Source organism: Cyprinodon tularosa, unplaced genomic scaffold, assembly GCF_016077235.1.
Source record: "Cyprinodon tularosa strain WSP-4 unplaced genomic scaffold, ASM1607723v1 ctg14, whole genome shotgun sequence".
In the NCBI taxonomy this organism is placed as follows: domain Eukaryota; kingdom Metazoa; phylum Chordata; class Actinopteri; order Cyprinodontiformes; family Cyprinodontidae; genus Cyprinodon; species Cyprinodon tularosa.
The window spans coordinates 890,541-1,034,719 of NW_024038220.1; the positions used below are offsets into that span (position 1 = coordinate 890,541).

Sequence of the window (144,179 nt, forward strand, 5' to 3'; positions counted from 1 at the left end):
CTACACTAAGTTAACTGAGTAATTGTAACTACCCTTTTTGATGCATTGGCCCAATGATAAAGAAGGAATTAATGTAATTTTAACTGTTTTGACCAAAATGTTATGCCTTTTCAGTCTATATGAATGCTGTGATAGATTATTGTACATTAACACTAAAACTGTTCATTCATCCAATCCGTAAAAGTCCTTCAGATAATGTAAGATCTCTGCAAATTGTATTAATATTTAAAATCACAAGTTGAATCAACCAATTGCTGCAACCACAACAACCGTAATTGAGCCTACTTACATAACAATAAGGACATGCTTCTCTTCGTTCGCATTCATCAGCCTCCTGCTGCAGCCCTCTCACAGGGAGAGTCCTAGATGGCATGCCAACAGTGTTGTTTTCCTCCCCTTGTTTGTAGAATGACAACTCCCCCAATAGGTGATGTTTTGCACCTTCCAGGAATGAAACAAATCTGTCATAACAACCAGCACAGCGCTGTGGGAGCCCGGAGACAGTTCAGATGATCAGTTTTTTAATCTCTGCTTGAGAAAAGCAAAAACTCAAAACGTCGCCTTTGGTCATACAGCCAGCTTGGATACATTGCAGACATGAGCCGAGGGGTGCCCACTGCACAACCATGTCGAGTCCCCATCCTCAGGAAGATTAATGATCAAGTCTATTCTGACAAACTCCCCTGCTTCAGCTCTCATTTTCTTAGTAATCCCGTAGGTTTTTAGTCAACACCTGAGAAACTAGGTGAATATTACTTTAAAGTCAATATATTGATCCATTATATAAGTACAGTACAAGGCACTTACATAAACTGTATTACAATCAATTATTTCCAAAAAACAAAAATGAAAAAAACAATGCGCGGTTAACATAATTACACCAGGATTCTACATGCTATATTTTTGGTTCATTGTTTTCTCCTGCTTTTTATAATGTATATGAGCTATTCTAAACACTTTATTTATTCTGTAAGGAGGGGGAACTAAATTGTACACTATAAATCATATAAACATATTTGTCTCATGGATCCTTGGACATAAAAACAAAAACAAAAACAAAAAAAACTTTGTTTCATGGTATTTTTCACATGGAAAACTAATTTCAACACTTTTTTTTTCGGAAACACAGCACACATTGCTGTTCTCTTGCGAAATTCAGTGAATGGTTTCAAACTTTTGACTTTTTGACTGTTGACAAAGCAATATGAGGTTACGGAAGGATAAATGCCTCTCAGAACCAAAAGAGAAAAGACATAGAGAGTAAAGTTGGATTGTTTCTTCCTGTCAGCCCAAATAAAGCCTATTTTTAACTCTGGTTCGCAAATGGATTCTCAACAGGATGGCATCACCAGGGAGTCATTGCGCCCTGTGAATTTGAAGAAACTGACTGAGCAGTCACATTAAAAACATCTCCAACCTGAATGGATAGCTTTGTTGCATTGTGTTCCTTTTCTAATTTTTTATAAAATCTGAAGCACAAGCTCAAAAAAAAAAAGAAATTGTCCAGCATGTTCCTCATATTTAGCACAAAAAAAATTCCTTTCACTATTACATGTCTGTCTTTGAAATATGAATAAGTGTGATTTATTGCTGGTGTTGTCTATCCACCTTATTAACCTGCTCTGTGGAGTTTTATCACTTTTTTTATGAAACATTGTCGAAAAAAACAAATACTAATTCAGCTTTGAGCGTGAAGAATTGAACAACTTCACTATACTGTCAGGTTCTTTGCAGTGGAATCCAATGTTTTTGGGCTTTATTTGGCTCTCAAAATAAACAGATATTTCACTGGTTTCTCCAAGATTACTTATGGATGAAAAACCTGTTTGTTATGTGAAACAAACAAACCTTTAGTTTGTTATATAATTTGACACCCAGCATTGCTTTTTGGTTGTATTATGAAATAATATAAATGGAATAGAAATATCAATTTATGAACTGATTCAAGGAAAATGTGAAAGCTTATTTCAGATAGATACATTTGAATGAAAGTCTGTAAACATCCGTTAAAAGATATCGAATGGTAATAGTGATTTGTTATCTTCAAATATCGAGTAAGATAGAAAATTATAGAATACTATTACCTGCAGGAAAGTATTCTGAAACTGTTATCCTTGTAAAAGTATTTTTATCCCTTTATCTTTTATATATTAAAGTCACTATTACAAACTTGCTTCTTTTTATTTGATTTTTCTGTGTTAATTCTTTTGAAGTTGTGGATTATTTTAAAGTTGATGAGAATAAATATATGGAAACTTATTTGACTTATTAAATCTTAGGTTTTTACGTGTCTTTTTGTAAAACTCCCTTTAATCGAGTCACAGCTGCAAGGCACATGGTGACAGAAACTTATGCTCATTTGTCTCTGAAGATGTGTCTCTGACTGAATGGGGAATATTCTGTGGATCCTCCAATGGTTTTGAATCCACCCTTTGACTGGACTATTCTAACACATGGATATCCTTTGGTTCAAACAGTTTTATTGTAGCTCTTACATTTTTTTTAACTGTTGATTTCCTGTTAAGAGTGTAAACTTCAAATTCAGACTCATGTTTGTTTGACCACTCTTACAGGTTTTCTTACAGTATTGCCTCATATTTTGCTTCGTCCGCATTCACATCAGAAATGTCCAACTTTCCTGTCCCTTCTGAAAAAAACATGACTCTGCCACAACCATGTCTCACAGTAGGCTACAGAGGATGTCTTCATGGTGATATGCAGTGTTGGGTTCCCCTAACAGTTGCACCATAGTTGATCTTCAAAACTTTGGCTACATTTTTTAAAGGCTTCCCCATGCTTTTAACACCCCTACTGCATTTACCCGGGCCTTTCTGATGTGTTTGGGCTTAGACCCTGACTTCACTGTAAGTACCTTAATTTTACCACAATTTCCTATTCCATTTAACAGCTAGGATTAAATAACACACAGGTTAATTCTGTTCACTTGGTAGGTTATTTCTAAAGGGACTTTTGCTGCACTGGATTCTATTTTGTAACATTTGATTTCAGAGGCACTTTACAATTAATTGAGGTTTATCTTTTAGTTCATATAAATAAACTTTGTGCAACTATGTGTGTTTATTAGATAAAAATCCTAACACCGTAGAATAATATTTGTAATCTTAATATGACAAGTTTCAATGGTATGAATACTTCTACTAGGGACTGAGTAGAAATATAAGGTAAAAAGACAAGTTAGATAACATAATAAACCTTCCTCTTATCAGTTTAAAAGTTTTCTTTCCATGATTGCCAGTCATTTATCTTAGCAATATCTTGCCGATTTAAAAGCACAATGTAGAAAAATTACCTAAAGGGCATCCACCTTGTCTGTAGAAATGTTCATATAAAGTTATTAGTTTTCCGATTTCACCTGCAGCGCTTTTTCTGCTAAGTCCATTAAATGTCAGTAGACATAGGGATAGAAAACCACTGAGAGCAATTTGCACTTTATTTGTTCTCAGAAGCAATTTTTTCCTTGGTTTTTCCGTCTCTCTTTAACCCCTGTACCACAAACTAACCCTTGCTGTTGTTCAAAAGATGCTCTTGACTTTTTTCTGCAGCACTGCTGCAACCTCGAAAAAGCAAAAGATCAAGTGGATATAGAGCTATTATTCACTGATGTCCTTTTGATTTTACCTCACAGGGGAAAACAGAAGTTACTTTTTTTCATTTTATCTATCTACTTAAACCTTTTCCAAAAAGGTATCCAGGCCAATAGAGGCATCAGTTCAGAATTAAAATAACAATACTCCGAAACTGTGTGTGCATGGTTATAAGTAGAGTTTGTCAGAAGTTTATATGCCCTAGTCACTGGTATCAATGTCTTATACATTTTATGATAATGATGTAGTTTAACTTCCTGTTTTAGAGAGGAATGATTGCACAAAAACTGACATGGTTTCAAATCAGAGCACTTGTTTTTCTTTGTAGTGTCAGATCCTTAGCTCTAAGTTTTAACCCTCACCATTGTATGCAAACATTGAAACACAGTTATAAGGTCAAAAAAGGACCCTCACATTCTTTCTCAGAAAAAAAGTCTTCTCATCATTAATTATTATTAAATCACTCTTTTGTCTAAACATAAAATGTTCCCAACAAAACATTCATCTTATGGGCTTGAGCAAACGCTTCAAGATCCCACTTGCCACTGCTGTTTTCCATTTTAATTCAGCTTATTTATATAGCGCCAATTCACAACACATGTCAAGGCACTTTAGAGTTCACAAGATCATACAGTCAAATTGATTAAAAGTTTTCTATCTAAGGAAAACCAGTTGATTGCAGCAACTAATCGACTCGAATGCAATCCCTCACACTAAGCATGCTGTAGTGACAGTAGAGAGGAAAAACTCCCTTTTAACAGGAAGAAACCTCCAGTGGAACCAGGCTCAGAGCGGCCATCTGCCGAGGCTGACAGGGGTTCAAGGAGACAGAAGCAGAGATACAAAAAGCAGCTGTAAAAGGCGGCCCCATCCAGAAAACGCAACCAGGCAGACGAGCTCCGAGCCAACTCCCAAGTCAGAGGATGAAGAGAGTTGGAAAACAGGCTGATCTCCAACATCTATAAACAAAGGTGTTGATGGCAGCAGCACAGCTGATATTTCTCTCCAGGATGGAGTCACAGCCCAACAGGAACAGACGAGAAAAAGCTACTATGAGAAAAATTTTATAGAGATAGAATGAAGCAGAATGATGAAATAGGGGTCCCTATGTCCTCCAGAAGTTTAAGCCTATAGCAGCATAACTATAAAGATAGCTCACTTTCCCTGGCAGACTTGAGGACAGAGGATTTCAACTGTAGGTTCTTCATGCTAATCTATTCCCTTTAATAAGAATGACACTTTCCCAGATAATTTCAAAGCTGGAGCAAGTTTGGTTTTCGTGCCAAGCAATGATAATTTGCACACATCAGAACTGACTTTGAAATGTATAAACCACTAAGCCTTAAGAATAACTCAATTAAGCCTTTTGCAAACATATTAAGGAACTGAGATCATGCTTCAACACTATAGCTAACTTAATAAAGTTTTAGCCTTTTATTAAAAAAAATAAAGCTATGGTCACATATCCAGAGTCCACAAGTTTGCCAGTTGGTTGCAAAAAGCATGCATTTTCTTAAAGGGACCCAGATACTGTATATCTCTGAGTGATAGGTACATTTTAACCTTTTTATGTAGCTTTGACCAGATGTGAGCTAAAGAAAATTCACACTATGGGCCGGATTTATCAAGATCCAGTTTTGCGTGCAGTAATTTGCGCTCGCAAACTGGAATTTTGCGCGAGGGGCTGAACCATGGTTTGCGGGTGATTTAACAAGAGCGATTGCGTAACTGGTGGCAGGTGCAAAACTGTTGGAGACGCCCTATTTAAATGATGGTTTTGCGCGTTTTGTGGTTTGCGGCAAAGTAGTTTGTAGTTTGTACAAACTAGTGCATTAAGAAATTTTAATCTTACAGTGACACCCCCACCCCCTCCAAAAAAAAAAAATTATATATATATATATATATATATATATATATATATATATATATATATATATATATATATATAAACTTTGGCAACCTTTATTCCCTAAGGTGGTATGTGGCTGAATTTCTACTTCACTGCAGTAAAAAAAAAACAAAAAAAAAAAACAGGTGTTTCGTATTGGCCTGTAGAAAAATGCACATACCAAATGGCTCACAATGGGACTGTGGATGAGATGACTGCACGTACACATCCCCGCAGCATTGGCATGTTGCTCCACAGGCGCAGGGGGGAGGTTGGCGTTCTCCGGTAGGGCGTCAGGGCGACATGGCATTTAGAACGTCGGACAGCACTTCTGAAAAACGAGATTGGGAGATCCCAGCTCCAGCCGTACGCTGGAATGACCCAGATGCGAAAAAGTGCAATGTTGCAAGGAGTTTTGTGATATCTGGTATTGCGTGGGTCCTCCTTGTGGCTGGCTCCAAATCCATTCGGAGTTCCCCCAACAAAATGGCAATGCTGGATAAACGATATGTTTTGATGATCGCTTCCTCGTTCATTGCAAAAATATTCACACAGAGTGAAAAAATGCGTTCTCTGCGTCTCCTTGCTTCATTTCGATGTCTCCTTCTTGCAATAATAACCGCTACCATGTGTGCGCAATTATGCACACAGACCATTTGCACCTTCTTTTGAAACATGTTAAATATAGAGTCAGATACCGTTAGCAAAATTGCTTTCAGGTTTAATAAATCACTTTGCGAGTGCTAAATTAATATATTTACATGTTCTCCTCCTACAAGACGCACTTTTGCGTGTAAACGCCCCAGATCTTTTAGTCATCAGGCTCCTCTCCTGTGGAACCAACTACCAGTTTTAGTCCGTGAGGCAGACACCCTGTCTACTTTTAAGGCTAGGCTTAAAACTTTCCTTTTTGATAAAGCTTATAGTTAGAGTGGCTCAGGTTATCCTGAGCTATCTCTATAGTTATGCTGCTATAGGCTTAGACTTTTGGAGGACATAGGGACCCCCATTTCATCAATCTGCTTCATTCTCTCTCTGTTCTCCTATTCTGCAGAATCTGTTAGTTCAATCTCTAACCTACTGCTCTCTCTGCTTTTCCTCAGAGTAGCTTTGCCTCGTCTGTTCCTGTTTGGCTGTGACGTCATCCTGGAAAGAAACATCAGCTGTGCTGCTTCCATCAACACCCTTGTTTATAGATGTTGGAGATCGGCCTGTTTTCCAGTGTGGTCCTGTTTCTCTGACCGTGACTGAGTGGATGTGCTCTCTTCATCCTCTGACATGGGAGCTGGCTCGGAGCTCGTCTGCCTGGCTGTGTGTTTCCTGGACGGGGCCGCCTTTTACAGTTGCTTTTTGAATCTCTGCTTCTGTCTCCTTGAACCCCAGTCGGCCTCGGCAGATGGCCGCTCACACTAAGCCTGGTTCTGCTGGAGGTTTCTTCCTGTTAAAAGGGAGTTTTTCCTCTCCACTGTCGCTACAAGCATGCTTAGTGTGAGGGATTGTATTTGAGTCAATAAGTCGATGCAATCAACTGGTTTTCCTTAGACAGAAAACTTTGTATCAATTTGACTGGATGATCTGGTTGAACTGTAAAGTGCCTTGAGATGACATGTGTTGTGAATTTGGCGCTATATAAATAAACTGAATTAAAACTGAATTAAATTAAATATTGCATATTCATTGCAGAAAAAGTACTAAATGGATAAGAGACGCTATTTAGCACGTTTTAAAGACCAAATCCTTTTAGCACGCTGTTGATAGATCAGTTTGTACATTTTTTAGCGTGCGCAGTGAAATAGCTCACGTTTTTATACACGCAAACCTTTGATAGATCCGGCCCTATGTCATAATATAGGTTTAGGTTCCAATCAATCGATATACTTTGTATTCCCCCCGCTTCTACCTTGGTCAGTTCTGACTCTCGGTTTTCTGATTTCAATCTGTGGAGGGATGTTTTTATTTTATACTCACACACATCTCAGAGCTTTACTTGATAAATGAGCAAAAAAAGAGTCTTTGTTTTATAAATACTGTTATCAATAACCATTGTCACACATCTAAACAAACTGTTACTAAATCAATATGGATTTCATTCCTGGAATAATACAGAGTGGATAAAATCACATTTCTCATATCTAGCTTAACTCTTGCTGTTCATTACATTCACACTGAAATATCTTCATTCTTGATAGAGTTAGATGTGATAATACACGCAAGGGGTTCACATCTATTGCTAACTCATCTGTCCACTGAAACGTAGGTCAGCCATTGCAGAAAATCCTGGAAGTCGGTGGGGCTTTAAAAGTTTGAAACGTCTATTGCTCATCAGATGAGAAGATGAGAGGAAAAGAGATGAAAAGAAACAGAAGAGCTGAGATATTTGAAGCTCTGGTCACCTCAAGACAAAAGCCGTCAGACTTACATGGTCCACAGCGCTAAATTGATTCCTTTGCTGGAATCAAGTGCTGTTGTCATCAACAGTACATGTTTTTTGGTTTTTGCTTTTTTTTTCTGACACCAGTTCTTTGCTGCAAACAAAAAACCTATTGTTTTTCTACAAGCCTTCCTAAGATTGTTTTCTTTTATTCTTAAAACAATTATTTCATTCATTTGGGGATCTGGTTTTAACACAACAGGTCACCTTTTCACTTCTCAACAATTATACTGAGAACGGGTACTGGCTGGAGCCAAAAATAGTCATTCCAAACAAACATCAATGTCTGGACAGACTAACCAGCTCTACTCCCTCTGACACCACCCAGGCCAATCAAGAAGTCTGCAGTCTAAAATCCTTTGGCAAAGACAGAGACAAAAAAGATTGGACTGCTATCCTGCAGCAAGTCACTGAGCTGTAAACCCACAGCTGAAGTTTCCATGGACACAAGTTGGAAAGATTTTGTTACTCTGATGATTTAGAACCAGTAAAAGAAAGGATACAGAAGAAAAAAAAAAAAGAACTTTACACCATTTTTTATTCGCTTTCATGCTAAGGAAGAGCCCAGTCAAACAAGCACCTCATTTTGTTAAAGGCATTTGAAAAATCCGATAAAATCCCTAAAGTGACCACTTTAAGATTACTTTATAATGTTTCCAAGAGCGCTAAATGTTTGCTCCTTATGTCATGAGCTTTGATTCTCATCATAGTTTAAATGCTCCTCATTGTATTATGTTAATTAGGTTGGGTTTATTACTTATGTTTCACAGAAAATTTAGGTGAATAGTTTATTGCTAATAATGATTAAATTCAGTTGTTAGCTCAATATTTAAATATGTTCTAATCTGTGGTTGAATGTAAGTCATTGTTCTGAGGACATTAAGCTACTTGCCTTTGCGAAAGTTAAAAGAAAAAGGTAAGGAGAACATAAGGAGAAGGAGATCATCGTTGACTTTAGGAAAAATCAGCCTAACCACGCTCCACTGCTCATCAACAGCTCAGCTATAGAGGTGGTCAGCAGCACCAAATTCCTGGGGGTGCACATCACAGACACCCTCACCAAACACCACCTCACTGGTCCAAAGGGCAAAAAAGCGCAGGCACTTCCTGCAGAGGATGAGGAGAGCCCACCTGCCCCCACCCATCCTCACCACCTTCTACAGAAGCACCATAGAGAGCGTTCTGACCAGCTGTCTCACTGTGTGGTGTGGAGGCTGCAGTGCCGCAGATTGGAAAAATACACTCTGTGTATACAAAATGACAATAGACTTTGTCTAAGTCTAAGTAAGGTATTGATTGATTATTAGAGAAATATAAAGGCTGTTATTCATTCAATGGTAGATCAGCCAATGCAGCAACAATAATCCTCTAAATATGCTGGTGAAGATGCTTAGTATTCCAGGTCATACTCATTCCAAAAAAAAAAAAAAACAAAATGCAGCAATTCAGTTGATCCCTTCCCGCTATCATCGCAACCCCAACCCCTTTACAGGGGGACAGAAGACCCCTATTCAGCCAGGCCAATAATTCCGTTTAATGACACCCAGAGACATAGAAAGGTATGGGGCATTGCAGGCTAACAAAAGAAGCCAAATGACCCCCATTCCAATGGGGAAGACCTGTTCGTTCGTTTCAATTTGCATGTTTTCTAAACAAAAACAAGGCCTTGTTGGGCTACGGTATATAGCCTCGAACTCAACACTATTCCTGACATTTTGAACTAAAAAAGCTTCCTGGATGGGAAGCGAAACGTCTCCAATCTTGGAAACCGGTCCAGTGAATTGTTTTTTTTTTTTTTACTTTTTTGGAATCCCCTAAATCAGAGATCTTCAACATTTTCCAGGCCAAGGACCCCCAAACTGATGGCAACCCCCCTAATTGCGTTATATCAAACTGGTCCTATGGTCACTCTATTACAGATGGAGTAATGTAATGAAAGTAATTTCCCTATGGGATTATTAAAGTATTTCTGATTCTTATTCCTCGTTGATGCGACAGGTGTTGTGAATGAAACGGTGCCCAGCTTGAAAGAGCTCCTGTGTGTCGCTGAATGTGTGCATTGATGACTGAAAGACATCTTCTGCCTCCATTTATCTGTTTACTGCAGTGTGTTGAATTCATGATAAAAATGTATTCAAAAACATTTAAATTAGTGGGAAAAATTGAAGTGGGAAATATAAAAGAAAGTCTAATCAACCAAAACGTCCGTGACCCCCATGCAGTACCTCTGTGGACCCCCTAGTGGCCACAGAACCCCTGTTCAAGACATCTGCCCCTAATAAATTCTGTACCCTGTTAAAATCCATAATTAAAATGCCAAAATTATTCAAACATATAAGCATGTGTGCCATGATGTGTTAGGTTCAGATTATGTTTATTATTTGTCTGTGCTTTTCCAGCATTGTTCTTATTGTTTATAATGCTCTGTAATTACTGCTATTTCTGTCTCTTTTAATCGTATTTCTTGTGTATCTTTTAGTGCTGCCCTTTAATCGTGCCGTTGTTTTCACATTAATGTATTTTCTGTAATCTGGACTTGTTCTGGTACTGTCCTTATAGTGTTTTTCTGTGTTTGACTTTTTTAATCATTCCCCCTCAGCCAAAATCCATATCTTCTCATTCTTCTCATGTCTTCTCTCAGCATTTATGCCCTCTTATGGTTCAATTTGTCACTGGCTTCTTTGTTTGATTCCTGTCTTGGTTTATCATTATTATCATTGAATCTGTCAATTAGCCATGCTGCTTGCAAGCATCCAACATCAAACATTGACAGCAGTATGTAAATTTTTCAACTGAAGTATAAATGATCAAAATCAGAAGAACATTTAAAAAGTGAAATGTAGAAAATTGTTAAAAGTCAGTTACCAAAAAAAAATATTAATGTAATTAATGCAAATTTAATATTTGATTAATTGTTAATATTTTGTACATTCAGTAAGTTGAACATAATTTTATTCATTTGTTACAATGACTCATTGTTTTTTAGTTTGATGTGAAAATATTTAAATGTTTTTTTTGTCCCAGCAGTTCCAATCTGGCCATGAATGTAATTGGCAGCATCATATCACGAGGGATTGGCTGAATTACTGTGGCTGAAACAAACAGGAGCCTTTTTAACTAACCAGGAAACATTTTTCTCATAAAAGGAGTCCTATTTTTTGTCCACTACCAAATTCATGATGGCAGTCCTTACTTTGTGTCTGCAAATGTTTGTTTGGCTCCGTCTTTGGACATTCAGGGGCTCAGAGGAATGATAAATGTTTGCCAGACGAGAAATTCATTCTGGCAACTCAGGTCAGCAAAAGTGAATTGGATGATACAATAGCAGAACATGATATTACCATTCCTTTAATTTCCTGTCAATTGGTTGAGATAATGTAGTGTGCTGTGTTGTTTGAGGTCGTGCAAAGATTAAAAAAAGGAAAGATTCTTTCTTTGGCAAAATGCACTCAGTGTTTTATTGTATGCTGTTTCCATCGTAGCACAATGAACTCTCCCAAGCTCCTGTCCGGCAGGCAGACTTTAATAAAAGCTTGTAGATGGTGAAAGGAATCTGTTCAGCTCTTAAACCATTCAGTGGCACTCTGACTCGTGTTCAGCTTCAGCATCACAATGATCAAGGAGAGGTGAGTGTCTCTTTTAAGAATCCAGCCTTTTCAAAACATTTTAAATTATGGGTATAAAAAGGAGAAAACCGTTCTTCAGTTTCACATAAAGAAATTGTGTCCTTTGATTTTATAACTCTCCTAACAGATATTTCTAATAAAGTTTAATGCTTTTGAAACTCCTTTTTTATATAAAAAAAACACAAATCCACCTGCATGAGATAGATTTTAATGAATAGATTGTTCTTTTGCAACATAAAAACGACCCAAACCTTTCAGTTTAACTTCTAAATCTAACGTTTGTTTCTCTCAGCCCGTTTTCCTCTCTTCATTCTGTAATTTTTACATCTGTACCTTCATCTGGCCAGAAAAGAATGAATTAACCTGTGAGCGAATAATCATTCGTCGTGAGAGCGAGTCGCTCAGCACCGATGGAATTTACAGATCCCACAGCAATTCTGCAATAATTTGAATCTGAATAACGCAGGGCAGAATAATCAACAAGTAATGAGAAATAAAATTGGTCATCTGTTCACATCTTTCACTATCAGCTTCATCAACAGGCATGACTGCTCCCTTTCATTCCAAACAATCATCTTTAGAGGTCAGTCCCCCTTCTGTGCAGTTAATTTTGCCGAGAGGCATGAATGTTTCAGTCTGTACTGTATTGCTCATCACTCCTGAGACACAAAGGCCAAATAGCAGACTTATAAATGTATTCAGGTCTTCTTTTGCTTGATAAATGCAAATTTGATCTTGATTAGGCTTTTCTTTTTCATTTTGAAGAATGATCAGAGGTAAAAATCTATTAAGCGGTAATCTGATTTCACTAAAAATGATCAGTTATGAGTAATTTGGGGCAGTTGAGTTTCCTAAGGAATGAAAATTTGTCAATTAATCTAAGAGGCATGAATTCATTGAGCAAATCTAACAAACTGGGTGAATGCTTAACAAAGCCATTTAGAAGTCTGTTTTTTTTATAAATTATGTTTTAGAACCTAAAAAATAGATTTTTCATTGTGAGAGTCTTCATAAAAAGTTAGATTATACCTCTGATCCCTCTTGAGATTGAAGTGAACCTGTAACAAATATTAGCTGTAAGGTAACTTGATGCAAATACATCATTGGAACAGTGTCTTTACGTATATTTATTTAAGCAATTTGCAATATTAGTAGAATTTCATGCAGATAATAATAGATTAATCATGCTCATTTTATGTTAAACCCAGAGCACATCAAAATGGTCAAAGAGCATGAATGATTGCTTAAATGCTGCATGGAATTGAGAAGATTTACCTGCAGCTCTGCCAAAGTATTTAAGAACTCCAGGTCACTTTAGTAGCGACCGTCAGCTCATCTGCATTGTTGGCTTTCACATCTTTCATTTTCCTTCTGATGGTACTCCATAGATTCTCCTTGGGGATTAGGTCAGGAAAGATTTCTGGCCAATGGAGCACAGCGATACCGTGGTCATTAAAGCAGGTGTTGGTATCTTTGGCAGTGTCAGCAGATGCCAAGTCCTGCTGCAAAGTGACATCAGCATTTCAATGAAGCTTGTCAGCAGAAGTGCTTTAAATTTTCCAGAAGATGGCTCTACAGACGTTTAACCTAATATAACACAGGAGAAATACAGCAGCAGATGACACGGCTCTCTAAACCATCACTAGTTGTGCAAACTTAATACAGAACTTCAAGGAATTCTGTGCTTAAATTTCTTTTAACAGACTCTGGAAATTTGATCTCTACTTGCAATGCAAATCAGCTTGAGTGGAAAGAGGACCTTGGACCAATGAGCAACAGTCTGGTTCCTTTTCATCATTTAGGTAAGATTCTGATGCTCAGCAGTATCGTGTGACAAAATGCAAGTTATTGCAAACATTCTAGATATAACTGCTCTTAAAGCTATGATTCCAGTTGCATTTCATTCTTTGTGAAATTCACTCACAGTATTGAAAGAGTTTTGCTTCATGATACACCTAGGGCTGTGGGTATCCGTTTCCTGTGCACCTTTTTCAGTGATACATTCGTCTTCTGTTGAAATCCCATTAATGATTGTAAACATCCAGTAACTTACCTTTAGGTGGAGAGTGTGGGCGACTGCAAGATTGTTTTGAACTCAGCGATGTGTCCCATGATTCTGAAGGTTGTTTATGAAGAAAAATGCTTTTTCCATAGTTCCTAAGAATATTTCTAATGATCTTAAGAACTTCTGAGAGAGAGAATTTTGGATTTCTCCTAGCTGTAAATCCATAATTAAATTAATATAAAGAAAAACAAAGTCATCATACAGGGAGTGATCAATCTAGAAGGGTTTCAACATTAATTCAATTACTGAAATAATTAAATATTTCAATCATGTTCTTATTTACTGAAATGCATCCATAAAAATTCTATTCTATTTCTAGTCTATTTCATTAAATGTCAAGAAAATTACAAAATATTCACATGCATAAAATGTAAAGAATTAATCCCATATGACAAATTAAAATAATAAAAGAGGCACATTGAGCAGCAGAAACTAATACCCAACTATAAACTGGACTAAAGGTTCAGCTCTAGCTGCAGAAACAATGTTTATTGTTAATTTATTACACATTCTGTATGTTAATAATTTTATTCAAATAGGGGAGACAGGAAAAATAGAAGAAAGCCAATCCCTGATGTGTTTTTGCTGTGATTGAGGTGAAATTGAGAGATAGAATAAAATTCATCAACTTATTAACAAATTTCAACTAAGACCTTAGAGGCTTTCCTCGTTCAGACAGCAAAGGTGAATAAGAGTCGAATAGGTTCAATCTTTCTGTCTGCATACTTTCAATGAGTCCCTCTGTACATGACGCAGCAGGGGAAACTGTTTCACTCTTAATCTGCTGTTCATAACAACTCCACGTGGCTCCAAGTCCCTAAAACAACCATGAACATCAGAGCTAAACAACTTTCTGCATCAAAGCAAATACTAAAAAAAAGAAGAAAAAAAAAACGGCTACCGGGGGGCAATAATAAGAAAAATGCTCTTGAGGAATCTCCCTGATGTCTTGCATAGGTTTTCATTTTACTGATTAAGTGCTGCTTCTGTGTTTGGTTTGCAGGGCACAAACGCACATCGCAGTCTTTAATATGCTTGAGTTTGTGCCTGGAGCAGAAAGCCTCACTGATGTCTCAACACTGCCATCTTCTGATAACAGCCACCAAGTAAAACACTTCATGTTCAAACAGCCTGCTGATCAAAGACACAGCAGAGAAAACATGCAGCAGTCATCAGATATATACAAATATTACTTAAAAGGCTTCCTGTACATTCTAGCGAGGAAATATTTCTCAGCTGAATCCATTCGGCTGGCTTGTGGTTTTATAGTCCGAACGCTGCTGAACACGGATGAGAGTTTCTCCTGAAGCTGATGAGAAAAAACCCCATCCCAGTATTTGCAAAGCAGAGAGCCTCCAGGCAGCAGAATCTTCTCAGCCAAGTCTATCAGAGACAAACACATGGTGATCAGTCTCTCGTGGTCCATGTCTCTGAAGCCACTGGCGTTGGGCGCCATGTCGCTCAGGATGATATGAGCCTCCCCCTGGGGGAGAAGCTCCCTCAGCTTGGCGTGCGTAGCGGGGTCGGTGACATCGTGACTGGAGAGGAAGTGGGCTCCATCCAGAGGTGGTATGTTGAGAAGATCGATGCCAATAACTGTTCCACGCGGCAAGTCTTGATCTAAAACGACAGGAAACAGCCACTGAGACACTTCATTTCCCATCTATGTGTGTGTTATCTGTTACCACCAACACCAGCCTGTGGCAAACTGAGCGACAGCAAAATAACCTGATAAACAAAACCATTTTTAAAAGATATGGTTCTGTTCCTAATCCTTCATGCCCCTTCAGTTGTTTTTAATCTCTTTGATTCCAAAATTAACTTGACTTTCATTTAAAAATTCCACACTAGTGTTTTGCAAGTTATGCATATTTCCGCCAACTAAAGTGTGACAAATTAACTTTAATCTGTTTCCAAACCATAGATACTAATTGGTTTGCCAAACTCATCTTTCAGAAGTTTAACATCTCGGGGCCGTGTTATCCATCACAATGACACATCTGCCGGTATTTACTTATTTTTTTGTCAAAGTGTTTAATGGAGGATAATCTAGAACAATCTTTGTATCAATCTTTATTTACAGAAGCGTCACTAGACAGTTATGACCTCAATGTGACAATGATGACAGAGTATACTGATTGATTTGGAAAAGAAGTCCTGGCATTAAAAGTGTGAAAGCTAATATCTGGACATTAAATTTGCTTATTAAATGTGATTGTAAAAAAAATAAAAATAAAAATTTTAGGAAGTCAATCTCAAAATGATAATTTGTGTTTGAGATTAAATCTTTAGGAAAATCCGCTTATCACATTTTCGGGCCGACTTTCAGCCTGATTGTGCGTCATGAGTTGTGTAGTGTACGAGGGGCGATCAGCCTCTTACGACCACCTCCCGATCAGGAATGTTTGATTTTTTCTCGACCATCATGGGCAAATCGCTCAGGGCGCAAACATGGATTTTTCTTTTTATTCTTCCTCTAAGTTGTAACACAATGAGTTAAATGCAGTTCTGTCTGTAAAATTGACAGACCGTAGTAGTGAACAGGTAGATTGCATCAGTACATCGGGTGGAACATAAATCGTGAGCTGTGAGCTCACACTTTACGACTAAACCCTGCGGTTAGTCGTACAGTGTGAGCTGTGGCTACGTGCAACGACTGAACAAAATTGCACAGTGTACGCCCTGGTTTAACTGAACTGTTAAACCAGGTAAGTGACTCACTGAGATCATCACCTTCTATCAGATGATTGTGGTCACTTACCTGTGTTTCTCCCACCAGAGTGTCTGAGATTGGGCGTCTGCAGCATCTTTTTTTGCGCTGCATTTTTTTTTTTTTTGGGTAAAATTTGATTTTTTTTTCCCTTGCTGCTTCTAGCTTGTATATAAAGCAGTATTGTAATAATATATGATTCCAGGGCTATCAACTCTCACCCATTAGGTTTGAGACGCATCTCAGTGTCTTCACACGCTCTCACTCCGTATTCCCAATTTTTCAAGCTAAAAAATGACGGACATTAAAACTCAACTCCATTTCACTTACTTATATATGAAAATACAATGGTGATAAAAACCCAATCTGTGTTTTCAACACAACCTTAGTGCTATCACATAATGACATGCCAGGTTCATATCCAGTCCGTTTTTTTGCACCAGCCCACCTTTTCACTGAGGTAAGGGACTTGCATCAGAAATATTTCTGAGCAGTTATTACGAGGTATGTCATTTTAATTTTAGCTTTTTTATCTGGACTAAGATAATTAACTTTGTAAATTAATGAAGATTTTCAGCAGTCTAGCACGCGAGTTTTCTCTATACCTACTGCTTATTTTAATGATGTTTACTCCATGTTTTCTCTTGTTTAGCCACCTGATTTAGTCCCAGTTTTAGTCCCATTATTGCTCAGATTAGTTTAATAATCTCCCGTTGGATTTTAGGACTAATTAAACAAACAATAAACTAAATTCTTTAATATTTCAGGTATTCCTCACAAACCCATAGGAGGTCCACAAAAAGAACCATTGCATTTTATTTTTCAAAAAAAATCAGCCACCCAAGAAAAGACCAACCACATTCAGAGAGGATGTGCTGAACAACTGTTATCCAGGATTGATATAATTACTGTAATTACTATAATTACTTATCTCATTCATCTATTCTTATTTTGGTCCATTGAATATGTTTAAGAACTTAATTTACATCACATCTACCAAAATCAAACAATTGTACAATTTGTCAAGTAAAAATATAGATTGAGTAAAAACGATGCCAAATTAGGTCAGTTTAGCCAAAAGATTGGTTGAACACAACTCTCAACCCGATTGAAACCAAAAAATTGTGTAAAAACTATTATGTTTGATTAAAAATGACACCTTTTATTTTGCTCATCATTGCCCAATTTCCACAAACACTTTCACTGTAGCTTGAGTTTATTTCATTAAATGGCAGAAAAACTGTGCACATTAAATGATCACCATTACTAGTTACTCAGTAACATTTATTGTGCTATAAAACTTTTACATTTTACAACTTTGTTTCAGTTAAATCCTCTGAAAACCTCCAACCTATAGCTGCGCCTGTCCTCATCTAACCCTGACAAGGGTTGCATGTCCAAATTCTTTCAAAATCTAACTTCAAGGTTTGGTGAATTATTAATGTTTAGAAATTAAAACGCATTTTAATGACAAAACATGCATCTATATATGATAAAACGTTTGATATGTAAAACAGTAATGTTGGAAATGCAGAGTGACTGGAAGCTGACCTGTCCCAGCAGAATTGACCCTTTGCACCGCCACCTGGCTCCAGGCTCCAGGCGCAGCTCCGCAGTCCACCACGCTGGATCCAGGCTGTAAAAGCCTGAACTTGTCATCTATCTGGAGGAGTTTGAAGGCGCTCCTGCACCGGAAGTTTAGAGCGTGTGAAGCTTTAACATAGGGGTCTTTGAGCTGCCTTAAAACCCAGCGCTGCTCGGCTGCAGTTTTTCCCTTCAGCTTCTTCATCGCACTGAGCGAGCAGTGAAAACATCTCTTCTGAACTGAAACACTCCACATCAGGCTGAATTCAGGGTCATGTTTTCCCCGTCATCCGTTGCGCATGCGTGAAGCAAAACTCTGTGTACTGCTTATTTGGGTCCCCCTTAATTTGGAAACAGGAAAAAAAGTTCCTCTGAGGGAGAAGGATTTAAACTAGAGCACAAAATCCACGTTTATTTATTATTCATATATATATATATTTTTTTTTCAGATTTATCACCAAAGATTTTATTTATGTATATTATTATATATGATATACATTTGGACTGATTCTGTTTATGTTTTTAAGAGTGAACTGAAACCTATTTGTTTAATATAGCATTTTAATTCCAGTAGATTAAGGGTTGTTTTTTGACCATGTCTTTCGTGACTGTAAATGTATTTCATTTGTATTTTAATTTTGGGAAGCGCTTTGTGACCTCTATGTCTGTGAAAGGTACTATGTAAATAAACATGATTAACTTACTGTACCTTTATAAATATATAATAATAATAACCTAGATAATAAGCCAGATAAATAACAAATGTTACAAAAAGTAAACTCACACAGTTTGGTCCAAATCTCTGCTAGTTTAGATACCTTTACCGTATTTATTTTCATGGACTAACAGAACAATGTGAAGGGGAATACTGTAGCTCTTTGAATACAACCCAAAAACATAAATAAATAGGACTTTTAAGCTACAGTGTGTAATAATTACAGGGATATACAGTCATAAATGTGATATATTATACATAACTATGTTATTTATCATCATCTACGAGCTCAGCCTCTTAACCTTAATATTTGCGTTGCCTTAGAATTCGTTATTTATAATTACATAGGAGCGGGTCTCGCAGCCATGGAGGCAGACATCTTTGCGCTACGGCAGCGCAGAGCCAACAAACTAGCGATATCGAGATCGCCAAAACGTCACAACGATGTAGAAAAAATAACGGGTATATTTATTATCTTAAGTCTACATGAAATCTATACCCTACATAGACTAATGAAATACTATCTGTAAAATTATCTATGTAAACAAACCTCATCACTTGAGAAGGTAGGTGATGCGGACGTCGTGGAAGACATTTTGTCCCGTAACGCTCGCCGTACTGTTGGGGGGGAGAAGCGGTGGGGGGGAGATGTTCATGTTGCTGCAGTTTGCAGTCTGACCGCTAGATATCGCTAAAAGTTACACACTGTAGCTTTAGGCAACAGCCATATGTAATTATTGTAGTTATCTTTGCTGATCCTCATTTATTGTGTTCAATACATTTTTTATAGTGATTTAATGACTGTAAGGTTACCACTGCTGTAACCAATAACTATCAAGAGTTTGGTTTGAGTTGTGGGCCTAACTAAATGATTCAGTTCAATTCAGTTTATTTCTATAGTGCCAATTGACAACACAAGTCATCTCCAGGCACTTTACAGTTCAACCTGATCATACAGTCAAATTGATTCAAAGTTTTCTATCTATGGAAAAGCAGTTGATTGCATTGACTCAAATGCAATCCCTCTCACTAAGCATGCTTGTAGCGACAGTGGAGAGGAAAAATTCCCTTTGAACAGGAAGAAACCTCCAGCAGAACCAGGCTGAGTGTGAGCGACCATCTGCCGAGGCCAACTGGGGTTCAAGGAGATAATAATGTGCAAAACTTTTAGTCTTTTCTCATTTTATATATACAGTGTATTTTGGTTTCTTGAAAGGCGTTTTGAATAAAATGTATTATTATTATTCAACTTTAGTGTTAATTTTCAAATAAGTAGTTTTACAACTACATTAGAAAATTAATATCCTAACCTGATCATTCAATAAAGTGATTTAAAAACCAATAAAATGCAAAGATAGTAAAATATGCAATGAAATCAGCAATACCAGCAGAAGCATTTACAATTATCATATGTCTATTCACTTTTCACAAGATGTATAAACAAACCTTTAACTCAAAACTTATTTGAATTCTATTTTTCCATAAATATTATTATTGTTCATATTATCATAATTATTAAAAAAAATATATATTTATTTTTATTTTGTAGAAAACGTTTATACTGCAGCGTCACGTATTTCATAAGGGGAGAAACAAAAATCAGGTTTTGGGTTATTTTTTCTAGTCGGACATATTTCGAAGTGACACACACAACAGATCCCACAACCAAACGATAATCCTCCTGCGGTATCTCTCTCTGTAGGCTGACCGATCCTTCTGTTTACAAATCTTGCCATCGATGACGTCACCGCCCCGCATACTCCACGCGGGCGCCTCGTTTCAGCGCTGGTTTGCTGTCTTCTTGGATAAAATATACGTGTTTCAGCTGGGATTCTTCTGCAGCATGTAATTAAAACACTTATTATAAGAGAAAAAGGATACTATTATAACAGCTGCAGAAGCTTTTTTCCCGTATTGTTCCAACTGTTTTCCCACCACTGTCTTATTATCTCCTCCTTTTTCTCAGTCAGTGAGATGAGATGTTGACCTCCAAGCTGCTCACTCTTGTTCTGGTGGTCCAGCCTGGTAAGGTGCTGCTGGGCATGAAGAAGAGGGGCTTTGGGGCTGGGAAGTGGAATGGGTTCGGGGGCAAAGTTCAGCCTGGAGAAACGATTGAGGATGCCGCTAAAAGGTACATTGATATAATTAATTTAAAGTTAATTTGTGGTTAAAGGGATTGAGGGATCTATCACAAGCTTCAATTGTTCAAGCAGGTGAGTTTTGTTTATATGAGAAGAAAACAACTAAATTAGGGCTTTACTGGAAATATATGGTTCTTGTTCAGTAACTAATTAAATTCCTAAACTTAAAGGTATAGTGGAGGATTTTCTCGAATTTTTTAAAAGACCCGCCCTCTCCACTTTAAAAAAAATTTACATGCACAACCCTGTACCCGCTCCCGAGAGGGAACGCCTACTAAACGCCTGCGAGAGCACGAGCCCATTTCTCCTTGTGCAAGCTCTGTTTAAAAGTTGCTGTTTGCTTCGCTCATACAAGCTTGTTAGTACGGAGCCCCTCTGATGACATGGTCAAAAAAAAATTTTTATTGTGGCCACGAAGTAGTATTTCGTGCGCACGAAGTAGTATTTCGTGGCCACGCAATAAGTATAACATGCGCACGAAATACTTATTAATAATATTAATATAATTCCTGGACAACTGGGTAAGCAAATCGAGTGCGCCTTCTCTAAGGTCTAAGGCGCGCTCGATTTGCTTACCCAGTCGGTCTCCGCCAGTCACGTGACATTTGTTGCTAAGACGCTATTTTAGGTGGAAAAGGCGTAGTGTAAACAACCGCAGCATAGCTAAACGAAGGACTAAAGGCCCGTTTACATAGCAGCCTGTCCAAGATAAGTCATTACAGTTAACATAAGCCTGAAAACAGGGGCGGATTTATTGATATTATTCATAAGTATTTCGTGCGCACGTTAAATTTATTGCGTGGCCACGAAATAATATTTCGTGCGCACGTTATACTTATTGCGTGGCCACGAAGTAGTATTTCGTGCGCACGTTATACTTATTGCGTGGCCACGAAATAGTATTTCGTGCGCACGTTATACTTATTGCGTGGCCGCGAAATACTACTTCGTGGCCACAATTAAACATTTTTTTTGACCATGTCATCAGAGGGACTCCGTACTCACCACCAGTAAGAGAAAATTGGGAGGAGCATGTAAGAAGGCCTTACCTAATCATGTCAGCAGAATGAGTGACAATTAGGAGGGCCACTTATTTTGATAATCCACCCGGAAAAAGAACATCCTCCACTTTTAGCCTAGTAAACTAGCCCCACCCACCAGCTGCCAAAATAATTTTTGCCTGCAAGTTTGGTCTAGCACCGATCAATGCCCCAGACCCTAGAACTGGCGGGCCAATCACAACGCAGAGATGTGTTTTGAATGTCTGGATGCAAAACGGGGGCGGGGTTTGGAGGGCGTGACGACAAAGCTGCGCGACGCCGGAGAAAGCACAACGCTAGCATGCACTACGGCAGCAGCAGCTTTCAATGGAGCGCTTCGTTGAAAATTAAAAGTTCTCTTTTCTGTTGCTGTTGTTCAATAAAAGTACATTTTAAGATCATTTGAATCGAGAATATTATACTTTAAAGCGTCACTATATAGTCCATTTACCGATTTAATGCGTAATTTTAAAAAAATTATTTCCGAAGTTTAGAGATCCGCGGCAACCAGCGGAGCCAGGCAGCCAGGGCTAACCGCAGCCCATCTGCAGCGACCCTCTGTCGGCATAGTGTGAAGGACCGCTGGCTCTGATGGCGATTTTTGACTCAGCTTTGGAATCAGTTCTGGAAGGATTAGACTTGGGGTTTTCATTGAAACGTGAGCAGAAAGAGGCTCTACGCTCATTCATTTTTAAGAAGGACATGTTCGCCGTTTTACCGACATGCTGTTTGTTTACACTCCCCCACCAGCTTCCTGTCGTGCTTCCTAGGTCACAGTTTGTTGCTCTCATTGGTCAGACATGGTTTGAAAAGCAACGGGTTGTTCTCATCAACAATCTTCCGATGTCTCATTCATCGGGGCCAGACTAAATTACACATTTAATCTCAAATTTATACCTTTAAACACATGTACAAATTTATTACACGTTGAGCATTTTATTTCTGTGTATTTTGATACCAAGACTTAATGAAAACTTAAAGCTATGTTTCTGAAAACATGTTTATGTCACGTAAACAAACAAAAAGAAAGATCTTAGTGTTGTTTTGGGCTCCCCTGCATGAATTAGTGAGCCAGTGCAGCTCCACATGGAGGCGATCAGCCTGGGGCTTTGCTGAGGTGTTAATAAAGTCAAGGTTGCTTTATTTATGGCTTTAAGCTGGTCTGCCTGGTGCCTTAGTTTCTTTTTAATAATTTGGTTTAGGTTCATAAGTTTTTTTTTTTTTTTTACAAAGCATAATTCTACTTTACTTTATTTCTTTTACTACCAACATATAACTTCTTCTCATTCCCTTTGAATAAAGGTCCTTTTCCAATCCAGGTACATCCAGTTACGTCATTTCAATAAGAGCAATCAGCATTTATATATAATCCAATAAGGAGTCAAGTTTAGCCAGATTCAGAAAATTCAGTAAAATAAATGTTTATCTCAGGAAACCAGATTATTAATTTTAAAATTTAACTCTAAGGAAGTGGGAGAACATTGGGGAGAAACAAACCAGGCTCAAGGTGGACAGATGTTTACAACTGCTTGATGAAAAGCACAGAGACTTTCAAATATTAACATCAAGAAATGTTATTTAGGTCTCAGCTTGAATAACTAAACAATGTTTTGCACAAAGGGATCAATTTTTTAATATATTTACCCTTTGAAGCAAAGCTAGTGAGAGTAGCAGTAGCAGTGAGAGTGAGTTCAGAGTAACAGAAAACAAAAGGTAAAATTCCTGATTGGTGAAGATTTATTCCAATTATACAAACTACATTTATATTTTATCTAGGAAGTAGTGATTATTCATGACAATATAGTTTGTTCTAAAAATAAAGTTAGAAGGCATTCAGGCCCACTTCAAAACTGTTTCCAAACAGAGAGACCTGTTTTGCCTTTAAGAATGTTTAATAGTTATAATACCGATATTGACCGGATAGGATATTAGCACAAATCTTACCAGCTTTTATTACTTATTTTGTACAGTAGAATGTTAGAAAAGGCTTGATTAATTAATATTACTAAAGTAGGGAAGAAAAGTTAACACCAAAAGGTATGATAAACAGCAAATATATGTAAAATTAACCAAAGAGTTACACAAACGTTTAATAGAAGCAGATTTATGTCGATATGCTCTTTTCTTTCATGAAGTAGTTATTAAAATGCATCTCTCAATTAGCCTGGTCAATTAAGCTCCATACTCTCCGTTATTAAACCTGTTACAGCGTGGATATCTATTCATTTCATCTGTAACAATAACAGTCAAGACTGCAGCTGCAACAGAGCGATGCTTTATTCTGTCCCTTCAGGGCAGTTTATATCGTATACATTTCAACAACTGGCAGCTGTAAAAGCTTTTCTTTTTTTAGAAAAAAATATGTCTTTGCTTCACATACGTAGTTATATGATTGGTTCTAAACGAATTCCGCTGATTCTTTTAGTCCCACCTTTGAAATAAGGTTCTAAACGCTCCTTTCCAGACTTATATACACAGCCTAATCAGCCTGGCTGGCCAGACTATGAAGCTTTGTGCTGAATATCACATAAATTGAACATTTTCTAACAAACAGCTGTAGATGAACATTAGATTTTGTCTGAAATGGCTGAAAAGGAACCTGCTGGTAATCGTAAACATGTGCTTACCTCCATATAAACAGTATAGACTTATTTTATATCAATTTTGAAAACAAAAATGCAATATATTTAAATATCTCAATAAATTGCCCAACCCTAGTTTTTCTGCTTCCACACATGAAAACCTCAAATGGCTGAATAATTTCCTCAGCATGCAGTGCAGTTCTCCACAGTTCTGCTAATGACCTGAAAATTTGACTGGACACGTCTTAAAGGTGCAGGACGCGAGACCTAGAGGGCCGGAAATGAGGAACCCTGTTCTAGTGTGTTATGATTTGAAAATAATTAAAGCAGTTATAGTGTCTGTATGGAGTTCAGTTTAGACAATAATTTTATCTTTCTTCGTAGGGAACTTCATGAAGAAAGTGGCCTTACTGTGGACATGCTTGACAAAATTGGAAACATCAAATTTGAGTTTGTTGGAGAAACTGAGCTGATGGATGTCCACATCTTCAGAGCTGATAGTTATAACGGGGAACCAACAGAATCAGATGGTAAGTTCCTTATATCCTGAGAAACCAAAGTATTTTAATCCTTAATAAAAGTAGAAGTGATACAAAAACGAGGGGAAACAACATTTTAAATATCTTTCTAAGAAAAGCATCTTGAAAACCCTAAAGAAGAACGTCTTTTTGGTATTAGTTCCTCCTAAACTTGACTACTTTGAATTTTAATATGAAAGACTTTAGGCTTGATCGCAATTAAATCACAGTTTCTTTCTTTCTTTTTTTTTTTGGTCAATAAGCCTCCATCGTTCTCTGTGTGCCATATTTATATTGATGAAAATACTTCAAGCATCTCCGGATTCTTCAAGTTTTAAATTAGAGAAAAAAGTGTTATTTAAAGTTTTTTTTGGTGTATATGTTCATCCCTTCAGTTTACAGCACGTTCATGATCCCTGTGTTATATAGGTGGGTTAAGAAAGTGGTTTGAAAAGTAGTTAGAAAGTAAACATTGTAAGGAACCCTGAGAAAGATGTTTGAAGGAACTGAAAGACAGCTGAAGGTAAGCAGGTTATATGGAGGGAGACTTTTTTCAATAACCTATAAAAATAGTAATAACAGCATCACACTGTTTACTGTTCCTTACAGGATCGTCTGTCGAAATAAAGATGTTTCGCTGCAGAGGAAAAAAAAGATGTTAAGGGTTACCTTTAGAGGAAAGGCTTCAAAAATATGTCAATACACCTTTAAGAGCAAAAGGAAGTGTAGAAAGAGGAATTTGCAGAATTCACACACAGGGCTGTGTGCTTTCTAAGAGAAAAATCGAGGTCAACTGTGTGAGGATTAAACATACCGATAAACTGAAAACCACCACCTCTGATACAATCAGACATAAATAACCCTCAAGCAAAACCTCTGGAGGGTAACAGAAGTCAGAGATGAGAAGCGGAAAGGGGAGAAAAATACTTTAGGTTTGGTCAAGTATGAAAAACATTTTATGTGCATTTATTTCACGAAAATCAAGTAGATTAAAACATTCAGAAGCTATTGAAAGATTAAAACAATGTCATTGCAGAGCAGAGATTAAAAATATGAATAGAAATATGACTCTAGAGGACGAGGAGCTTATGGTCCTCTCTATCAAGATACCAGGCCTACATCATCTGCCCTCTTCACCACCACGCTTGACACTTTTTAAGAGGAATAATACCAATATTTTATGCTAAACCTTACATTATCATTCATGCCTAAGCATTTTTAAGTTGATCGTCATCTGCCAAAAACATATTGATCCAAAAGTCTTGGGTTTCATTCATGTCTAAATTTCAAGCCTAAGTGCTTCAAAATTGTTTTTCCCAACAGGTTACATATAAGCCACATTTGATCGGTCTCTTTTTAACCAAACAAGTGCATCTTTTAATATTTAGAAGTTAAATTGATCTTTTGGTTGTATTTATGCTGAGCGGTTTGTTACCTTTCCTTCTTGACATTGTGTTAAACAGTATCTGTGTCAGTCTGATCAACCAACTAAAACTCCTGTTTCCATGGACGTGGCCCCACCTGTTGTTTCTATCATTGCTACTTTTTTATTTCTTACCCAACAATAACTGTGTGTTGAGTTATTATCTGATCAAAATGAGCATTGGAAGACTAAAATAAGTCATATTTTAGTGCCGTTATTTTTGTTGTTTCTTTTTTAACTCGTATATTGTGTTTTGCAGAAATGAGGCCCCAGTGGTTTGACTGTGACAAAATCCCATTCAATCAGATGTGGGCCGATGATATCTTGTGGTTCCCCTTGATGCTACAGAAAAAAAGATTTGTGGGATACTTTAAGTTCCAGGGTCACGATGTAATTCTGAGCCACACGCTGGAAGAGGTACAAGAGCTGTGATGTAAAACAACCATGCAGCAATTATTTGTTTGGGACCAAAGAAATCTTTGTTCTTAAGATTTTGACCATAATTAGTGGAGATAACTGTTGATGTTCACGGTTCATTTAGCAGAAGAAATGAGAGGATCCTTTGGACCTAAAGAGAGATGTGAAGAGAAACGTTTACACACCTTACAACTGTAACATGAGTGAAAATAAACCTTTACCTTTTATAAATGTGTTTTATGTGTTTTATTCAGAGGAATCACCAAGTGAACCAAAGCAGCAGAATGTTGCAAGTTTATTTAGTACAAAATAAAGCTTTATCAAATCTAAATGTCTATATATAATACATGTAGCCAAAGTTTTTTTAATCTGATTTTAGATTAAAGGCAAGGTAAAAAAAAAAAAATAAAGTTGATGACCTGTCAGAAGATGGTGATTTGCTGTTTTCTGTATCAGCTTGTCAATAAGCAGCAAATTGTGCTTTTGTAGAGCGACACTGTCAGTACTATTGCTTAGTCAATAAGATTAAAGTGTGTCTGATCTACAATGTCAAAGTTTAAGGACAGTCCGCTTCAGAAGCTTATAAGACAGTTAACAGAGAAAGACAAGTTTTTTTTTTTTTTTTTTGTGGTTTGAAAGTTTGCGAACCTTTCCTGAATGTTCCATGACTGCTTTGATCAGATTTTAAACAAAAAAAACTCCAAAATGCTCCCTTTTAAGTCGCATTGAGAGGTACGTCCTGCACCAAATCTGCAATGTTCTGTGTTCTCATCATTATTTTTTTCCTCAATTAATGCAAAATAAATTATTCTCAAAGATGAAGCCTTGACATCGTGTAAGGTTCAAATCCCTGCCTCTTTTTTTCTACATTAAGGGCCTGTCAGGAGGTTTGCACGTGCAAATGTGTCTGTAGGCACAGAGCAGATCTTCAAAGATGATTAATATGCAGATTATATTCCAACGGTCAAAGTGCACACAGTGATGGGTAAAGGATGTGCAAATTTAAACTTTTCCAATGCGCAATGCTACTTTTCAAAGCTGAAACTCAACTGCCCCTGCAGCTTTTGGGTCTTTTTTAGCACCTTTGAAAGAAAAGTGCAAACTCAGGCAAAAATGTCTGCAGTCGCGGTTACCCCTAAGGAGGCATTTTTACAATAATAGACGATAGATATTCTGTGGGCATGGTAACATTTGGAATGTCAGAACTAACAATAGTAGTATAATAGTGAAAATATTTCTACATAGGCCAGCACAAATAAGTACAGTGGGATGGCAAACAATATGTATACAATTTAAGCAAAATGGAAAAAAATTAGTTTTCTTAAAAATTGTGCCATTTGTATTATAAAAATAAGGGGAGGGGGGTTAAAGTGCACATCTCTTACTCATGCCAAGAGTTGCTTTTTCCCCCTCCTTTGCTAACCAGCCCTGCACAAAGCACAGTTATGTTAAATTACTGGCCTGCCTTGTTTTGCAGTATCTAGCCTGTAGCTGGTGTTATGGAGTTGGAGATAAATCCAGCTGTTCTAGACATAGCGAAGCAGTTTTCTCGTGATAATTAGATGATAATTTTCTCGTTAGAAAGTTGTTTTCTCGCAATAACGAGATCATTGGTGTGTGTTAAAACTAATTACATCCTTAGAAACCTCAACAGCGGTAGAGGATTTATAAGTGTAAGTCATGGCAGCCTATGTGTAATTCTGTAAATAATCCTGTGTTTAACTTTTAGGTATCAAGACGACGTTGTTCTTAAGCAATTAGGCCTATGCCTCTGGGATAACAGGTGCATTAACCCCCAAAATAAGTTCAGACTAAAGATTTTTTATTTTAACAAAAAGTCCTATTTGTTTCTACTATATTTCATGCAATCCAATCACCTACCATGACCTGACAATTAGTGAAAAGAAAAAGGAATCTAAAAAGCTGATTATTTGCCCATACGCGGCACCGCGACTGCACAACTACGGATACCGCAGGCATGGATGGACTGGGAATCCAGGGCTGTAGGCCAGCCTCAATTGTTACTCAAACCGGTTAATTATCTTGTTTTCTTAAGAAATAAGTGTTTCCTCGTGATAACGAAATAATTATCTTATCTCAGCAAAACAATTTTTTTTAACTTTTCTTCATTCTAGATGGGCTACCAATTTTAAATGTCCTTCAATTGTTATAATAGTACCTATTATTATTTAAACACATTTTTTTCCTTATTTACACCAACTACATGGCTTAGAACCTTGTCTTTCTTTGACAATCACCAACTGCCAGTATCAAAAGCAACCACTAAGTGTAATGGGGCAATACAGACGTCTTTGCCAGAAACACGGCCACTTATTGCATGTGCAAAAAAAAATAAAAGAAAGTTCCAGGTGTAATTTAGCACCCTTGGAATCTTTTAAGAACACACATTCCCAAATCTCCATGGGGATGTGTGGGTTCTTCCCATTACTCCAGCTACAGTACCACCCACTGTCCCAAAAACATAACTGTTAGGTAATCTAAACTACACATAGTTGTGTTTGCAAGCATTACTGTGTTGTTGCTCCCTGATGGGCTGAGACCTCCCTGTGGCGGACATGCATCCTTTTCCCAATGAGAAAGAATTAACCTTTTGAAATTAAAATTAAACTTTTTTTCGTGGTCAGTTTTGTTTTAAGACCTTCTGCAATCTTCCAAAATATTTAATGTAAAAATTGACGAGTTATATCAAGTTAGCTCTTCGTTTATCGGGAGTCCCCTTTATTACTTTAGCAATTTAAAAATATGTAAAGGTTTCAAACTATATTTTATAGAAAACAAATCAAAAGTCTCAAAATATTTGTCAACATATCCAAAAGGTCACAGAATTGTCAAACATATAAACTATACTTAGAAACATAAAATCTCTAGTGATAAAGCTTTTCAGAAATATGCATGAAAATGACTGAATAAAAACATCCAGAAAGACTCAATGTCAGTATTTTAGTGTGTTTAACTTAAAAAGCCATAAACTATTTACTTAAAAATATGTGTCTGAATATACGCCAGTTTTTTTATCCAGCTTGTATCCCTTATAGAATAACAACCTTTAGCTTTTTGTTTCTGTGCTTAAAATTGTAAAAGAAAAAGAAAAATACTTCATCCTGAAATAAGAGCAATATTCCAGAGCAGAAATTAACACAAGAAGTTAATGACTGTAGATAATATCCGGATTTATATTTTAAATAATAATATTGGATGGAATCTAAGCCATGTTATAGGCTTTCGTAGGCATAAGCTCACAGAGCTTTTTATTTTCCAGTTGTTGATCTTCATCTGTTGGAGTGTTTCTCTTCTACGGGTTTCAGATTGGAGTTTTTAGTCCGTTTTTACTGCCAAAGAGACATCCGAGCCTTGGTTGCAGCTCATTCCACACTTCACCCATCTGCAAAGACAAAAATGGGGGGAAAAAAGAAAAGAAAAACTGTTTATGTAAATAAACCATAGTTCAGGATCCATTATAAGTTTATGCACACCAAACACCCCAAAATAAAATACGCCTAAAAAAAAAATCTTCATTAAAAACCAATAATGCTCACACATGAAACCAAGCAATTGGTTTTTATCACCTCTACCTCAAAGTTTTTGTCCAAGGCTCATGTTCGGCCCTCTACACACCTGAATTCAGCCGTAAATGCTGATCATTGTTATTTCATGGTTACCAATGGCAACCATACAGAAGACTGACATTTCTGCCTCAAGTTAACCCTTTATAGGGCAAGTTACCATTTCTGATCATTTGCATACCCCTTACAAATGTGTTTCATTAAAATATTTTGTTCCTAAAGTGGCTTTAGATTCATACCGGTAAAAAGCGGAACATTTGGGAAAGCAGCACGCACATACATATTAGCATATCAACATATACATATCACCACAATTTCTCCATTGTGGGACAATAAAGGTTTTTTTCTATTAAATAGGAAGCAGTATGTTCCAAGCTGCCACTAGGAACTAAACAGTTGATAGGATGCAGCGACAAAATCCACTTTACGAAATTAACCTCAAATACATTATTTCTTCTGATGTACTCTGTGTGAATCATGCAAATGTTAACACCTTCGTATATTTAGGGTTTTATAAGGAAGACCATCAGCCGTTTGTGCAACCTCTATTTTTGTTTTTTTTCTAGAAGGCTAGTCTTAATTTGATGATTATCATTAATCATGCTCGATTGTCTTTAAGTGTGTTTGTTTTGTAACGACGTCTGTAAGTCAGAAGGCTGTCCACGTTCAGCACAGTGGTCCAGAGCTCCTTCCCTATGGAAGAAAAACAGTCTCATTGGAATCTGCCTTTTTTCACACCAAATTTTAAACACTGAATTTTTTTAGACATTGAATTCCTTACACTCAATTTTTATCTGGTAAAAATTCACCAGAAAAAAATCAGCTGCAAAGAAATTCAGCTGCAAAAAATTCCTCTTCGGTTAAAAAAAAAAAAAAGGCAGATTCCAATGAGACTGTTTTTCTTCCATACTTCCCTATCCTAGATAGCGTTTTTATCGTTGACCTAGTGAAAAGGACCTGGTGCTACAATTTGAGGTACATGAAAGTAGCCTAAGATTCATTATGGGCAAAAATGGCCGCATTTGAGCAAAATCTTATATATTTCAATGTTTCCTAACCTTTGTGGATTATTTTGGATCTTTAATAAACATAGTGCAGTATAAAGCCATATTTAGCATTATTTATACCTTTAACTCATGAATGCATTTGAACTCTACATGTACCACACATTTATTTGTTAGTTATATTAAATTGTGTTTATTTTGAACCAAGAACCCAGCTACTTTTTCTTAATATGCACACTGATATTTTGGTGAACACCTGTGAGAAAAAGGGGACTGCGTGGTTCAAGGACCAAGACTAAACCCAATCCAGCACATAGATCCAATGCTTTTAGAAGTTGCATCTCCTCATAATCCAGTCATCATAATGGGTCATGTAGTCTTGGTGATTCCTCAGAACACGTTCCCTCCTAATTCTCCAATTTAGCATCTAACATAGTCAAAGAATCCATCATGCACCCTTACACACAGGTGTCTCAACAGTATTTAAATGCTTACAAAAGCCATGAGAATTCCTCACACAGATTTTACCCATTAATAACCAGAAAGAGAAATACATTAGCGAGTATTCTTTTAATCTTAGCTGTATTTGAACCCTTTTTTGTCCCTTTATGTAAGTGAAAGGTTGGCCCACCAGTGCCAGGATAACCACACTACAAGTCATATCTCATAAAGTCTATGATCAAAAGTTTTATATGAAGTAAAACTAAGTATATAAGTGTAAATATAATTTATTCAGGCTTCAGTTCTCCCAGCTCAGTCACCATCTGTGATGAAAATTGCCTCTCCCTTCTAAATCTGTACAAAAGGGTCATAGTTGGCATGAGGAACTGCACATTTTTTCTGCTGTTTTTTTTTTTTTTTATAGATCACAACTTTTAAAGTTTCAGGCCCTGTTTTGTGGTTATGCAAGCTTTATAAATAAAACTTTATAAATAAAACCCATGTTCCCAAATTCCACAGCACTTATTCTTTTGGACTTATTGAACAAAAAGAAAGATAAGTCTAATGTAGATACTTAGCATATAGCTTTATTAAAACAGAAAAACAATATGTTCCTTAAGTTCATGGAATTTATAAGGGAGTTTTATTCCAGTCACACCAAGCCCTCAGTATTAGTTCTTTTTTTATGGACTTTAAAGGCCAATCTGGCACCATATTGACTACCCACACTGAAGACTGCTGAGTCGACATCAAGGCGAGCCAGTGGAAACCCATTTCCATACAGCCTTACCTCTTTGTGTCCTTGGACTTGGGAGTTAACGAAAGCCCCGAGAATGTGAGAGGTTATTGGAAGGTAGGTGAAGATAAGCTGCGTCTCTTGATGAAGGCAGAACAGGGAGAAATAGTTGCGTAGCTCCATGGTCTGGATGGCACTTTCTTGCTGTTAAAAAAGAAAATATTACAAAACTTCAATTGATTGTAGAATTTAACTAATTATAAAGTTTATAGTTTTAAAAGAAGGCTTTAATGTACACCCCCCCATGTCTCCTTCCTGTAATAAGTCAGAGAAAATGTTTTATTCTGAAATCACTAAATCTGCAAGCATCATCTGTTAACTTTTATTTATCAGAGTTATTCAGGTCAAAAACTGAATCTTATAAAAACAATAAGATGAGTTCTATAAAACATGATATTTGTAAAGTAGAAATGTTACGGCAGACATAACCAGGAGGAAGACTGCTGATTTGACAGTTGTCCAGCAGACAATCATTAACATCCCCTACAAGATGGATACACCTCAAAGGTTAACTGCTAAAGAAGCTGCCATCTTGACACACTGCTATATTAATGGGAAGTTAAGTGGAGGAACGTGTGTTGGAAAAAGATTAACAAGCAGCAGAGATAACGGCAGAGGTGGCAGAATTTTAGAGCGAAGCTTATTCAAGAGTTTAGGACTGTAAACAGGATTTGGAGCGAGTCAGCGCCTTAAGAGTGACCGTGACACAGATGAACCCAAGACACGGACAAGCATCTAGCAGGACATTTTTAAGCACCTTATGCTTCGCTTTGCAGAAAAGCTTTTGGAGGTTGATTTCACTTATCAGTACAATGTGGCACCTCTGCACTCTAATAAGTATCATTACCTGCTTTAATAACCTTTAGAAACTAACAAACTAGCTCTGAACCCTATAGAGAATCTAAGTATTGTTAAGATTAAGATAAACATCAGAGCAAACAATGGAGACGAGCTGAAAGCTGCTGTTAAAGCAACTCGTGTTTCCTTTCCAGCTCAGCAGTGTGACCTGCGCATGCTACATAAAAGGGGCCTAACTCTTTAAAATTAATCTTAATTACATGGCATTCACCTTTTTGATTAAATTATATTAGTTTTTATAACATTACAAATAAGTAAATGTAAAAAAAATAGTATAATGTGAAGGAATTTTAAGAAAATTTATACAATTGATTTACTTTTATTTATAAAAAATACTTTTTAGGGGAGATTACTTATAAAATAAATGCGTGCAAATCCAAGACTAACAACATTGGCTGCATTCACAACATTTCAAAAACAAAAGGAATTGAAAAAGTTAATTACTTTCCTAACTTGGCTTTTAACCACCATTTTGCTTTTGGTCCTAAATGAGCCTTTGATTTCCCACGTTAAATTAAATTTATTCAAGGGGTTTAAAGAGGAGACAGAGTGCTTTTTGAACAATAACCTTTTTAGTGTGGGTGTCTTTGTGCATGAAAATTTTCTTAGGAGTTAAAAGGCCTAAAGTCCACATCACAGGGGTTCGCCTCCTCTCTGAAGCCTGGCTTTCCTTTCTACACTTCACAGCATCATTAAATGTATTTTATAGGTCACCTGTAACTATAAAACTGCTTTAACAATTATTTTACAACTCATGTTAGAACTGAAGTAGTAGCAGCTTTTGCAAGTTTTATAAGTAGGGGGGAAAAAAAGAATCAAACTGAGAGAACAATCACCTGAACGATTCGTGACTCCAGCTGCTCCACTGAAGCCTGCTCTTTGGACTGAACAGTAGCACTCATCATCTGCCTTTTCATCACGCCATACTTGTGCAGCGCTTTCTGGTGCTCATGAAGCACACCCTTTTCATGACGCTCACAGAGATCCTGGAGTAAAACAGGTAGCAGCTTTTACTGATTGATGGAAAGTGGCAAAGTGACACACTTTAAAACAGACTTACATAACAGCCTGGAGTGACAGGACAAGCATTTGCTTTTCACAAATGAAAATCCTGTTTAAAGCAAACCAAAATAGCTAGTTTAAAAATGTATTAATTCATAAAATATTTTAAAAAGGTCATATGGAGATTCTTAAAATTAAAATGCTAAAGTTTTATCAGGTAAAGGCAAATAAGACCGTATGAAATCATATCCTACATTCTTTTACCTTTAAAGTGACATTTATCTTGCACAAAACAACTGAGAAACAAGCAAACCTGTTAGTAGGTGGGATAGTAAAAATAAAAAGGAGTGCAGTAACCTTGTTGCATAACTGTGCAACATGTCTTGAAGAAAATTTTGATTCCAATCCGTTTCTAAATATATCAAATCTCAACTTGAAATGAAGCTCCCCTTTCGGAACTTCTTATATCTGCATACACTGCTCAAAAAAAATAAAAGGATCACGAAAACAACACAATATAACTTCAATCCAATCAGACCTCTGTGAAATCAAACTGTCTGCTTAGGAAGCGGCACTGATTGACAATTTCACACACTCATGGTTGCATGAGACAGGCTGTCATCCAGGAGGGGACATCGATGCGAGTTGCAGGAAAAAGGATTTCTTTTAACCACAGGCTGAAGGAACTGCCAGGAGACTGGTAAGTACACCAGGAAACATGGAGGAAGCCATAGGAGGGCAACAACCCAGCAGCATCACCACCATCTCTGCCTTTTTGCATGGAGGAACAGGAGGAGGAGTGCCAGAACCCTGCAAAATAAACTCCAGCAGGCCACAAATGTGCATGCGTCTGTGAAAAAAGTTAGGAAAAGACTCTATGAGGATGTATGAGGGCCCGAAGTCTACAGATGGGGTTGTGCTCACAGCCAACCCCCCGCCAAGCATTCTCTGGCAAACACTTGATATTTTCCAGAGAACATCAGGATGTGCTCTTCGCACTGAGCATGTGTGACACACATGACAGAGTCTGTAGACACTGTGAAGAGCGATCTGCTGCTGGCAACATCCTTCATTATGACCTGTTTGGCAGTGGTAAGTAATGATGTGGGGTGGCATTTCTTGGAGGGCCGCACAGCCCTCCATGTGCTCGCCAGAGGTAGCATGACTGACATTAGGTACCAAGATGAGATCCTAAGATCCCTGTTGAGACCATATGCTGGTGCAGTTGGCCCTGGGTTCCTACTAATGCAGGACAATGCTAGACCTCATGTGACTGCTGAGTGTCTGCAGTTACTGAAAGATGAAGGCATTGTAGAGAGGTCATACAGGCATTAGGAGGCCACATTCAATAATGAACCTCATTTTGACCTGCTTTAAGGGACATTATGTCAACCTTGGATCAGCCTGTGGTGTTTTTCCGTTTGAGTTTGTGTGTGACTCCAAATCCAGGCCTCCATTGGTTGATAAATATGATTTCCACTGATGCTATTTGTTTAATCATGCACATTCAACTTTGTACAGAACAGAAGTATTCAATGAGAAAATTTCATTTATTTAGATCTAGGGTGTCTTATTTGAGTGTTCCTTTATTTTTTTGACCAGTGTATTAAATATATGCATTTTTTTAGCTAGAGCAACAATTTGCAGACATTTTACAGGAGATTGAAATGATCTCATTAAAGTCAGAGATGCATGCAAAGTATTTCACTATTAACAACACTACATTTTAAACTATCCCACCATGAAGGATGTAATCAATCATGTGAAAAATGTTAAACAAATGAGATATTCTAGAAACTGGAGGGTTAGTGATCAGGGAAGCTAAAGCACCACCAAAGAACCTCAGCTGTCAATTCTGACGAGGCTGGTAGATATGAACACAGGCCAACCCATGACCTTTTTTTCCCCCATCAAGAGAAAAATCCTGAATTTACAGGATTTTGATTTTTTTTTTAGGTTTTTGAATGGTTTGGCTTGGAAATTAATAAAAACACAAAAATAACTTCATATTTATTTAGATACAACTTTCTCTTTTTAGAGAGAACCATGTTACGTGTATCCCTTCCAAACTGGTCAGACTTGTTTGTCTTTTTTTGTCGGTTCTATGCAGCTCGCCATGGGAGGCTCAAGTAGCATTTAACAGCTGAAAGGTTTCACCATCTGAGATTTACCGTATAACCAAATAGTAATCTTGACAACAAACTACTTTATTGGCTACTTTCTGTAATACTTTTATTACGTAAATATTTTATACGTTAGATCAATGGATTATTTAAGGAAATTATTTCAGACCTAGTTTTAAAGGTTAACATGCAGATTACTGTTTGTAAGATCATTGACTGCTAACCTCTGAAACCTCTCTACTAAATCAAAATAATTTATCACATTTCAAACATACCCGATTCCTCTGTCTTCTGGGCTTGGATAAAAAGTAAAAAGAAAAAAAAACACACTCAACATGAAGACAAGTCGTGCTTTCATGCTTACTCTGTATGACTGCAGCAGATCTAGGAAGAAGTTCAGTTTTTCCACAACATCATCCTCTTCTCGTCTGCCCTGAAGACATGAACGGTAACAGCTATTACTCATTTTTAGTTTTGGGGAGACACAGCCGGTATTTACTGCAGGCTTTACCTGCTGAGCGGCTTTGTCGGACAAAACAGCAAACTCCACTGACAGGCTTTTCAAAGACTGACGCAGGGTTCCCCAGCTGCTTTGTGAGGGGGCCAAGGAAGGAAGAGTTGATGCATCTGAGCCCAGGGCACTGAAAAGAGCATTAATATAAAATAAGTATATTTATTGCAGGTTCCAGGCTACTCGGCATGTAAAATCCTCTGCAAAACCCCTAAATCCTACAAGGGGGGGACTAAATTTATATCCCTAATATTAAAATACCTGAGCTCTCGACCAAACTGAAGCAGATCAGTTGCATTCTCCTTTGAGCGCTCAGCCATTTTTTCAGCTCTGTCCCTCAGCTTCTGGAAGCTGATGTGGATATTTTTAATCAGCTCTCTGCTTGTTGAGAACTGAGCCTGAATGTCTGCTGGAAGATATTCCTGCAAAACAGGTCCAACAAATGAAGGTTTTAGTTTAAATGAAAGTAACCGCTCAAATGAAAGTCAGCCTGCAGTCATGGTGTCCTTAACAAACCTTAGCTTGGGTTGCAACTCTGTTGGTCATGAACTCATCACCGCTTTTCTTGCAAGTGTCACGCAGCCTGGTCTGGACATCCTGTTTAGGAAGCAGTGTGATGAGAGGGTGATAGGACAGGGACAAAGGAGTTCATCAAACAGGATGTGCTGGGAAGAAAGTGCTTAATGTGCAAGAAAATACTTAAAAACACACAGAGCCACTGAAGGTGAGGAAGGTCTTGACCAGCTCATCTTCGGAGAAGAAGGGATGGCGGGCCACGAGGTTAATGAATCTGTTCAGAGCTCGTTTTCTCCCTTCAATGAACTCCCGCTCAGACACGGAAGTCAGGACTATGGATAGAAGGAATAAAAATAATCTCTAGAGATTTACTTTATAATAACAACAGTGTGGAGGCAGCATACTAAACAGTTTAACACAACAGTCAATGTTCATCCTATAAGGCTAAGTTAACATGCAAAAAATACCAAAAATCTCAGTCTTGCATTGTACCTTTGTGTCATGGCACACAGTTGCTAAAGAAACCGAAATGCCGGGCATTTTTAGTCTAAAAGATCAAAGCTAATACAGAAAAAGTCCAACCGTTGAAAAATCCCCTGAGAAGCAGCTGAAGCAGCAATCAGGGGGATACACAGTGAGTCATAGCAGCGCCGAGAGAAATTATAGAGGTTTTACTCCTAAAGAAACATCACAGATAGAACTAGCTGAGGGTTTACTGATGGAGATCTGCACATCAGATCCAAGCACTGCCTAAAATTAGCCTCAATAAAGTGTAATCAACTTTTGTAGAATTAGAATTTAAACCTTTTATTAACCATTCTTTAAGAGCATTTTAAAAGCTAGGGAATGAAGAGGCTTAAAAAAAAGGGTCATAAAAACAAAAAAATAAGAATATTTTTATAACTTTTTATAACTTCTCCTACCGCTGTGCATAAAGATGTGCTCCATAAAGATTGATAAGAGACATAAAGCTATAAGGAAACTAAATAAGTGCACACAAATGTAAATATGTGACATCTTAACGTTTTAGTGTATTTAGTCATTTTAAATGGATGGAAAAATGTCACACAAATATTATAAGCAAAATGTAAAATTGAAATAAGAGCACAAAAAAACAATCTAATTATATAAAAAAAATATCAAACAGATGCTGGTCTTTTTTTTTTTATCATAAATAAATAAGTCATTTTTGAACCGCTCACATTGCTATTATTAGAGTATTCGAGAAGTGAAAGCTGCTTATTTTATGCATCACTAGTTTCTATGTGACCGTCTGGCAAAACCTTTGAAGAACTGCACTGACTTGATCAAAATAAATTAATAATTCTTATAAATCAATATGTGTCTATTAAATAAAAACCATTGAAAAGCCTTTTAAATCCTGAATTTTATCTCAAAAATAAATCATGAATTAAGTAAGTAAAGCAATTAGTCAAAAGAATCCAAAGCTGACAGATAATGTAGGCAGACCTAACGGTGTATTTCACACGGTGACCCACCTCCCTTCAGTATCCTTTTAGGCGGCAGTGCTGGAACTATTCTGTAGGCAAATTTCTGAAGCAAAAGTTCATGGAAGACGTCGAAATCACTGTACCGCCTATAAACCGATATTCTATAACGCTGAAAAGAGAAAAAAGGGGAAAAAAGCAGCATTACATAGTAGAAAAGAATAAACTATCTTTAAGGGTTTAAGGGTTTTAAAAACTGCTTTTTTTTAACTACTTTTCTCATTTGTTTTCAACAAACAAGTTGCAGATTTTTTAGGATCCTTGCCTGACTCGTGACCTGGTACTCCACATGCTTGAGGAACAGACCCTTCTTCTCTGGTATCAGCTCCACCTGGACTGTGTCTTTAGCCAGAAGCGTTTCCAGCGTCTGCGCTAAGGTCAGCACGTCGTCCTGAGCCGGCTGCATCCTCAGAGCTCTCAGCTCCCTCGGCTCTCCGAGCTGGGGTTTTGGCAACTCTGTAAATCACAGTTCAGAGCCAACATTTGTTTTCCGTGATTGAATCAATACTCCAGGAGTGACGGGAATTTCAAAACTGTTTGGAATGCCTATCTTTTTATAAACCTTTTTTTATTTCCCTCTGATTATCTCCAGCTAGAACAGTACTGTTGACAGTAATCCATGTGACTTTTATTATTCCTCTCAGGACATTCCAAGACACTCGTGCATAAAATTTTATTCACTGAGACAAACTCAGAAACTCCGTTCTCAGGACAGAACAGGAAGTGGCACGGAGCAAGCTGCCATACTGGCCACACCTGAAATAACAAAGCTGGATTCAACACTAGAAATGTGAACGGATCCAAGTAAAACCTGCATAAAGAAAAGCATAATATATTCATCCCAGAGAGAGAGGGTGAAATGCAGCAGTTATAAGAAAATAATCCGTTGATGAGTCAACAATCATTTGTGCACTCCATGAATTCTCCCTGCATAGAAGAGTGGTAAGGCGAAAGCAAACAAAGATAACCCAACTTTAAGTTGTACAGTGAAAGGAAACGCTCATAGTCAAACAAATCATAAAGTTTGATTTGTTTCCTTACAAACACAATATGTGTGGATAAAACTAATGCTGCACATCCACCTCAATATGCCGTCTAAAACATGTTGAAGTCAGCATCACACGGCCGTGTTTCTTTTCCTGACAGGAAATTAAGTCGGAGATGATTGGGAGATAAATGCTGGATCACTACAGCAGTTCTGCATCAAACCTGGTAGAAAAAAAAAAGGAAACTGGGACAGATATTTAACTTCTTGCAGGAAAACAGCCCTAAAGACAGTACTGGAGGGATGAGGGGGGATGGCATCCCCCTTCTTAAAAAAATCTTAAAAAAATCATCCCCCTTCTTACATGACCATCCCTGCATACCATCCGCTATGACATTTTACAGGGTTTATACAGGAAGGAGGAACTCTAATTTAATGCTTTTTAATGCTGTTTTAATGCTCTTAGAAATTATTTTAATGCCATCAATAAGTACCCATTACTCTCTCTCTCTCTCTATATATATATATATATATATATATATATATATATATACTGTAAACACGGCCAAATCCTTCATAATCTTTAACATCGACAGGCTGCAGCCATGTCCCGAATTTCTTGTTTTCCAGCCACTTATTTAAAAATTAGCTTTTTCCCCATTCTCTAGCTTTTTCTGTGCCTCGAGCTTCTTTTCTGGACATATGGCTTTAGGATCAACCAGAAGCTGTTCCACGCAAACACGTGGAACCAGTTAAATCTGATATATTTGACTAATGTTTTTTTTTTTTATAAAGCATTTTAAATGCCATGATAATCACATTTAATGAATTTAAATGCCAATTAAGGCCTTAATTCAAAAAATAATAATTTAATGACTTTTAATGATTTTTAATGACCCGCTGAAACCCTATTTTAATACTTAATGGGGAAAATTTCTACTATATATTAACAGTAATAAATAATATTGCCCTTTCAACATTTGGCGGGCTGTTGGCTTATGAGAAGCCTGAGCAAAATGAATAAAATCAAAGAAGTGTCCTACCATGACTATGAAGCTGATTCCAGTAGGAAATTTGTCCCCTGCATTTGTCCCCAACTATGTAGGGGCAGTGATAGCCATGCCAGTCCAGGGACTGACTGCAGTTCTACTGTAAGGTGCCTTAGTTAAGGTCAATGACCGGCGTACCTTACATGTAACAACCATACTATGCATATTGCTTTAGGTTAATAGACTATATTTATTAGGCTAGGTATGCTTAAAAAAAATAAACCATCCTCAGGCTCCAATTTTTTTTGTTTTTTTGTTCTACAACTAGACAACTGCCTCAAGATACAGCAAGATCTACAGGAGAATGGTTTAAATGTGTTCGAAAAAACAGAAAATGTTTGTAGACAAGCTTGAGCCTCCTATGCAAAACTGGTAGAGCTACACATTAAATTAACATCTGTAAATTAGTTTTATAAACTTTTCTCTGCGGGGCTGCATAATTTGCCTTTTAAACTTTTTTTTTTATTATTATAAATCCATCCTCCCAATAGCTGTGTATATTTATCTATCATTTATCTATATTGAAGTTTGTGGTTGTGAAAAAGTTTGACAGATAAAAATATTTTTAGTAAAGCATTGCGGCTAGTTGCCCTTTTAATCATGTAAGCAAGGAGGGTTGGATTGAAAATGTGCACCATAACAGATTTGATTGTTAAAGAAAAGAGCCTATTGAGTTTATCCCAGTGATAGAGGAAAACTTCCATGATGAAATAAGAGTGACATTTTTTACCTAACACAGGAACAGACAACATTTCTGAGGTCGTCTTTGGACAACAAGCTACTCATTAAGCAGAAACCTTTATTACTCTCTTGTCGCTCCAACAAAGTCACTCACTTACCCTGTATGAAGCTCTCAAAGAGTTTGGGGCTTGGTTGTTTCCCTTGCTGGGCTAAAGCAATTAAAGCTAGAGCTTTATAGAGGGACAGCTTGGTAAGGAATCCATCTGTGGAGTCGACATGTTCAGCAATCTGAGGAAAAACAAACAAAAATGTAAGGAGACAATATCACAGCCAGCAAACTTTCTCTTTTATCCTGAGATCCTGTGGTTTGCATTCCTGTGTGCACAAAATCTTTACAAAACACAAAGCGAATGATAAGATACAATAGGTCAGAAAAAGGGGAATGGTGCCATCAGTAGATTCATGCATGCTACATATCTATTAACTATTTTTTACCTTTGATTTGCAACTAGAAAATCAAAAACTTTTACATTGTATGCATCCAAGCATCCTGAGGACCCCCTCCTCACCTGACTAATAGCTGCCTTGGACAGGTCTGTCCTTTGAAGGAGCCGCTGAAAAACTTCAGTCTGTACTCTCTCATCTGTCCTGCAGCAGATGGCCTCATGCACTTCTCTATAATAAGCAGGAACTGAACCTAAAAGGGGGAACAACACCTACATGGCATCACATTGGCCTCAATATGAGAAAATATATAACAGGCTGCAAGCAATCAGGAGCTCACTCTTCATAATTAGTCATCTCAATGGAAATGCTAACACTAAAAAAGGATGATGACAATGCAGGTGACTTTGAATAATACAAATGGGAGTTATTGTTAGAGAATCGGCATCCTTTACAGCATGGGCGGTTCTAGGCAGGGGCCGACTGGGGCCAGTGCCCCTGTAGATCATGTCATGGCCCCTGTACTGAAGACATAATACTCAAATAAGTTCTAATGATGATCTGCGCTGGAACAGACATGGCTACTGATATATCCTTTAGATCTTTTTTTATTTTTTTTTATTTTTTTTTACAAATTCTGTTTTACTGTTTTTTTTAAAAACATTAAAGTGATAAATTCAGTAGTATTGAGATAGGATCCCACTTTTCATCTGCTAAATGTCTCTAATTTTTCCGGCTAAATGTATCAGTTTTTCTTGAGTTCTAATTCAGATTTTTATATAAAACGTTTATTTTAACTTAAATTAAATAAAAAAAAATATGTACAATTCCTAATTTATGAATGTTTATTGATCTAATAAAGAATTTTAACTAAACCTTATTGAATAGAACTTTCACTTCATCCAACACTCTTAATATAGTTGAATCCCTTGTTGTTGTTTTTTTTTTTTTTATATCATGCTTTTTGGTGCCCCCATGAAAGCACGCTGGCCCCTGACTGCCCCCCCTGGTGCATTATGTCTAGAACCGCCACTGCTTTACAGATATTTAAACACATGAACAAAATGAATGCATATGTGGCATTTGAAGTAATGCAAGGAACATCTGACAAGATTTTACAAGTAGTCTAAGAAGAAAACAGAAATACTTTAAACTACAACTTGTGCTGTTCTTTTATATTTATCATTTATCAAAAAAAAGGGGGAAAGAATTTTTGTAAAACATAAGGCAGAGTTTTTTGGACTAATCGTTTTGTTTCCGATCACTCAAAAATGTCTAGATCTAAGCGCAAGTGTGTAGAAACGTTTTGACACAAACAACCTGAGGAAAAGTAAGCGATAAATCAAGATTTCTCAGTTTACCTTCATTGATCTCTCCTGCCATGGCTCTGGATGTCATGTGAGCACTGGAGCACATCCATGTGATTTCCTGCACAGAAGGAAAAACAAGTCATTTGCTTCTTAAAGTTGTAGTGAACCCTGGTTGAAGTCCAACTCCTGTAAAGTGAAGCCTGTTGTCACACCGCTGTGAAGTTGGTCTGAAGTTGGATGTTCAAGCTCCGAGCAGTCAGCGGGGTCTAGCAAACGGTGATCCAGAGGAGGCACTCCGATGTCGGCCAGCCTCTCTCAGCTGCTCCCTCCTCCCACACGCCGTGGTGCATTTAGGGACCGTCAGCAAACCAAACACTCTATGAGAAAGAAAAATCAATTCATTCTTCATCTTATGACCAGGTAAGATGAAACTAATATAAAATCATGCCAGTAGATAACATATGTAAGGCACACTTGCTTTTATTCCATTTCAAGCCTTTTTATATTTTTAAATTTTTATTACAAAACTAATTGGTATTTTTTCAATAGCTTCCAGGTCATGTGACCCACTGACTCCAAATCTATGTCAAATTGTTCTACTTCATTATCCAGATGGGGGACACTCATTTGTATTCCAATTTAGGCCTTTGTTCATTTTTAAGATTTTTTTATTATAAAAAATAATTGATAGATTCCAGGTCATGTGACCCACTGACTCAAAATTTATGTGAAATTGCTCTACTACATTAGTCTGATGAGGCGCAGTCATTTTTATTCCATTAAGCCTTTTTATATTTTAAAAACAAAATTTATTACAAAAATAATTGATATCTCTTCAATAGCTCAATAGGAACTGATGATATATATATATATATATATATATATATATATATATATATATATATATATATATATATATATATATATATATATATATATATATATATATATATATATTATGAACTTGATGCTTCAAGGATTTGAAGAACCAGAGCTTTTCTTTCTTGTTTCATTATTATTATTTTTCACGTCATCAATACCAAATTCAATCTAATTGGATGGGAATCTACGTTGCATTTGACGCACCACTACAAGATGAATCGACAGATTCGGCGGTAATCATTCATGGCGAATCATTGCAGCTTGGTGGCGGTGGCGTTAGCATAGTAGCATGGACGACGAGATGATTGAAAATGAACACAACGGAGATCTAGTCCTATTGGCAGACATCCATTTAAAATGTTGGCAACGGCATAAAAAAGTGGTTTCTACTTTTACTTTTATACTTTAAGTAAATTTACAAGCCTGTACTTTGTTACTTTTACTTGAGTAAAGAAGTTGAATCAGTACTTCCACTTTTACTAGAGTATTTTTTAACACAAGTATCTGTACTTTTACTCAAGTACGGAAAGTGAGTACTTTTGCCATCTCTGCTTCTTGCCTTCTTGGTTGACTGAAAATCCATATCTGGAATACCAGGAAAGGCTTCCATCAGTTCTTTAGTCATCTAAAGAAACAACACTGCTTTAGACTCTGATTTTCATTGCATAATACTGCAACAGACTGTAACAGGTACTTTTGGACAAACATGTAGTGTTGGACAAACAAATATGTAGGAGAAAGAATGTTGGACATGTTACACTGTCCATCATTCTGTTGTTCCTTCTCTTTGCCCAACAGCAGGGGTCTCAAACTGGTTCCAGAAAGGACCGTGTGGTTACATTTTTTCCCTTTAACCAAGTAAAAGCACACCAGACTCCAGTCATCTCATCATGTCATCATGTTAAGACTGGACTGTCAAGGAACGCTATGGACAGCGGAAACATGCAGGAGGAGGAGAGTTTTGTGTCGGAGGTCGTGGATGAATCTCCTCCGTCATACATTTTTTATTTAGAGAAGGAAAATGGGTATGAAGTTGTTGAGGAAGAGGACGCCAGGGCGGCAGAAACTTGGTTTGGTGTAGAAGGCTTATAGCCGTACATGTTTGAGCCCTTGCCTGGCAAAGCTGCCAGTTCTGTTAGCTCTACGCCTGCTGAAGACACAGACGTCGATCCTATTGAACACTGGGACGGAACTCAATGGGAAAGTAAATGATTCTTATTTCAACCATTGCGTATATTAGCTGCGACATATGAACCAAGATGCTATGACCAGAAAAAATTGATTGACGGATGACCTTTAATATATGATTGGCCGAATTAAGGTGTTCAGGCTGATGTATAACTAACTGGCCTGCATAAGATAATGACAAAAAAAAAAACAGATTTTAAGAAAGGATTTTATTTTTCTAGAAATTTTCTAACTTTTGGGACGATGTCGTTTGATCAGGAGTACATTTATATGCATGTTTAAGCCAGAATGATTTGAAATTTAAATATGACTTTCCTATGACTTTAAGGATCAAGCAGTCATACAAAGTGTTGTCCCTTTGAATAGACAAATGATCTGTTATGTATTTTCTCAGTACTTCTTACTTCAGACCATCACATAAAATCCACCATCAGAACCTCACACTGATAAATTGGCAGAAAGTTTGATGGGAAAAAGTTTGATTCAAGGCTCCAGCACATTGAGAACTGAAAAAAAAAAAAGAGAAAGATCACCTCTCAGAGGCAACAAGCAGCAGCGTCTCCATTACTAACAGTATGGGCCTGATTTTAAAGTCTGAAGGAGCTCCTTTGGGGGGCAGCAGCAGAAGGCCGCTGGGATCCTTGTTACTGGGAGAAGAAAAAACATCTGTTATTGGTCTGTTGCCACCGATGTGGAAAGAAAATAGACATTAGTGTTTTTAGACATTTACCTGAAATAATTACAAAGAGATTCAAATGTCACTTTCACAGACTCCGGCTGATCGTCCTAACTTATATTTTTCTACAATACAGCAGATTAGAATTAGTAAACCTGAAGTCAGAGGTAAGAAGTTAATTGTGCAGATCAGCAACATCATAAAAATAGATAAAAACGGGTCAAACATTTATGGATTGATAGCAGATTCTATTGTTTTAATAGAATCAGAAGTGTCCTCATCTGGATTTGATATATGGAAAGATGAGGCATTTTATCACCATCATGTGAAAAAAAAAAATGTATTTGTATTTAAAAACAGATCATTAAAAGAGTCACTGTTTACATATGAGAAATTTTTTGTAGTCACATTTTAATAGACATTTCACTTTTTACAAACTTTAAAGCTTTAGTGTTTTTTCTCCGATTCAGAAATACATCAAGAATCTGTTAACAAGACTGCAATCCGAACAACCAAGGTAATTTCCTGTGCAATGACCTCAAATTTAAATATTTGTATTTTGGAGCCATTATTTCTGCTTTGTGACAACATGCTGCAAAACAAACATTGTTTTTAGAAAAAACAAACAAAAAAAATGCATCACTGCTAACATGACAAATAACTTGTGATCTTGTTCAGGTTATTTTTGTTAGGTGATCCATTTTCCAAAAGCAAAGGCAGCTTCACCAGACCTTTTTGAAGTGGTTCCTTTTCTGCTTTCCAAAAAATAAGTTAAAGACAAACCACTGGACTTTTTTTCCTTTCCTGCATAGCTTGACACAAAACTAGAATGTTATAGCCTCATTGTACATGCTTCCCTCACAGCAACTGAACATCTTTCCTCTACCATTTGCATAAGTCATTGAATGGTTTAGTCAAGGGCAATCTCCGGAAAATCCCTTAACAATGAAACTATCTTGGCACCCTTTTCCTTTAAGTTAAGAAATAGCAACACAGGATTTAACTCTATATAAAACAATAGTGGTTTTATTTGTAACCAATTCTCTCCTGTTCCCACCACCGCAGGTTTTTTTGGTTTGATCTTTGTTCCTCATTCTTCAAAACTATGACTGAATAAAAAATGTTGCCTTCAGTTACACCTTGTAGACGTCAGTAGCATTTATTTATTTATTTATTTTAAAACCTACATTAGATGAAAGGTTTTAAGAAAGGGTTTGAGTGCAAATTTTTTGATTTTTTGCATGTACTATATAAAAATGATTAATAGTTTTATCATTTAGGAAACATCAAATGAATTAGTCTGCATTTTCCTACAAAAAAAATTACCTAATTACTATGGAGTGCGGTGAGTGCCACAATACAATAAATCAATAATGTATCAAGTGAAAATTTAAATGTATCACAAATTTATTAAAACAGAATACATTGCAGCATTGCTGGACTTCCTGGGTTGGTCCCTCCTGGGCGCCTTTGCTTTGGGGTTCCTTTGGGCATCTGGGGTTTTGGTCCCCCGGTGTTCGCCTTGGCGCTCTGGGGGGGCGGGTCTTTGGCTCTTCACAACCACTATTGAGCATTTTTCCTTTGGATAAACTTTACATGCACAAGTGCACTCTCACAAACAACTACAGGTGCTTGGTTCATACAGAAAGCTCATATTCTTATCTTCTCTTACCACAGTATACATGTCAGATTAAATAATACTACGTATACTTCAGTGATAGTATCAAGTTGCTACTTTATTGTATCTCTTATACTATATCTGTTGGTTATGCCGTTCTTTTTACATCTCTCCTTGCAGGTGATGAAGCAGACTGAAGACGTTTTATCATTGTCTCTTCTTTCTTACATCTTTTCTCTTTTTTTCTGTTATTCCTTTCCTGTTCTACCTACATTGCAGTGTCCATATAATCTGTAATACTCCCTGCATAATCACACTAAAGCTATTTATATGCATAAATCAAGCGGAAAACTATGGTGATAGCCGTACTGCTCCACTTGTGAAAGAGAAATCTGTTGGGCCGTTTCTTGGCATCCAGACAATTATTAGAAAGGACACTGTAAAAAAAAAATAAAAAATAGAATACAGTATTTCTAATAAATGTATGGTTATTTATATGGGCCTCAATTTAATGTTTTAATTTTAATCTTAAAAGTGAGAATTTTTAAAGAATATTTCACATTAAAATAGAAAAGGTAAATTGATTTAGCTGTGATATTCCCAACATTCCATGAATCGCTCATGGCTTTAATGCCAGCTCGCCTGTAGGTGTCGCTGCAGGATCCCTTTTACATCGATAGGGCGTGTGTGCTTGCTGTGTTGTAGCCGGGGTTGGGCTGAACTGCCAGCTGAGGGACTGTCGTGAACAGTCGCAGTGTTGGCTCAAGTCGTCTGCGCTCAGTATTAGCTGGACTGAGAAGTGAGTCTGAGAGATTTCTGCCTTGGAATAAGTCTGCGAAAGAATCACAAAAGAGACTGAGGAAGCAACAAATCTGGATGAAAACACGCGCAGACCAGAACGCCAAATGGAACAAAAAAGGACTTCTTCTCTTCCGCGTATCAGTGTATTCAACTAACTAGCAGCTAAAAGCTAACTAACCTCTATAGCTCTCTTAAAGAGCTTTAAATAGCCCTTTGTTTTTGTTTTAAAAAGCACGATTAAATGGACCTCGGGCTTTTGGAGTTTACTTCTAACGTTACCACAGGATGCGTCTTAAGAGTTCATTGCTAATAACAGCTAAATAGGTAGTTTAGAGTGGTTATTAGTTGGCTAGTTACTAGTTAAAGTTAGCTCTTCGTGTCGGTGCTTGTTCAGCTGTCTCTCGAATGAAGTGATTTTTTTTAAGCAGCTAAAACAAAGCAAGCTTTAGTTGTAACACTTTTATGGCATACCTCTAACGTTTTTGCTCTTCATGATGGACTCTGTCTGAATGAAGTGGATTCGTTTTATTGTTTACAGCTGAAAACATCTTTTTTTTTTTTTAAATACTTTTGATTGAATCTCCTGACTTTTCGTCGCCATGGCAGCTGTAGTCAGCTACTCTCCACCTTGGTGGGTAAACGTGCTGCACAGACTTCCCCACTTCAACCTAAAGTTTCAGCAAACAAGCAGTGATTTCCAACCAGAAGACTGGACATATCAGCAGGTAGCATGTAAACAATGTTGTGACATCATCTAATTGTTAGCTACAAAATAAAGGATTGTTTTCTATGTATAACTTTCCAATCAGGTCTGGAACCTGGAATTAAAGATTGATGGTTTATTGTGACAGGCTTCCACCTGTTTGCTCTATTTACCTTGTGATCCATGTCACCATCTGTGTAAACATCTACTATCAAGGCCTTAACCTTTTTCAGACACAAGCCGGTTTGCTCTGTTTTGTGTGCAATTGAGTGCCTAAGAAACATTTTGCTGAATAGTGCATTGAGTTTACAATGTGATGTCTTCAGTTCAGTTTATATAAATAGTGCTAATTTATAACACGTCATCTCAAGGCACTTTACAGTTCACCAGATCATACAGTCAAATTGATTAAAAGTTTTCTATTTAAGTAAAACCAGTTTATTGCATAGTTTTTCACCCTAGATTTGGAAGGATAAAATCTGGAATAGGGAATAGAGAAAAGGAACACATGGCCGTTTTAACCAGTGGCAATGATCTAAGAAGAGTACTCAGCTTGTTAGTCAGCTAAGATTTAGGGAAGGGAGAGATGGATTTGTTCAGAAGTTCAAAGCAAATCATACTAATCGCGATGACGTGTTAAGCAGAAGTTTAGTATTTCTTAATTTCTTTGGAAGCAGCTGCTTTTGCTGATTTAAGTGAATTGTTTCCAGGAAGTCCTAAAGTTTCCATTTGTCTAAGTCAAAAGACAAATGCCTTTTTAATTGGGAGATATTTGGAAACAATTTTGGTTTAAATAGAAATCTTATGTTTCTAAGTTATATTTAACTTTTTTTTTTTTTTTTTAAAGATCCCTTCTTTTGGTTTGTGATTGTGTTTTTTGTTGTTTTGTTCTCTCTTTATGGATTTTGGGCTATTTTCTAAGGTCAGTTGAGCATTGGTAGAATTGATTCTGAAAATGGAGAAGCAACTCATGATTCCTGAGAAATGGGAAGATATTTCCCAGACATGCGTCTGTGGGTTTATGGAGATGTGTTTCATCTTGTAAGGGTATGTGGGTTGGAAAATAAAGTTCCACTACAGGCTTGCTGTGGTTTATTTTCTTACTTCATCCTCCTTCAGTTCATGTGGGCGTCTAATGTTTGCTGCCAGCTCTTGTTCGTTTCCTTCCGGATTTAATGGACAAAATGATTCAGTTCTTTTATTTTTGTAGCAGATCGGCTCTCTGGCAGGTTATTGGATGAATGATAGGTTAGTTTGCATCATGGCATGAACAGACAGGAACGGGACACGAGGATGTCCTTGTAGACTGTTCATTTAGCCACTATATGTTAATTATCTGTCATCATATTTATTTATCATGACAAGTGTGTAAAATATGCCACCACAGGCTCATCCTACCAGCTGCTATTGTCCAACCTCCTTGATGACATCCTGGTAATTATTGTTGATGCAGCTCTTCCCCCACAGGCTTAAGAGGAGGTTTCAACTCGTCCAGATGGCCGAGCTGTCACCGTTGCTTACTATGCAAATGCATCTTAATGATGCAACTTTAAGTGACTTCTGTGTGTCAGAGATGCACCCAAATCATGTGCATTTGTTCAGTCGTTTTCTGCTCCTCACTGAGCTCCAAAGAGCAAGAGCCAAGAAGTGTGTGTCACAGTAGATAAATGGAGCGATGTCACCGCTCTTTGTAGGCTCTGCTTCTTTATTTTCCTTAAGGCTAGAATAAAATTGCTTCTAGAAACGAATGATCATTTGAGTGATGTTTTATTTAGAGTGAGTCATTGAAGGGATAAAAATGGAGCAGGGTAGAGGAACGCTACCTTTTGGAAATCTGCCTCAGATATTTATCCTCAGGAGTCTGTAGGGAACACAGAAACCTTCTGCCTGACCTACATACTGTATGAAGGGTTTGCATTGGCTGAGAGGTTGAACTATCACTGTACATCACTCCACTGTAAGCTTGGAAATACTCTGAGTCCTTTGAGTACTGGAGCTGTTCGTTAAAACCATGTTCTTGTTCTGTTTTGGTTGTTTGTTTTATTCATTTTACATTGGCCTTCAATGTTGTTTTTTTTCCCAGGACATTCTGTCATCATTTCACATTTGATGTGTGATTAAGTGTTAGCTTTCTAGCTAAAAGGAACAGAACAGCCTGTGGATTTTTCACCCCACACCCCCACAATTATTCCCAGTTTAGATGACTAAAATCGGAAAAAGGCATATCACATCAGATCTGTGTGATTCAAACATTGTTACTCTGCGTTTTGAAGGGAGCCAGCTCTGTCAAATCCTTATAAAGTGTGAGATAAAGCAGTAGTGAGATCAAACAAGCTGAATATAGACTTTAGAACAAACCAATGCAGCGGTTTAAAGAGGTTGTGTAAGAGTTTGAAATTGCCTTGTTCCATTCTATGGAAAATGGTTCAAAAGTTTAGGAAATGCAGAATAACTGCCGAGGTCTCTAATGAGTTTTTTTCTGAAAGAATACTGCAAGCTGCTTAAGTCCTAAAATGTAATCACAGGACCTACAGCAGGCTCTTGCTCTGTTGACATATATGCTCACATTCCTAAAGCTGAAAAGACTCTACACAGGTTTAGCTTTCATGGAAGGTGTGCATAGAGGGAAACCTGATGCTCTTAGAACAAATGGGACTAAAATGCAATTATTTTTACATTTAAGCAGAACTTAACATCTACTATCAAATATAGAAGCGTTGCTGTTTAGGTATTGCTTCCTTCAGCAGGACCAGACGAGCTGAAAATCATAGCATCCATCCCAGTTCTCCTGTGTTTAAGCAGGTGTCTATGAGACCGTCTCTTTATTAATAAACCAGAGGCAGAACTCGACTGTGCAACATGTCGTCAACCCCCAAAAAAATAACAGATGGTAAATTCATCAAGGACTGGGATAAAACTTAGAAATGGAAAGTCCTGGAGTGGCAGAGACCAAAATGAAGCTTAAATCTTGATCCCAGTAAGAGGCTGTTTGTTTACTGAAAACAGGTTGTTTACTTCTGACAGAGCTCTGAGTTGAGGAGTGAAGAAAGCTTTTAAACAGATGTCAGACAGTGCACGGTAAAAGAGTTAAAGTTGGCAGAACTTGATGTTAAACAAACAACCTTCAGCAGATCTTTAAGTTTTGGACCTTAACTTAATCATTTAAGTTTTGCTTATAAGTTTACCAACCATTGAATTCTTTCGTACTGCAATTTGGGTTTTTTCTTCCAACGTGTGTGAAAGTAGTGGTCCCTTAGAAAAGGCAACAATTAAACTGAAAATCTTCTTACTTAAAAATCCTACTTTTTAATTTTTTAACAACTGAATGGGGAAATTTGTAATCAACATGTTAGGGGAAGTGGCGGCCTAGTGGTTAGGGCATAGGGCGTTGAATCCTGAGATTGGGAGTTTGATCCCCACTCCCCCAGACTGCCACTCTGGGTCCCTGAGCAAGACCCTTAACCCTGGGTGCCGCACAATGGCAGCCTACTGCTCCCCAAGGGGAGGGGTTAAATGTAGAGATAAATTTCTCCAATGTGAGATCAATAATGTTCAATTTATTATTTATTATTATTTATTTACCTAACACCTACTACTTTTATTAACGGTAACAGTCTACTGTAAGTGAGAACCCTTTGACCCCTATGGTTAACGCTCTCCTCGCTAACCTTTAGGCCAATCCATGGCAGTTGCAATTCCTGATTAGTGGTAATTTACCAGAGGTTAACTTTAAACTCAAATAACAATTAATTAAGGTTTTATCTTGGTTGTACAGAGCATACAATGTTATTTAAAAATGGCAGAATCTCTTAGCAACAATTTGTGCTGTTAAAGTTGAAAATTAATTTTCTAAAAGAAAACTTGAGAATTAGGTTTCCTCTAATTTTTACAAGAAAAATATGAAAACTAGCTAAACTTTTAACTTTTTTAAAATAACTAACAGCTTTAAGAGATATATACTTGCAATTTACTTGATAAAGGGAAAGATTACAACTACCTTGGTTTTCTGAGATGACTTAAATTATTGCTCCTATATTCAACACAAGGTTTTTCAAGTTTTAAATAGTTTTTCTGTCGGGGAAAACAAAGGTTTAGTTGTTTTATTTTACAGTGTATATGTGCTAAGAATTTAATTAAAGGCAGCTTTTAGGGGTAACACACTCCCAGTGTTTTCCTCAGTTATAAATTTTTATTTTGTTTAAAGAAAGTAAAGAAAAAACTATTGTAATGTGACTGTAACTTATGTTAAACATCATCAGATTTATTTTTTTGACTCAAAAACAAGTTCTTATGACTCTGCCCCTCTGTTCTTCAGTCCATCTTGTTGGTGGGGGGTGTGGCGCTTGCCTGTCTGGCTCTGGACCTCATTTTTCTGCTCATCTACTCCATTTGCCTCTGCTGCCGGCGGAGTAAAAACGCAGATCAGCCCAACGCCGACTGCTGCTGCACAGCCTGGTGCGTCATCATTGCCACCCTTGTGTGCAGGTGAGTGGAAACGCACAACTATTCTGGACGATTTAGGCAAGGTTTCAATCTGCCAGTATAATTGGCTTTCTTTATTGCATTACAAGAGGTTGTATGGATATCATTTGTGTGCAGTAAACTTGCTTTATATATGACTACCTTCATATTTTCTGCTTTAGCAGTATTTATATGTCATGTAGAGAGGTGTGACAATTTCCCATCTGGTCGTGTTTTCTGTCCTTGAACACGGCGTTGGTTTCCTGTTTTGCTCCTCCTGTTGATGGGCCTCCAGAGAGCATCACAGTTGATTCAGAGCAGCACAAAGAGCTCAGGGAACCGATGAGAACAAGAACTGCATCACAATCGCTACATCCCTGCGCACGTTTACCCACGCACAAATGTTTCGACCAAAGTAGGAAGGGAAAAAAAGGAAGTTGAAGAGATCCGTTTAGTTTGTGCTTGAAATGATTGTTTTGATTTTTGCTCTTTTTTTCAAATAAAGAAATGTTTCCTCTAGGTTTATATAACAGTAGGTCATTTACTTAGTTTTTTTGCTGTTTTTTTGTTCCGGCAAAATGTGGGAGAAAACTTTTATGCTTTGCAAAACTATTTGTATCAGTTGCTGTTTTCTCCAGTGGGTGGAAAGTAGTATTTATGTTTTAGACTTGCATATACTTAGTTTTTTTTTTTTTTCGTATGCACAGTTGATACAAAACGAAATTTTATTGCATACAGATTGAGATTACAGTGTAATTAGATTGCAGGTGGAGTAAGATAAACATTGCAGAAGTGGTCAGAATGTACACAATGTAGGAGAAAAAAGAAAACGGTTTAAATAATGGTGCAAACAGGCAATAATACGAAAAAGTTTAATGCGGTGCAAGATGCATTGAGAAAATTTAGTTGTCTTATTTAAAAGGATTATAAAAGTTCAGGGTGGTGGTGGTGCAAAATAATTTTTTGGAGGTTTTCTGCAACCATCCCCTCCAAAACCTTTCTTCCTTCCACCCAAAATGAGACCACTGACCCAGGCCTTTGGTGCGGCTTATAAACTAAGTGAGAAAGAAAATCAAAGAGGGGTAACGGGGATTTCTAGAAAGCACAGTTACAACTAATACCCTTTTCTCTTTTCTTCTAAAAGTGTTACTCACCCCATGTGTAAACATAACCCCACCATCAAACAGATTTTGAAAAAAAGCCACTAAGATGAGCAGTGGGGGTATGATTAGGTAAAGTGAAAGTGGCAGCTGGCTTAGCCTAGCCTAACCTGGTGTAGTTTAGCATGGAGAGTAGAGATACACCAATACATCGACCGGGCGATATTACTGACTGATAATGGCACATTTAATATATTGCCCATATGTGATAATGTTTAATGATTCATTAGTTCATTCAGCAGCCATGCTTTAAGATCAAGTGAAGCACATGCTTTGCCGCTCCCTTCATCTGCTATTTATTAGTGTTTTCTATTATTGGTTAAATGTTTTATTTTGGTGAAATTCAGACCTGTGTGAAATTAGCTGTAATTCTGTTTTACCATGTAAATGGAAGAAGAAAGGAAGCAATATTGGCTTTTAGAATCAGCCTAAAAATATCCACAATGTTTCAGCGTTTAGTTGGAATGATGTCAAAAAAATCGGTATTGGCCTTAAAAAAGAAAACTCTTTCAGTCGATCTCTGGTGAATATTGAGCAGAGTGGTGCTGGTACCAATGCCACTGGCTGATCTTTTTCACTCTCCTCATCACAGAAGGTTATTTTAGGGTTGGTGGATCCCATTGGACCAAAGCTTTATCAGTTTTGGGTGCTTGCTTCGAGGCATTGACTTAGCGATGCCAACAACCGGAGCTGCAGAGTCAGTGGAGGAAAGGATGACTCGTTACAATCGCCTGTATCTGAGTGAGTTGTGTTTAAACCTAAATAATAATAATAAAAGATTGGGTTAACACGTACCGTTGAAACCCAAAGGAAAGCTGAACCGCACTAATTATTGCCAACCACTTAAAGCAGAACTGAGAAAGACAACTATTGCAGATCTAAAAATCTCACATAAAATTAAAAAACAAACTTGCTTAAAAATGTCAGTCCAATGATCCAGTATTTTGGGGTGAGTTTCAACTTAAGAAGTGTTCCAATCCATTTAAAATGTTAACATCCTGCATGAACAACCTGGGTGTTTTGGGAAGACCAGCAAACATTAGTACATAAGTAAAGGAAAACGGAGCCATATTCTTGCAATTTTAGGGGTTAAAACCCAAAGTTTGACATTCATTTTATTCAACCTCCTTTACTATGCTGCTTTTAAGTAAAATCCAATCTGAATCTGTTTTCAGAAACTCCCTAGAGTCGTAGCATAATCAAAATGTAGAAAATGTGAAGCATGCATGTTTGAAAGAGGGTGTTTATTAATCTAACTCAAAATTAAGCCACCAACAAATGTATCTAAACTAAATGGGTCCTTTTCTGTTCCTGTACCTTCAGAAATTGTTGCCCCTGTAGCTGCCTGAGCTCTTTGAGGTCTGTCAGCCTATCAGAGCTAATCTGCTGCCTCAGTGCTGCCTTTGTCGGCTGCAGCGTGGGGTTCTGGGCCATTGCTGGTCCATTCCTCTGTGTTTCCATGGTTCTCTATAGGGTCTTTCTGCTAAGGCTGAAAGGAGTCCGTTGACAGGGGCCCGAATCGACGGGGTTAAAACGGAGTTCACACGCCTCCCGCACTGCCAGGCTGTCCCCCGCTCCTGGGTTCCTCTCAGTCTCCCCTCTGTGTCTCCGTTCTTTTACCCAATCCCTCCTCCTCACTAGCCTGTCTTCTCTTTTCCTTTTTGTTTCCCATCAGTGCTGGCATAGCTGTCGGTTTCTATGGGAATGGTGAGACTTGTGATGGAGTGAACCGGCTGACGTATTCCCTCCGCCACGCCAATCGCACAATCACTGGAGTTCAAAAGCTGGTGAGACCACAAACACAGTCATATGGATGTGTCCGATAATTCAACACTCTTCTACTCGGAGTCTCCCTTGTTTCATTACAACGTTGCAGTAAAGCTTCCCTGAATAATGGCCTGCATGCCCATTTGTTTACTCTAGGTGTATGATAGTACATCGTCGTTGAACCAGACGGTGGACAACAGTCTGCAGCAGCTTGAGATCCAGTATGCTCAGCATGCAGACTACCTCTCTATCATCCAAAAGCTGCAGGGCCAGCTGGATGAGCTGGTTAGACAGATGGTCGAGATTCCTTTCTGGGACAACAACCTCATTTCCCTGGACGATTTGTCCATCACCATTGAGCTTTATGACTGGTACAGGTAAGACTGAAATGGTGCATTTCAACTATCAGCAGAAGGAAGAAAAATATCTTTTTATTATTGGACTCAATGTGCAGACACAATGAAACTCTAAAGCCCAGCCCTGCAGAGATTTCATTCTCATCTCATTGTTCCACTGTTGTTGAGAGCTTTGGTGATACGGCGCCGAGTGGCTGTACTCTAATAAAGACATTATGCGGAGCGCAGATCATAAGAAATGACTTCAGCACATCATTAGGCAGCATTAAGTTTGCATTGAGCTTAAAGGGTTTCTAAGAAAGAATGACTCTAATGGAAATCTGGCCAGACTCCCGTAAACATGATGCCAAAAGTATGCAAGCTACTCCACACATTGTTTTTAATAAAGCATAAAGGGTTTCTTTATAAATAGCAAGATTTAGGTGGGTTATGTAAGAGTTCCAGCTGAGAGTTCAACAATTCCCTTTTCTTCCCCAACAGATTGTGTGTGGGATTGTTTCATTTACTCGTATTAGCCCTAAAACAAGTCAACTCATTCCTCTCTTATCACTGGGGCACTATTTTAACCGCAGTACAATTTAAGTGTATCTAGATAACTGAGAATGATTGCAGTTAGTATTAGTGCTCAGAGGGGATACGTCTTTTAGCTTTAACAACTGAAAGAGGGTTGTTTATGCTCCCTAAACCAAACCCATAGGATCTACTAGCTGTGTGGCATTTAGATGTTTACTTCTTTAGGGTTTTTGGTACATCAATAACTCCAGATAATTAGGTTAGTAACTCTATGTGCTTCTAAAGAAACTGTGGAGATTAGCTTCCCTGTCCAAGTGTGGCTCTCTAATTAATTCAGTTAAAGCTGATTACTCCTACAGACTCATCGAACATGAATATAAATGCCAGTTAAGGAATTTATCCTAATGCGTTCAAAAGCCACATATTGGTAAGAGACCGGTCCTTTATGTGAATTGATTTAGCTCCTGTCTTAATGTTTCCCCAAAAAGATTCATATGATGTTTTTTTTTTTTATGGACTGGTATAATTCTAACTGAAAACATAAATAATTCTTATTGAGAATTGGCTTTTTATGCTGCAATGATTTGAAGCTCATCTCAGCGGTATAATAATAAAATGGGTTTTGTGGTTTTTATTTATTTCTCCACAGGTGGCTGGGCTACATCACACTGCTGCTCTTCGACATCCTGATCTGCCTTCTTGTCCTGTTTGGCCTCATTCGCAACTCAAAGGGAATTCTTATCGCGTGAGTGCCGTCACTTGATCACCATTCCCCGTCATGATTGAACACGTTCCCAAGATGTCATAAAACTCTTAGTTGGAGCAGGAATTATCTGCCTCCTTCTGATAAATTATTCCTCACTGTCAAGGATTTCCTTTAAAATAGAAAAACTTACTTAGCTCAGCAGTCATTTTAGTCAATTATTCCATTTAACATTCTAGACTAATTAACGTAAATTTAATTTTTTTTTCTTTACATCAAGTTTAAATCCAGACATCTTTTTTTAACTTTGCAGCATTAAGCACAGAGGGCAGAAATCAGCTGATATTTAAACATCAAAATCCCCAAATTTTTCAATCTAAAAAGGAAACTTATTGACACACAGGAAACCCTACTAATTATTTTGGATCTAAATCGAAATCTAGCAGTAAATCTTATTGGTTGAAAATGATTTGCAATATATTTAAGTTAATATTTCCACAAATGCAACAGAATTATGTTATTATTTACCTCACTAATGTCCATGTAAGAAAATATTTTAGAATGATCTTTTAATTGCAGCTTTTATGTTGGAATAGCCCTGAGTCTGTTCAGTAATTAGACCAACTTTATTATGTCAAGCCTCTCTTTTTGTGAGTGTACCTCTCATTACCATAGTTCATGGTCTAATGCTGCTGGTGAAGCACACTCCTGACCTCCTCTTGTTTCCCACAGGGTGTGCTTGTTCGGCGTAGTGGCTCTTATAATCAGCTGGGTCTCCCTGGGGCTGGAATTAGCTGTCTCTGCAGTAAGTGTCTGCAGGGTATGATCTTGTTTACCTGGTGGATCTGCTCTGTTTAACACAGTTTTTTCTGTTAGCGCTCTGATAGAGTCTAATGTTAAACCTGTATATTTTAGGCAACTCTGTAATATACAGTATATGCTTTTAAAGTCAGAATAAATGCATGTTACACCAATGCTGTGTTTTTTTTTTTGTGTTTATTTTGTTTTGGGTTTTGTTGCTATGAACACCTATGTTCATGGTTTGGGTCACTTAGCTTTCTCCAGAAATCTTGTAGACTTAATAACATTGATTAAGAGCTGCAATGCAAGCTGTTATTAGCGCTCTAGGCTTAATTTTGGAAGGAGTAGATGTAAGATTCTTTGTGGAAAATATTAATGGCTGAAATGCAGAGCAGATCCACATGAGTCCAGATGTTTGCCTCATTTCCCTAGTTTTAAAGTTTAGTTTTTTTTCTTTCTCTTTCCTCCTCTCCAGCTAATTCAGTTTATATTCCTCCTTACAACAAGTGTTACTGAGGTTGATTGTTTGCTAATTTTAGCTCTTTTTTTTCTTTTCTTTTAGAGTTCAAGTGACTTCTGCTTTGCTCCTGATACATATGTTACCACAGTGGTGGATCAGTATGGGGTCATCGATAAAGGTAGGATGCTTTCCTGTTACTTTCAAAAAACACAGGATGCAGTCATATGTTAAAGCGAGTAAAGCGGCCCATTAAATGCTTAGTTATGAATTCCTCTGATCTTTTCTCATCTCAATGCTGTGATTGTTGTGTGACAGTAAGACAGAAAAGCCCCTAAAAATATCTGCAACATCTGCAGTAAGGTCAGGAGGGCAGTGGGCCGTCTAAATTAACACAAAGGCCTCTCTAACACATCGCAGCGTAGCCATTTCCCCAAACCGTTGCATGACAGGACGCATGTCACAGGATAGCAAAACCAGCCTGGGGCTTTCTTGTGTTTTTGTATGAAGGAGATAAGAGCAGGGAAGCAGAGGATCAAAGACGGCATGTTTCCCTTGGCGACAGAAATGCTGCTTTAAACTACAGCTTCCATTGAGAAGCCTGTTTAATGTCACTTCTCGGCATCGGCTCGTCTAAATGAGCCTCTTCCTGCTCTCTCCTGAAACAAAATAGCAGCTGAATGCAAGCAAACAGAAATGCTCTGTATTCACTGATCTGGATTTAAAAAAAGTTCACTGCCTAAAGGGTGATGCAGTTAATAAAGCATGATTGATTTCAATGCCATTTTTACTGTACTCGTCATCAGAGAGAAATCTCTTCTAGGTTCAATTGCAGTTTCTTGACTAGATCTTTCAGCATATTTGAATTTTCCAATGTTTTGAATGAATTTAGCCAAACAAAACAGTAAGGAAAGTGGTGCAGAATTTTTCTCTACATTCTTCTTTTATACTCTTTAAACGCTTGGATATTTTTCCATTGCCTTTGTCAGTTTTAATCAAAAACACTTCTCTGCAGTACGATTCCTTTGCTTCGGTGTTAGACTGGTTCCTGCTGTTTCAACATATATTTAAACATTTTAGTTCTGGAGTGCTTGCCTTACTGCTACTACAACTGTTTAATAAACTGTTTTGGGCACCCTTCCAGTGTTCTTAATGTATAAAATGGCATACCTTGCAAACAAATTCACTAGTAAAGTGTAATATGTGTTGATAAACTAAGGCAGACACAAGAGTCAGTTTTTCAGTAGGGAGAGACGATATAACACGTTTTTCATTGGATCCGAGCTGCTTGTCATCGACATGGATAAATATGATGTAAATCACACAAACGAACACTTCCACTTTAGAAACACTACCATTGCACTTGTGTACGTTTATGAGAAGTCACTACAGTTGTACTAACGGTTTGCGTTACTGCTTTATGAATATTTGAGAACTAATCAGATGGAAAAACTAACAGTTTCTCCTGTTTGACAAGTTTGGCATGAAACATGTAGGCACCCTTATATTATGGTGTAATCAAGCTGTACTAATTAGGAAAGACTAACAATGGAGATGAGTTTTCCCACTTTGTTCATAAAATCTGGTTAAAGAAGAAGAAAAATGTTCTTTACTTACCTATTAACAGACATATCAATATTTAACTGATGGGGAAAACACATCAATCATCAAAGCACAGCCTAATGTAGCTGGAAATACAAGCAAAACAAAGAGCAGAAGTTATCTATAAACAAAGAAGCAATGTTTGCATTGTTTTTGTTTCCCTTTTTTTATGAGAGAAATTTGAATTTTAGCAAAAGGACCCCCAACAGTTCTTTATATTACAAAAAGAAGAAGCTGCAGCCATTGAATGGTAAAGCATGTTTATTGATCTATTAATAAACCATTATCAATAAAATGAATGCCATGTAAATATAGATTTTTAACAGTGTCTCTTCTGTGATTATTACCAAGTAAATTGCCCAGTTAGTGGAGGTTTGTAAAGCCAAGATTTTGTTTAATTCACAGCAAACACCCACGAAAACCCTGTTTTAAGACAGTAGAAATATTGCCCCCAGCTCCGCCTTAGCATCAGCTGGACGCTTGGTAATTTTTCAGCTCAAAGATGGGTCACAACAAAAACATTTTGGCTGTGTCCGAAAGTCCGCCCTCACCCCTTGATCCCACAATCACTGTATAGAGCTGGAACTATAGAGTGGACTTTATAGTAAACTCAGTTACCATTCGGACAGATGATCACTACCTTTCGCTCCCCTATGGTCACATAATTCCACCTCCCAGCATGGTGTCTGTGCCATCTTTATTTGCCACCGCTGTCGGGTAACGACGGCCGTAGCTGACAGCGGGACGCTGTGACAACAAATCCCCTGATGCTTCATGAGTAGGACTCTCCTCGCAAAGCATGCTGGGATATATCTTCTCGTCTATTGACCATGGATGACCACTACTTTTTAAGGTGCATGGAAATTTTGAGTTTACTTTTGCATCCACTAGACGTTCAGACACTCATCTAAAATGGCGTAACCACTATATGGTGGTCAGGGCCGACGTTTGGACACAGCCAAGATGTTTTTGTTGTGACCCATCTGTGAGCTGAAAATTTACCAAAAGTCCAGCTCATTCTAAGTCAGAGCTGGGGGCAATATTTCAGCTGTCTTAAAACAGGGTTTTTCGTGGGTCATTAACAGTCATTAAATGATTATTATTTTAATTAAGGCATTAATTAGCAATAAAAATCATTAAATGTGATTATCCTGGCATTAAAAAGGCTTTATTTAATAATAAAAAAAACATTAATAAAAAAAATTTCGTCAGATATAACAGGTATAATTGGTTCCATGTGTTTGCGCGGAACTGCCTCCGGCTGATCGTAAAGCCATATGTTCGGAAACGAAGCTTAAGGCGGAAAAAAATCTAGAGAATGGGAAAATGCAAATTTAAACAAAAGTGTCTGGAAAACAAGGAATTCTGTCTGTCGACGGCAAAGATGGTGGATTGTGCAGTGTTTTTTATTTAGTTATATATATATATATATATATATATATATATATATATATATATATATATATATATACTATATGAGAGTCATGGGTACTTGTTACAGGCATTCAAATAATTTCTAAGAGCATTAGAAAGCATTAAATTAGAATTACTCATTCCTGTATTAACCCTGTAAAAAGACTAACTTTATTTTGTAAGCCTTGGAATTGTGCATTCCTTTGCATTGGAGCCATTTATTTTTTTTTTCACTGGATTGCTCTATGCTCCATTATAGATGTGTTAATGTGCTGCAAACCGCTTGTTTCATCATCAGCAGAGCCGTTTCCAAGCTAAAACTCTTGTAGTGGAGAATATCTCATCTTTCAATACAGTGGGGAACTAAACTCTTCCAAATAGTAATGCTTGTGAGCTGGACCTCCAGAGACATGCGCCTGTTTTGTTCTTTCCTGTTTCGGAACGCTCCACTGGTGTTGAAAGAGACGGAGAACAAATCTGCTGACTCAGCAGTGAGTTTAAATGTCACTAACGCTGTGTGTCAGTCCGGTGGCGGTGCTGTACTCACAGCTTGGATCCGCGCACACGGCTTTGCTGCAGAACCTCTGAGTCGTACAGAAAGGGTTTCTCATCAAGGAAATAGGCGCTGATCACAAGTGAAAGTCTTAACCTCGAATAATTATAATCCTCTTTGGTTTAATTTGCGCTCAAAGCAGAACCCAGGCTCAGTCTTGTAACACAGCAATAAGAACATGGATGATGTAAGAGGTTTTGGGGGTTGTTTGCAGTTAGAACGATTACACCTGCCCCCCCCCCCCACCCCCCTCCCTTTCTGGGTTTGTGCTCTATATTGGTTTCAAAGTGTCCAGGGTTTATTTTAGGTTCTGCAGGTTTATCAATCGTTTGGACGATTCCTCAGAGTGTAGGATTGCCTGAGTCATCGTGATGTTCTGCAAGCTGCAACATGTCAGAAGGAATTAAAGATGCACAACTAGATAGAACACAATGGAAGAGGCTGTCTGTCTGTCGGGAAAACTGTAGAGACCCAAATCGGAACTGAGCTCTTTTCTCTGGTGAAAAAATATTGACAGGTCAGGTAAATGTTCAGCCCTCAACCAACATATGGAAATCCAATAGAAGTGGGAATGTATTTATTGAAATAAATACAACATATTTTAATCGACTGACCAATAATTAGGAAGTGAACTGATGATTGTTTGCTTATTTTTTAGGGTAAATCTGTTCTTTCCTGATCTGTTTTTGCTTTTTTGTCTCTCTTCCTCCTCGTCGGCTCTCAGACATCCTCCAGTACTACCTTAGTTGCGGTTCGGAGCAAACCAACCCCTTCCAGCAGGTTAGTTGGAATTGCATTTTACACATATAACCTTCCTTTTTTCTGAAATATTCACTCCAAGTGTTTACAACTTAAATCTAATGGATAAAATCTAACAGGCTCTCTTTGATTGCTCCAAAACAGCGATTGCTCCTTTCCCTCGCTGCTGTGCAATATTCTCCTTTTCTCAGGGAGTTAAACTGATGCACAGCAGCATGAGTCACCTGTTGGCATTGAGTTTATGCAAATTACATTCATTAGATCATTTGATCATTTGCACACAGGTACAATCGGTAAAGATCTTCAACAAACTTTGATTAATTTATACCATTTTTCTTTAGTTATAGTTTATAAGATCAAAAAGAAAAATAACAAGCATGATTTATTGGAACATTTTATTGGTCTTCATTCAGTGTTGCATTGTAATCTGATACTCAGATCTGTAGGTTGAAATGTCTTGTTCAGGGCAGCATCCACATGTGTTGGAGGTCAACCTGGAATCAAACCCAAAATCTCAAAATCACTACATACAGGTGCTGGTCATAAAATTAGAATATCATGAAAAAGTAGATTGATTTCAGTAATTCCATTTAAAAAGTGAAACTTGTATATTATATTCATACATTATATACAAACTCATATATTTCAGATGTTTATTTTGTTTAATTTTGATGATTACAAATGACAACAAATGAAAATCTCAAATTCATCATATCAGAAAATTAGAATATTGTGAAAAGGTTCAAAATTGATGGCCCCTGGTGCCACACTCTAATCAGCTAATTAACTCAAACCACCTGCAAAAGCCTTTAAATGGTCTTTCAGTCTAGTTCTATAGGCTACACAATCATGGGGAAGACTGCTGACTTGACAGTTGTCCAAAAGACGACCATCGACACCTTGCACAAGGAGGGCAAGACACAAAAGGTCATCGCTAAAGAGGCTGGCTGTTCACAGAGCTCAGTGTCCAAGCACATTAATAGAGAGGCGAAGGGAAGGAAAAGATGTGGTCGAAAAAAGTGTACAAGCAAGAGAGATAACCGCACCCTGGAGAGGATTGTGAAACAAAACCCATTCAAAAATGTGGGGGAGATTCACAAAGAGTGGACTGCAGCTGGAGTGAGTGCTTCAAGAACCACCACACACAGACGTATGAAAGACATGGGTTTCTGCTGTCGCATTCCTTGTGTCAAGCCACTCTTGAACCACAGATAGCGTCAGAAGCGTCTTGCCTGGGCTAAAGAGAAACAGGACTGGACTGCTGGTGAGTGGTCCAAAGTCATGTTCTCTGATGAAAGTAAATTTTGCATTTCCTTTGGAAATCAAGGTCCCAGAGTCTGGAGGAAAAGAAGAGAGGCACTTCATCCACGTTGCTTGAAGTCCAGTGTAAAGTTTCCACAGTCAGTGATGGTTTGGGGTGCCATGTCATCTGCTGGTGTTGGTCCATTGTGTTTTCTGAGGTCCAGGGTCAACGCAGCCACATACCAGGAAGTTTTAGAGCACTTCATGCTTCCTGCAGCTGACCAACTTTTTGGAGATGCAGATTTCATTTTCCAACAGGACTTGGCACCTGCACACAGTGCCAAAGCTACCAGTACCTGGTTGAAGGACCATGGTATCCCTGTTCTTAATTGGCCAGCAAACTCTCCTGACCTTAACCCCATAGAAAATCTATGGGGTATTGTGAAGAAGAAGATGCAATACACCAGACCCAACAATTCAGAAGAGCTAAAAGCCACTATTAGAGCAACCTGGGCTATCATAACACCTGAGCAGTGCCACAGACTGATCGACTCCATGCCACGCCGCATTGCTGCAGTAATACAGGCCAAAGGAGGCCCAACTAAATACTGAGTGCTGTACATGCTCATACTTTTCATGTTCATACTTTTCAGTTGGCCAACATTTCTATAAATCCTTTGTTTTTATTGGTCTTCAGTAATATTCTAATTTTCTGATATGATGAATTTGAGATTTTCATTTGTTGTCATTTGTAATCATCAAAATTAAACAAAATAAACATCTGAAATATATGAGTTTGTATGTAATGTATGAATATAATATACAAGTTTCACTTTTTAAATGGAATTACTGAAATCAATCTACTTTTTCATGATATTCTAATTTTATGACCAGCACCTGTACACTGTTCAGAATATAAATTTAACATAAAAGCCTCGGAGAGCTTGATGTAGAGTTTCCATGGCGTGCCTCGCCAGCCGTGAGGCCAGCCGCTGGCAGTCGAGCTAAACCTGATGACTGTTTACAAAAGAGAAGAGAAGGTGGTAGAGGAGACTTTCCCGTCAAGCTGTTTTTACTAAAATTGTTTTCATTTTTTTGTTTTTTTACAGACAAAAGAATAAGAACAATTGTCTTTCTTGAAGCATGAAAAATTATCTTATATGTAACTAAAAAAACATTCAAGAAGTTTGATTTTTTAAAAGGAGCTATAAAACAAAGAGGTGACTGAAGACTTTGCCACGTGTCTTTAGAATATCTCTGTTGGCTCTACCTTTTATATTTTCAGTAAACATTAATAAATGAAAACCTTGAGTGCTTATGTAAAGGCCCTCTATTGTTGGTACCACTGAGTGTTCATATATAGAGTATAGATGCTTTTCAGCTTTTATCTATAAAACCTTTTTTATAACCAAACAAAAAACAGCTACAGGTTCCATGTGATCATTTTAAGCACTGATAAAACATTTAACTGCACTGTTACTAATTTTTTTCCTTTTTTTCTTCTTCTTTTTTTAGAGGCTTTCTGGAAGCCATAAAGCATTAGTAGAGATGCAAGACGATGTGTCAGAGCTGCTTCGCTCTGCCACCAGAGAATACAAACAGACAAAGGTATGAGAGGCTGAAACTGCTGAATATCTCAGTGAACTGGAGCGAACTGCACCTGTTTAACAAAAAGATTAGCTGACGGACCACCTGGAAGCTGCATTCTGTTAAGGCTTTCTCTGGTCAACAGCGCTATCCTCCATCAGGGGTTTTTAGGACATGATGGAGGCATACATGAGAGCAGAGATCAGGAAAAGAGGAAGGCATGTTTCTCTCCTTCACATATAGACACAGTCTTAAGCTGCAGTTGTACTATTTTATATAACTGATGTGTTTTTAGTTAAAGATAAAATGTTGACTGGTGGAAAAATGGAGGCTGCCTGTCAAAATGATTACAAGTTAAAATCTGCTTCCCTGTTCTTTGCTGTATATTAATGAAAGGCTGGTTCCTGATCAGTTTATTTTTGAATAAAATAATCAATAAATGAATCGCTTCCAATAGAGAATTGCTGCTTCGCTGCTCCTTATCCTCAGTGTTTGAACTTTAAGAACAGAATTACTCTGATTTTTTTTTCTTGTCTCTGAGCATTTCTCCTCTTGTTGGTCTTTCAGCTGTTCAGCTGTGTTTTCCTTCACTTCTCTCCAGGAAAGTCTGGAGGAGATTCAGGGGATTCTAAACACCACAGAGATCAGCCTTCATCAGCTCACTGCACTGGTGGACTGCCGCAGCCTGCACATGGTGAGCAGAGACTATAGACCATAAACCGAGACCCGCATATGGGTTTTTTTTTTCCATTTACTTTCCTGTATGGAAGCATGCCCTTACGGAAGAGGATTAGGGCCACTGAAAAAAAAAAAGTTAACTAATTTTTACATTTTATTTCAGTTTAATATGGGAAGAAAGTCAGAATTCTGACTTTTTTCTCAGAATTCTGACAGCTAACAAACATGTTAGCATCAAGCCGTATCCATGTCTGTTTTAGAGACTAGCTCTCTTGTTTTAATGACCTTCTGCTCCTCCATTAATGAGGGGACCCCTCGGGCACGTACAAACCACTCACATCTTTGTCAGTGAAGCTGAGTGCTCCACATCTCTTCCTTCATGGTGCCATCTACATTAAGGTCCAAAATTCTGAGATTAAAGTCAGAATTCTGAGAAAAAAAGTCAGAATTCTGACTTTTTTTTCCATGTTAAACTGAAATAAAATTTGAAAATCAGTTAACTTTTTTTTTTTTTTCAGTGGCCCTAATCCTCTTCCATGTGCCCTTTATGATTTTCAAGGGTAGACATTATTTGTATGCCTATTTGCAGTTCAAACCTATTTTTTTTATCTGCTTTATTTTTTTCAAGTAAAGCGTTCTGGTTTTTGAAAAAAGGCTACATTTGTTTCACAGGATTACGTTCAGGGCATGACTGGACTGTGCTATGATGGTCTGGAAGGCCTCATCTACCTCCTGTTCTTCTCCTTTGTGACGGCCCTCCTGTTCACCTCCATCGTCTGCAGCGTGCCTCACACCTGGAGAGGGAAACGGTAAGATGTCCTCCATCTTCGTGAAGAGCAATAGCTCCATGAATGTAGCCGTGCAAAAGCTTTCATGCCAAGTTTATGTTCTGAACGGTATATAGGGTGATGCATAATTCAAACCTTTTAACTATTTATGTTTTTAAAGGAAAAAAAATTTACTGTACTCAAAATGATCTGAGAACAAAAATCCATCAAGCCCAGGAGGTTCCATCTGCTCTCACAGCTGGCTTACCCCGCCTAATTGGGACACGTTGCCCAAAATCTATCAGTTACCAACAGATCCAAACTATTTTCAGAAGCAGAACTTTTAACATCATTCTCATTTCTTTCTAATGTCAGCAGCAGGATAATGACTCCAGAGTTGCTACTTGGAAAGTAGTTTTAGCTTCCCCACATAATTAGCTTATTGCTCTTTATCATGTATTGTAGAGGGGGTGGGCATGTTTATCAGATTTATCTCAGCTGGTGTTTCCTGACAAGAAGCAAATTATTTCTCTTTACCAGACTGTTGTTTCCAGTGTTCCCCGCTAAGCTTGTTCGGCAGTGCAGTCATAATGACACATGCCAGCTAATTATTTCCCCCCATCTGGAATAGTAGAGAGTTATGACCAGGATTTACTCTCTGCAAGCAAGAAAAACAGTTGTGAAGCTTTTTAGACATAGATATGCTGTTGGTTATCTCCTGCTAACATGCATGTGGGAACAATTTCAGAGGAGAGCGTACAAACTGATCCTATGAGGTCATAACTGAGGTAAGGTGGGAATCAAACGGAAGTGGGCATGACCTCTAGAGGGAGACATTCACCATGTTATTTTGGTAAACGTTTGGATGCTTCATTTGTTCAAAGTAGCTGTTTGTTTGTTGAAGAAATCCTTTCTTCATGTAAAATGTGTGCTGCTACAAAGTAAAATTTTTTTTTTTCAGTTGAAAATGAATAAATGTCCTTGTTTTTTTCCACATTGTTGTGTCTTAATTGATTAAACTAGACGATTTGTTGTTTTCTTCAGCCTAAAAAGGATCAAAATCATAGAAAATGAAAGGAACAATGTGACTGTGTGGCAAGTTTATGCTCATTATCATTGAGGTAGATCAGAGGCGCCTCCTGGTGGTTGTTTTAACAAACTTTTATTTGCAGGAACGACGACGACAGTGAAGATGAGTCTCTGAGCCCCGGTGGGAGGCAGAACCCCGACGGCCTGTACCGGGTCCACATGCCCAGCCTGTACAGCTGTGGCAGCAGCTATGGGAGCGAGACGTCCATTCCTGCCACGGCCCACACTGTCAGCAACGCGCCCGTCACAGAATACATGTAAGATGTTTACTTCACAAGAAGAGACAGAGTGAAAGCAGAAGTGGTAGAAAATATGTATGCATGTCATGTTCTCGACTCCGCTCCTTAAGGTTTTGGGTTTTTTCTAATTCCTGTTGTCGGGAAGAAGTTTATAGGACCCTGGAGAGAATCTTACTCTCCCAAAGTCTACAGATGCAGCTGTTTCTCTCCAGCTGTGTTGGTTGTGAAACCCAAAGCTCTGTGCTAATGAAACTGGGGGAGGGGTTTATCACTTTCTGGCTGGATGGCAGCAAAAGTTTAGTCTATGTACTTTAAAACTCACATCAGCAAATATAAGGTGGCTCTCAGAAGTTCACACACCTGATGTTTGGTGATGTAATATTGTGGGAATTAATAATAATAATAAAATATATATATATATATATATATATATATATATATATATATATATATATATATATATATATATATATATATATATATATATATATATATATATATATATATATTTAAATGGTAGAATTTGTCGCCCTAAACTGGGTTAAACTTTTAAAATCTAAGGTTTTTCTGCAGAACTGATGAAAATACTAGATTAAACTAGTTAGAAGGATAACAGCATTGAAGGAACTGCAGGGAGATCCAACAAGCTCTGTTTTTTTTTCTGCCGGTGAAAAACAGATTTGTGTTTTTCACCAGTTTGTTTTTTCACCAATATGTGTATTTTGTGTACTTCGCTTCCCAACTAAAGTTTAGGCTGCGAGAAAATATCTTGGTTTCATATCCAAAACCTTAATCAGTCTGGAAGAGGCCTTCATATAAGCTTCACCCAAATGTACAACAAATTGGTTTAGTTAGTGTAAAATGGCCACTTCTATTTCAATCTAAGTTTAACCTTGGAGTTTAGAAATAATTTCCTCAAGCAGAGATCCTTTGCAACGTGGTCAAACATGACCAAGTCATAATCTGGGATGTTATCAAAACAAAGTATTAATTTATAAGTACCTGTACATGCTAATTATTACATCCATTTTAAAGATTTATTTTTTACAGTTATGTGGGATCTTGTGTGAATTTTACAGGATTAATGTTGCATATCATCACTGACAGGAAATAACCTCCTATCTACAATTTTAGTCATTTTGGTTTTCGTGTTAAAATCTACCATATTAATCTTTTCACGTGCTTGAGGTTTTTTTTATACATTTCCTGTGAAAGTATCATATTTTTCTTTGACCAGACAGTTTTGATTTACATTTAAAGACCATTCGACTGCAGCAAATGTTTACAGGCATTTTAACAGGGTTGTTTGGTTTTGTGAGGTTTTTATGTGTTTAATGTCTGTGTTTTTATAAATAGGGCTCAGAACGCCAACTTCCAGAATTCTCGCTGTGAAAACACGCCTCTGATTGGACGCGAGTCTCCTCCTCCTTCTGTAAGTTGTTACTTTTTTCTAATCCTTTAAAAATACCAAATTACAAAGTGTAAACCTATCCGCCAACTTTTGGATAATATAATTCCCTCTCAACATTTTTGTTAAGTAGCAGCGACTGTGTAGTAAACTTTATGCAGGTGTGTGTGTGTTTTACCCATCCGTCCCTTTGGATTCACTTTCATCAATCTAACACCAGCCATGCTGTTTGTCTGATTGAGCTCCATCAAACAAACATCTAAGGCCTGATGATTCAGTCCGGAGTTGGGATCACTTCTCCTCCCTCCAAGTAAAGAGCTTTTAATGCCTCAGAGTTGATATTAACATCCAACGTGGATTATTTCGCCCTGACAAAGTCCCGATCCTGCTCTCCCTCCTGTCTGTCCGTCTGCTTGGACCTCCACACTGCTTTGTGCATCTTCTCTGTACTCTCTTCTTGTCGTTCTTTCTCTGCGAACCCATACAGTTGTATTTGACTGCCGCGGACAGTAACAGCGGTCACTGCTGGCAGTTAAAGCCCTCGGAGAGTTCAAGATCATTTTGGTAACTTCATCTGCATTACTAACAGGTACTAAACATGACCGCCTCCCCGAACCTGCTGGCTTGTTCCCCCTCTGTATCACCTCCTAAAGTCCTGGCTTTGCTAACCCCTCCCCTCCCTATAGCCTCCCAGTGGTGGGGGGGTGCAGAGAAACTCCTCCTCCATGTACTGCACCCTCTGCCCTACTGTCTCATCTGATGTCTGTATTTTGTCAGCCTGGGCTGCATGTTTTCCTCCCCCTTCAACCAACATGACCATGTGAGGCTGTAGCTCTTCCCTGAGTCTCTGTAACTCATGAATCAGTGAATCAGACGCATCAAATTATAAATCTGTTATATTATATTGTTGGCTTGGATTTTCTTTGTTTTTATATTAGTTTAGTGAAGACCCTTATAAGCTTTTCATATCAGTATCTGTTTTTGCCATTAATAAGAAATCAAATAAAAAAAAAATATGGTAATTTAAAAAAATCATACAAAAATGACTGCTTACATTTTGAATGCTTTACATTATATAGAATTTAAGCATTTAAATTATTTTGTGGTTTTAGTGCAGCAAACTGTCATAAAATAATTTCATCCGTCTCTATAGATTCTCAATTAAGCCTCAATATTTTAAAATCCAGTTTAATTGCACTGTTATCCCTGCTGATTGACTTCAAGGGTTAATCAGAGCTATGTTGCAGACCAGAAATGCAAAAATAATTTAGAAGAAATAAAGGAATATTGATATGTTTTTCAGTTATGGAAAATTTTAATTCATGTGTTCCACAAAAATCATTATCATTGATCTAACTTATTGAATATATATAAATATTCAATAATTTATTGTTTACATCATAAGTAGTTGTATTTTACCTTTTGTTTAATTTACTTTAAATTATGTATTTACCTATTTTTTTCCTCTAATTGTGACACTTTTGGTCCTCAGTTTTAATGAGGCTTTGAAAAGTTCTATTTATCACAAGGGTTAGTGATAGAGATGCACCCACCCAGTTTTATCCAGCCTAATATCGATACCTGGGCTGATCAAATCACCCGATATCTGATCCCAATCTGATTCAACTGCTAAAGGAACGAACCGTATATCTCACTATGTAAGGGAAAGGCTTTAGCTTTACATAAACATGGTTAAAAAAGGTAATAAATTACACAAATCTAATTTTACTTTGTTATTTAATAACAAAATCCGTTCAATGCGTCTTTATTTAGTGAAGTAAAAAAAGGGTCCAAATTATTATTTTTAATCACATTTTAATGTGAATAACCTATGTAACGTTGTTGTTTGGAGAGAAAATTCATTATTTATTCCTAAATTTGTCGACAATGCTAATGAAAATGTTGTATCCAGGAAATATGAAGAGCTGTGATTTACAGAGACTCGGTTTGTTGGCAGACTGCTGAGTGTGATAGAGAGCGATGCAGAAATGGTAGAATCCAAATTAAGTTTCTAATTAGAATCAAATTGATTGACTGGTTGAAGGTTTGGTTTTTCTGCGTTTGTTACTTTAAGCTGCGGCAATAAAAGATTTATTAAAAATCTGTTCAAATGTCAATAGACATGCATTCATTTAACTTTGTGTTCAAAGCATAAAGCTTGTCCTGTTCTCATCCTATACTAGGTAATACATTAACAATGTATTCGGTCAATATTCATGATAACATTTTTTCTCAAAATAACTGGTTCTGGTGTCATTCAGATGACTAAAACATTTTTATGGAATAAAAAGCACCACAAAATACACAAATCAAAATGCATCTGAGATGGCCGCCCCAAAGGAGTGCAATGCAGCCCTGTCATGCATGGATTCCAACTTTACACACACTTCAGGCTCTGCACACAACAGGAAGGACAATTTAAACTACAGCAGGGTTATTTCATACTGTCTGTTTTAAATTTGATGTCCTTTTAGACTTTAGCTCTCTCTTAAAGATGATCTGTGTAGGATTTTCTCTGACCTCCTCTTATTCCTGTTTATTTTTCATTCTTTATCTTTCCAATGAAAATGAATGGATTTATTTGTTCATTCATTGGAGCCTCAAAAACATATAAAAGTAGTGTCTGATTGCTGTTGAATGAGAAAATCCAACTTTTTTTTTTTGTAACCAAACTGAGTTTCATTTTACCCTTTTTGTGTCAAACGCAGTTCATCATAAAGCTTTAAGTTTACAACCTTTTCTGTCCCGTTTCTCTTTACAGTACACCTCCAGCATGCGAGCCAAGTACCTGGCCAACAGTCGACCCGATCCCAACAACCCTCCAGCACGTTGAACCCCTCCAGTCTCCACCGAACATCTCTGAAGCTTCTCCTCCATCCAGTCTCTCCTCATCTGATCCCCTTTCTTCTTTATTTCAACCAAATGTTTTTCCCATCTCAGCTGAAGCGGAACCAGAGGACATGAATCAGAAGCACAGACACTACTAATCCAACTTCCACACTCCTTTGTTTAGCTTTGCGTGGATCGCTAAAGGCGCTGGGACTGATGCAATGGACGGTTTGAACTAATGAGGACATAGTTGACATTGAACATGGTCTCTTAAGTACTGTAACATTATCTTGTCTTTACTCTGGAGGAAATGCCGGCATCTGTAGATAAGATCTTTCACTCATTCAGCTTCGATTCACCTGCTTCAATAGTGAGGTTAGCTTGTTAGGACTCAGCTCTTTTCTGGTTTGACTCGTACTGTACCTGTGGGATTTCCACCGCACACTAACACACTTGGCTTATATAATGGCACTCTGTCTTAAATCTGTTGTCTGGGACCAGTTTTTCTGTGGTGTTGCATGTTTAACCAGTTTTTTTTTCCACTTATTTTTTTAAACTTATTTTATTTAGCCTTTTTCTTAAATATTGCAATGAGCCCAACTTCCACAGCAGTTTTTGTTCACCTGTGAATTCTAGACCTGGCAAATGGTTTAATTTGGTTGAATAAAATTAACACGTTGAAAGTTTACTTTTTCTAGGCAAGTAACTGTGAAAAAGACGAGTGCGCGGACGCTTTAAAGTTTTGAGTTCCCTGTGTCTTCTGAACTACTTGTAATGTGGTTCTTTATTAAAAGAACTCCAGATGTTTCACTCTTAAAAAAGCAGTGGAGATCACCCCAGTGGGAGTTTTAAGTTGAATAAAAAATGTCTTTTTCTTAAGAAATGTCTGGAGAAATTGAATGCATTTGCAATGCAGTGCCTCAAATGTGTTTTAGCATTTAAATAGAGCTAAGAGAAGGTGGTGGCTGCTGTGAAATGATTGGTTTAACTTCTACTTACTGTATTTAAAAAACAAACAAAACACTCTTTTAGGAAAATCCTCCATTACAGCATGGTGAGCGTTTTGCCATGGATGAGATGTTTGTGCTGCTTCTGCTTGCTTCTGAATATGTGATCAGTGTAAGAAGTGATGGTGAGACTGTGCCAACAAGTTAAGCACAAACCTTTTACACATCTTAAAATCCACCGACAGCTCCTGGGTGGCTAAGAAACAAGAAAATGAGCCACTTTATTATTTTTTTCTTCTTTTTTTAAAACAATTTATGCTTCGTTTGATAATTCACTGATGCAGTCTGGACTTTCTGATCTTTTTTTGTAGTTGTAGTTTTGACCTTTTGTAATGTACAGATAAAGAACATTTAAAACTTTGAAATTTTTTTGAATCTTTCCTTTAAAAAAAATTGTCTGAAAAGTTAAGGCATTTATTGTGTCTTTTAGGTGAAAACATAACTTTCTGTAAATATTACTAGACTGTCCCTCTTTCTTTTATGTACTACAATCACTGTAGATCTGTTTTTTTATACATAATTTTGTAACGTGTACATGTAAAAGCTGTGGCCATGTTGAAGCTTGAATGCTGTGTTTTGAAATTAAAGGAACTTTGAATTGCAGAGGCAAATGGTGTGAATCATTTGAGCAAAAAAATACTCGGAACAAACACTAGGTGGCAGCAAACCTCACAGCTAATATCCTAATTTACAATAGACCAATTTTAAAAAAAAAATTTACAGCTTTCAAATCCTTAAGAATGAAAAGGAACATTTTCCATTATATATGTGAATTTACTATCAAAGCCAAAAATGTATACAGGGCCATTGAGGATTTTTTTATTTGGTTTCCTCTAATCCTTTTTGATGAGAAACAAAGAGTAACAGCATTTTGTGAAGCATTTAATTTGGATTTCAATAATGCAACAGTATATATATATATATATATATATATATATATATATATATATATATATATCACTGTAGGTATGTGCAGTGGATATCAGATGAAGGCAGAGGCGTTTGCATGAATTTGTCTAATTAACAGGAGGCAGGAGGTCAGTGTCAACACCCGGCCAACAGTCTGGTTTTGTCGCTTCCCCTGTGGCCTCAACCAGCTGCTGTTCTCCAAAAAAAAAAAAAAAACAAGTTTGAGGATGGAAATGTTTGTTTTTGTTTTTTTTGGCCACAACTATGCTCAACTAAAAGCCCTAAGAAAAATGGATATGACAAAGAAACTACTTAAATATAACAAAAAACAATAAGAACAAATGTGCCTTTTAAGGTCCTCTCAGGTACCTAAAGTATCAAACACTGAAGAAAAATTATGTGGATTAACGACAGATCAAGGTATAATACAGAGGTTTTTATAGCTTTTGGAAAAGACAAAGAGAGCTGAAGATGCAAATGAAATTTCACACAGCCGCACTGTCAAGGAAATTGAATGACCCTGCTTGTTGCTGAACTAGAGGAATGCATTACTAATGCTTTGAGGTAAGGAGCTGAATAGAGAAGAGGAGGAGGAAGAACAGGGGGAGTGAGCTCCATACACACATGGGCAATTCCTGAGTTGGACTGGGCTCTCTGCCAAGCTGCCGGACTATGGCTCTCCTTCTTCTCAGAGTTGAGCAGCTGCAAGGCAGCAAAGCAGAAACACAAGTCAGATAACCCCCCCCCCCAGGCAGTTCAACGCTTCCATTTAAAAAAAGGCTCCACTTTTATCCGACCCAAACAAAAGAGGAGACGCATGTCACCGACGTCTCGGGTCTCTTTGATCGACCTCTGGTCTAAAAGTATTCCCTCTGTCAAACATTACAGTTGCCATGATGAATCGGTGAACAAACTGTTTAAACATGCAAGGTTTTCCACGTTTTTTAGGAAAACAAAACTAAAAATGTCTACATTGTTGATTTTGGACTCCATAAATATTTAGTGTCCCTGACTTTCTGACTGCATGTATTTTCAATTTGGGTCAAAACAAAGTTAAACATGATCCTCACTCATATTGTTCTTGCTTTGATATCGTACTTCTATCAGAGTAAAGATAAAGCAGCAAACTACAAAGACACATTTATTCCTCAGAGAAAAAAGAAACCTGAGGCCTTGATTATGAAACCTTAAACAGCTGTCTTGCTGGAAAAGGGAAACTATAGAATTACAGTGAGTTTGAGCCTCTACAAAGGTTTTCTATTGGGTTTAGGTCTGGAGACTGGTTGGCCACACCAGAACCTTGATATGCTTCTACCAAAGCCACTCCTTGGTTATCCTGGCTGTGTGCTTCAGGTCATTGTCATGTTGGAAGACAAAGCCTCGACCCATCTTCAATGCTCTAACTGAGGGAAGGAGGTGTACAGTTTTGTCTCTAGTGTCTTTGGACAGCTGTTTGGTCTTGGCTATGTTAGTAGTTGGATTTTTACTGATTGTATGGGGTGGACAGGTGTCTTAATGCAGCTAACGACCTCAAACATGTGCATCTAATTTAGTATAATAGATGGAGTGGAGGTGGACATTTTAAAGGCAGACTAACAGGTCTTTGAGGGTCAGAATTCTTGCTGATAGACAGATGTTGAAATATATATTTGCAGCTGTATTATACAAATAAATAGTTAAAATAATCATACATTTTGATCCCCGGATTTTTTTAGATTATGTCTCTCGCAGTGGACATGCCACTACTATGACAATTTCAGATCATTTCAGATCCTCCATGATTTCTAAGAGAGAGAATTTGGAAAATAGCAGGAATTTCAAATACTTATTTTTCCTTACTGTATATTACTGTGAATATAAGGAAATATATAAAATAGCACATTTTACATAATGTTTAGGATTTGGAAATCCCAAAATCTGTGATCTCCATCAGCCCAAATAGATGGCAGCACCAGTAGTGAAGAGGAGCAAACATGGAATATAAACCACCTCTAGTTGTAGACTACTTTAAATAATAATTGATTATACTTCTGCTCACTCCAGCTTTGCAAACAGAAACCTCTTTAATTAAATTACTAACAAATAACCTATTTTCTTTGTACTTCGGCTGCTCTTTAACAGATTTTCTGTCTACTTCTTGTACCTGGTGTCAGGTTTTGCTTGTGGTCTTGTCCAGTATAGCATGTAGATCAGATGGCTTCAGGCTATCTTGCATAATTTCATCAGCTTGGTTAGAAAACATCATGGCCTCCAGCAATTGAAAACATGCTTCCTTCAAGGTGAGTGTGAAGTAGTTTGGTTGAGGATCAGTAAGGTGAACAAAAAAAACAAAAAACGATTCAGCCATCAGTTCCAGATTTCTCCTTTGTCTTTTATTTAGTATTTTCACTCTGACAACCTTTTCCAAGTGTCTAAGAGCTCAGTGCTTATATAACCAAGTGGCAACACACCAAGCCACGATTAAACAGGTAAAAAAAAAAAAAAAAAACAAAGTCTAAACAGAGAAACAAGAATAAAATTATTAATCTAATTTACAAAATCATCTACATAATGAAAGAGTCTGCAAAATAAACAATGTGATAGAAGATAACTCAAAAAGTTACTTTAAAGAAAAACACACAAAGCATTACTCCAAAGGAAACCCTCTAATTGGTAGAACCCAGCAAGGTAATTGATGACATCACCTAGCCAATTTAGCAGGAAATACTTGGACAAATGGTGAATAAAAAGGAAAAGCATTAACATGAATATACTTTGAAACAAAATAAACAATTTCAACCAATAATCCAGAAGTAATAGCCTTAACCATGGGTGTAAGTTTGCATAGGGACCATAGGGACATGTCCCTACCAACATTTTGGACCAACCTACTTGTCCCTACCAACAATTACATGTGAATAACATGTTTGTAATCTACAATACAGCTTTGTTGCAGCAGAGGAGTTCTGGATGGAGAATATTGACAGACGAAAACATGTTTTATCTAAAATTCAAAATTTGCATTTATTTTTTTTTACAATTTTGGTTTAATTTCTGCTCTAAGTGGGTCGCTCTGTGAGCTAAAGCCATGTTTTAGAGTCTCTATACTCCAGTTAACTATTGTTTGTTGATATTATTTCAATAATTGATTAATCCGATCGATTGTTTCAGCCCTAAATAAAATACATGAAATCATTAATTAGAGTAACTACATCCTAGATGTACAACTTGTAGAGTAAGGTTAATATATGAAATGCTCAGTGTCAGTTCCTCTTCTAGTTCCAGTGCACATGTAAATACAATGAATTTATTTAGCGTCCCTTAAATGTATTATTTCGCTTTGTTTCATGATACAAAGAGAACATTTACCTCTGTTTACCTCTGCACAATTCTATATCTTCAAAATAAAAGAAAGTATAAATCCACATATAACAGACATATTTAGACTATATTCTGTTAAATAGGCACAGATTTACCTACTGTCTTAGTCGCTGCTAATTTCAAATGCAAACCTTTTCAAAGTGGAAAAAAGTCCTACTGTCATGTTGGGTCTAAGAGGGAAACCCAAATGCAGAACACCACAGACTCAGAGTAAAAGTTCAAATTGTTTATTGAAGAGAAAACACAATAATGTTATTCGGGTTCAGATGCAGGAATGGATCCAGGAACCGGTAACACAGGACTCTCTGTAGAGAGGGACAGTTTGGTTAGCCAAGAGACTGGAGTATCTTGTCAGAGTCTTTGAATTGATGGGTACCTGATGTGGTTCAGACAGAACTGTTGAGGGAGGGAACCAGACGGGTCCAGAGACAGAGGTATCAGCTGAGGGCTTAGCAGCGGCAGGGCTAGGCTTCAGGCTTTTGAGATTCAGACCTTGAATTGATCTCCTAGCTCTCTCCTTGAGAGCCAGCAGGTTGTTCCAGGCGGAGCTCTTCAGGTTTGGCTTCCAAGGGCAGGCCGGCAGGTTTTCAGGGTTTGAGCTCTTCCAGAGCTCCAGGAGAAAATCAGATCTTCCTAGGAAGGTAGAGAAGACAAGGCTGGTTAGATTCAGGTTGGCTTTAAAAAGCAGTCAGAGTTCCAGGCAACAGGCTTGCTAACCATAAACTGTTTAACACTCTGGCGCTGAAGGGAAGTCAAGCCGCTGCTTATATAGTTGGTCTCCTGACGAGATGATCAGCCTCAGGTGTGCAGGTGGCTTCAGCTCAGGAGACCCAGGGCGCCCTTTGCTGGAGAAAGGTGGCAGATCTCCGGATCCCAACACCTACTGTTGGGAGCTGGAGAAGTTCCATCTTTCTCCAGCAGAGTCCGCCGTGGATCCTTCTGAGTGAGCCTCCTGCACAGCTGCAGCCCATCAGATCATCAGAGGATCCACTACTTAAGCTGTCTTCAGACCTTGCCTCAACGCCGCAGTGTTGATCCAGTTGGTCAGCGCCTAAGCCTAGACTCTCAGTGAAATCTCTGTGACTTTGAATCCAGCCTGGATTCTAACCCTTGTGTCTGTCTTCCAGGAAACCAGTTTCTCCTCTGTGGAGCTCAGGAAGAGCTAACCTGCCGAGCCGACCCTCAGAGCCAAACCTGAAGAACCTCAGTGAACTCCCATGCAGCTCAGGACTAAGAGCTGGAAAACCCAAAGCCAAGGTTCTGGTCAGAACTAGATGTAAGACGCTGAAGCAGCTAGCGGACTCTGCTGATCAACTCCTCTCCAGATCCTACAGTGACCCTCTCAAAGTTTCCTACAAGAACCCTCAAGGTACAATCAATAACAATCAAGAAAGCAAGCTCCAGAGTGCTACGCTAACTGAACTGTCTCTCACGCAGACTCCGGTGAACCAGTCTCCAGGCCCGAACCAGAACCAGTCAATCAGTGTGCTTGTGACAAAATAAACTTGTTGAACTTTTATTCCTGAGTCCGTCTAGTGGTGTTCTGCATATTGGGGTCACCCTTAGTGTACCCATCATGACACCTACATCCTCATTCATCAGAGCCAGTTAAGCTTCTGTTATTGATCAACAGCATCTAGTGTGTGTAGTGCTTATAAAATTTGTATAAATGTAGCAAGAAATGCTGCTTTTCTCTTTAAACGAAATACACCCTGATTTTCCCATCAAGCATAGGATGCATATTTTTGCATAAGAACAATGACATCAGACCAATAGTGTCCCACCAAAGTTGAAATCAAACCTATGCCCTTGGCTTTAACCTAAGCATAAATAGATGGAAACTGCAACATAATGCTAACACAAACAAACCCGGGATAGTAAGTGAAGCAAAGTTGCAAACTAATGTTTAACCCTTTAAAGCCCGATCCAAGAATAAAGCAAAACAGAAAATTACTTTTTTTTTGGTTTGAAGTCCTTATTTGGCCTTTTAACAAAACATGTAAAAAGAAAAAACTGAATTTTTTTTTTGAAATTATTAATTTATTACTATGCGATTAGTCAAGATTATTTTTTGTGTAGTCTTCTGCCCTCTGTTATCAGGTAGATCTGATTGTGTACAATAGGATTTTGAGCAAAGTTTTTACCATTAAATTATGCAAAAGGTGTCAGATGCAAAACATTTCAGAAACCGTATGTATCAAATACGATACATTTGGCATAACAGGGTTAAATTTAAGCATCACAAATCAGAAAAAAGAATAAGGGACAAGTGGTGAACACAAACCGATCCACTTTGTCACAGTGAGCAAACATATAATAGTGACATTTATTATCAATAAAATATCAATATAAATTCCTAAATTGTATTAGGAAAACTGTCTAAAAGATTATTTTGAATAAAAAGTGTTTCAACTGTGTTTGTGGTGTTATTTTACAGCCTTTTAAGTGTACGGCATGTCCTGAGAAACGTTACCAGATTAGGTGTAAAGATTTGGTAAATATGTAATTTATGAAATTTTGGTTTAAATTAGAAGGCATGTTAATAATTACCGTAGAACAAGAAACCATCATGCATGTGCCTATTATTACAGCATAACTGCATTTTCAATTGAAAGCAATTTGCCCGTTAGTTCAGTGACCCTGATGAACGGTCGTCTCCTTGTAGCTACTTTGCCTGATTTCCAATGATGATCTGTTGCAACTTATTGCTGAACATAAAAAATCTCTACAGTTTTAATTTGAGGCAGAATAAACCCCACTGTGTATGAGACCAAGTATCTAAGCATTAAGCTAAACATGGAAGTCAGGAAGATGCCATCTTTGGAAGATTATTGAGTAGAAAACACTCGCTAGGCTAAAATAGATGAGCGATAACAGTTATTTTTTTTTTACTTTTAATTTTCCACCCCTTCCTGTTTAATGGTTAATGGATAAAATGGGTAAATAAAAATGTATCTTGAGAATATGTCTCATGACACGTTTTTAGCAATTAGCTTCTTAGAATAATTGATTTATGATCTTATTTTTTACCAAATGCATTAAAATTCATTTGCAGGTAATTTTTCAAGTCTGTATCTCTTCTCTCATTTGATTCGCCCTGTTTTCGTTGCACTCGGATGTCTCTACATTTTGGATTTTAGAGAGTTATTTTAGTCTCCGTATTCTTTTCTCCTACTTAAAAAAAATTAGTTTAGTTTTGAAAGTTTTACATAACTCGTTTATACTGTCTGAAAATAATAAAAATCCTGTTTTAGGTGTAAGACTGTCTTGTCATTGGTGTAGTTTAGAGATATGCTTAAGAAAAGATGAGAAAATTGATGCTTGTTCCAAAAGATGTCATTTTACATTAGTTATTGCTAAGACATCTATTACCACATTTTTCCTTCATTCAGCTGTAATATTTTATTGATGAACATTAAGCCATAACTAACTTAAACACAAAGTCTTCTTTGATAATGATTAGACTAAAAGTTCAAAGAAAAGTCTTTGAAGACCCCTGTAAAGACTGAAAGTACTATTATGAGGAGTTTTCTTCTTTGTGTCAATCCACACCTTTAAAACAGAACTTTTAAGCGTTTCCTCCTCTTAACAGTCTGCCGGTTTACTGCTTTCAGACTTATCAGCTGACTCCCTTAAAATAGGCCATAAGCAGCTCAAAGACTTCTTATATTTGCTTATTGCTATTATTTATGTTTTTTTTAGTGACTTATTATTTTGAAATTTCTGCAGGGATCTGTATTCGCTGTTTAACTTAAACAGGTTGCTTAATCTCCAGGAAGTATAATGTTCTTTTTCCTTGTTTCCAACATTTAGGGCTAATTAAAACTTAATTTAAACAGAGGTGAACCCATGAAACTACAACAATATTCTTTAAGAGGAAAAAAACTTGATAAAAATAAGCTTTCTGAATCTTATGGAAAAACTTTGCTTCGGAAGTCTTATCAAATCAATTGATTTGGTTACACAGATCTGGGTTCTAATAAAATCCATCTTTTCCACCAAAGAGATTTTGCAAAAGAGAAGCCTTCATTCCTTTCTTGAAGAGTTGTGCCTTTCCTTTTCATCATGTGGATTACAGCAATTAGAAACTGTCAAAATGTATTCACTCATCTTTCTAAAGACAGTACTCTATTCCCACTATTGGTCACCTTTCACCATTTGCATTGAATTAAATATTTTATTGCTTTATTTTAAAATCTCAAACCACTTTTTTATCAATCTACTAGCTTCTGTTCATTGTTCCATCATATAAACTAAACTGTAGAAACAATGGAGGATTTGAATTGATTGGTGTTGAATATCTGCACCAGTATTACTTATATTATTTGTTTAAGACACATATCTTTTCTATGGTCTTTGACTTGGGTTTTATCAGTGCTATTCTAATTTCTATTTATCATATTTTAAATAAAACAAGCAATTTTGTGTTTAAAATAAGAAGTTAGTTCAAAGGATTTCATTAACTAAACTGTTTGAATAAAGTTCTAAAGCAGATCTTAATTCAACTAAAACAAAAACTGAACCCATGTGAATCTTGAGTTTTTTTTTAGATAAGCAGTCCACATTTCTCTGGTCCTCGACTCAAGTACTGCTTATGAAGTTCAAGTCGCTCTTCTGTGGAGATATGTGATACCCGGATTATGGAAACCCCTACTTGGTGGGCCTTTGTAGCACATGCTGAGTAGGATTAAGACCTCTGCCAGTTGTTGTGAGATCAGCCCAGCTGGGTTTGTCCCGCCAACTCTAATCCTGCAGACAATGTGGGCTGTTAATTGGAGACTGACTGATTTAGCCACAGAGAGTCATGAAGACAATGTGCAACTGGCCAGCGCCTCTGTAATCCCCTGCACTTTGTCCCTCTGAAGCATCCGTCCACATGCCCTCCACTGCCTCCCCTACAAACGGGGCTTTCCTTCCTGTTTTCAGTTAGAGGAGCTCCTCTGCTGTGACTCAAACAAGTACAAGGTGGCTTTATAGAGATGTGAAATTTCACATTTCCCATTGAAGATGTCTGATAGGAGGTGCAAAAAAGCACACAGACGTGTTTGTGTTTGAAACAGATCACAATGCAAAGTGTTAACAGAATTACAAAAAAGAGGTTTCCTGCCGTTCCGAGTAAATAAAGAGCTCAGAGAGCTTATTTATGTAAAATCAACAAACATTAGAAAGCTACAACAGCAGACCAGACCAACTTTATATCACGGACTATGATAGTTCTGACCCTCAGCTGTTCTAAACTGAGCACATTTCTAATCACCTCTGAGTTATTTTTATTGTTTTCCACACCTTTGTGATTCTGTGTCATTTTGAATGTGGATCAACATTTCCATGGCGATATTACACTGTTGAAAACAAATTTTTTTGTTTGCAGTCATGAATTTAGTAAATTCACAGGATGGAGCAGAGCTCCAAAGGCTTTCATTGTATAAGGAAAATTTTATTGCCACCACCTCCCGACATCAGACCTGCATTTCATGGGTTTACTGATAGCATTAAAGAGTTTGATGTTAGCGTCTCACAGTAGTCACAAACTCTAACAGCTCTCAGGCAGTCAGTTGCAACATAAACGTCTCATGTTTTGTGTTTAGTTTCTGCACCATGCCTTCAGAGAAGATAAAAGCCTCCCAAAGCATGAGTCAAGCTGAGAGAGAAGCAGGTCATGCAGGATTTGTGAGTGTTGTAAACAGACCTCTAAAGGATTCTTTATCTGCAAATTGAGATCTGCCACAACACCCCACTCCCCCCCCTCTCCTGTCTCGTTCCACCTCAGTTTACTGGCAGGCAGGTGGTGCAGGCAGCAGCCGCCTGCAGTTAGATGTTTACGAGCTTCAAATCTCCTACCTGACGCCACTTCACAAATATGCAAAATATGATTCCAGCTGATCCTTTCACTGCTTCAATATTTGTTTTTAGTTTTTAGATTTAAATCTATAACAAGTCATTTATCTTTTCTGCCATTCATTTAAGTGATTTTAAGCTGACATATGTTTTTACATAAATAGAGATCTTTAACTGACACTTCTTTTTTTAAAATAAATAATTGATTATATAGTTTTGATTTAGTATATAAAGTGTTATTAAAAGTCAAAAAAGTCTTTCCTGCCACTCAAATTATAGATATGTTTGCTATACAGTCTGTTTCATTCTGACATATGCTTTGTTTTGTTTTATTTCTCATACTGCTTATTTATTCATTGTGGTTTTTGGTTTTCTTTTAATATTTAAGTCTTTTGCTTACATGTAGGCCTTCATTTACCTTCTGTTATTTCTCTACTGCTGGAATATAAAGAGTACCTCTATTCTATTCTACATTATTATATTTCATTCTTCTTCTATCACTTGCACTTTTAAATCTTGGGGAGTGGGGGCCTGGTGTTCAGGGCATAGGGCTTGGACTCCTGAGGAGGTGAGTTCAAAACCCATTGCCACTTTGGGTCTCTGAGCAAGACCCTTAACGCCCAGGCACTGCACAGCATAAGCCTATTGCTCCCCCAAAGGTTGAATGCAGAGTTAATCAAAGATTAAAGAAGTTTATTTTTAAACTTTGCAAAACCCTTTGCTTCATGCAAACTTAATTTAAAAAAACAGTTTTTATAATTCTATTTTAGGACTTCTTTGCAAGTATCCCTTCAATGCCCAATACATTTAAAAGACATAATTGTGGTTCTTCAGAAGCTGTCTGTAGATAACCGCTTTTGTTAATGGAAGCAAATGGGCATGTTTCTAAAAAGCCCGACTCCTGCAGCTGAAATGTATTTCAGTGTAATCGGATTCGCATTAGGTCATGTTTTTTGCAGATAAAAACACCACATGTTAAGAAGGAACACAAGGTGAATAAAACAGAGTATTTGACAAGCGGTGTGGATTGATTTGTTTGTTTTTTCAGTTAAATTGTATGGACAAATATCAATTTACTCAAGGTTTAAATGATTTGATTTATATCAGTTTGTTTAGTAAAACTCATAACATATTGTAGGTTAGTAAGTTGACTTTATTTATGTAGCATCTCTCACAGGTAGATTAAACAAAAATATGATTTTTACGGGGGGGGAAAAGTGATAATTAGCAAGTGTGCATAGACTGCATAAACTGCACAACTTGACTGAAAATAAATTGCTGTCTTTGCATGGTTCCTCTCTGACAAATCCCTGTCCTGAGTCAAACTGTGATGAGGAAAAAGCTTCCCTGAGCTTTGTGTGTAAAACTGAAAATGCTAATGGCTTGTGCTTAAAAACACAGTCAGGCTGGATTATTCCGCAGCTGGTATGGATACAGCTTTAATTACAATAGCAAACACTGCAGAAAGATAAACACAGGGAAACCACCAAAGGACAATAATCACATGTAACGGCTGCTATGCATACAAAGCTGCTTGCAGATGTTTGTGTGTTTGACAGATTACTGATGTCAAAGGATCACAGATTGTTCCAAAGCTATCACATATTTATTTATGTTTTTTTCATTTTGCAATAATCAAAGATTTATGAAACTACCTAAAACTTTTTTTTAGAATGGAAGATAATAAGATTACAGCTGTATTAGACCAAGTCATTAATGTTTTGTTGTTTATGTAAAAACTGTTCTCTTTTGTAAGCAAATGTCACATTGTTTTCCATCTGATTACTGTTTTTAAATTCTAAAGGTTTTCTACCTAAGCCACATACTGTGTTTTCCCATGGTTTCTGTGCCAGAGGACAAATCTCTCTCTTCCTTTTGTTTGTTAAACACATTTACTGCTGAAACAAACAGCAAAAGATGTCCTGGTTCTTTTTTAATTTGATACACCGATGATGCAAAACTTTTTGTTCCGATTTATACAAAACATTTTATGAGTAAACATGTTAAACAAAATGTTTAAACATGAGCTTCCAGACACTTGAAAGGCTTTGGTCTCTTTCCCACTGTACATCTCTGGAGGACAAAGCTGTGATTATGGTTTGTGGTTTGGATGTTTGCTGGGAGTAATTTGTCTACCATGCAATGCTTTGATGATGAATCTTTAGCCATGATTCAGACAGCAAGTCCCATTTCCTGTGAAACAGCATATCATTTCTATTTTTTGCTGTTAAAGAATATAGGTGTTAAAGGCTTCTTCTAATATCTTCTAAGCGCTTACCGTAAAGGCTTAGGAAAGCAGTAAGCAAAATCCCTCTATGGTGTCATATCTTCTTAAAACAGTCTTTGCAGACAGCTGACTGTACACTTTTGATTGATTTCTCCAGCAAAAGGCATCTAGTTCCGGGATTTGTACGGTTCTTTATACATTTTTAATGATGTTTAGGTTTAGGGACAAAAGCTTCCTGCAGCAATCCTTTTTTCCAGGGGTTTATCTCTAATCATTTTTGTGGGACGCTGGATGATGATTATTGTTTACATAAATCTATCCCAGAAATTTAGGTGGGAAAATATATTAGTGTGCTTTGAAAGAGAGATTCTCCTCTTAAAGGCACAGGGGGTTGAAATGCAAAACTTAAATAAGGAGTAAACTTTTTTGTTTGTTGTCTTGTTTACTTTAAAGAAAATATGTATCAATTTATATTGAGAGTGTCCATTATAGAAATGGAAAATTAGGTTAATTAAAGACTTCCTAAGAGGTCGGACAAATGGTAAATTGTAAATGGCATGTACTTATATAGCGCCTTTATTCAAGTTAGGAGACTTGACCAAGGCGCTTTACACTACATTCATTCACCCATTCACGCACACACACTGATGGTGGCAAGCTACATTGTAGCCACAGCTGCCCTGGGGCTCACTGACAGAAGTGGGGCTGCCGTACACTGGCGCCACCAGGCCCTCTGACCTGACAGTAGACAATGCAGGTGAAGTGTCTTGCCCAAGGACACAACGACACTGAAAGTCGGAGTCGGGGCTTGAACCGTCAACCCTTCGATTTCAGGGCAAACTCCTACATCCAACGCCACTGTCGACAAAACCATGAAATGAGCAAAAAAGAAAGAAAAAAAACAAAGCAACAAGTTCATCATCATGGTACTTCACCCAACACAAACACTTTAGTGAGAGCAAGCATAGCTACCAAAGAGAAAGCAATGGTTTATGTTGGTGCTATTTATTTTATCTCTGATGTCCTGTAGGAATCCCACAAGGCTCCATTCTTGGACCAAACATTTTTATTGCAACACTCTAAACATTAAATTATATACAGGTGCTGGTCATAAAATTAGAATATCATGAAAAAGTAGATTGATTTCAGTAATTCCATTTAAAAAGTGAAACTTGTATATTATATTCATACATTACATACAAACTCATATATTTCAGTTGTTTATTTTGTTTAATTTTGATGATTACAAATGACAACAAATGAAAATCTCAAATTCATCATATCAGAAAATTAGAATATTGTGAAAAGGTTCAAAATTGATGGCCCCTGGTGCCACACTCTAATCAGCTAATTAACTCAAACCACCTGCAAAAGCCTTTAAATGGTCTTTCAGTCTAGTTCTATAGGCTACACAATCATGGGGAAGACTGCTGACTTGACAGTTGTCCAAAAGACGACCATCGACACCTTGCACAAGGAGGGCAAGACACAAAAGGTCATCGCTAAAGAGGCTGGCTGTTCACAGAGCTCAGTGTCCAAGCACATTAATAGAGAGGCGAAGGGAAGGAAAAGATGTGGTCGAAAAAAGTGTACAAGCAAGAGAGATAACCGCACCCTGGAGAGGATTGTGAAACAAAACCCCTTCAAAAATGTGGGGGAGATTCACAAAGAGTGGACTGCAGCTGGAGTGAGTGCTTCAAGAACCACCACACACAGACGTATGAAAGACATGGGTTTCTGCTGTCGCATTCCTTGTGTCAAGCCACTCTTGAACCACAGACAGCGTCAGAAGCGTCTAAAGAGAAACAGGACTGGACTGCTGGTGAGTGGTCCAAAGTCATGTTCTCTGATGAAAGTAAATTTTGCATTTCCTTTGGAAATCAAGGTCCCAGAGTCTGGAGGAAAAGAAGAGAGGCACTTCATCCACGTTGCTTGAAGTCCAGTGTAAAGTTTCCACAGTCAGTGATGGTTTGGGGTGCCATGTCATCTGCTGGTGTTGGTCCATTGTGTTTTCTGAGGTCCAGGGTCAACGCAGCCACATACCAGGAAGTTTTAGAGCACTTCATGCTTCCTGCAGCTGACCAACTTTTTGGAGATGCAGATTTCATTTTCCAACAGGACTTGGCACCTGCACACAGTGCCAAAGCTACCAGTACCTGGTTGAAGGACCATGGTATCCCTGTTCTTAATTGGCCAGCAAACTCTCCTGACCTTAACCCCATAGAAAATCTATGGGGTATTGTGAAGAAGAAGATGCAATACACCAGACCCAACAATTCAGAAGAGCTAAAAGCCACTATTAGAGCAACCTGGGCTATCATAACACCTGAGCAGTGCCACAGACTGATCGACTCCATGCCACGCCGCATTGCTGCAGTAATACAGGCCAAAGGAGGCCCAACTAAATACTGAGTGCTGTACATGCTCATACTTTTCATGTTCATACTTTTCAGTTGGCCAACATTTCTATAAATCCTTTGTTTTTATTGGTCTTCAGTAATATTCTAATTTTCTGATATGATGAATTTGAGATTTTCATTTGTTGTCATTTGTAATCATCAAAATTAAACAAAATAAACATCTGAAATATATGAGTTTGTATGTAATGTATGAATATAATATACAAGTTTCACTTTTTAAATGGAATTACTGAAATCAATCTACTTTTTCATGATATTCTAATTTTATGACCAGCACCTGTATATTTATGATATTTTACCAGATGCTTTCCCAAACCCTTTATAGGGCAAGTTAGCGTTTTTAATCAACTGCATACTCCTTACAAATGGAGTCCCCCCCGTCCCTCAGTGATTTCAAGAAGCACAAGATCTATATCCAGTCATAGAGCAAAGATACTGCTACATGGCTGTACATCTTATTTTGGCATTTGACCAATTAGATGAGGCCTTGAATGATATTTTACCTACTATAAATTAAGTAAAAAAAAAAAAAAAAAACAATTCAAAGAAGGTAAAAAGCTAATTGAAAAGTTAAAAATTAAAGTAAAAAATTTAATAAGACCAGTTAACAATTATATTTAGGTTTGTAAACTATAAAATGTAAGTGCCAGTATCAGCATTAATGCCTCTAAAGTTATGTTGGATCAAAATAAATGTGTTTCTTTCACTCTTAGAGTGTTTTTCATGAATTTCTTATAGAAACACTTTTGTTATTTTTTTTTATATATTCGGGAAAGTTGCTGTTTCTTTTTATTACACTGATATTCATTTTTGCCATCCAAATATCCATATTTTTTGAATGTTACAAAGGTAATAAGGTCTTGTGCTGGATTCCAATGACACTATTGGCTTGAAATTTTGATTTTTATAGTATTTCACTGAGTAACACTGGGTTAACATCGAAAAGTTTGTTTTTGACATGATTTCTTACACATGCAAAATAAGACATACACTAGGAATAGCTCTAAAAAATAAAGGTTTGTGATTTTCAATTTAGTCCTGAAACATTTTTCACTTAATTATGTATTTTAATTTGATTCTGGATTATGATCTTTTATTCAAAAATTCTATTTAAAAAAGTGAAATTTTATTTCACAACTTATAAACCACATAGGCCCATATTTACCATAATTCAATGATACATTTTTGAATTAAAAAGCACACTAGAAATTACCAGATTAAAAGTGGTGACTATTAGTTAGCAAAATATTGTATAACATTAATACTATAGTGCTGTGTGAGAGCTTAGAATTATTGAAACTCTTTACTGCTGGTTTGTTTTTTATAAGTAGATTTATGATTAATCTTAAATATCTGAAGGATCATCCAACTTATGTGAACATCATCTTTGTTGGGTTAAGATCAGTTTTGTTCAATAGAAGTTTGTATGTTTTAAAGTCTGGTGATTATTAGGTTACTTTTATATTATCTTGCCGTTAAATTAACATATCTTCACCCAAACGAACATACTTATATGTATACTTTTAAAGGGTTTAGTCATGATGCTAAATTAGCATTTTCCCTTCATACGACTGGATTCAGGACTGTAAGAAAAAAAAAACACACTAACCTGTACATCTTAAATGACAAAAAAAATGCTTTTCATTTCATACTAACAATTAGCAATGAACAACTTGAATCTACTTTTTTTGTTTTCCACTAATAAACAGGCCTGCTGTCTACACCCTGGCCACTAGATGCTGTAGAAACATTTATTGGTAATATACACTTCCTTAAAGTTTCTATCTTTTCTTTTTTCACTAATAAGGTTTATCTATTCGGATATTTCATCTCAGATTAAAATGACGGGATGGAGATTAGATAAATTAAACAAAAATAATGAAAAGAAAATGTATCAAAAGTTATTCTGTGACCTTAAATACATTACCAGAAATAACTACTTCACAGCAACTGCAAAAGTAAATATAAGAAAGTATTATATTTCTTATTGTGCTTCACAACTTTCCAATTATTTATAGATCTTCCTTCTGGTTCTGCATCCTCTTCTTTTTATGAAACTTAATGATTGACTGAGGCTGGGGGGAAAAAAAAAGCAATTCTATATGAAGACAGAAAAAAAACATAACAACAATGTAAAAGGTTCTCAGTGGTTAAGCACATTTATTCAACTTTTCGGGTCCCACCATGGGTCCCAAGACGGTTAATACCAGGATCAGCTCATAATCCCTGAGAAGTCAGATGTGGGAATGAACTGTAAAAACCCTCCAGATACTGGAGAATAAACACCAATCATGTCGTACAGTTCAAAGCAATACCACGAAAAAATAAAATAAAACAAATCCCGGCCGAGTTATTTAAAACTGGTTAAACCCACAATGAGAAAATGACATTCTAAGCATATACAATCCCTATTCTTTTAAACAAAGGTGCAGTATACAATACCGCAATAAAGATGAAACCCAATATGGGTGAGAGAGAACACAGAGGGATCAAAACACCTCCATGTGGAAACACTGACGCTGCGCTCACCTCAAAGGCCTGAACAATAGCTGGCTGAATTTATGCATAAATAAGGACCAGCAGAGTTAATAATAACAGATATATCCTTTGTTGTATCTCTGAAAGCCATAACAGACAATACGATCAGATGTCAATGTTTCTTGGCTCTTTTGGCTAATAAACAGTGAGCGGGTCTGTAGAGGTGAGCTTCAAACATCAGGTTATTTGAAACACAGCTGTGCAATTTTTAAACAACATAAAACATTTCTCAAAGCAGATTCTAACCCCCCCTCCCAAAAAAACACAATCTTTCCCCCTATTGCTTTTCCCTGATTGTAACTAATGCAAGCAATGTTATAAAATACATAGAAACAAAAAGGGAAACTAGATTCTTAGGGGGTCATTTTCTCTTGTTTAGCTTGGAATCAAATCTGAAGTATGTCATTAAAGGACGTAAACTCGGGCAATTAGTTATAATCTTTAAAATAAGGAGGAAAAAGTGCTTTTTTTTCTGACATACTTCAGATTAGGTCCCTCACAGAAAAATGTATTTGGAGATGTGCCAATTGCCAGCTTAGGTTGTGGGAAAAGTAACATTGTTCATGAAAAATTACAGCAATATCTTCATTTCAGAGCATTAATCCGGAGTCATCTGGACCAGAACTGAAGGCAAATACAAGGGAAAAAATGTTTCCCGTTATAAAAGATCTCACTGCCAATCATAGTCCTGAGTGGCATTTAAGTTTTTAACAGAAAAAAAGGAAAGCTGGCAAAAGGTTAGAATATATGAGGATACATTCTATGAGAATTGCTTAAGAATTTACAAGCAACATTTACATCACAAAAGCACAACTGATTGCCTGCAAAGCTAAGTGGTAAAAGCTACTTCCGTCCGACAGCCGAAATCCTCCACCCAAGCTTTGTTGGACGAAGTTGTGGCGAAGAGACAAAGTCCAAAGATGGGCCGCACAGCAGCCTAGTAAAACCATTAAAGACCGCGCATGGCTGCTGCGAGAACGCAGCAGCAACGCAGTCTCATACCAAAAAAACACTGGTCCCCGTGAGCCTTTCAGATACCGAGGCGCGACGGGGACGAGGATGAGAAAGGAGCAGTTGCCCTAGAAGGCAACCTGAGGGGGACACCATGGTGTGTCTGGATACAGGAGACAGTGAACAGACCTGAACCTGGAAAAACAGAGATCAGGGATTTAGATCAGTGGAAAATGTGTCAAACACCTGCTTAAATAGGAAGCAGAAAAAAATCTCCACCTTGATGGATCCTCCTCCACAGGAAAAGCCCCTTTCAAGCTGATGATGTTGCTCTTGTTTTCAAACATCCCATAACTGAGAGTGATCTGGAAGCAGAGGGAGAACGATTATTCAATGATGGGTGAAGAATGTCCAAAGAAGAGAACAAAAATGTTCTGCCAGGGTCTGACCTGCTTGTGAATCTCAGATCGGGACACCTGTTGCAGGTTTTCCAGGTGGGAGTGAAACAAGCTGCTCCGAGTCAGAGGGACCCCCAGAACCGACTCAATGATGTAGCCGATGGTGCAGTCATCAGGGAGGCGGATCTTCTCTGCTGTGTTCATAAAGTGACCCCCACTACAGGCAGGACAAAACAAAAACATGAAGTTAAAGGTCCCAAAAAAAAAAATCTTACTTTTTCTTTTTGAATATCTCCCAAAAATTCAATATCTTTACAATGTTAGGATATTTACATACACAGTTTAGAAAGACGTATAATCTCTTGTGTCAGACATTAAATCAAAGTGAGCTTTTCTTGTCTTAGTTCAATTAGGAACAACTGATATAAAAATGTCTTACATAAAAATACTTTGTTTATGTGTTGGGTGTAGAAAGTTGGGCTGAAAGGCCACTCAGGAAGGAAGAGGTCATTAATCAAAAGCAAATTAAAGGAAAAAAATGTTCTGGATGTGTCTCCTCTAGTCTGTAGAAACAATTTGAAGAGTTGGCCACTAAACCTGATAATACATTGGAATAGAAAATGAGAAGCGCTGAAACTAGAGAGCAGCACCGACTCATCTGTGAGAGCTTTTCTGCATTCACTGAAAAGATGGCATTATGAGGAAAGAAACCATGTGGAAATATTGAAGCCATGTCTCAAGAATTCAACCAGAAATAAGACTTGGACACAAACAGATCTTCAAAATGAGTAATGACCTTTTACCAAAACACCAAATGAGTCAAGAAAATGGCGTGTTTAAGTGTCACAAAATTCAGTTACACCACTTCTGTTAGGAGGAAAGCTCCAACAAGCTATTGACAGGCTGATCAGATACACAAATGTTTGACTCAGATCAAACAGTTAAAAAGAAATGTCAACATGTAGACTTTTGGATTTAAAGGTTGAAGAAACTATTTTTGAAAAAGTTTCCTTTTGCATTATCCTGCCATTTTGAAAAATGTTGGTATTGCTAACGGACGTTGAACAAGAAGAAATAGTCTTATTTAATGTCAAGAAACAGAAATGTATGTCTGGAAACATCTGGTTCTGATTCTAAACTGGTTCTCACCTGGCCCATGGGCTCATCTTTAGTGCCAGACCGCGGCTCACGCAGAAGCCGGCTCCTCCCGTGGCAAACCAAAAATTAACGGGTTTCTAGATGAGGACAAAATAAAAACGATTACTATATTGGAGTTTCTTTTAAACAAATATTATACAGCCTTAAAAAAAATTATGACTCACCATTTTGTTGTCACCCAGCCTCTCTGTGGCCTCTATTGGCCGGTCCAGGCTGGGTTTCCCGATGTATAAATCCTGGGTGTGGGGGTACTGAGACAGGTGCTTCACAAGGGTCCGAACATTCACATAGTTATCGTCGTCTACATGGCAGAACCATCTATGAAGCAAGAAAGGATAAGACAAATGAACTCTCAGACCTTCAATGCCAATGCCTGTCACCAGAAAGAGGGGCTTACTTTTTCCCCGACTCGATAAACTTGTCGTATTCCACCGCCATCTTGCAGGACAAAGCTTGCCGGCTATGAGCTGCAGAGCAGTTGGTGTTGATTGCGTGACTTCCTGCAACCAACATGACAAGAAGAAACAGAGAGAGTATTATAGAATGCACAATCAAAGGAGGCTTTATTTAAAGTCAAAAAAAAAAAAAAAAAAACCTCAGGCAATTTGTTTTGACATTCATAAATTCTATTTCATAGGCTGTTTCTGTCTAACAAAGCCCATCTCAGTGGATTTCCCCATAAAACTCACCGATTTTCTTCTTAAGCTCATCGTCCTCTCCGTCTGTGAAGATGTAAGTCTGTGAACAAAGGAAAGTCAAGGATAAGATGGCTTATTTTAGAATAAAATAAAAAAAAGCACTTTGGCTGATTACTTGGAGCCGTCATACGATCAAATGAAAAACAAAGTCCTGCTTCCTCGCATGCAGCCGCTGTGATTAGCATCAATCAACGTGTCTTTTATGCAGAGGAAAACACACTGCCTTAAACAGCCCTCTGCTCCAATAAAGGCCTTTTGTCCTGCGTTTAACTCTCTCCATGGCAACCATGGAGCCGCCCTGAAGCATCGCAGACAACCAACAAAAGAGGAGGCAGACTGTCCATCTCCCACCCACTTCCCCCACCCAACATCATGTCCCCCTTGGAACAGCCATGCCGCGGAGCCTTGCCGTGTTTACCCAAAATGTTACAGCCAACACGCCATCATCTTTGTCCTCGTGGAGTTAAACCTCCAGACTGCAGGCACTTGTTGAATGTACCAATCGGTCATAAAAGAGGTGAACAACAAAGGCCAATTAAGTGCACACAGAGCAGGTGCATGCTGCTCAATGGGAATGATGAAAAGGCTCAAGGCTGCAGGCTTTGTAACTGCCAGGGGTATGTTTACTCTTCACCTCAGGTGAGGCAGCACCTGCCGAACATCACGCCACCTTATCAAGGCCACGCGCCTAAACACGCCAGGTCATGTTTCCTCATGACGGGGCGCTTTGTGCCAGTTAAGGACCCATTTGTTTATTTACAGATAAAGATTTATGTATTTATATAGTAAAGAATGCAAAAAAAAAAAAAACTACTGCAGGATTTTTTTTCTCCGGCAAATTCTGAGCAGACGTTTTTTTGTTCTTTATGCTAAAAGCAGAGAGCCTGTATTTGTTTAAGGCAAGGTGATGGTTTTAGTTGTGAGGGGATCACAGTCTGGCGCTGTTTGCTTTAAAAGCTTGATGAATAGATGGCCTAATCACTAAGGCAGCTGGCAGAGCTGCCAGGGCAATGACAGAAAGGGAGACGGAGGGAGGGGAGGGTTAGGAAAGCAGGAATCTCACCACTGATTAGTAAATCGAAAACCGTGTGTGGCCATTCACCCCCTGTTCCTCCTCATCCTCCCTCTCCTCCTCCTTCTCTGAGCCCCACACGCAGCCAGAGGCTCTTCAGTTGAACAATGCAGAGAGCTTTCATGCTGGGTAAAGTCTCCACTGGGTAAATTCTGAGCATATTTGCCAGCATTTGCATACAGCTGCTGGAGTTAAGTGAAAAGAATGCACTTAGGGGAGATATTCTCCTGCTTTACTTCCATTCTGGAACTTGAACCTGCAGTTACTTTTACAGAATTTGAAATAGAACAAAAAGAAAAAAAAAGGGAAATTACATTAAAAAGCAGAGAAAATCAATAAGTGGGAGGAAGTATGGTGCAATCCAGACCACAGGAAGGACTTGGACGGATGGCCCTGTCTGAGCTGAACGTGGTGCCTGGCTGGCTGCCTCCAGCTCCACAGGAAGGAAGGCCTCCCTTCTTTCCACCAACCATCTCCACCCTGACTCCTTCCCCTCTCTGTACTGGAGCCTTTCAGCACTCTTTGTCAGGAGAAATGTGTTACAAAACAACTCAGGGACATAAAGAGGGCATGATGCATCTAAACCTTGTCTTCGTGCCAAGCCAGACCACTGCTATTTCAGAACCTCATATTAACTCAACTACGGAAATATTTAATCTTAATGTGGCTCTTACGGAACGACTTTCAGTTTCAGAAGGTCAGGTTAAAAAAAAAAAAAAAATCTGATATACAATCTATAACAAATATCTATTTAAATAATGATGCTGTCAAAAATTCTTACTCAGACTGCAACTTTATTTACAGATAACAAAAATGTCTCTTTGCCCAAACAGCAATACAGAGAAGCATCCACCTTTATCCCTCCATTTGACTTTTGCTACAAGTGGGGCTGTTTTCCATCCTTACATTAGTATAAAAATGATCCAAACTTCACAGATGCTCATCAGCTGAGCGTGAGAATCCAAGCTCTGCTGATGAGGACGGCCATATGCAAGCGGTGGGAACTCCAAGCATCATATGGCTGGCGTTAAAGCCGTCCTTTGTTCCATGTCCCCCTGACCACCTGGCACCCTTCCTCTAGGAACTCCCTCTTGCATTGTGCTGCACAGTCTATCCTTTTCTGTCCTTGTGGACCCCCCCAATCCCACCCCCACCAGCTGTCTGCCTATCAGTCCTGCTGTTACCTCTGGAATATGGAGTTCACTAATATCTACTACAGCCAATTAGCACAGATTGTGAAGAGCTGAGAGTGTGTTCAACTCTTTAGTGTGGAGCTGAAACTGCTCAGACTAATGATTACTGATGATGGGTGGTTTCCATATACTGTTCCAGAGGTTAAGAGGAAGAGCTGGTTTTAGGAGGGGAAAGAGAAGTGGAAAAAGAAAGCCTAACATCAAGATACAGACTAGAATTACTTCTAATTTTTACGTTCTTCAAAGAAATAACCGGCCTCTCTTTGTGCACCTCCATGCCAAACCTGCCTGCAGATGCACCCTATTGTCCAATGCTTCCCTTTACAGCTGAACCCCAATTTTCTTTCCCATCCCTTCCAGTGACCCAGACCCAGCTCCCATGTTCCCATGGAGAAAGAGGGAGAGAGGAGACAAGGAATGGGGGGACAGGGGACAACCCACTCCTTTCCTCTCTTTCAGTAAGATGCTTTGTTAGGTCCTGGAAGGGGGGGCAGAGCTGGAGTCGGTGCTGTGAAGCATCAATTGCAACAGCGGCATTCACAGGGACAGCAAAGAATAAGAGGGATAATAGGCAGTGGGGGGGACAGGGGGGAGAACAGGGGGTCCTGAAACTGCTCCCTCCGTTCTCATTGGCATCATTCAGAGGAGAATAAAAAGTGAAAGAGACATCGAGCAACAGAGGCTGTTTAATGCACATTTGATGAGAAGAAACAATCATTCCTCACCTAATTTTAAATTTTTAATTACTTTTTAATTAATCCCAAAATTCCTTCTCAGTTTGCACACTGTTTTAATAAACTGCTTACACTCAGGTCTTCTGGCAGCAGCCTGCTCTGCATACCTAGAACCAGAACTAAAAATGGAGAAGCAGCATTTAGTTCCTATGCTCCACTTATCTGAAACAAACTTCCAGAAAACTTTTAAAGTGCGTAAAGCACTCAAAGTTCCTTTAAATCAGGACTAAACACATTTGTTTATGATTGTGTCTTCTATTCTAGTTAAACAGTTCAACTGAAACATCATTAGTTCAACTTTTTTATCTGCTTTAGTCCAATTGTTTTTAATATTCTTTTTGTTTCTGCATTTTTTATTTCATTTTTTTCTCCTACTTGCTTTGATTCTGTTTTATTTTCCTATATTTTAATCCTGTAAAGCACTTTGCATTGTCTTTGTACTGAATTGTGCTATACAAATACATTTGCCTTGCCTTGCCTTACTATAAAAGGGAAAAGTAGAAGTGCTTTATCACCTGTTGCATGTTTCTAGAGATCCAGGTGTCCAGCAGCAGGTTCAGTCTGGACTGGTGGAACTTCTTAGTGGTTTTCACGGCGATGAAGATGTCAGCCGCGCTGATGTCCTCAGCCGGAGGGGGGTCCGAGGCGGCGGCAGAGGTCCGTGCGGGTTTCTCCACCTCCCTCCGTCCCCGGGTCAGCTTGGTAAAATAGGTGGAGAATCCCTTCTTGTCCCCGCTGAGCCGCGCGCTCTCCTCCGGCGCTGCGCGCGCGGCTGCGTCCTCTCCGTCCGTCACCTGAACACGCTGATGCTGCAGTGCGACCACCAGCAGCAGCAGCAGGCAGAGGCATCCCGTGCACGCTACAGAGATCGCTGTCTTTTTCCCATTATTTTTTAGCATTATTAAAACTTAAAATCAAGTACAAAAAAACAAACCCAAAACTATGAAACGGCGCGACACGCAACTTCGCGCAACAAGTCCATACAGTCCTGCTTCTCAAGATTAAAACACACTAAAACTGTTGGAAATTATAGCAACTGAATGATTCAGATGTAAAGGTAGGGGTATTTATAATCTCTCAGCTTGGCCACGCCCCGTGGGAGGTATGTGGATCTGACTTGTATGAGTTTTTATGGGAGGGGTTTATTTTCAGCACGACCAGCTCAAATTTGTAGGAAGAGGATTAGGGCCACTGAAAAAAAAAGAAAAAAAGTTAACTAATTTTTACATTTTATGTCAGTTTGTTTTTGGAAAAAAGTCAGAATTCTGAGATTAAATTTAGAATTCTGTGATTAAAGTCAGAATTCTGACTTTTTTTCTCAGAATTCTGACTTTAATCACAGAACTTTTTTCCTATATTAAACTGAAATAGAAATCAGTTAACATTTTTTTTCAGTGGACCTAATCCTCTTCCGTAAATTTGGCTTTTTACATGTCAGTATAAAACTGAGTCACACTGTTGTAGGATTGATTGATTGACTTTATTGATCTCTTTACATCAACTCAAATAGTCAAAGAAGAAGGTACCAAAGCAAGAAAAATGTGTTTGCTCATCAATTGATGGTTAGAAAACTCTTGTGCAATCATGTTCACACATCTAAAAACAGTTTAGCTCGTTACAGAAGCTACAAAACTGACCTTCTTTGAGCAGATGGAGTTTCTGGAGCATCACGCTTTTGGGGTCAATTAAATGCTCAAAATGGCCAGAAAAAGTGAACTTTCATCTGACACTCGACAGTCTATTCTTGTTCTTAGAAATGAAGGCTATTCCATGCGAGAAATTGCTAAGAAATTGAAGATTTCCTACAACGGTGTGTACTACTCCCATCAGAGGACAACACAAACAGGCTCTAACCAGAGTATAAAAAGAAGTGGGAGGCCGCGTTGCACAACTGAGCAAAAAGATAAGTACATTAGAGTCTCTAGTTTGAGAAACAGACACCTCACAGGTCCCCAACTGGCATCTTCATTAAATAGTACCAGCAAAACACCAGTGTCAACATCTACAGTGAAGAGGCGGCTGCAGGATTCTGGGCTTCAGGGCAGAGTGGCAAAAAAAAAGGCATATCTGAGACTGGCCAATAAAAGAAAAAGATTAAGATGGGCAAAAGAACACAGACATTGGACAGAGGAAGACTGGAAAAAAGTGTTGTGGACTGATTAATCCAAGTTTGAGGCGTTTGGATCACAAAGAAGAATGTTTGTGAGACGCAGAAAAATGAAAAGATGCTGAAAGAATGCCTGACACCATCTGTTAAGCATGGTGGAGGTAATGTGATGGTCTGGGGTTGCTTTGGTGCTGGTAAGATGGGATGTGTACAGGGTAAAAGGGATTGTTAATAAGGAAGGCTATCACTCCATTTTGCAACACCATGCCATACCCAGTGGACAGCGCTTGATTGGAGCCAATTTCATCCTACAACAGGACAATGAACCTAAACACACCTCCAAATTGTGCAAGAACTATTTAGAGCAGAAGCAGGCAGCTGGTATTCTACCGGTAATGGAGTGGCGCGGTCACCAGATCTGAACCCCATTGAGCTGCTGTGGGAGCAGTTTGACCGTATGGTACGCAAGAAGTGCCCATCCAACAAATCCAACTTGTGGGAGCTGCTTCTGGAAGCGTGGGGTGCAATTTCTCCAGATTACCTCAACAAATTAACAGCTAGAATGCCAAAGGTCTGCAATGCTGTAATTGCTGCAAATGGGGGATTCTTTGACAAAAGCAAAGTTTGATGTAAAAAATAAAAATCTTATTTCAAATACAAATCATTATTTCTAACCATGTCAATGTGTTGACTCTATTTTCTATTCATTTCACAAAGTATGGTGGTGAATAAACTTTTGAACGGTAGTGTAATATATATATATATATATATATATATATATATATATATATATATATATATATATATATATATATATATATATATATATATATATATATATATATATATACAGTTCCTGAAAGCACAGCCACACACAGCATTATTTTCATATTTTCAATCTTTACCATGTCAGGTCAAATTCTATCTAAATTATTTTAGATGATCTCCATACACAGAGTGTATACAAAATGACAATAAGTTTAGTATTAGTCTAAGTTGATGTGGCCTATGCTGCCACCACTTTTAAACCTTTTTTGAGAGCTCTCCTCTTTTAAAGCGAAGCTATTTGAACTCATCTAAATGTGGGCCGTGCGTTCACCAGACAAACAGGCTCCATTGTTCTGGTTCGAACTTGTAAGGAATCTTAACAGTTGGCCGCTCTTGAACACTTGTTATTCAAATTTTGGCACTCACCAATGAGCGCCGTCTGCTTCTGGGATGTCGACCAAACGACGTGAGTTTCATTCAGTGGGACACGCAGCTGCAGAAGCCTCAGTAAAAGCCAGACTCCCACCAGGCATCACAGAACCCACTGTTCAATCATCAATGTTTAGAGACCCTCTCCTTACATTCAAATTATTTTTATATCATAAAACTTGTGTGTTACAAAAAAAATTTCATATTTGTCACTAAAGTTCTCAGGAAGCCATTTAAAAAAAAGAATCCAACTTCCATTATGCATCATGACCAGAGAAGTGCATTTTCTTTGGTGCTTCAATTTCAGACTAGAAGCCATTTGGAGGGTTTTTTTTTGTTATCTTCATTAATCTCCAGTCAATCAGTAATTATTTATTAAGCATGTAGTGTGCTCTATGTTTTTTCTAGGTATATGGTTTTCAGTCATAAACTCAGATGTTAATCATATGTGGGAGACCTTTATTATCCACAGGTCCTAAGCATGTCAGGTTATGATAGGTTTCATATACCTGCTTGGATCATTTTCTTAGAACTCTTAATCCAAAACCTTCTTGGTGACGTTTTACTAATGCAACACAATGTTAAGTGATCAAGCAGACATTTTAGCCCCAATGCTTCTTTTTCTTTTCTGATGCCACAACTTCAAGAAATAATTTCACCAACCTTAGCTCAGTTTCTAAAAGATCCGGCCTTTTGAGAAAAAACCTGGAGGATGTTATCTAAAAAGCCACAGCTTCATATTGTTCCCATTTATCCTACATTTTGGAATATTAAACATTCCTTGGGATGTATCTTGAAATTCTTTAGAAAAACATTTCTGTACTGTAAAGGCTTCAGAAGAGTGTTTGAAGATGATCCATGACCCTTTTATTCAAGTATTGATGCTTGGATCTTCTTTGCAACAAGCTTAGGAAATGCTTCTCTTTCACAAATGCTTGAATAAAACACCAGAATTCAGTAGTGTTCCGACACAAAAGTCCGTATACAGAAATATTTATTTCGTGAAATTAAATGATTTAACCAGTCTGTTTTTTTTTTTATCATTTAAAAACAGTTTGCATTCATTTGAACGCAGTTTAAATCTAACGTATTTCACAAAAAATGTAAAACATGCAGCCAAGTGGTTAGGACGTAGAGGAATCCTTGGAATCCTGAGGTTCTGAGTTCGAGCCCCACTCCCACAGACTGCCACTCTGGCTCCCCGAGCAAGACCTTTAATCCCACACTACTCCCCAAGTGCCGCACAATGGTAGCCCACTGCTCCTCAAGGGGATGGGTTAAATGCAAAGGTAAATTTCTCCAATGTTAGAAGTTAAAATATTCTATTATTATATTTATGTTTATAGATGATAACACAATGGCCTACAGAATACAGCAATGTGAAAACTAACTGGAGGCGTCAATAAACAGCCTTGTAAGGACTTTACAAGGTTATAACATACAGAGAAAAAGATTTTTAAATGATCCTTCAAAATCATCTAGAGCTCTGCTTCCTCTTATGAAATCCTTTTTTTTGCTTTTCTATAGGGTGTAAACAACACATTTTTTGTTTTTATTATTTTCCAGCAGCTCGTCCAACATCCTGGAATAGTCTTCCGTATGAGCTGCACTCCATCACTGACCTGCTTCTATTCAAAGCCAAAAAACAATTTATTCAAAAAGGATTTTAACTTTTAGTACTTTGATCATGTGTTTGTAATTCTAGCCTTTTGCTTAATACTGCCGTTGCTCTAATATGTTCAGTATTCATTTGTTTTAATTGTGTAAAGCAGTTTTTCAAAACCAATGCATTGCTGAAAGATGTCATATAAATAAAGTTTAACTGACCATTTGGATTTGGGTCTGAAGACACTGTAAATAGGAACAGACAATTTGTGTCTGGAAACCCATTTCTATATCAATCCTTCCTAATAAGTCTATTCATTTTCTGTTTAACGGCAAAAGCCATCAGATTTATTTAAAATATCATGGCTTTATAGGAGCCTATAATGCTCCAACATTAATAAGCAGGTAAAGCTTTATGGAAGAAGCCCACAGCATCATAGAAATCCTCCACTTAACAGCGGATCTGTAGTATTGTGCGTTATCCTGACTCATGTGAAGAGCTTGTTGCAGAAAACGTCTGTTTATTTCTCCTCTGACCAAATTATGCAGCTCCCATCGGCGTCGCCAGACCCCATTTACTGGGGCACGTGCCCCAGTATAAATGAGCTGTGCCCCAGTATAAATCTCATGAATATTTGCAACAGTATTATATTTTTTTTAATGCATCAATTTAGATAATTCCAACGGGAGGAGACGTATATTTCTACTCAAATGCGCAGCAAGTGTGTTGGTAACTCCAAATTGAGGATGTATTAGCGCCCCCACGTCAGCGCATGTCACTGCATGAACTGCAGGTAAATTAACTCACTGCTCTCAACTGTTTTGGATGGGACACTGTGCGGCCGCAACGCATTTTTAGTTCTGGTAATGTTTCTTACCTGTCAATTTTAATATTTTCCCAGTGAAACCACATGAAAGGACTGAAAATTGAAAATTACTGCACTGGTTTGTAGATGGATATCAGGAAATTCCTCACACGAAGCAGAGACAGGAAAGCAGTAAAACAAAATGAGAGAGAGGGAGGTAAGGTCCCGTGATGAATTAGTGATTTAAGCTAAGCAGTTACATTAGGGACGTTATAAGCAATATGATAGATGTTTACATAATTATAGATTTACGTTTTTTTTATGTTTGCTGTAGAGAATGAGAATGAAGGTGCTGGAGTAGGAAAGGGAGGAGGAGGCGAGACTGACAGGCAAGAGACAGGTGAAGGACAGGAGAGACAGGACCATGAAGGTGATGAGGATGCAACAACCAGCTTCCACAAAAAAGAAGGTGACATTAGTGACTTAGGGGGAAAGCATGATGGTCCTAAACAAGTGAAGTTATCCCACTATCCCCAGCACAAATTTGGAGTAAAAAAACGTTTGTTTAATTCAAAATGGTTTGAAAGCTTTTTATGGTTGAAAAAGAAAGCCTTGTCATCAAGGATATGCAGTGTGTTTTCAACTTGCTTGATAACATCATATTCCCAACACTAACACAGGTCATCCAGATCTCCCTCACAATCCCAGTCTACAGATGGAGTTGTGAAAGGTCATTCAGTGTGTTGAGAAAGCTCCACACTTGGCTGAGGTGCACAATGGGACGAGACAGGCTCCATAATCTTGCTATTTTATCAGTTGAAAAGGAAGAGCTTTCTAAGCTGAGTCACAGTCAAGTGATTGACCGCTTTGCAAAAATGAAAAATAGGAGGTACACTTTAATGCTCAAAAAATAAAAGAAAAACTTAGTTCAGGATGAGTTAACATTTCCCCTGAACTAAAACTCTGAAACCTAGAAATTAATGATTACTTCAGAATGTGTATAAGGAAACTTTTTATTTTTAAAGTTGGTAATGTCTTATTTTTTATAGCTGCAATGTTGAAAATGTTCATGTTTGTTAAAACAAATATGATCTTATACTCATTAATATCTCAACTGGTAATTTTGGTTGGAATATATCAGGGTTGGGCAGTGTGCTTGTCTGTATTTATGTATGGAAGGAGGGGCATATGCACTAGGGGGCCAGTGCCCCAGTAAAGCTTTGTGCCTAGCAACGCCCCTGTCAGCTCCCAAATCACTTACTCCGCATGTTTATACTTGTAATGTTTCAAATTATCACTTTTTTTTTTTTTTTGCATATTTCCCCAGAACTGGCTAGCATGAAGATAGCATCTAATGGTTCTTATGGAGAATTGGTTATGCTTAGATGCCACTTTTTGCTGCAAATCTCATATCTTAATGGGATGATCAACTTAGCTCCTAATCAAGCCTTGTTTTTCACCTCTTGGTCACTAAAAAGTTTTGATCTATTACTCTGACTTTAGATTAATGCTAGAATCTATTTATCCCTATGAAGACCAGAAGGCTTTTTTGAGAAATAATCCTGGAAATTAGATTTAAACTATAGTTAAAATGGTATTAAAAATGCTTCAGCTACATTTTTCATTGAAATGGTCTAATGATCTGATAAGTGCAGAGACTTTGACTGCTAAAAGCTAGCTAGTAGAGCAAGAGAGCAAGAAAGAATAGATTTTTGTTTTTGGTTGCACACTAAGATGTGGGTGTTTATTCAGATCAGATCAGAGTCTTTGCAAACTATAAAAGACTGAACACCTATGTGTAAATGATGTTTCTCTTCCAATGACAAGCGTGGAGATCCTTTCTCTACTTCTAATTACTTTCTTATTCTAGAAAAAGTATCTCTGATGGGATCACAGGTCATAGCAGACCTGAGAGCAAAGTGAAGCACGGTTTTTTCTGACAGCCACTTTATTTTGCCCTTCTTGGTCAACATTAGAAGGATCTTTAAAAGGGTCTCCTCTCAGCTGCTCTTTAGATGAGTAAACTGTTACTGGCCAGTGGAGATGGTTTCCATTAAGCTGGAGAGACCCTCAGTGCAAACTAAATAAATCACTGATGAGGATTCTATCCTTACTCAGGATAAAAGAACTATTTTGAGCATTTTTGTTTTCATAAGAGTGTCATGTGATAAGATGTTACAACTTTTTTTATGAAGAAAAGCTCAGCTCTTTAGACATGCCATAAAGTCCTGGATAATAATCAATCAAATGTACTGGCACAGCTAAAAGGTAAAAAATATTTTGTTAACATAACCGTTTTCCATCAGATTTTTGATCGGGGACACAGCTATCCTTCTTTCAAGACAACACAAACATCTTCACACTGTAAAAAAAACTCAAGTTGTTCCCTGAAATCAGATAACCACAGGAGACCTTCTATGGTTCACATGTCAAAAGACCCAAGAGGCTTTTAAAAGCAACTGATGACTGAGATATTTCCATATCATAACCCAAGTCTTCAAGACACGATCTAGTGTTGTGCTTTTTCCCATCCAGAAGTACGAGAATGATGGAAAAAAAACTCAGCAGGAAAATAAACAGAAAACATTGCTGAAAATTTGAGTTTTACTACATTTTGATTAATAGATAAACAAAGCTGAGCAGCTGGTATTAGTGAATACAATTAAGGAGGATGATGTTTTAAAATATGTAGGCAGATTATGAAATGTCCCCAATGACCTCTAGCCAACAGTAAATATGGCTTTTGATAAACACGCTGTAGAAAACTACATGGAAGACAATGAAACTCCTGAAAAGTTTTGATCTGACTGTATTCCTCATTTGAAGTCAGTAAATTCTGTATTTTTTTCATCTTAAATAGTTATGTGAAATGAAAATAGACAGGCATTAAAAAATAAACAGGCAAAAAAATAGAAAAGGCTTCTCTTTAACAAGCAGTGGGACTTCTTTATTATTTCCTTCCCTGCCCCTGACTTTGATGATGTTAAACCTAATTATAAGTCAGTCTGGTGATCATTTAAATAGTGATTTTTTTTTTTTAATTGCCTTAAATGAATGCAGACAATGTATGGTTTTCATATCTTAAGTTGAAACGAATTCATGACTCTTTGATCATGAAAGATGGCATTTCCAGCTCCTTTTAAAATTACTTAAGTATGAGTTATCATCACCAGATCGTCCTAAAACACAAGTAATGCGCGTACATAAGCAGTTTTGTCTGCTGATATATAACATTTTTATTTAAACATTTAAATAGAAATAAATAGCAACCAAAGAATTGTATACTTTACATGATGAAAAAAATAGAAAAACAAGTATGGCTTACATTTATTTAGGCATCAATATCTATCTCAAGAACTTGTGATTTAATTCACAGAAGCGACTGGCTCCTAATATTAGGAGCCAGACATCCAATTATTGCTTGCTCTCAAAATAATATTTTTCCACCATGTGAAATCAGTAAACCTTTGACTTTTCCTGGATTTGTCTTAGAAAACATGTTTCTTGAATGGATAAACAAGCTCTTCACTTTGAGCTCAGGGAAATTTAGCTGTGGAGGAGAAAGACAACTCTACGGATCCAACAATAACAGGAAGCTCATGCCTCGTCGCTGATGTCCCGTTTCAAACTTCCCCACGCTGATGTTGTATTCGCTCACTTCTCAGCTTTTTTACTGGGTTCATAACAAAGTAAAAATAAGCTATTTGCATATCAGTCCATCTCTGCTCATTGACCTCTACTGCTGCCCTATTTCCACTCTGTCACTCCAAATTTGTCCCAGCATTCTCTCTTTGTTCTTGCTCCTGTTGTTCTGGGAACATCAAAAAGAACAACAATTTGGGAGTCTGGTCTGGTCTTGTCTTTCAAATCCTAACAGACATGAGACACCCTGAAATAGAACAGATGAGGAAGAGCTGGCTTGGTTTCCTTTTGTTGTCTCTCAGCATTAGATGTAGGGTAGACTGTGGAGAAGGCAAGACGGTCTGATGGGTCGGAATTTTCTCCATGAAAGTGTAATAGCTCTTTCCTTTTAGGCTGATGTGTCCTGGTTTTTGGTTTCCTGTATTTTGTTCTTGGGTGTTTATTTCTGTTACCTTTTTGATTTCACTAAACCTGCAAGAACTCACCTCTGCCTTCATCTCTGCATTTGGGTCCTCAACCAACCTCAATGCCACGTTGACAGAAAGTACTTAAAAGGTTTTAAAAAGATTTTAAAAAGCCACAATTATGGTTATGTTGGTATATAATTTTAATTATGCTTTATTAGACATTAGAGAATTCAAATAGTCCAAAGTGTTTAACAGATCAAATATGCAGGAAGAAAATAAACTAAAGTTAGGATTTATACTTAATACTTATCAAAGTGGGTACTTATCCAACAAAGAAGGTTCCGGGTTCAATTCCCGGCCAGGGTCTTTCTGCATAGAGTTTGCATGTTCTCCTTGTGCATGCATGGGTTTTCTCCGGGTACTCCAGCTTCTTCCCACAGTCCAAAACATGACTGTTAGGTTAACTGGTTTCTCTAAATTGTCCTTAGGTGTGAGAGTGTGCATGAATGGTTGTTTTTGTCTCTGTGTTGCCCTGCGATGGACTGGTAACCTGTCCATGGTGTAACTCGCCTCTCACCCATTGACTACCGGAGATAGGCACCTGCACCCCTCATGACCCTAGCAGGGATAAACGTGTCAGAAAATCGATGGACTTATGGGTCTCTAACTTTATCATTTACTCTGTATAAAAGCTTAGCTTCTTTTTTATTGTTGCTACCCAACAATTGTTCCTCCCCTTTCGCTGTCAAACAAACCTTTAACATTTATGCTTATGCCCTTTTGAGGGCTTCATGATGTCCATAATTAACCTTCCCTAAATGGAAAAAACCTCCACTATCTCCCAAATGTCTGGATCCTGCTGAATGATGTCATTTCTAATAACCCTATACCCCACCTAGAGGCATTTAGCTGTCTCTACAGTATTACACATCTGTATCCGATTAGGAATTTTAATGAATATTTGCCATGCTTCTGGAAGTCTATTAACAAATATTTACCTTACCTTCAACTTCCCATTCAAAAAGATTTGATCATCTAGTCTGTTTTTTTTTTATGAGTCAGTCTATATTTGTTTTGTTTTATGTAATAGGGAATGGCAAAGTTCAGTCAGTGCTTATTGCCGCTCTGCAGGGAATGGAGTGATATACAACAACAGGAGAGGCCTGGCAAATTAAGAAACCATGACAATGAAAAGCAGATGTGACCACAGAGTGGTTAAATTACTTCACTGGTATGTGAAAACAGGAAGAAACAAAAAAAATTGTTAAACATATTTTGGGTATTAGGTAGATATATATAAAGCTGCTGATTTGGGTCTGATGCATCAACAATCCAGTGGTTTCCAAAGTTCAACTAAGGCCCCCGCTGTGCATCAGCAGGTAGCAAATATGTGATCTAAATTGAATTGCATTCGAAAACTCCTTATTTGCAACAAAAGGTAAAAAGACAGGACATTATGTTATTATGGTTTCCTATTTTTTGGGGTTAATAAGGTCAAAATTCTTCATTTTAAGTTTCAAACCTCTAATCTATTATGAGAAAGCCAAAAAGGTTGGCAATCATATAACCTTTTAACTTTTTTCTCAAGCTCTTTACACTCAGCAGGATGCTGTTTGAATTCGCACCTCTTCAATATGACAGGAGGTCATATATATCACAGAACCAAACTACCCCTCAGGGTTTTTGTTATTTCCTCTAATACACTTCATAGTGTTCTACGCTAGCGTAAACATCATTCTCATGTGCTTCCTTTAACAAGCCACAAAGTGCTCTGAAGTAAAAACAAAGCAAGGTGGATGTTGGCCCTCAGGGGTTTCCCAATAAAGGGGATCTGTTAAAGAACCTGTTTGACTTTCCACATGCAAAGAGCCCATTTGGTACCGTGTGTCACCAGAAACATCTCATCCAGTAAATGCTTGATTCTACTTTAGTTTTTCACAGTGCTTTTGCAGAGGAGTGGCTTTGTTTGGAGACTATTGATATTTTCACCTTAGTTTCCATCCAAACAGGTCATCAACAACATCTGGCCTGTAATTATTTGTAGCTTTATTGCTGACTAATTTACACACACTATGTAAAGCATGGTTTATTACAGTAATCTGGCACTACTAAAAGACTCGTAATGGTTTGGGTTGGAGTAGGAAACAGATTCAGCAAAAAAATATTGGCTGCAAATGTGACTCAAAGAGGATCATTGTTTAATTTCAGTTTTTTTTTTTTTTAAGTACCGGTAATATCAAATAAAGAATTGGTCTGTTTATCTCTCTTTCTTTGAATTGGGTAGAACTAAACTAATTCACCACATTTTGATTGGACGTTGGTCTCCATCAGTTTATTACAGCTAGTTGATGCTTTGTAGTTGTGGAAGTAATAAGAACCGGTGCCCAAAAAGCATTAAGTTTAGCCTACAAACATGGAGGTTAATTGACCTTCTGTTCATATACCTTTGTAGGTTTGGTTATTTCCCATACTCAAAAGTAAACATCCTTTTCTGTTTTTTCTTTTTTTTTTTTTTTTTTTTGGTTTTTCTCACATCAAAATTATTCCAGCCCTCTAGGTCAAATGAGGCGTGACTAACATGACTAACATGAACACCTCCCAAGTACTTCTAACTTGCAGGTGCTTCATTCCCTGAAATATTTAAAACACTCCTAATTTATTATAATATTTATGTCCAAATGCATGGTGAGCTGTTACGTACCTGAAACGATTGGAGACTTTTAAAAACACCGTCAGGCGTGCTTCGGTAGCAGAGTACATACACTGCCCACGTATGGAGCCCTTAGTCATCGACACAGGTGACCCGGGTTGAATCCGTCCTGTGGTCCTTTGCAGCATGTCTCTTCTCCTTTCCTACCCCCTTTCCTGTCAGCCTACTGTCCAAAAACAATAACGAGCCCCTAGTGCTGTAAAAACTCAAAAAAAAAAAAAATTCCTATCCCTTTCTAGAAATATTTAGCTCTTCTTAAAAACCCCAAAGTTTACAGATCCTGTGAACTCTTTTTCTATTCTAACTAGCCGTTGCAATTAGTCTCTTTTAATTTCTCTATTTTTATAAGCTGTTTAATTCTTATGATCTGATCATTTCATTTTTGCTGGTGATGACAGCTGGAGGATTTTGTATCGTTAGATAAAAAGAAGCTTAATGTGGCTGAATACAAGGGCTGTCATATGGGATATACTGAACATCCCACCTGCCAGAAAAGCCTACGCTGTTACTGACTCCATGATCCATACAATCGCCTTATGCAAACGGTCAGTCCTGGTTAGTCTAGGGAAATATATCCTGTGTACTGCTGGGATTTTTTTCCAGTCCCAGACTCAGTTAAGCTCAGGCCAGGGAATCAGAGCAGCCTCCACCTCACAGACCAGCATTTTACCTCCTGTTGTCAAACCAGCAGAGCTGATCCTCTCATATTAAATGGATTAGCAAAGACATTGTTCACATGTAAAAAGCTCATTACATAGAATCAAAATGGAGCAAACTGACATTTTTATGACTTATTTTCAGCTACAAATGGGCTGTTTGTGTGTTTTTCCCAATGATGCCTCCTTACCTTTTTGAAATGTTTTTTTACGACAGTTTCTCGTTCAGTACCCATATCAAAAACATGACCTGAATGTGCCGAAGTTCTGTACTCTGCTTGTTTACATTCGGCGTATCCATGGGAAAGTATAGTACAGCTTACAAAGCCTTTTGATTTTTCCCACGGGACATGTCTACAACAGCTGCAGGTAGTTTTAAATCTAATCCCTTGTGGCATCATGGAGATCTCTGAGATCATGTCACACATAGAGAACTCAAAAGGCTCAGATCTCAGCCCAAAACACACGTGTTGATATATTTAAAAAGGCAGGATCATTCCTACCCTGATTCACTCTATTCAATCACATTTTAACTTACAGAATTGATCATGTTTTACCTCTCTGTACATTCAATCCATGATGAATTCAACCCTTTTCTAAAAACATGATAGCCATTATTTATAAAGATCTTTATATGATAAAGACCTTTTTTTTTTGGACTGATGGAATTTTGCTAAAGACGAAAGTTGAAAACCTGTCCACATTTTCTAATTATACAGACTAAAACCAGAATCTGGTTTACAGTAAAAAAAACAAAAGCAAAAAAACACATGCTTCACATTATAACTAATTAGACTGGAGGTCAGTAAAGTATTTAGGTCTGCTGAGAGAATTTCCCAAAGGCAGGGTGTTAAAAGCTTAGATCAGAAGAGGTCTCAGCAGTTTGAAACACTGTGTGGTCCATGAACATAAAGCACACTTATTAATTAAAAAAGACAACTCTACAAACACTAATTTAAAAACAATGGAGGGTTACCTCATCCTTCCTATCCTCCTCCTCCATGCTTCATCTCTCATCCCTTCCTTCTTCATTCCTACATTAATCCGTCATAACCCCCTCCTACCGCATCCCATACCTCCTTCATCCTTCACCCCTCCTTCCTGGCTTACTGAACTCTCATCCTTACATCACATCCTCTTTTCCTGGCTTTGGTATATTTATATATTTATTTTGCTCTGAGGAACTGATAAATATAATAATAATAATAATAATACATTTTATTTCAAGCGCCTTTCAAAACACTCAAGGTCACTGTACATATAAAAACAATAAATGGTAGAAAGCAGTCGTCATAATTAAAAGAAACAACACAAATTACACAGAGGAAAGTAATATAAAATCATAATGAAAAGGCAATCTTGAACATGTGGGTTTTGAGTTTGGATTTGAATACGGGTAAAGACTCGGTTTTGCAGATGTCAGAGGGGAGAGAGTTCCAGAGTGTGGGCGCAGAACGTGAAAAAGCTCTGCTCCCCATGGTTTTAAGACGGGCTGAAGGAACAACTAAGTGAGTGGTAGAAGAAGATCTAAGAGTGCGGGAGGGAGTAGAAATTTGAAGTAAATCAGAAAGGTATGGAGGGGAGAGATTGCCAATAATGGCAGCTGTAATTGTGCCAGGCAATAGTTTCAGTGTCAGGAATTCATTTGAGATCACACTACGGCACGGTTATAAAGTTTGATGTAAGCCTCCACCAGCCGCTCACCAGACGGTTTCATTAAAATTCATGAATTCCTCTTATTCTATTAGAGCATCCATCATTTATGTCAATAGATTCTTAAAGTAGCATTGATGTGGTGAGTTTTTTTGCCATTGATGCAGCTTTTGGTGCAACAGATGCCAGCAATTTTCTGCAAGACGTCATCAACCCTCTATTGTTAAAGAGCGAGCCTGCTAAACCCCTCAGAAAATGATCATTACCCTCTCAAAACGTTTAGATCATTAGCAAAAAATAAAAGTCATGCATTTTATAACACTAAAGCTTAATACAAAACTTGATCTTAATACCAAAATGTGACTGAAAAAACAACCCAGACCTGCTGCGCCTTTTCTAAGCCATCATGTTGCTTTAAATAAATTAATCAGAACATTTTTTGTATCCTTTAAACATCTTTCTCAGACTTTTATTGATGAAAGGAGTTAAATCTTAAACAGAGCCACATTGGCCTTGCTATATAACTGTCAAACTGGTCAGACACTCTAAAGCTACAGCTACCCCCGCCTCCGATGGACAAAGCAGGGCCCAGTATCATTGAAGTCTTTGTAGCCCATTCACTGAGGCCGGATCAGCCCTGGATTGAGGCCACACTTTCTCCCTGGCCCTTTCCCACAACCTCCAGGCACCTTGGAGGAAGCCATCCATGCAGAACGGTGCTCCTTAATCAAAGGCTGAATGTCGAAGTTGTCCCGGAGGTTGGCTGCTGCAAGAGCGGCATTAGCAAAGCACATGCACCCCTTTTACAAGGAAACAATGACGCCTATTGTGTGGAGCCACAAGTGTCTATTCTGATTTAAAAAGGGGTCTCATGAGGAGATAAACAATGATGATGGACCAATAGGGACAACGGTCAGTATTGTTTTAGAACTGTAGACCAGCGGAAAATTAACACTTCCTGCAATGCACATTTAAAAAGCAACCTTACACAAACACGTGTGCTCTTATGAAAAATCTTATGCTCTCCACAACTGCTTTGATAGTGTCAATCTATTTTTTTTATCTTTAACTGATGTTACTATTGCATATTTTGAAATACAAGCTTATGGTGGTAAACAAATTGAACCACCGGTTGTTTTTTTGTTTGTTAAAAGTCACATTTGAACCTGATAAAATCAACAGATTTAAAATAGTTTTTGTTTGTTTTAGTTTGCAACTAGAAAACTGTTCATCCTGAACTACTCATGAATTCTCATCAGTAGCTTATAAATAACACTGACCCATCTTTAAATAGGACATTGTGCCTGCATTGTCTGTCTATTTCTGGTTTGTCACTGAGGCAAATCACAGCGGTAAACATCCTCTGTACAAAGCCCCCAACACTCCCAACTTAATCCCCCAATTTCAATGCTTTGCATCAGTGGTAAGCATATTTTATATATTACTGTTTTTTATTTAAGCAAAAAAATGCAAAAAGAAATTTTGCAATAGAGCTTTAACAAAGTAAATGATTTGGATATTTATTATCAATATCTTTTAAGACTTTGGGAATATGCATTTATCAGGTAGCAAGAATCAGATAAAACTTCTTGTCCAACACTGAAAAAGGTTTTACTGAATATATTTAGCTTTATAGCTAGAGGTCTGTCCTGCTTAGCAACACACATAACACAGGTGTGTAATACCTATATACTTTCATGTCCCAAGCTTTGAATGTTTCTCTTAACTGTACCATTTAAAGAAGGAAAGAGAATTTCAGTGCTTAAAAAACTTATCAAGGCATGAAAACTTTAAAGGATAAGCGAATATCCAAAACTCAGATGAGGACAATCAGTCCTCAATCTTGCCTCTATTGGCTTAATATTCAATAAAAGCCTGAATCTATTATTGTTGAAAAGGGACCAAAATAAATCCTATCTGTATTTTAATAAGTGTAGGTGATGCAGAGAACAGGTGAAAGAAGCTGTTATGGTCCCATTTATCATCAAATATTTTTGAATTTTTATGTGAAACAGAATTTGACTCTTTGGAAACATGTTAGCGTTGATGAACTCTACAAATCTGCACACTGTAATCCCTTTTTCTTAGCCCAGAGAAATGTTGGTTTTGTGAAATATTACAGTTTTTAAGCAGCATTAAAATCAAATATTCAGATATTTTGGAAAAAAAAAAACTTGAAATATATGTATAATTTATTTTCTTAATGCAATGGTTTGAATGCAAATGTTAATCCTCCCAATATTTGCTAAACAGATGCAAGAAGCTACATTTCTAGAAAGCTATCTTTGAAAACTATTTGAAATATACTTAAAATCAATATTTAAGTTTTGCATAGAAGGTTTGTGCATATTAACAGCATTGCTATTTTATTATCGTGAATTTTAACTTTATTTAATGTATTTTTTCCTTAACATTTATGCACTAGAAACCTGCCTGGGCATGTCCTGCTACCTAACATAACTGGCTCAATGATCGTGGTCAGGGAGTATTGTGGTTCTTTTTATATTCATAGGAACAAAGGGCATCTATCAGGACCCCTCTTAGGTCTCTTTCGCAGCCTAATAAAAGGATCTGCGTGGAGGGACCTGTCTAGTTACCCAGACATCTGACACAACAGATGTGTTAAACATACAGGCTCTTTCTCGACAAAAGTCTCAGAAGACAGGGCTGTGTGTTTCCTGATGGAGATGCAGCTTTATGTTAATTACTGAATGGAGTCAGTCAAGCTGCCCTGAGGCTTCAAAGAAGATGTTTAAGACAGTGAGAGCCATAAAAAGTTCCTTACATTCTTGTAGGTTAAGGGGGGAAAAAAGATGTAAAGACATGACAGTAAAGTTGTTATGAGGCGTTCTAAGAAACCACTTCGTTAGATCTAAAGAAAAGCAATTAATACATTGGTGTTGTTCCTCCAAAGTATTGGTCATTCTTGTTATTTTATTTCGAGAATATGACACACCTCAGGTGAAGTTTCTGTTAGGCAAAGATTAGTTTTGGGGAATAGTATCAATTCAATCACAGTTTTTATGCCTAGTTATGTCAAAAACAAACAACTGATTCGAGTGTCACCCGTGTTTCTTTATTAGCTCTACCGCTTACAGGCATGTCCAAAGTGAAGTGTGTAGTGGTGGCGGATCTCTATATGTATAGGCTATTCTCTTGGCCTTGTTAATGGTTGATTTCAGAACTTGGAAACTTTGCTGTATTCCCAATGTCTCTCTCTCTGCCTGTTTACAACAAATAGATATCACTAGTGCTACTTCATCTTTAAAATGTTGTTTTCTTGTGTGCAGGGCTTGCTAAGCAATACCTTTTTCTTTTTTGTTGATCTTACCAATTTTTGCTATGAATGTATTTTTGATGCTTCATAATGGCGGTCACATGGTAAGAGAAAATATACCTGCTGTTGTGGTTGTCTCTGCCTGTGCTGCCTGATGTTGCTATTTAATGCCAAATGAGAAAAAAATTAAACTTGCACACGATTATCTTAAAAAGCTTTAGAATTTGCTAGGGGCCAAATTATCCACAAATTATATCAGAACAGAAAAAGCATGTTTAGGATCCAGCTGGAAATGTCGAGAGAGATCTACTGCTTAAAAAAAAGCTGTATTGTAGAAACCAATTTTAGGGAAAAATACTTTTCCTTCCAATTGAATTAGAAACAGACTACCATAAGATGTACTTGTTCACTCTAAAGCTATGCATTTTTTAAGCATTTACACAGGATTTCTCTATTCTTATAGACGTGTATTCAGGACCAAATTAACCTGACCCACTCCTACTTTGTTGAGACAAAGGTTTATTAAGTTAATAAACATATATCCAATGCATTAAGTCAGAACGAAGATGTAAATGATGATTAAAATAGATGCAGCTAAACAAAATTCATGACAACTTAAACTAACTGAGAGATACTGCCACATCACGATATGATCTTAAGTTAGACCCTAAGTCCACAGATAGTTTCCAGTGATTAGAGCCATCTCTGTTCCCATCTGTGTGTCAGTTCTACTTAAGGTGATCACATTGATGAAAGTAAATACAAAAATGTTTTTACTCTCTAAGGAATATATTCTTACCCCTTCTTCTTATGTCTTGTTATTGTTATTTTCTTTACTTCTGCTTCCTCCGTAAGCAGAGGTGGTTTTAGACCAATTTTATCAGAGGGGCCAGGATGGGACTAGTGTTTTTGTGTGTGTGTGTTCAAAAAAAATTATGAACTCAAAGAGCCATTTTCAGCCCTGGTAACCTCAGATCCAACAAATGAAATGTGGTCCTATTTCAATATGTCTGAAGCTAAAAGCATGACAGCTACATTTTTAAATAATCAACAAGATAAAACTGTAAATATGGGAAATTAAATTTATCCAAGGGACCTATCAGTTTAGGTTTCTGTGCAAGCACAAAACAAACAATGTTTTTATTATACTTTTATTTTGGATTATGTCTTTGTTACAGGGTCCATAAAGGGGGCCAGGACTAATTCCACCAGGGGCACTGGCCCCTGGTCACCCCTATCTAGAGCCACCTTTGTCTGTAAGCCATTCTTGATACACTGGACCTTTGGTATCTTTCAACTTTATCCTGATCTTTTTCTCTTACCAGTGACGGAGCTTAACTCGTCTTTATCCATCAATCTGGTTTTTCCTCAGCCCTAATCTGAATAGTCAATGGTGATAGCAATAGAATATGTAATGAACTTACATTGAATTGATTTTACCCTAATTTCTCTGTAAACTATACCATAATTCTACTGATTTATCATAATCATACAAGCATTAAAAGTCATATTTAGGTATTTCCTATACAGTTTTTACACTAGTGTTGGTCTTCTAACTTAATCTATACAAAAGCGAAGCATATTAATCCAATTTATGACCTTTATATCTCTAATGTGAATTCTATGTGTTTTTGAATAAAACAATATTTACAATTATGTATCTCAGCTGAAGATAAATGCAAACTTTATTACTGGCTAACCTAACTTTTTCAGAAAGTTGTCAAATGAATCAAATTCAGCATCAACTTAATACATTTAAAATGATCAAACTGGAGTACTTAAATACATTTAGGTGTATAAAACCTCATAAAAAATATCATGGCATATGAATATATGATTCATGTTTTTACATCAGGCGGAAGATGCTTGCAACTTGTGTCTCCAGGTACAAGACCCAAAGCTGCACCAGTATATGAAAAAAAATGCTTTACTATTTTTGGAGACAAAAAATATGTTATATATTGCCAACAGCATTATAAAGCTCAAGCTAAATTGTAAATGCATAAACGAAAATCATGATAACTTCAGTTTAAACATTTCAAACTGATCTCACCTCATTCATCATAGTGACACACTTTGTGTGATTCTGTTCCTGGTGGAGAAATTTTGTGGTTTTATAGTATCTCCTTATTTGGACTTTGGGTTTTCGAGTCAAAGATAACAAGAGAAAACATGGCTTCAAGCATGGTAGTCAGCTGTGACTATTTCTCTGCTGGGCCATGTCTCCCTTCTGTATTCCTGTGGGAATCAAGATAATCCTGGGAGCACACATTTTCAGCCTGTCAGTTTATTTATCCGCCGTATTAAACCATGGTGAGCTTAGTTTTTAGAAGCAGTGAATGTTCTTTTTAAAAAATCTGCTATAAATACCTGACATTTTCTGAATATAACTGCATCCGGAGAGATTTAAAATAAACTTGTGCACCCTTGTATCCCTTTGTGACACTTTGTGTGGGGGCTGGGGGGTGTTTGCATCAGATCCCTGAGTCTGAACAATAGGCGCTTGGCTTGGACAGCCTGAGGCGAAGCCATCTGCCACAGTGAGAGTGGAGTCTCTTTGTCAGCTATTGTGAAATGTGGAAGCAGATTGATGAGTGCCGGGTGATTCCTTCAGGCCACAACAGGGCACCACACTGACAACAAGCTCCAATAGACACTGCATGAAAATCCACCCCTCTCCTTCTGTCTTCACATTTAGTGAACAGATTAGAGAAGCTCCAGAAACAGAAATTTCACTTAAGCTACTAAAACCATTCTTATATAATCAAACTTTTTTCATTCATTTTAAAGAAAGTGTCATGGAATTTGCAGATGGACTCAGGAATGGTCACATCATCCCTTGTAATGTTGTGCAAAGTGATGGAGACTGGAGGCAGGAGGCTGCAGTTTGCACAAGGGTATAGGTGACGACCTCTGACCTTCTCAGCAGGTGGGTATGGATGGCTCTTATTGAGAAAAGTCTGCTGCATTTTGGTGGAGAAGAAGGGTCGCCACTTGGAGAGGAGGGGGGGGAGCAGATGTGGTACGTAAAATCATCCAGTAGAAAGTGTGCCGCCACTGAGAGCAGGGTTCAGGCCAAAAGGCCATGTCACCAAGAAAACATATAACTATAGTGTTGCCATGGCAGCCTTTTTTTCTCACTGAAAGATCTGGCTTCAGAATCAAAATTAAGTTTTAATTTGCTTTAGACTCCATAAGGCTTTCCGAACTTTGCTTCAAACATAACTGTGAGGAATTTTGTTTTGGTTTTGGCATATTTACAAAAACAATTAAAGAAATGTAAAAACAATAAAATGTCGTGCAATAACTCTAACTCATAAAACGAAAAAATAGAACTAACTGACTCAAAATACTAATATTTAACTCATCTAATTTTAACAAAACGCATTCTTTTTTCCTGTATTATGCAATTAAGATTTTTTTTTTGTGAATTATGGTTTAATTTATAAGGGGAAAAAATCATCCAACCCAATCCATCCCCTGGTAAATCCTGAAAACATTGATTGAATATCAACAGCTATACCAAAATCTGTTTAAAATAAAAAAATAAATTAAACAGAACCTGTTTCTGTGATCTCAAAAAGCACCAAAATGTAAGATTGGATTAGAAACAAAATCATTAATCTCTAGTAGTCAGTAAAAGGATTTGTGATGAAAGAAACCCCAGTAAGAGCCAATATCCCCAACTATACAAAGCAAAATTGCAGAAATGCCATCAATGGATGCCTTTTTTGCCGACCAAAACTACATAAAATCTATATTAGATCTGTTAAAAATAAAACACATTTATCACCCAAAAGGCTTTAAGTGAAAAACTCTGGACTGAAAGCCTTTTAAAATGTGGGTGTAGTAAAAATAAGTCAACTGACAAACACAGTACTCCACAAGAACAGTATTCAGGACTTGGACGATTTGCAGTGCTTGATTGAAATATGACTTTTCCAACTACCAGAAGAAATAAAGGCAATAATATCTGACTATTGGTTTGTGATGGTAAGCTAAGACACACTTTGATTTTCCAACAGGACAATGATCTGATAATACAAGCAGATCCAGCGCTGAACTAATAAAAGTTAAATTGAAATAAAATTAAAGCCTTAATATTGCCAAATCAAACCTACCCAAAAAACTTTTTGGTTTTGGGAGGCAATAATTTTTATCACATACTAGCAGACTAATTGTATAGCATATTTTTTTATATTAAAGAATTAAGTCAAAACTGTATTGTGTGTCCTTGAGTCCTGTATAAAAATGCATTTTATGACCTGAAGCATGAAGATTCTGTTCCCTTTCGGCATTCCTATCTTTCTACAGACTAGACAAACATAATGCTACAGCCTGACCAGTGAACATTAACTACAATAAGAAACCCTATTGTTTGGGAATGTGTCAGCTGCTAAGTTTCAAAGCCACAGGGTGCAAGAGAAATAAGACCTAAAGATAAAAGCAACAGCTTGTTTTTCCTGACTGTTTACTGGGAATCATTTCCTTGTGACTTTCTGCTGATGATCAAACTTATCACAGTCTGCACAGAGCAGGCAGTGAAGCCAGACTTCAACTGACTGGACGGGGGCGGGACACTAATTATGGTTAAATCGGTTTGGATTCAGTAGACTGGTGAAGGAAATCTTTACACAGAAGCTAAAAGTGTTCATGAAAAAGAATCTGTTTCTCTGCGCAATCTTGGCGGGAAAATGGAATAGAGCCAGAAGGCTATGTGGTTTTACAATGGGCGCTTTTCTGTACCAACCCGTTGCTCAGCTGCCTCCCCCTCATGCAGGACCTGTCAGTCCCATGACGCATGACATTTGTATAACATTACTGGGGTCGCAGCCCATGGTCAAACGGATGAAAGAAACTGAGTCAAACCTATGAAAAACTCCTGACCTTTAGTCGGCATGAAGAAAGCATGGGTCAGAGAGCCTGAGGATATGCATCTTCAGTTGATGCTTGGCCAAAACATTTGAATAGAACCCCACAATGTCACCCTTCAGTCCTGAGGAGGTTTTAGTGAAGAAACTCCAAAAACAAAGAGTTTTTTTATCATATAACAAAAAATCTCCAACAACTTCAATTCCTTGGTTTTTTTTTATAGAAAATTTAGAAAAAAAGTTACATCTTTACTTTTACTGCTGATTTTGATATTAAGCACTGAAACAACTCTAATTTGAAAACACAGAGATTAATACATACCATAAGTTAATTGACTGCACGATAAGAACAAAAAAATGGGGTCAGTCAAAAAAAAGGGCACAAATCCATGCCTCTAATGCTTAATGGCCGGAGGATGCAGAAGCTGCTTTTCTGCGGTATGTTTAATAGTCAAATACAGATTGATTTATTTCTCTCATTCACCAAAGATTAGCCTTATCCATCATAGTTGTTCACCATAAGGAATATGGCAGCCAAACCACTTCCCTTTGCCGTGGTGCTGTTGGCTCATCCTTTCATGGGTGTGTCTGCAAAGAGCACACTAAGCTTATTAGGAAGGTCAGCTCCTTCCTGGAATGCCCACTCAATCCACAGAAAGTGGTGGGAGATGAAACACATAAATATAAATGTAAAAAGAAAAAGTTTCCCACTCTGCACATTAAACTGTAACATTGAGTCAGACCACTGTATCCTAAGTGCACAAGGGAGCGTTGTCACAGATCCTTTCTGCTTGATGCTGTTAGACTAAATACCAATCGCTGCTTCCAACAAACTCAATAGAGTCTTATAATATCTGTATTCATTAATGAAAATTAATTCTTTGTTGGGTTGTTTTATAAATTTACAAACATATTTAGCATGTTTCCTAAAATCAAATACTCAAATATATATTCTTCTTAAATATTTTGAATATGCTAACAAACCTAAGAGCTATTAAGCATTTTTTGTGAAATTGCCCTTACAGCTAAAAATACTTTTTTGTTTTTCACCCTTATGTGTGTATCTGTGTTTCATTTTGCTGCCGAGACTCAAATATTTCTCCACTTTGGGACAAAAATAATAATAACTCATTTTCTATTTTCGATCAATCCTTGGTTGTAATCTAAATATTAATTGTGTATCACAAAGGAAAAATAAACAATATCTGTCACAAACTGTTTTAATGTTAAAAAAAGTTTAAGCATTTACAGTAGGTGCAGAGCTGTGAGAAATGATAATAAAAGAGGGGAAAAGCAGAAACCCCAAAGGAATGGGCAGATTTGATTTGTGATGGCTTGTTTATATGGAATTTACTTTTTCAAAAATCTAATAATTTAAATGTGTTAAAAATACTTACCATAAACCAACCAATTCAAGTCTGTGTGTTCAGAATTAATGTACCTTTACTTCTAATACAAAAAGCAGGTCCACTGATTGGTGCTTCACCCTAATTAAAGAGTGAAAAACAAAAGCTGGCTGATAAAATTCTGGATATCCTCTCCCCCATACGATGCGAGAAGATAAGTCTCTGTTATCATTGTGTCATGCCAAAAAGGATACAGGTACCATCAAACGTCGAGGAGCCAGCCCAAACATGGAAACCTCATCACTGATTGAGCAGAGCTGGAGGGAGGAGTACTTTCCTCTTTGCGAATCCTCCTCTGATTAGCAGGAAAGGGTCACCATCCCTTTGACATCTCTTTGTCTAAGCAGTATTGACGGAAAAGGTTCTGGTTTCCCGGATCATTGGCATGTCTCCCTTGGTCTTGGTCAAAGTTTGGCTGACCTGATTGAGGAAACACGGACAGTCACATGTTTTGGGGGAAAAAATGCACTGAAATTTCCCCTTGTCGTCTGTTGGCCATCATTTTGGGGTTTTTTTTTAGCCATAGGTTAAAATTGTTTGGGAATCTAATGAATAACAACATCATCCAGGTTTAGATTTGAAACTCAGCAACAGGATGGAAACGACACAAAACAAGCCAAGCAAAAACAGGGTTAAAGGAGAAGGCATCTATAGAAAAAAGCAAACATCAGTTGGATGCTATTCTGTAATGTTACATCTGGGGTTCTTTATTAGAGCCAGATGATAAGTGACGCAATATAATCTCTGTAATTATGTCTATTTTTATGTGGTTATTAGCAGACTTTATGACCAGCTTGGTTTCCACATTCAGGCTTTCATGTTCATTGGTGAGCTCGAAGTAAAATGTTATATTTACACCTAAAACAAGCTTAAAAAAGGTTTTTCAATAACTGTCTAGAAGTTACCGCTGATTTAGAGCGTGGAAAGACAAAGATTGGAACAACAGGACAAATTCTGAAAGGGATGTCAGCGCCCCCCTCAAAATCTGACCTCCGTCTCCCCTTTTCCTTTCCACACTCCCTGGGTGGGACTCACACATATCCACTGTTCACCAGTCATGTCCCCAACTAAACAGAGCGGTGACCTCTCTAATATCGCCTTCGTGTTGCTCTTTGGCGCTAAGGTTAGGGACCCTTGTGGTCAAGGCTATGTTACAGTTGGGTTGCTGCCAGCAGAGATTTTAATCTCCCTTTGTGGAGCAGGAAATCAAAAATAAACTCTGGCCTACGTTTAATTAGAGAAAACTGCTTGTTTTATCCACCTCTGCATAGCATAAAAGCAAGAGCCTTGATTCTCAGAAAACAAATCTGGGATCTCAAGAGAGGAGAATCGTTTTGAGGCAAGATGGTGTGGGAGAATGGTTTAATGGGCTTCTCTAGTTTAAGTAAAATAGACAGATTAAAAGATATGCACAACAAACTGATGTTGATTGCTTTAGGAGTGTATTTGGCTGATTTCCTGTTTGTTCTGAAAATGATGAGAACATGGCAGCCCTTACAGATGAAGCTGCCTGAAATTACATTACAACGTTTAAAGCTACCAAAGCTCAGGCAAATTTCAGGGCAATCTTTCTCTTTTACATGTGGAATATATTTACAGTGCTTACACATTTGTCAAGAATGGCTCAAATTCTTCCAGATTTGATGGAAAATAAGGGTTCGTCTTATTGCATCACTTAATCCACTCAGGAAATGTATGCTCCAGTGCAAGCAGAGGAAATTTACTCTGCTGCTTAACAGGTCGCTGTTTTTGTTTGGGCTGTTGCAGCGGTGCAATCATTGTCTGGATCAACTTGACCATGGTTTGTATATACTTCAGGAAGCATAATATATAGAGACAGATAGATAGATAGATAGATAGATAGATAGATAGATAGATAGATAGATAGATAGATAGATAGATAGATAGATAGATAGATAGATAGATAGATAGATAGATAGATAGATAGATAGATAGATAGATAGATAGATAGATAGATAGATAGATAGATAGATAGATAGATAGATAGATAGATAGATAGATAGATAGATAGATAGATAGATAGATAGATAGATAGATAGATAGATAGATAGATAGATAGATAGATAGATAGATAGATAGAACAAATTAAAAGGAACATATTTAAAATAAAATGTATCTTTGACATGACAAAGGCCTAAAGAACAAAATATACAATGCAAAACAGAAAAAAAATTAGTTATCATTTGTAAGGCAGCAAGATATATGACATCCTTCCTTTTGACCTGGAGGTTTTTAGGTATAATTTCCTCTGAGTTCTGCAATTTAATTCTTGTAAAGTATGAAAAATCACTGCTTGCAAGAACTCCATCTGCCAGCATTGTGTAAAAGAACCAAACTCTATTTTTTGTGTCTATATTCCTTACATTTAAGCGGGCTGGATTGCAATGTATTGTAAGGAGAGTTAAAGGTGCAGCAGATGTGCAAAAGGAATATTTTAATGTTAATAAAGATTGTTGATAATTATGTTAGAGGTTCAACTTAAAAAAATAAAATATGAGCTATAGATTGGTTAAATAGTTCATCATTTAAATCTTTATAGTTGTTGTAAAGTGCTTCATTTGTGCTAAATTATCTGATAGTAAAAAACTAAATTTTTAGCCTAATGGGCTAGCACATTCTATCTCACACTACTACTGTATTCATACCTGTATTACTACTTATGATTTTCTTTCAGATAATAAATATATAATCAATATGATGTCTGTGTTATTAACAGCATTACAGTCGACAAACTTTACATCTTTACATCATGAGCCACAAATAAAAGGAATTTGGTGCAATTTGGTGTAATTTTTCAGGTATTTACAGATTTAATAAGAAAACATTTTGTTTATGAACCATGAAATCCTGCAAACATCTATTCATTTGTCCACCCAAACATTTCCAAATATTTCTCTATAATTTACAAAATGCCATTAGGTTCCACTAGACGCTTAAGAAAACATCAGGTTCCTCTTTTTTTCTGTTTGTGGATTGTTTGGAATTGCTTATCTTGAAAATGTTTTACAAAGGGAAACAGATGCCTCAGCAGGCATGCCGGCACACTATGACACAGGGTTATCATCTGTATCAACTCCTTCTTGTCTGTTTCACAGGGAGGGGGTCCTGCGGTTAACTTTAAGGAAGTATACCAGGGTCACAGCTTCTTCTGAGCATGTTAACTGGAGGTACACTGACACGGCTTTAAGTAAAAATGTTAAAATGGACACCTTTCAAATACAGCCCAACAAGGAGTGACCTGCAGTGTTAAAATAACTATATGCTTTATCTATTCAGTTGCAGAAGGATAATATTGTACTGAATAATCTAGGAAAAGAGTCAACCAAAACTTAAACGCATCTGCAAACAGCTGGGAAATAAAAACTCATGTAGAGAAAGACAGTAAAAATAATGTTTTAAAACTTGGTATACATATTAGGATATCTGTCAATTCTGATCAAATAAATAAAATTTCATCTTTTTTATTTTTTCTCTACTAGGTTGATAAAAGTGTTAAAGGATATTTCTTTGATAAGAGACATGGAGGCAAATTAAACCACTCTTCAAAATAGGAAAGACATGAGAATATATTTTATTAAGCCCAGTTACAACAACATGCACACTTAATAAAACAATCCTGTATTTACAAATAGAAAATAACTTTAATTAGAAAAAAATTAATTGCTTTTATTTCTTTGGATGTCTGGTCCTTTTTATTGTACCGTAACTATTTCTCCATTCGAACAGAAACAAATGTCAACATTGTGATTCTATATAATAGAATAGAACAGAATAGAATAGAAGATATCATCTATGTCACTATTATATTTACTATGTTTAACAATAAGATCCATCTGTTTAATCTCTGTTTTGCATAGTAAGACCAAAGACATACAATACCTTTTTTTCTTTATAAGTCTGAACAAAAATATTGTACCAGTTAATCAGGATATTTATCATTCAATCTGCACAAAAACTGATTTTTGTTACTTTATAATTAAAAAAAACTATTTCCAGGATTGTTTTCTAAGCCGATGGGCTCTTAGTTTTGCTCAGGGTGGAAAACTGGCAGAGTTTATAGTAACTCATGACAGCATAATGTTGCAGAAATACCTTGTGGTTTGTTGGGTGGGGTCTTTGTGGACTGGGCTTGCTTCCCACAATGCCATTAGATCCCATTAGACTGGTACCTCAGACTCTTTGTTACTTCTTTAGCTATTTTTCTACTGTTGTTTGTTTTTTTCCTGCGAAGCACAGTGGAGGGCAAATTATCATTAAGTTACTGGTTCATTATATCTTGCATTGTTGATTGTCTAAAACCCCTAAATAAAGTTTTTCTCAAGAAAATGTCTGTTTATTTTGTCTTAAATTTTTTTGCATCTAAATGGAACAAAGTGCAGCTTTTTGTTATCAAAATCCTAAATGCTGTCTTTGACCTTTCCCATGTCATACTTTATAATGAAGAGTTATACACCAAAGATGAAGCAATGAAAGTTTAATTAGTCTAAGGCCCCGTCCACACGAAGACGAACCCTGGCCTAAACGCACAAATTTTTCACCAAACCAGCCTCTCATCCACACGAAGCCGGCGTTTCGGGGGTCTGTAAACAATCTTTTTTTTATTCAGCCTTCAGAGTGGGAAGATTTGGAAACGCCGTTTTCGCGTTTCCATCTTTACGCTCTAACCGCATTTTTTTTTTTACACGCATGCGTCATAGCGTCGCCTCTAAACACGCATGCGCGACACAGTATCACAACAATGGCGCCGTTGCTGCTCATGCTACTCACCCTGCTGTCGGGCTTACAACAGAATCTTCTTCTTCTGGAATATCTCCAGGAAGAACAGAGCAATATCGACGACATAGTTCAGCACCTGAATTTGACTTAACCACGAAAATGGACCGGCAGGGCAACCATGTATAAATATTAGTGCGCATGCCCAACATTTCGTCGCTTATTTTTGCTTTGGCACCACAGCGCCACTTACAGGCCTGGCATACATTTTGCAGCGTTTTCATGCATTCGTGTGGACGCTCACATTTATTTTACGTCTCCGTCTTTACGGCAAACGTTTTGGAAAATATCAGCGTTTCGTGTTCGTTTTGACTTCGTGTGGACGGGGCCTAAGTGGAGCTCTATGAAAACTGGGCCACACTCACAATATATGACTACGGTGGGAACCGAGGTCATGGACAGACTGGATGGTGTTTTCTCATGGAAAAAAAAAAGAGAATTAAGACAGAAGACAAAAGAACAACAACAAGAAGGATCTTTACAACGTAGTGGTGTGGTTAAGTAGCTGATTGTTAAAATACTGGTAACTGCGGTTCTGCAAACTAGAATATTTATGATCCATGGACAGTTCATACACTTTATGGAGACATGTGGTGAATTGTGACAAAGTAAGAGTGCACAACAAACAAGTAGTTTAAATGTATCTTCATATTTGCTGCTTAACACAAGGATTGCTCATAAAGCAGCCACAAACCACAATATAAAAGAAGCAAAGGGAGAAGTCCTGTTTAATTTGCGACTGACAATCACAGCTCATTGCATTCAAATCAAAGCAATGTTTGCTTTAAAGTCCAGAATCAGTGCAGAGCAGAGATAAGAAACCAGATCCACAGAGGAGGCAGGACAGGGAGATCGATTACTTTGAGGTTTCCCATGATTCCGACTCTCTCCAGGGAGGCCGAACCCCTACCCCGACGCTGCGTGGGTCTCTCAACCGTCATTATCACCAATGGGAGCCACAATAGGTCAGGGAGATGAGATAACATTGTGAGCAACGAAGCAGCAGGTGAGAGCCTCGACGGGGCATGATTAGGTGTCCGGGTCCCAGGGTGTAGCATTGCCTGAGGGCCTCTGGGGCCCCAGCCTCACCATCTGCCAGGGTGAATTCCTCTTCCTGCAGAGTAAAAATGCTCAGAAGCAGCACAAACTGTTGCTGTGGGGTGTAGCTTTGAGTTTCTCCTGTTACCTTCTATCCAGATAAGTGTTACACTTTATGCCTCCTCCATTACACTTAGCAACACAGATTCACAGAGGAAATCAGAAGATCGCAACCAGTATTTGAGTAATTATTTGGTATTAACAATGTCTTTGTTCTTCTCAATAAACTTAGATAATAATTTCTTATTAATGTAATTCTAGTGAAAAATGTAGGTAATCCACATCAGCATTCCATACTGCATTAGTGTAGGCTTCAGTTTTGGATTGCATTATTTATCTGAGGGTGAAAAACAACCATGATAGATAAACCTCAATGTCAAAAACTTAATGTTAAAAAAAAAAGAATTAAATTAAATGCAAAGTTGTGCATAGGACCTCCAGTTATAGAAAACCCACCAGGGTTCCAATATAGGACAATTTATTTAATTAGCTGTTTCCTGCTGCAGACTTGCATTATAACAATACTAGATACCTTTTTAGGAGTTTCAAGGTCAGCTTAATTTTAGCTTGTTATGTCTATTTCAAAATTTTCATTTATTTTTTTATTTTTTTTAACAATCTTGCTGTGGTTCCTCTCTTTGTTAAAGTTGATCTACTACAACATTAAATTAGGATGGTCAGAATGTTTATGAACAAGCCAGAACTCAAGGCTCAAGTTTATAAAAATTGGAAGATGTTTGAAATGAAACATGTTTACCCTCAATATGAGGATGGATGAGAAAATTTAAGCTTGCTCTAAAATGGACACCTTAGATGTCAACTGAAATCAGCTGCTGCTCAAGAGGACAGAAACTAAATATCTCTCTGGGAAGGTTTCTATGATCAGATGAACCAAAGTTTGAGCTGTTTAAAGAATGTTAGACAGAAACAAAGTTGGGAATTTGGAGTCAAAAATATTGATGAGCAAAGTGGTGGTTCCATCATGCTGAGGGTCTTTATTACTACCAATCAATCAATCTTTTCAAAAGGATATGAATATGGAAGCAGACTCAAGAAGATTAATAAAACATTTTATTGTGTACAGATTAAATGTGGTGTATTGATGAAGTATTATCACTTTTCCCAAACATAATCAACAAGAAGATAGTTGAAAATTTGGAAATAGTTTCAATCTCAATAGTACAATCAATCCAGTTCCCCATTTAAACTGTTTCTGGAATGATTAAAGCTGACCTGAAAACTAATAAAAATGTATTCACTGTGCTTAAAAACTGTCTTTAATAAGGAATCCTACCAGATAAAAATTGCTCTAAAACTTCTGATCATTAGAGTGGCCAAATATTAGGCCAGGTTTTAGTATCTCTCCAACAGAAACAAAAAATGTGAGAGTCGTCTGCCATTTTATAGTATAGGAATCCCATCATAGGGTGTGTTTGTGTACAAGTTTGAGCGTTGGTCGATTAGGGAAAATATACACTAAATTCACTAGATCTTGTTGCTATGGTTTATTAAATACAGTTGCCAGTTCTGTTGATCACCTGGCATCATCTGAAAATAACTCCAATTAGATCAGTACTCCAGATTCTCCTGGTTTCTAGTTCAACGCTCTGATGTGGATCATCACTCAGCAGGAGCACGCTGCAGGGATGCCATAATGGCAGCCGTTGTGGATCGTTCACACATGACCAAAGGCTGCTGCTGAGCACAACACCCCGTCCTGTGATCCGCCGGCACTAGCCTCCGCTTTGATCTGACAGAGTGCTGTAAAATCGGAGATGCCTGCTGCACTCACACATGCCAGACAGGCGGTCTGCTCGACAGACAGGCATGAATGTAGCTGAACATGAGCATATTGAATTAGGAGTTATGGTGCAAATTTGGGACGTTGTTGCATGGCTCTCATCTTACCATGCAGACGAGGTAAGCATCAATCAATCAAGGTTCTGTAATGAATAGCCTTGAACACGGTCCAGTGATGTTTGACCCTTTGGATTTTCTGTTAGACAAACATAAATAAAGAGGCTGCAGTTTTGTAACCACAGCTGTGTAGCTTTGAAATGAATTTAAAGACATATGAAACAGGTTTGCCGTCTCAATAAGTCTGCAAATCAACACATCTGTTAAAATACTTAGAATTAGTAACTCACAGTATTGCTGTGACTCTAATGACTGTGGCTACAACCTCTGACCTTCAAGTATTAGATCTTGACATGCTAATTACTAACAATTTCTGCCTTCACTCGCTTCAGATGATTGGAAGTCCTTCCAAATGCATACTAAATAAGTGTAAAGACAGTTTGCTGCTCATATAATGGACCATATTTATGCAACAGAACATCATGCTTCCTTTTTTTTATAGAGGATGCTTTTGGGCACTGGTCTGTCTCTGGCTCTAGAACATTGCCTGTCTTTGTGAATAACTGAAGGGATGATGACATGTGCAGATGTGCTGGGTGACTCTGGGATGACCTTCAGTGGAGTCAACAGTGTTGCTGTTGTGCGCCTCAACAGTAGGCTGCCAGATATTTGGAAGGTTATTAGTTTCATATTATACTGCAGTGGAAAGGAGCTGTAACTATACTTGTGGAGTAGCTGCGGTATAAATTAAATTTGCTGAGGCAATAAGGAAGAAACTTGGAAGTCACTGTTTTATAGACTGCATTATAAGGCAAGTTTTGATGACCAGCAATTAACACTATAAAATAAAAATTATTTCTCAAAATGGGATATCGAAGCCATTGAAGCTCCCAAAAAATACTCTAAATAGAAAGTTTATTATTTGTTTTGTTTTGTTTTTTTTTGTCATAAGACTTGTTGCTAAGACTCTTTAATAGTCGACTTCATCGATTTTTTTTTTCAACTTATACCTTCTTGCTAAAATGTAGGTAGTTAAACAAAGAAAGAAGCCAATGGATTAGGTCCTATTTACACCTAAGGTAATTGTGGAATTATGTATTTAACACTTGTAAGCACAATTTTATACATATAAAGCATTAAAGTTATGTTTTGTCTTAGTTTCATATCTAATTTAGAATTTTAGCATAGAACTTTATTTTTATTGCAATAACACAAGTACAAAGCAATTAAATTAACTCTGGGGGAAGGCTGGGGGGGATCGAACCAGGTACTTTCAACCTTCTCAGAACCATTAAAAAACAATAAATGATGGCTTGATGGAGCAGAGAGGTGGTTTTACTGTGCTGAGATGGAAATAAGCTTTCACACACAGTCATTCAACTGAAGAGGTTAAATGGAGAAAAAAGAGGAAACAGGAAAATGAAGATGTGTCTTTCCAATACTATTGTATATTTTATTTTTTCTAAATTTGGAGTGCTGGTTTTTGTGGTATTTTGTGTAAATGTCTTTTCCATTTTCCCCACAATAGCCAGCACACTGGCATGTCTATCTTGATGCGAAGGTTCTGCAAGCTGATTTTCTGCTGTAGGAACAGACCAAAAGGCAAAGAGCCCTCTCAGATTAAAACTTGCTCATCTGTTGCTCCATCTGTTTGGCCCATCAGGTCTGATCTACTGCTTCTGCTGAAGAACTCACAATGAATGCCGCTAACAGCTTCCAAACAACCCAAACCTAGGAGACCATACAACCTCCTTTCTGCCCAAAACTCCTGCTGGGAAACCAGAAGGCCTCTATTTTGCCAGGGACCACTGTCTTCAATGGTTTGACCCTCTGCACTAACACTAGTGCCACTGGATACACAAGTAAGGACGACACCAAGTGTGCTCTGTGACACTAGGTAAACATGTTTACAAACTGGAGGAATGTGCAGAGGGACTGAAGGGAGACACAAATGGATGGAAGATCTGTTAACCTGTAGGAAGGGTGTAGAGATGATCTGGGGATGCTTCGCTTTTTTTCTTTAAACTTATAGAAGTGGCATTAAACTTGCCTCATATAACTAATCAAAGGGGAAAAGGATTGATTTGAAATTGGTTTAGGCATATTATTATTTATAACACTGCTTTTTTTCCTTTCTTTTTCCAATACAAACAGCCTGGTTGAGTTATCAGATGGGTGGTGTAATAAATGTGAGTCCAAGATGTTTCCCTTTTGTTAAAAAGTTAACCTTCACATCTGCTTGGATCATACAGTTTACTTTGCTTAGTTTTGAAAGAACACATTGAGAAATATTTTTTATAAATGTATACATTTGCAAATCGACTCCAAATTTGCTAATTTAATTTGAAAATTTAAGGTTAAGATAGTCCAGGTTCTGAGCTTTAATCCAAAATGCTTTATAATTCTATTAAAATTATACATTTCTAATATTTATTTAACTCAACTGGAAAAAAAACAAAGTTCTCACTATATGATAAATGCCTGAATAATGGAATAAACCTTATGTTTCCTTTCTTTAACTGGAGAGGTGTAAAAAGCTGCAATGCATTTGTCTGACAGACTCCTCTGAAGGTGTGGTTGCTTTGCGGGTCTCTGGTAGATTGACTGATTTGGATTCAGGTCCAATTTAGATTCATTTTAATGGAAGAAACCACTTACTTTTTTAAAACAATATAAAAATCAAGACAGATAAGAGTTCGGAAAGAGATTAATTAAGAGTTGGGTATAATTCCCAGCAGCTTGAAGGTGCCATGTTCCTGTAACCACATAGTTATAAGAACATCACCATTATGCTCAGTACTCACACTGTTCAGAAAGTGGAGGGGTTTTGTGTCCCATAGACGAAGTGCTGCAATGACTTTACAATTTTGACACATTTGAAGTAAAATTAAATAGCTTGGTCATCATTACATTTAGAGAGAAAGGGAAAAGTGTGCCTACATAAGAACACTAATCCACATGTAAAGAATCAAAATGAGTGTGGCAGAATCATAATGTTTTGCTGTAAGAAAGACGCATAAAGGTCAGATTATAGATTACAAAGGGAAGCATCCTTTCAGAATATCAGCCATCTCAAAGGTTAATGACAACATTTATTATTCCAAGTGGATCATCTATCACTATCTCTATAGTTATGCTACTATGGGCTTAATCTGCTGGAGGATATTGGGGCCACTTTACATCGTTCTGCTTCATTCTATCTCTGTTCTCCCATTCTGCAGTGTTTGTTAGTTTAATCCCTAACTTTATGTTCTCTATCTGGTCTGTTCCTGTTTGACTGTGAGGACATCCTGGAGACAAATATCAGCTGGGCTGCTGCTGTAAACACCCTAGGTCATAGATTCCCAAAGTTGAGGTCGTGACCCCACTTGGGATCCTTGATCACCCAGTATTGTGTCTTTAAATCCACTACAGAAATTAAACTAAATAATAAACATTTATTTTAAAGTACTTAAAAATATGAAAGCACCACCATTTTTTAATATTATTACACCAATGTTAACTGATTTGTGGATGTGTTTGTGTACTCTAGCAACAGTTTTGGTCACAAGTCAAAACTGTTGGTCAAAACTGGGAACATCTGCCTTAGATTATTGGTGATGGAAATTAGCCTGTTTTTTAGTGTTTAGTCCTATTTCTCTCCAAGACATAGCTATCAGCTCAGATTTACTGTGACATCTATCCATGTGTGTGTATGTGCTCTTTTTCATCCCTTTGACATGAAAACTAGCTTAGAGCTTGTCTGGTTAATGGTGCCTTTCACTGCACTGTTACCTTTTCTAACATAAAAAGTATTTATAGATCAGTTCTTCTATGTTCATGTATGCCTGCTTCTGTCTCCTTTAACCCCAGTTAGCCTTGGCAGAAGGCTGCCAACATTCAGCCAGGTTCTGCTGTTTTTTCCTCTCCATCCTCTCAACTGTTGCTGCATGCATGCTCAGTGTGAGCGACTGCCATTGAGTCCATGACTCAATGCAATCAGCTGTTTTTTCTTAGTTGGAAAACTTGGAACCTATCTGACTGGGTGATCTGATTGAATTGTCTCGGCAAAGTGCCTTGAGTTGATGAGTGGCATGAAATGGCACTACATAAATAAAACTGAATTGAATCTGTTAAGATACAAGCAAGGAATAACTATTTGAGCTTGTAATTGCTATGAAGGCACGCAGACATCAGCTGATTAAACCACAGATGTAATCTGCCACTGCTAACGGCAACCATCCATCACAGTTTTACAGATTGCTATATCTATCTTTGCTATTTATGCTTTCCAATGGACAACTGGCATCTGACAGTTTATAGGAGCATAAATGGACTCATGTGGTGGGCCTACAGGGCTCTGATGCCCCCCAGGGTGTCTGATTCTGAGAAGCCCCATTCTTCAGAAAACACACTGAAGAAGGCCTCCCACCCTCCTGCAGTGTCTACAACGTGAAGAGAAGAAGCTGGGAAAGCCCCCAATATACAGTAAGACAGGACCATTTGTGGCTCAACATTGAGACTCGGCTGTTTGTGTAAACTCTGCAGCATGTGTGGAGGGTCACATAACTCAAACAAAAACAAGTTTAAGTTGCCATTGAGGAAAAAAAATGTTCACATCAAAGAACAGATGTTCACTCTGCTCACCATTAAATGACAGAACCACTCAGCTCATATTAGTCATTTTCTCCACCACACTACATCTTCATATGGTCTAATTCACTGCATCAATATACAAATAGACGCCACTGCTATTATACTCCAAAGACAGACAGCAGTGGGTGGAGGTGGGGGGGTCTGACTCATTCCCAGACAGAAAAAAGGACAAATGCAAATTAATCAGATGATGCAGGCTGGGATGAATAAACTCTGACCTATCCTTTTTGGGCATTTGCATGTGTTTAACTGGATTTTAGGTGCTATGCAGCATCAGGTGCACAAGGGAAACAGGTAATGATGTAGTCTTAGCACAAGGTTAGTGAGGTGGTCTGTAAAAAGGAAAGATTCAGAGAGATAAAAACCAACTTCCCTATGAAATCTACCAGGAATTGTTGGGAACATAAAGATGAAGGGTAATGCTTTAGACAAAAAAAGCAATAAGCTTGTCTTTAAAGTCTGCATCATCGGCCTAAATGATACTTTTCGTTGTGTCAGAGAAACTTTTTTGCTGTTGTGCTTTGCAACCAGAAAATATTTTTAAGTGTTGGTGAATAAAATTCTTAGTAAAAGGTGTTTTCATTTTTAGAAAAAATCAAAGTATTTAGCTTTGCTGTTAATATCAAGTTGCCACCTGGAAGGTAAAGACTCCTTTGCCAATGTCGCCCTCTGCTGGCAACAGAAGTATTGAGATATTTTGGCCACTAGGGGACGCTGCAGTGAACAAAGGCGCAACGCGTTTTAAATTAATTCCACGTTAGGAAATCAGTCACCCAATTTACACATTGGATGCAAATTGCACTAAATCCAGACTTTAAACTACTTAACTCAGGCATCCCCAAACTCGGTCCTCAAGGCCCACTGTCCTGCAGGTTTTAGAGGTTTCCTTGCTCCAGCACAGCTGATTTTAATTGAAAGCTGATTAAGAGGCTTTTGGTCTACTGCAATCATAACCAGCTGTGCTGAAGCAGAAAACCTCTAAAACCTGCAGGACAGGGGGCCTTGAGGACCGAGTTTGGGGATGCCTGACTTAACTGATAAATTCATGAGCAAATATTACCAGGCTTTGTAAACCAACATTTTATTTCTCTCTGCACTTTTGTTTTAAATTTCAGCTAGTCATTTTTTTCCATGCTTTTGGAATACAAAATTAAGTAACTGTTTGCAAAGCCAAAGTGCAGGAAGGCTTCTAGTGTCTCTTAAAATAGTAAAAATCCTTAAGAGCTGTTAATTTAGAATTGTATTTCAGAAGTGGTTTGAATGAAATTCTAAAAGTTTTGCAGGGTTCGTTCTCATTTTTTGCTAAATACATTCTTGAGTTTTCAGGATCCTGTTTGACATTCATTCCGTCTTAGTCCTATTTTACTAGTTTTATAATTTGGAAAAAAAAAAAAAACTGTACTACAGTGCATTCCAAGAATGTTGATCAGGGCTCACCATCAATGTTTCAGATTTTCTCCCCCAGCTTATTCAAAAGAATCCCTCAACTGGCTCAGCACAAATCCCAGTTCATCAGGCAGAATTCAATAATCAACCAAATTTATTTTCATCCAACAATGTTTTAAAGGTCCAACACAAAATAATGCAGCAGAGAAACTTTTTTTTAAACAAGATGTTTTTTATTAGACAGTGAGACGAGTTTGTCAGCGGCCATCCTTTTCATAATCACACCTAAAACTTCTGGAACTGTTTCTTGGCTCCAGCAGCCTTGGTCACTTTGAGGACGTTGAACCTCACCGTCTTGCTGAGGGGTCGGCACTCACCAACAGTCACAATGTCTCCAACCGAGACGTCTCTGCAGAAAAAAAAATAAAAAATGCAGTCATAAGAAATATTCTCGCTTAAGCACATGCATAACTGATCAGGACTATAAAATTCACACTGCATCAGCGTTTGCCCAAAGGCATTGTCGTCAGAGCCTCCTGAGCTTGGAAGACCATCGTGAGAAAAAACATCATTTGCAGTCAATCTGAAAATGCCTAAATTATTGTTAATGCCTGTAGAAAAACAGTTTAATGGATTTCAATATAAACAACTGGAAATAAGTCAAAGCTGAAAAATAATAGTTCCAGAAACCAGCCATAAGCTCTAATGTTTAAGTGAGGAGAAATTTAGAGGTCTTATACCTGAAGCATGGTGACAGATGGACAGAGAGGTTCTTGTGCCTCTTCTCAAAGCGGTTGTACTTGCGGATGTAATGCAGGTAGTCACGCCTAATAACGATGGTCCTCTGCATCTTCATTTTGGTCACCACACCTATAGAGAACAGAGAACTTAATCAGGTCTACGTCGATAGTGTAGACTTAAGATCCCATTTTCATTTTTGTCATCCAACTACATCAGTGTTGCCAATAGGCATTGTCGTCAGAACCCAGGAGGGCTTGGAAGACCATCGTGAGAAAAGACATCATTTGTAGGAGAATGACAAAGGTGAAATCTAGGTACAAAGTCCTAAAGTTGCACCTTTAAATTAAAGACATCATCCCAGAAACATGCTACAGGATGGTAGCACCAACCTTTATTGGAGCCACTGATATATATTGATTACTATTCTGGCTGAACTGTCCAATCAAACAGCTTTATATTTGCAACTGCACGTTGCAGCTTGATTCAACTACATAAGCTGCAAGATGGTTTAATAGATGAGCTGATTGATAAGCAAATGCTGTGTTATGTGAATATAATAGTCATACCACTGCCTCACTGTTGTTCCTTACCCTACCACACTTAAATGTAAAAGTCAAACCACCTGTATATAAGCTATCCTGACTGTCGTATGACACCTCAAATCTCTGTTACTCCCTTGTATTTTTTTTATTTTGTTTTTTACTGTGTGTGATACATGTACACTTGCACCTTAATCCTTAGTTACCTTGATATAGTGTATATATATATTTTTTTATTCTTAATGCACCTTTTCCCTCCTTGTTTGCACCTTCTTTAACTACTATGCCAATATGTGACCAGTGAGTTTCTCCACTGAGATCAATAAAGCTCATCTAATCTAATTATTTTGAATAAAAACAAGATACCTCAATTTTTTTATTTCTTAAATACCATGAACATTTATTGCTAAACAAGTTGAATTTATTTTTTTAAATGGCAAAATATTCAGTCATTTTTTGAATGCTGAAGCTCCATTAAAGATTAAAATGTCAATTTAAATGATATATAATGTGCCTCAAATTTCAATATTACACAACCCAAAAAAGCCAATGCTTTTAATTTTAAACTTAAACTAATGGGAAAATAATCCAGATACAAAGATGATTCATTTGGATTATTTTCCAAATATCTATAAGCGTTAAGTAAAGCTTATGGTACAAAGAAGATGGACCTGGAAAATAATCCAGATATATTATCTATGTAGCATAAGTTTTACATCAATCTTAGAGGTATTTGGAAATTTGTATATGACAGTGGGCTACAGAGCAGGAAAACTTTAGTATTAATTGGATTGAAAATATTCTTTACCAGAGAGGATACGACCACGGATGGAGACATTTCCAGTGAAGGGGCATTTCTTGTCAATGTAAGTGCCTTCAATAGCCTGTAAGCAGAGCAAAGGGAGAATGTAAGAAATTCAGTAACAAGCACCCACTCCCTCCAAAAAAAACAATGCAGCAGTTTGCATCAGTGTTGCCATAAGGCATTGTCGTCAGAACCCTAAAGGTTTGGAAGACCATCGTGAGAAATACATCATTTGCAAATAACTATAATCAACAAATATGGCAGAGCTGAACATCTTCAATGTTTCCAATACCTCTCTTGGGGTTTTGAAGCCAAGCCCAACACTCTTGTGGTAGCGGGGGATCTTCTCTTTAGCTTCTTTGCCACCATCAACAGCCAGAACACGCTTCTTGTTCTGGAAGATTGTGGGCTGTTTCTGATACGCCCTCTCGGTCTGTAGGGAAATAAAGGACACATTAAAAAAATTAAATCCTATCCATCCATCCACGTTTAATGCGCCGCTACAAACCCCTAACGGGCTCAAACTGACTTCCTCCTCGGCAAACATTACCACCGTCAACTGAAACATCGCAAAACTACTCATCTAAAAAGGTGGAAACATTAAGAAAAGATTTTAAAAAGCAAGTTACGACAGCAAAGAGTGTAAGACTGAAGTGTAACTAATCAACTTATTAAGCTAACATAGCTAGCATCCCGGCTAGCTGAGCATTACACGAGGGTGTGCAGATCGACAACATAAAACATTTTTAAACCAATAGATTCGATCTGAAATGTCTTTGTTGCGTACCTAAAGCTAAAACTGTGGCGATTATTCCGTTTTAGGTGGCACTGGACTTCAACAAACGGCATAAAAATCGACTTAAATTCACCACGCCGTCTTCAGTTACAAACCTGAGCATCCGCCATCTTTGCCTGCCGAGTCGTGAAGAGGCCTGAGCATGCGCGCGAGGGACGGAAGACAACGCAGCGCCGGAAGTTACGTTCAAGTGAAGTTGGGCAAAATAGAAAACAGTGTGTGATAACTTAAACTAGATCAAATTAAATGTAGTCCAACTGTACCGTTACCAGTAATCCCTCCCTGGATCACACCTGAAACAACAGTGGATTTGACATGGTTAGAAAAGAAAAAGGAAGGCAATATTTATCATAAACTGATACAGGAATATGTTAATAGTTATTATGGATATATTCAAATATATACAGATGCATCTAAAAGTAAGTAATAGGCTGGGTATTGCATTTTATGTTCCAGAGTTCAATATCAAAGTAAATAGGAGAGTAAATAATGAATTATCATATATTATTATACAGGAGAATTATTAGCAATACTATAAGCATTACAATGGATAGAGGAAGTGAGACCATTAAGATCAATTATATGTTCAGATTCGAGTTCAGCTTTAATCGGTATACAAAGTCATAGTTTGAAAAGTAGATCAGACATTTTAATTGGAGTCCATCAAGTTTTATATCGTGTTCAAAAGATGGGTATTGGTGTTATTTTTTTTGGGTGCCAGCACATATAGGGATTAAATAAAAATGAAATTGGATACAAGATTGCTAAGGAAGCATCACAAAATAAAACCATTGAAATAATGATGAACTTAAGTAAGACAGAAATTAAGAGTATCATTAAACAATGGATAAAGGAAAGGTTGCAAAAACAATGGAAAGAAGAAAGGAGAGGAAGATTGTTTTATAGAATTCAACGGAAAGTCGGAGAAATGAGGATAGTAGAAGAAAGCAGAAGAGAGGAAACGGTTATTTTAAGACTTAGATTTGGGCATACAGGAAAAGTACCTTCGTCCATATATCAGGCAAATGTAGATTTTGTGGACAAGACGAAACAGTAGAACATGTAGGGATGTATTGTAAGAAGTATGAAGAAGAAAGGAAGAATTTGGTTAGAGACCTAAATAAGGAGAAAGTAAAATTTAATTTGATAGATATTCTGCAGAAAAGGTAACAAAAAATGTTATCAATATTTATTTAAATATTTATTATTAACAAGAATTATTAGGAGGATTTAGTATATTTATAGTAATAATATATATAAGTAATATTATAGATAGAGATATGTAGATAAATAAATACAAGTATGTTTATGAATAGGGCCATTCGATCACACTCCTCACCAGTAGGTGGCGGTAATGCACACCGAAAAGTTGTTTGCCAACCGCCATTAAACGCATCAAGACAAGTGTGTGATTAGTTAAAATAGAGAATACTTCAATCTTAAAAAAACAAACATTACATTTATATTTCTTTTACCTCCCATACGTGTTGTAGTGAGTGAATCTATATTTTTTCACGAAATCAGAAATTTCAAAACCAACAGATAAGAAAAAAATCAGAATGCGCATAAACTATAAGCACAATTATACAGAGCTTAATAATTCTGGTTAAGAAAATAAAAAGCATGATTGGTTTCATTTCCAGTTTTCCAGGGCCAGTATCTTGCAACTTTTTGATGCATCTGCTTTAATTTTTCCATATGAGCTCATTAGCTGAAGTCTGCATAGCCTGACTATGCAGGTGAGGTAGTTTAGTCATTTGATTTAGGATATGAGACAACTGATTTAAAGGTAAACATGATAAAGGACAGTTAGCCAGGGTTTTTATTTTTATACCAGATTTATCCACATTTGGAAATGTACACAGAAATAAAAAAAAATATTGAAAACATTTAAAAACAACATGTTTAGAATTTAAAATTTTAAAATCTGGCCTACAGAGCCTGTTAATACATAGATTATAATCAATGCAGTTTGATGTGCATTATTGAATCTGTTATAATGGTTATGCGTGTTTTTTTTTTTTGTTATTCCAGCAATGTGAATTACAGATTACCCCTCTCTCCGGTAAGAGGCTTCGACGCATCCGATGCAGGTCCAGCAGGTTCCACAACAACTTCTTCCCCACTGTCATTAGACTGCTGAATATTGTATAAAGAAGGGTTTTAAAAAAAAAAGCTCTGAATGTTGAAATCTGTAAATCATATACCGTCTTATGTTTACATTTTATCACTGCTGCTTATATTTTATCACTGCTGCACTTAAAAAAAGGAAATGTCTTGAGAGCTGTACTGAAATAAATTTGTTTTGTACACTCTGTGTGTGCAAAATGACAATAAAGTCTCTAAGTCTAAGATACACTGCTGAGAAACCTAAAAATGTTTCCTTATAGGAAGATTTTCTGCAGGATCCTTCAGAACTATCCACAATATCACTCCAGGTGGAAATGGGAAAATACCATTAGATCTGAGAAGTACAACCAATACGACACAACACAGTAATTAACTCTGGATCATGCCATATGTAACATTTTAAAATCGATGCTAAGAGAAGAAAATTTTGGTTAGGTTAATAGAAATCAATAGAAAAAACACTTGAATTGGAACATTTGAATAAATATGCTTTTTGTTAAGTAGCCTAGCTGTTGCCAGCCTGACAGCGCACTGAAGGCCTTTTTTTAATCCTACTTAACTTTGTAGTATTGTCTATATTGTTTATTTAGCTTCAGAGTTGTTGGGGGAAAAAGAACACCAATAAAGATATTTTCAAATATAATTTTAACATAACAGAAGCATTACAATCTAGTTTAGAGAGTAAACATAAATAAATAGTCATTGGATTTTCTTAACACAACAGATTGATAGCATTAGGTTATATCATGGGCGTAGGTTTGCATAGGGACCATAGGGACATGTCCCTACCAAAATTTTGAACCGACCTAATTGTCCCGACCAATAATTGGATGTGAGCAACATGTTTATAATTTACAGCAGTAGTTGTCGCAGCAGTGGCTTCTTTTCCTCTCGCAGCTCCTCTGCCTGGTCTCTCCTGTCCCTTTCACGCAGCAGCGCATGGAACTGTGATGCGCTGTTTAACTCCACTCTCATTGGTTGTTCTGCCTTAGGTTCCGCCTTCTCTCTCTCTGATTGGCTGTTTTCTAGTTCTGGGGTGCTTGGAGCACAAAATTGAAAATTGATTCACACTAGAATGCTGCGGTTACTGCAATAAATATTAGGCTACAAAACTAGTCCCAATAAAAAAAAATGAATATCATGTACACTAAAAAACAAAGACCTTTTTTTTCTTTTATAAAGCGAAATATTCTGAGTCAGCCAGGAGTTCTGAAGACACAAAATGGGCAAATAAAGGCTGTAAGCCATCAACATTTCTGATTCTTAGCCACAGCCAACTAAAAAAGAAAAAGTGAGTGTTTCCTTTTTACCAATATTTAGTTGCTATTACTGGTTTCATTTTTTTTATGACTCTTTGAGAAAGTTCAGGTATAATCATTAGCAGGTGTTATTTCTCTTATAGAGTACAACAAGAAGAAATGGGGCCTAAACATCTGCTGTTTTTCGTTTAAAAAGCATAATTAGGGTTCCACATAATAATAGTTCTATTTTATTGACTATTTATACTTCTAGAAATAGGATAAAGACAAGAACAAACAAAGGAAGAATATAAACATTGATTTTATCTTACATAGATTTCCACACAGTCTATAAGTAAATTAGTACAAACATTAATGTCTGGTAAAAATGCTTGAATCTGGCTGTTTATTTTGGATAATGTTAAATTACAGATAAGATAGTGTTATATTGTCTTTTATAATTGTTAAAAATTATTTTATATTTGAATACACTTAGGCTCATTCTTAGTGTTGTGTTTGTAGATGATGCCACTAAAAAGGAAAATACAGTAAGGAGCTATTTAAACAGTCAGACAGTAAGCAATATAGGACAATGATAAAAGGTTGTGTTACATTTAATCCTTTACTATTAAAAACACAGTTATACATTATATGATTATAGGAAACACAGATATCCAGTAATAATGATGCAGGGCAGCTTGTAGGTGAAGCAGCTGGCCCTTCAGTGCTTCAGGTGATGTCTAAATAAACCAGGTGAAACTAAAATATCTCCACATGGAGTCTCCATTCTCCAGTTAATGATTAATCACATACTAAATTAGTTGACGATTATTGAAATAATCAATTAATACGATTAATTTTTTCAGCCCTAGATAAAATAGATGAAATGGGCTATACAGAGTAACTACAGCCCAGATGTTCAACTTTTATAGTGAAGTTAATATTTTAATGAATGTATTATTTTGCTTGATACAGAGAGAGCATAGTAGGTAAAATATAAGAGTGGGGTTTAACTCTGCACTATTGTATATCTTCAAAAGAATATACTGTATTTACCTTCTCTATTAGTCATGCAAATGAAACCATTTACAAAGCGGAAAACAGTCCTAATGCCACATTCATCAGAGCCTGTGATACTTCAAACATTAATAAACAGCATCTAATGAGTGTAGTGCTTATAACATTTTTATTAATGTAGCAAAATGATGCTTTTCTCTTTTAACAATGAATTCGTCTTATCAGTACGGATGCTCACATCGAGCATAAAAAAGGGCACGCATATTGCAGCACCAATGACACCAGACCAATAGTGTCCCCACCAAAGTTCAAATCAAACCTACGCCCTTGGGTTATATAGTTAATACTTTAGAAATTAAGTCATGATGAAGCACGTTTTATACCAGCTGGTGGCGGTAGACACAGATAGACCCAAGTCTCAGTGTGAGAGACGTGCTGACAGAGCGGCCATCTTAAGTCAGACCAGGCTTCTGTCAGAGAAAATACACATCCGT

General features: G+C 37.4%; 6 protein-coding genes and 3 non-coding genes across 14 annotated transcripts; 2 read left to right on the plus strand and 7 right to left on the minus strand.

Moving 5' to 3' along the window:
* Positions 1 to 14,085: 14,085 nt before the first annotated feature.
* On the minus strand, positions 14,086 to 18,224 carry mrm2 (mitochondrial rRNA methyltransferase 2). Its single transcript, XM_038278324.1, has 2 exons — positions 17,877 to 18,224; positions 14,086 to 15,235 (listed from the first exon to the last, which is right to left on the minus strand). Exons 1-2 carry the CDS (start codon positions 18,163 to 18,165, stop codon positions 14,805 to 14,807), a joined length of 720 nt encoding a protein of 239 aa, XP_038134252.1. The 5' UTR covers positions 18,166 to 18,224; the 3' UTR covers positions 14,086 to 14,804.
* Positions 18,225 to 20,272: 2,048 nt separating this feature from the next.
* On the plus strand, positions 20,273 to 26,976 carry nudt1 (nudix (nucleoside diphosphate linked moiety X)-type motif 1). 2 transcript variants are annotated; one of them, XM_038278243.1, is made up of 4 exons: positions 20,273 to 20,469; positions 20,595 to 20,755; positions 24,772 to 24,917; positions 26,588 to 26,976. In XM_038278243.1, the coding sequence occupies exons 2-4, from the start codon at positions 20,604 to 20,606 to the stop codon at positions 26,758 to 26,760; spliced, it is 471 nt and encodes a 156-aa protein (XP_038134171.1). In that variant the 5' UTR covers positions 20,273 to 20,469; positions 20,595 to 20,603; the 3' UTR covers positions 26,761 to 26,976. The 2 variants fall into 2 exon arrangements, with proteins under 2 accessions (XP_038134171.1, XP_038134170.1); XM_038278242.1 differs by having other exon boundaries at positions 20,274 to 20,469; positions 20,591 to 20,755.
* A 2,475-nt stretch (positions 26,977 to 29,451) lies between these two features.
* On the minus strand, positions 29,452 to 43,901 carry snx8a (sorting nexin 8a). 4 transcript variants are annotated; one of them, XM_038278239.1, is made up of 14 exons: positions 43,770 to 43,901; positions 43,609 to 43,675; positions 42,373 to 42,500; positions 41,962 to 42,091; positions 39,354 to 39,544; positions 39,080 to 39,200; positions 37,776 to 37,912; positions 37,581 to 37,661; positions 37,326 to 37,486; positions 37,065 to 37,194; positions 36,918 to 36,986; positions 34,265 to 34,414; positions 32,565 to 32,714; positions 29,452 to 30,148 (listed from the first exon to the last, which is right to left on the minus strand). In XM_038278239.1, exons 2-14 carry the CDS (start codon positions 43,661 to 43,663, stop codon positions 30,068 to 30,070), a joined length of 1,584 nt encoding a protein of 527 aa, XP_038134167.1. In that variant the 5' UTR covers positions 43,664 to 43,675; positions 43,770 to 43,901; the 3' UTR covers positions 29,452 to 30,067. The 4 variants fall into 4 exon arrangements, 3 of the variants coding, with proteins under 3 accessions (XP_038134167.1, XP_038134169.1, XP_038134168.1); XM_038278241.1 differs by lacking the exon at positions 42,373 to 42,500; XM_038278240.1 differs by lacking the exon at positions 42,373 to 42,500 and having other exon boundaries at positions 43,609 to 43,855.
* Positions 43,902 to 48,628: 4,727 nt separating this feature from the next.
* Positions 48,629 to 75,419, plus strand: ttyh3a (tweety family member 3a). 2 transcript variants are annotated; one of them, XM_038278244.1, is made up of 15 exons: positions 48,629 to 49,447; positions 53,741 to 53,910; positions 56,722 to 56,833; positions 56,970 to 57,190; positions 58,332 to 58,427; positions 59,118 to 59,190; positions 59,749 to 59,824; positions 63,936 to 63,991; positions 66,728 to 66,820; positions 67,401 to 67,493; positions 68,150 to 68,286; positions 69,417 to 69,590; positions 70,929 to 71,004; positions 71,468 to 71,569; positions 73,742 to 75,419. In XM_038278244.1, exons 1-14 carry the CDS (start codon positions 49,322 to 49,324, stop codon positions 71,546 to 71,548), a joined length of 1,584 nt encoding a protein of 527 aa, XP_038134172.1. In that variant the 5' UTR covers positions 48,629 to 49,321; the 3' UTR covers positions 71,549 to 71,569; positions 73,742 to 75,419. The 2 variants fall into 2 exon arrangements, with proteins under 2 accessions (XP_038134172.1, XP_038134173.1); XM_038278245.1 differs by lacking the exon at positions 71,468 to 71,569 and having other exon boundaries at positions 48,630 to 49,447.
* A 16,284-nt stretch (positions 75,420 to 91,703) lies between these two features.
* On the minus strand, positions 91,704 to 99,349 carry lfng (LFNG O-fucosylpeptide 3-beta-N-acetylglucosaminyltransferase). The gene is made up of 8 exons (XM_038278246.1): positions 98,828 to 99,349; positions 95,305 to 95,353; positions 95,013 to 95,115; positions 94,780 to 94,933; positions 94,607 to 94,692; positions 93,509 to 93,674; positions 93,339 to 93,424; positions 91,704 to 93,254 (listed from the first exon to the last, which is right to left on the minus strand). The coding sequence occupies exons 1-8, from the start codon at positions 99,209 to 99,211 to the stop codon at positions 93,188 to 93,190; spliced, it is 1,095 nt and encodes a 364-aa protein (XP_038134174.1). The 5' UTR covers positions 99,212 to 99,349; the 3' UTR covers positions 91,704 to 93,187.
* A 37,281-nt stretch (positions 99,350 to 136,630) lies between these two features.
* rps11 (ribosomal protein S11) lies at positions 136,631 to 139,548 on the minus strand. Its single transcript, XM_038278247.1, has 5 exons — positions 139,396 to 139,548; positions 138,797 to 138,937; positions 138,508 to 138,583; positions 137,160 to 137,289; positions 136,631 to 136,828 (listed from the first exon to the last, which is right to left on the minus strand). Exons 1-5 carry the CDS (start codon positions 139,408 to 139,410, stop codon positions 136,705 to 136,707), a joined length of 486 nt encoding a protein of 161 aa, XP_038134175.1. The 5' UTR covers positions 139,411 to 139,548; the 3' UTR covers positions 136,631 to 136,704.
* Positions 136,911 to 136,996, minus strand: LOC119778905. The gene has a single exon (XR_005280145.1). It is a non-coding gene; the product is annotated as a small nucleolar RNA SNORD35 (small nucleolar RNA).
* On the minus strand, positions 137,364 to 137,449 carry LOC119778903. Its single transcript, XR_005280143.1, has one exon. It is a non-coding gene; the product is annotated as a small nucleolar RNA SNORD35 (small nucleolar RNA).
* On the minus strand, positions 138,658 to 138,741 carry LOC119778904. Its single transcript, XR_005280144.1, has one exon. It is a non-coding gene; the product is annotated as a small nucleolar RNA SNORD35 (small nucleolar RNA).
* Positions 139,549 to 144,179: the final 4,631 nt, after the last annotated feature.

Bases quoted from the DNA above. Each gene is read 5' to 3' on its own strand.
- mrm2 (XM_038278324.1), bottom strand. From the start codon at position 18,165: ATGTGGAGTGTTTCAGTTCAGAAGAGATGTTTTCACTGCTCGCTCAGT. The intron at 15,236-17,876 runs GTCAGCTTCCAG...CTGTCGTTTTAG, and splicing joins GGTCAATTCTGCTGGGACAG to ATCAAGACTTGCCGCGTGGA.
- nudt1 (XM_038278243.1), top strand. From the start codon at position 20,604: ATGTTGACCTCCAAGCTGCTCACTCTTGTTCTGGTGGTCCAGCCTGGT. The intron at 20,756-24,771 runs GTACATTGATAT...CTTTCTTCGTAG, and splicing joins ATTGAGGATGCCGCTAAAAG to GGAACTTCATGAAGAAAGTG. The intron at 24,918-26,587 runs GTAAGTTCCTTA...TGTGTTTTGCAG, and splicing joins GGAACCAACAGAATCAGATG to AAATGAGGCCCCAGTGGTTT.
- snx8a (XM_038278239.1), bottom strand. From the start codon at position 43,663: ATGTGCTCCAGTGCTCACATGACATCCAGAGCCATGGCAGGAGAGATC. The intron at 37,913-39,079 runs GTGGGTCACCGT...TTCTATCCATAG, and splicing joins TAAAAGGATACTGAAGGGAG to TCCTGACTTCCGTGTCTGAG. The intron at 30,149-32,564 runs GTAAGGCTGTAT...TTGTCTTTGCAG, and splicing joins AAGTCCAAGGACACAAAGAG to ATGGGTGAAGTGTGGAATGA.
- ttyh3a (XM_038278244.1), top strand. From the start codon at position 49,322: ATGGCAGCTGTAGTCAGCTACTCTCCACCTTGGTGGGTAAACGTGCTG. The intron at 59,191-59,748 runs GTAAGTGTCTGC...CTTTTCTTTTAG, and splicing joins TGGAATTAGCTGTCTCTGCA to AGTTCAAGTGACTTCTGCTT. The intron at 69,591-70,928 runs GTAAGATGTTTA...TTTTATAAATAG, and splicing joins GCGCCCGTCACAGAATACAT to GGCTCAGAACGCCAACTTCC.
- lfng (XM_038278246.1), bottom strand. From the start codon at position 99,211: ATGCTAAAAAATAATGGGAAAAAGACAGCGATCTCTGTAGCGTGCACG. The intron at 95,354-98,827 runs GTGATAAAGCAC...CTTTGTTCACAG, and splicing joins TCTCTAGAAACATGCAACAG to ACTTACATCTTCACAGACGG. The intron at 93,425-93,508 runs GTCAGACCCTGG...CTCTGCTTCCAG, and splicing joins GATCTGAGATTCACAAGCAG to ATCACTCTCAGTTATGGGAT.
- rps11 (XM_038278247.1), bottom strand. The intron at 137,290-138,507 runs GTAAAGAATATT...TGTTCTCTATAG, and splicing joins CCGTGGTCGTATCCTCTCTG to GTGTGGTGACCAAAATGAAG. The intron at 136,829-137,159 runs GTATAAGACCTC...TTTTTTCTGCAG, and splicing joins CATCTGTCACCATGCTTCAG to AGACGTCTCGGTTGGAGACA.